Source organism: Trachurus trachurus (genome assembly GCF_905171665.1).
Source record: "Trachurus trachurus genome assembly, chromosome: 15".
NCBI lineage: Eukaryota > Metazoa > Chordata > Actinopteri > Carangiformes > Carangidae > Trachurus > Trachurus trachurus.
In genome coordinates, this window is record NC_139906.1 from 12,092,976 (window position 1) to 12,223,040 (window position 130,065).

Consider the following 130,065-nt stretch of genomic DNA (forward strand, 5'->3'; position numbering starts at 1 on the left):
TAAGATATTTCCCTCTGGAGATGGCAGCGAACAAAACAGAACCCAAAAGGAGAGCGAATACTGGACATTTCTCCAGCTGACTGACAACGATGCTCTATGTCAAATATGAAAGCAGTAACCATATCATAAATGAAGTTTAAATTATTGGAGCTCATAGGAGGCCAAATCATCAATGTCCCACTGCAGGTGCATCAGTCAGAAAGAAAATCCATCAATACTGACAACAAGCTGAATACACGATACACGACACTGTCGGTCTATCATTGCTAGACTGACATATAGAGATGAACGACACGGCACACACACTAAACCCACACAGGTACATGCAGAACATGGAAACTCCACCTGGAAAATCCAATCCAGAAACTTCTTGAGAAGCAACAATTCTAACCAGAGTTCCTGTACCTATGATTACATCTCATCTCACACTCTCTCCTTGTTTCCAGTCAGCTGTCCACCTTCTGTCCAATGAATGCAGAACTGTAAAAGAACAAAAAATGTATCCACACCTCAAAAGATCGACAGATGCGTTGCAGAGGACCAAAAGGCCAACAAAGTTCAAAAGAGAAAACTCCGGCACACTGTCTTTACTTGCATCAGGTTTATTATACAATGTCTCCGTTACACAGCATCGTGTAATAAACCTGATGCAAGTGAAGACAGTGTGCAGGAGTTTTCTCTTTTGAACTGTCAAAGCAAAATATACATACATATAGGGTCTTATCTAACTTTTTTTCTGACCAGATTTAGACTACAGACACAAGTTTAGAATTAAGATGTGACTTTGTTTTACCTCAGAGGCCTAAATATTCCAAGTACACAAGGACATTGTTTTTTTTTTTGTTCCCCCACTCTCTTTTTATTTCCCAGCGAATACCCCTGACAGCAGGCGCGCTGATGGTATATGGATGTTAGGTCATTAAAGGTAATCACCACTGTATAGCTCAAACTGATCAGGACAGCCATGTATAGCAATGAGCATCTGCCTGTGAATTAAAGCATCGGTGCAAGAGGGTCCTGTCTTAGATGAGGTGGAAGTCAAACAGCTGTCAAGGGATCCAATTATGCTCATGTTCCTCAGCCATCCCACAGCGCCCACTCAAATGTAAGTCCCCCCCACCCGCACCTTCTCCCCCTCCTTCACCAAAACCTTCCCTCCACACTCAAGTTAAGCCGTCTCGCCTGCAGCATTTGTGAATATGTGAAAGTACAGCTGCGGGAGGAGAACGAGGCTGCCATTTCTCCTTCAAGAGCAGTGACTGGGTACGCTGGTTGGCAGAAAGTCTCAGCTTGAAAACAGTGGAAATCAAGTCTACAAAAGACCTTCTGTGTCTTTGTCGGTTGCTTAACTATTGAGGAAACATCGCCTCCCTGCATGCCGTCACAGCAGGTCCAAGATTTTAAGTAACAGTGACGGAAAGGTCAATGAACTGAAAATACAAACAAAATCCTTAATTAAAAGATCAGCTGGCACACACATCTGGTATTTTTTATCCATCTCCGTGGGACAGAGCACATTAATCAACAGTGACAACTCAGCAGACTAGATTTTAAAAACTCAGATGTCTTCTTTTTTTTTTTTTCCGCCATGAGTTTCTGGAGAGTGTTCGGAAAATATGTCTGCACAGGAAATAAACAACAGCGATTTAATGGAAAAACTCGTGAAATTAAGTGGCATTCAGTCTAGTTAACCACATCTAAAGTAACTGCACCTGAAAGTGCAGTCAAATTTAGTTGTTGGACACTAAAGCTACCTCCCACACAGCACTGATAGCAGAGAGAGGGGCTCGCAACCAACAAGGGGAGTTAATGAGGAGCACAGAAACCCTTGACATATACAGACAATGTGCTGTATTATTGCAGCGCCCCGTTAAAACTGACTGAGATGCAAAATACCAGCTGTTAGCTCTGGCCCCCGGCAAAGACATACTGCAACTTAATCAACTGATCCCAACATTAACCCCCGCTACAACACGCCAGGGATTAAAATCACATACTGTACAATTACAATTAACGGTGTCCTGTTTACCTTTTATGCACCGCTCGCCACTTGGAAAACCAAGCACAGTGACAGGAACAGAGACCTCAACTTTTTTTTTGAAAGCACCCACCCACAGCGCTCATGAGCCACTCAACATGACGGCCAGGTTTTGTTGCAGTTTCATAAAGCAGGGTGAGCTTGTCAACGCCAAACACAACACCAGAGATCCTTAATGAGCATGGCTGTTGTCGATGTAATTAAACTGATCAAGTCATGGTGCATCAGGATCTAAGTGCCATGTCACCTCTGCTAAACAGATTCATGGAAACATGACCCATTAATATGAGTGTTTGAGATGTATAATATTAGTGTTTTAACTGTTCCTCATGTTCAGCAGCAACTCGCTCTGTAACCTACATGCAAACTATTTACATTCACAAATTAAAAGCACTTAGATTACAACTTTTTGGAAATGATTGAGGTAAGAGGAGATCACACATGGCTGCATGCAACACCACTCCACGGAAGTAGCAGCTTTATCAGCTCACAGGCTAAAGAGATTACCCACTGGACAGGTCTACCTGTCAGACTGAGATATGGGATTATTTGACCCAAAGCCAAGTTCCACTGAAGGAGTCTTGTATCGCGAGTTAAATTCATAACACCAGCAAAACCTGGGTGTTTGAGAGGAATATTCTTTAAATGGTTAAAAGTTATTATGTAGGGGAGAAAATGAGATGTTACACTAGCAATGCAAAATAATAAGAGACAAGAGCAGATGTGCAACATGCCTTGACGACAAAAAAAGGATGTTTACTGTCATTCACGTCTGATCCCAGCTTTACTTTGCTGCCAGTTGGAGGGATTCACAATCTGCCTCAAATCTCCAAAACAGCCCTACTCCCATGTTATATACAGTTGGTATTTTGCATGTTGGCCCATGACTTTGCCACTGACAAATTCACACCAAGCTCAGAGTAACAGAGACTGGTGAGTGAGAACAACTCTCACATCAGAACCTCATTATGCCAAGTGTGAGGTTGATTAGTTAAAAGGTGCAGCATGACCATCTATTGCAATATGAAGGGAACATGTCTAAATAAGCAGATATTTGTTAACTTGAGCATATTAGAGATTTCACAGCAGTTAAAAGCTGCAAATGAACACAGCACTGGCAGGCAATGACTGCAGCAGCAGTAAATGGTGAAGCAGCAGTTCAACAGAACAATTGTAATTAAGACAGGATAACAGCAAAACAATCTGCGAAATGAAGCTCACTGATTCAAGCAACTCAGCAACTAGGGATGGAACGGTTTATGAAAACCGTACAAAACGAACGGTTCGACTGTCTCGGTTCGGTTCGGGTACTCGAGTACTCGTTTGAGGGCAATCAACCGGCGCATCTAGTCTTTCCTATTAAAAAACAACACACAAACACGGGCACATGGACGGGTTGCGTTGTAACGGAAATAAACAAATGCGCTGAACCGAAAACCAAACCAAACCTTGGATTTTGTGAACCGTTCTACCCCTATTAGCAACACATGAATTCTATGGTCAAAATGTGATCACTGATGTTACACATGAAAAAAAGCCAGGTTGAGTTTAAGACATCAAAACATTCTTGTTTACATCTCTAAAGCCAATGTACATAATTATCTTCCACCAGGTTTGGGATGAACCAAAGGAAAAAAAAAAAAAACAGAACAACAACAACAAACAAACACAGCAGGGGCATATTCAAGAAAGCGAGTTTAGTGAAAACTGAGCTTGTTAGCCCTCAGATCAAGGATCACGTTTTCCATTTCAGAGAGAAAGATAAAAACTTTCAGTCAGTGGTGGTTACAGACTCAGTGAAACTAACCTGCTCACCGGCAGGTTTTTTTTTTTTTTTTTTTTTTTTACAATTCCAGAGTTTCTTCCCATCTCCTCCTGCTGAGCCTGAAGCAGCTGTTGGACATGTGGTGTCCTATTTCTCGTTTACCCAATCGATGTCGGAGTCGATTTCATTTGCACAGCCGTTACGTTGGCAGGGGATGTCTGAGACCCACGGTGGACGTGCTGATGACTGCAGCCTTACATCAGACGCACAGTCAAGTCTTTCCACTGCATTAATGTGCAGGTACATTAGCTGCCGACATCATAATAAATATACTGCAACTAATATCTCTCATTCTCTGCAATGTCGAGATCATTTATAATGTTCTCCATAATATTGCCACAAATATAGCTACAGTCTGCTGTGCTAATCAGTAATCAGTGAGGAAGACCATCCCATCCTGCATGCACATGTCAGGGATGGACAAGCTGTCAAAGACACACACACCTCCAGCAGTCGAAAAAAAAAGATAAATCATTCATGTTTCATTTCCTCTTCCCACCAATGCAAATGCAACAGTCTGTATTGTAATAATGTTCCAACAATTTACAGTCCAGTCTAAGTCCTATGTAAAAACATGGGGAGAGACAATCATTTCGATACATAATATTATGGCTGCAGCTATCGATTATTCTACCCATTATGTTATCGATTAATCTAGTAAACTAATACAGAGTTTTGCTGTATTAAATTGCTATATTAAAAATACGTGTTTGCAAATGAACAATCAATAATTGTGATGTACTGATATGCTTATTAAATATAATACCCGTGTTATATTTTTGCATCTTAAACTCCAATCCCTACTATTATCAACCTCCTTGATTTTGGTGCTGTATAAAAAGGAGTGTATGTTCTTGTGTGTTTTAGGCCAAATCACTTCAACAAAATACTAATTAGGCTAAATGAACGTAGCAGCGTTTTATTTCATTTCCTGGAGCTAATTAGGCCTAGCGTCATCTTTTTAAAAAATAAATGTCAGCAACATCATAACCAGCCGTCACAATGGATTCACGTTCTTGCAGGTCACAACTCCGTAGCGTAGCTCTGAGCAGCTCGCGACTTGGCTCCGCCGTTCTAAAAATAGCTTGCACCGACAATTAAAGGTAACGTGAACCTACTGCTATGACTATAGGGATTATGGCAATGGGCCAATTTGCCAAAATGTTGAATTATCCATTTAAAGTATGAAACTTGAGCTACAGTGAACACAGCATGGAGTCAGTGGTCCCACGCCTTTGATCTCCTTGGTCTCTCTCTCCTTTTTTCTGTCTTTTCTCAGATCGCTCCACAGAACTCTGACAACGCTGTGTGTCAGTAATAAAAGTCCACGTGAAACACAAGCGGTGCATGCCGTATATTACGAGTGTAATTACTTAAACAAAGCCTCGATTCAGGAAAAATTGCCTCAATCATCTTTTGTACTCGAATTATGGAGTTACTCGAGTAATCGTTTCAGCCCTACATAATATATATGGATACATTTCTCTGTGGGCCTCCCTGAGTCCCTGTCTGTTGCAGCAGACTGTGTCTTCATCATCATTGCCATGCTGTGCAGAGGAAGAGCATTCTGTTTCAGTAGATTTTAAAACCACTATATTTGGCAAAATCTCTGGAGTTATTGAGCACTTACAGTACAGCTGCAAGGAGCTCTGTTGTGGCAGGAGGCTCAACGAGGCAGATAACATTGGCAGTGACTGTTGGGAGAAATGAAAAAAAAAAAAAAAACCCAAAAGAGGAAATTGTATATGTACTGTTTTATAAAAAAAAATAAAAACAGCAGCAACACACACACACTCACTCAAACACACTCACATCTTATGTTGGCACTTGTGTCCCTGAGGTTAGTGGTTTGGATGAGCTCTCTCCAGGGATGCCTTCAGTCGCTGGTCGCATAGTATTATGGCTCCGGGCCAGCTCCTCTGCCTCTGGGTCATTCAATGCCAACTCACTAAGAATGCATAAGTTTTCTCATAGAATTGCTTGGAAAGCAACGGAATAAAAACGTCTATTAAATTCACAGAAGCTTGCACTACTCTGAATAGTTTTTAAATATAATTTTTTTAATTATTATTTTAGGTCCTCTGAGTCATATTTTATATATTTTTTTGGACATGTACCAGAAGCTGTTTCCCCATTTCTCACTGGATTCAGTTTAAATTTCTTCTGAACATTCAAGAAACTGTAAAGGATAAATTGCCAAACGTATCAATGTACGCAGTTGTTGCTGAATGTCTTAAAGTAATCAAATTCTAAAATGATGAATAATGAATGATGAAGAGTCCTAAATATCCATCTCATCTAGAAGTTACTTGGACATACATAAAAAACTGAGTGCCACATATCTTGCTAAACAGAGCTGAATACCGAACTTTAAAATATTTTATTTTTATGTGAAACTTTTCTGTGAAATTTAATATTTGTTGCAGATGTATAAAAAATTGAGATGTTACAATTTCAATATTCATAAATTATTTAGACAAAAATAGCTTTATAATTCATTATTCAGGTTGACTTTAAGCGTTTCTATCTGTACCTATTGAGTCTGTACACGTATTCATACTGAATGATATTTAGTCAAATATGATTAAAAACTAAAGTTGGATATGTAAGCAAAATATACCCACCTCGCTTGAACCCAGTTTTTTCCCCCTACATTTTAATTTCCAGTTGCTTCCAGTCTGTGCCCATGAGATTGCACCGGAATAAAAAAAAGTTACGAAACATTTAATTTGAATGACTCAGGCTACAATTATCTCCCATGCCACAACTCTTTTTCCTGTTTCCTAAAGTTCCTGTGTTGCTTCTAAAAAAAATTACCTCATACATGCCAAAAGGACTATATTGTTCATTCATCAAAGGAAAAACTGAAATATTGCATGTATGATTGACGTAAAATCCTGTGCTTTGACACATGAATGCTCAGCAGCTGTTTCCTGCCATTTCACTTCATCCCCTTTGACATGTTTCTACAAGAACGCGTGGTAAATTCAATTTACTGGAGAAGGTTAAGAAATGCACACACATATACCTGTCCATGCAAGGTCTCACTGCTGACAATGCACATCAAGCCAGGAGATGGAGGGAGCTGCTATAGGAACTTATAATCACTGAGGTGAAGGACAGCAGCCTTGTTTCCTCCACTGGTTACCATGGCTACAAGAGCATCCATTGATGAGGGCTTTGTGATGGTCATTACAAATACATAATACACTCTAAGTTGACACAGTCTGAGGTGAATGAACCAACTCAGACCAGCAGCTCAGAGTTTGTTGAACTTACTCTCCGGAATAAAGCCCCAGAAATCCAGTCACAAGTCAAACACGCCTTAACCAATTCAACCCTCAACACTCATAATACTCAAACCATGAGTAGGCATTTCACAACTAATTAAGTCAATTTTCAACATGAAAGCATAAATATGCACATGCTAAAAACAACCCTTAAGTAAAAGATCCAACCAGTACAGGAAATTAATGCGCAAGTCACATCAACACACAAACATTGCATATGAGAAAGTGAAGCAGCAAAAAAAAAAAAAAAACAGCTGAAAGAAATTAGGAGGCAGCAGAAAACCAGGAGCAGAACAACAAGCAGCAGCCTCATGGCACAGAGCAAAGCTGACACTCAGAGACGTGTAGATGAGCAGAAACTTACCTTAATCAAATTGAAGTGGTGATTTCAGGCAACTCTGCTCCTTGTTGGGCCATAGTCAGCAGCTCTGACCGGAGGGTAGAGAAAACTTTGCCCCCATAAACGAGTCCAAACGTCGGCAGGAGACGTTATTCGAGTCCGTGTACGAGTAGGCTGTAGTAGCAGTGACAGTTTGCAGCCCCACACAACATTACACACACAAGTGGCTGGGAAGTTTGGCCTACTATGGCCGCCATGTTTATTTCAGGTACACTAATAAATTCTCTGCATGGTGCAGATCCTGAACTTTCAGGACCGCAGCTTCGGGGCCTTCCTTTCCCTGGCCACCCAACCAGTGTCTATAGCCTGCAGTCAAACTGCGGAGGGTAAGCGAACATTTGCAAGCATGCATGTAGGCACTGCTTGTTTGTGCGGATCAACACTGGCCCAGCATACACACGTCCTCGCTTTCCCCCTTTACCGTGACCTGTGGCGCCGCCTGCGGTCACGTTACGTACGCCCCTCAAAGGTGGAGCACCAGGTGCGACCACCACGGTCTTAATTGGTTCTTTACGGTGTAGATCCCGCGCTAGCCCAGCACACTCAACATTTCTGCAAGGACATTTTTTAGAGTCACGTCTCTTTGCACCTGATTGGATAATCAACGAGTTTGCAACCAGAAAAGGGGTGGAAGAAAATTATGAATTAAGATTTGTATTATGGTTATAGTCTTTGCACATGCTGTTTTATTAAAATATTGCAATGTTAGAACAATTTATTTTTCATCTCTGTTTTTTAGTCCTGTGTGTGGGTGTGTTGGGTGTAGGTGAAGGTGAAGGTGACTCTTTATTTTTATTCAAGGAAAACAAAGCACATCTATAGACATGAACAAACACAATTATAATTCCTGATTAAAACAAAACAAAACAAAAAATATAATAATATTAAAAGATAACAAAAACGTTAAATATAGGCATATGAAGGTATCACAAAGGCATGTATAGTAATAACTTGGCTTATTAGCTGATTGCTCAGTTGGCTACCACACAATGTTTGTTGTAATGTTAATACTACTGTGAGCAAGTGAGTGGTGGTCTTTATGATATTGAGTGCAGTGAAAAAAAAGCGCAAAAGGCTTAAGTGGTGTGTAGCCTACTGTACAACCATCACTGTCAATGGATGCAGTAGATACAGGCAGGTGGTATTGTGTGTGGGGAATGGTTGAGTTGACATAGGTGTTGTATGTTGGCCTGAGTGTGCAAGTTCACAGGAGTCACACAGCTTGAGGGAAGAAGTAGTTGCAGTCTGGTGGAAAAGGCCCTGTGGCTGCAGCACCTGTATTTCTATGAGTGAGGCTCTTAGTCATTGTATAATCATTTGAACTTTATTTGAACTTTCTTCTTCTTTTTGCCTCGTTTATGCCACAGGTCATACACAAAATGAAGACAAGAGACAGATGAAGAAAACCTTAATTGAACCAATGATTTTATAGTCACATGGTCAATGTTTAACATCTCCCTAACCTACAAAATATGTCAGGCTGCATTTGATGTATTCATAAATCTACAATATTTTAAAATCAAGTAGCCTCAGGTTTGAACATTTAGCTGAGTATAAACACCATAAAGCTTCAGATGTGACTGTTAGATAGTGTGGGAAAAGAAGCTTGATGTAAACCACTCTGCTGTTGGAAGGGTCTCTATATTGAGGAGGATAATTTTTCACTGAGGCATCTCCGCATTCCTCAGCATTATCCATTAAATGACTCTACTTAATAGGTGTTCTCTGAGAAGCAACCTGCAGCTCTCGGAAATTTCAACAGTGAAAATCTCCAACACATATTTGACAGTTTATGATAAAAGAACTCGGCTTCTTTTCAAGAGAAAACCTTTTGCACTCCATCTCCCACGTTTCCAAGTTAATGACAGTGACATGCTACTCCACGCGCTTGGCAGCCTGTTACCCACCCATCTTCTGTGAAGCGCGTAACCTCATTAGTTAGCGGACTATGTGCAAGGTGTACAGTGGCTGTATGCGTTGTAATGAGTAGAGATGAGTAATGCTACTCAGTTTAATTTATATGACGGGAAGGGAAATGCTTCTACTTCAAGGCATTTCCTGTCAACGATAACACAATAAAGTCATAGCCAAGTCTACGTCTCCTTGCTTCTACTTAAAAATCCCATCGCATATTTTCTCAAAATGAAGGTGTCCATATTCATTCATGCTACAGCCCCCATATCTCATTACACCTGGGCTCCTGGAAGTTGTCAGAGAAATTGCTGATTGGCCTGAAGAATCATGGACTTCCTAATATCTCCTATATAGCGCCAAAATAAATGCAGGGATTCGACAGAAAGAAGTTAAGAATTTATTCTGAGAATAACAAGATGAAGACATAATTATATATTTTTCACAATCATACTTTATTTCAACAGAAGAAAAACCAGTAGACAGTGAAAACCAGGGAACACAAATTGAGAGTGAAACTTATCTCGACCTTGCACTGAGATCAGCAGCTTTATGCTTGTGTTTTTTTGTTGTTGTTGTTGTTTTTACGTGTTGTTGAGCATCTGTGATCCAGATCAATAAAGAGCACTGACTGCCAGAATCATACCTCTCACTGCAGGACACAGCATTTTCACCTGTGGCCTCTCATCGATGGGAGAGCGTCTTTCCTGTGCCCTCGTCTTTAACATTTTGACTCTTCCGCACAGTTTAAACACAGGTTTAAACACGCCCGGAAACAACATATTAAAGAAAAATAGTGAAAGGTGGCAGAGCTTCAACAGAAAAAAACATTATGTCGGAGTTATTTTTCAACCTTTGTTGCTGTCTCAAATTACTTTCCACAAGAGTATTATCAGCTCTGCAAACAGTGACAAATGGTGAAAGAGGAAGAAAGATGAAGAGAAATCAAAGCAGGTACCAAATTAAATACAAGTAGCCTCTAAATCCATAATGTTCATTCAGCCTCAACAACGACCAACGTCATTTAAAGTGCTTCAGATTAGAATTTTAAAATTAATATTAATATTTTTAAAAAGCATTAATTGCTTTTTTGTATTTGCATAAAAGGTTACTAAAATATAGTATAGCATTCCCTCTTCTGTTTGCTTTAAACAATATTGCACAGTTATTCTGGAGACAGTGCTAAACTGAGAGCAGCTTATACTGGAGATTACTGTATGTAGTGATAAATGCAGTGACCTTGCATATTATGTGAAGAAAATATGAACAGCTACACTACGGTATGTGCTTTATCTGCTAACACTTGAAACCTCCAGGTGGAAATCCAGCTATGATGAAAATAATAACTGTGTCACTTGGGTGGTGGATCAATGGACTATGTTGTTGCTGCTTTGGACAACAAATAAACCAAACCACAGGTCAAATGTACTGTAGTATAACAGTAGAGTTACTCCAAAAATAAATAATGTTTCAAGCTAGGGATTTCATTTTTGCTTGAACCATCATTAGGAAAAGTTAGAGGAGGCAGCTTTCTCCTAATGATGGTGTTAAAGATGCATTAGCATTTTTTTTAATGGCCACAAGCTGTAAATAAAAACATGATCACCTTGTGGAGTTAAAAATAGCATCTTACATTTATGTAGCAGAATTAGCATTCAGCCCTGTTTGTGTCCACCTGACAAATGCACATCCAATATTTGTTTCTCTGTTTGGCTCTCCTCCTCCTCCTGAGGGAAATTTGTGACTCTTTTTAGCTGCTAAATGCCCCATTGTGTTCACCACTAGCCACCGACTTCATTTCTCTCTCTGCAGTTTGATGCCGTGCAGGTAGCGCTCAGTGGGTTTACTAGAGCTTAAACGCTCCACAGAGCCAGGGCTAACTGTGAAGATACTGTAGGTGATTATAATCTCTGGGTTTATTGTTTAAAGAAACTCATTTTACACAAGCATAATCATTTGATTCTTTGTTAGTACAACATTTTTTTGCATGTGGCAGCTTAAAGTAAAACCAAGAGCTTGAAACTGAAAATATGCCTCCATCTTTTTCTTCTATTTGCAGTAACTCTTCTGTATGATCTAAATATCAGTGAATTTGTGGTTGCAGAAGTCAGGTAACACTGCTTAGTTGATGTGCATTGTCACTGAATTGCAAGAAAAAAAACATCTTCATAGATAGATAATGTGCAGAAATGCAGTTCTGTGCCATTCAGAGAGGTACAATAGAACATCACAGCCCCTTTGGTAACACTTTTCCTGTCATGTAACGCAGCTTTAATAATTAGGAAGTCTCAAAACAAAGTGAAACAAGAGCCTGTTGTAGAATTGATCCAAGTTGGTTGGAGTTTTCAGACCAGTTTTGATTTTGATAAAGCATAGCTAGCGCGACTGATTGGATTGACTGCTAAACTGAGCAGGGACATTGATTTGGAGATAGGGTGGCACTGCCCTGCTTTCCCTGGCATGGGTTTGCCTTTGGCCTGTGAGCAGACACATCTCTCTCTCTCTCTCTTTCGCTCTCTCTCACACACACACACACACACACACACACACACACACACACACACACACACACACACACACACACACACACACACACACACACACACACACACACACACACACACACACACACACACACACACACACACACACACACACACACACACACACACACACACACACACACACACACACACTCTTCCAAGAATGAACCCTGGCAGCCAGAGGTGGCTAGAGACACTCTCTCACCCCCTTACCCTCTCTCTCGCTTTCACACACACAAACACACAGGCAAACACACAGCAGGCAACATTGATTTCCTGTTTGGCATTGCTAAGCAGTGAGTGACACAGCTGTGGGGACCAGGCTATTCTCTGGACACAGAGTGCACACAAACACACCACCACGCTATGGCTTTTTGTCTCCCTCTCTTATTCACACCTTCACAACATTTTACAGGCAAACATTCGGCTTATCTTGATGATAGCTCCTTCAGTAGTTCATCGTTACATCTCTTAATCTTATCTCTTTCCTGCTGCTTCATCTTATTGTCTCTGGCTGAGCATCTTTCCCGTCCTCTGTATGTATCTCTCTGTCTCCGTTTCCGTTTTCATTAAAAGAAATGAGTTTTTCTTGGCTTCACAGAGCGCCATTAACTGCTTGGATGCTTCAGCACAATGTTGATCCAACCAACAGGTAAACATGTTTTATCAGCCACATGGATCCACAGGCAGAAACATACACACACACACACACACAGACAAGACTCTACCTATTTCCGGGATAATCTAGAGACAGCCATTTTTATTTAGCTTCCGCGGACAGATGGATCAGTGTGTACTTTGTGCTCATTTTGTTCGAACTACCAAAACAACACTAACAGACTTTTATGCACTTTGGAATACAATTTCAAAAGTGTGCGTGCGTGTTGCAGCACTTGTGCGGCTGCTGAGAAGCGTGATGTGATGTATGTGCCCCTTCTGAGTTTGTGTCTCTTTGAGTTTTGTCAGAGTTCCTGTACATGTGCGTTTATGTGTATGCATGTGATGTGTGTGTGTGTGTATGTGTATGTGTGTCTGTCTCACTCTGTCTATATAGGGTGCATTATTGGACGCAGTAGACCGGACAGTGCCAGAGGCGTACACCAAGTGGTCACGCGGCGTGACAGAGAAGAGAGCAAAGTTGCTGTCAGAAGGCCTTTTTAACACACTGCTGCTCTCCGTTAGGGGACATTTCGGGAGCGTTTGACTGCGAAATGGTTCCGCAAAAGGAGAGATAAACACAATTCTCAAAAACTCCCAGAGAAACACCTCTAAAGCCCCGAAGGCTCCCTACCTGAAAATACCACGCTAATACCTTTGATGTTCCCGGGGAGATGTGCAAGAGAGCGAGAGTAGGGGAGAGACAGGGAGGGGGAAAAAACCGCAACAGCTCAAACACACACACACACACACACACAGCGGGCAGCAGCTTCCCACGTCTAATGAATCCCTGTTAGCTGATATTTCCATGTGTGGGTTATTGAGGGAGATAGTTCAAGGAGGTCAGCGTGCATTGCAAAAGCGTCCTTCTTAACAAGTTATTTAATTCGATCCAAAATTCTCTTTTTCTTAAATTAAGTGTTTCGTTTCCCTCCTGAATTTGACTTGTTAAATATTCCTGCATCAAATCGTGATGTCTAAAAATGAGCCAGCTAATGAAACCAACATGAAAAGTTCTCTGAACTTCTAAAACTCATTTATTTGCACTGGAAACAAGTGATGTTTTTTTTATTTTGGGGGGAGTTGTGATTGACTTTTAAAGGGACAATAATATCCAGTAAGGTTTTAAATTAGCTTTGTTGCATGCTGTCGGCTCTCGGCAGACTTCCTGTTACTCTTCCACTATTTTCTCTCTAACAAATGCACAGTAACTCTGAAATAACAGACACTTCAGAGTGTTGAAGTGCTTTGTGTGTGTTTGGGCATGGCTATGAGCGAGCCCACATTGTACCTGAGCTCACTTAAGTGTGTGAGTGCTTTATTACACTGCTCTTTTCCACATTATGAGAGCGAGTTCCTCACTTGCATACTGTTCTCCAAATCATATCTCCGCCACCAGCATGGTATTTCCATCTGAGCTGCATTTACACAGAAGATCTCTGCGGCCCCTCTGGCTAACATGTACAGGGTTCAAAGTTTGATGCAGGATTAAAGCCTAGCGAGCTGACCTAGAAACACAAACATACAGTATGGAGACTGCCGTTCTCTTTGTCCCTCACCTCTCTCACACACACACTCATTTATACAAACACATATTTTCATTACGGAGGCGACAGCTCTAGAGAGCTTTGACGAATTTGCTTTTCAGACTCTTGACCCTATTTCAATTCTTCTGTTATTTTATTCTTTTTTTTTTCTTTATTTCTCACTTTGTTTTTGCCTCTATCCTCCCCCGGGCTTTCTATTACACAGCAAAGGTCACGTTTATGTCACCTCAGTGTTTAAAACCAAACGCACCTGTGTGTCAGGAGGGCACAGATGTGTAAGGACAAGTGAACTTGATTTTAAAATGTGGTAATAGCCAGCAGGTATTGCAAAACAAAACAATAGGCTGACTTCTCTGAATGGAAATACTCTTTTTTTTGTGCATCGGCAGCATTCACGAGCATGTGCAAAGCTAGTAAACTGGACATTATTTTTTCTCTCTGTGGATTGCTGTGAAGACAAGAATCTTGCTACATATTATTTTCCAATTTGTCAGTCAGGCAGTTAGAAAACAATGCTGTACAGCAGTTACCGCACCAATGTCACTGACACAGGCAGTCCCTGAATTGTCAATGTGGGTTAATGTACTCATGTTCTTTTGATACACAAAAGAAAAAACAGTCACACTTTACTACGGCGTGGGAGTGGGGGTTAATATCAATGTCTGAGTGATTCCAGTTTTAGGTGTTGATGAGCGGATTTAAGCTCCTCAGGGAATCTTTGGCTTGGGGAGACATGATCGACTCAAAGGGATCAGGGTCTTGGCTGACCCGGGGTCTTTGAGCGTCCCTCGGTCAGGCTCCACTGGGCTGGACATGGAGAACTGTGGATCCCTGCGAGGGTCTGATGCTGTGCTAGGCTGAAGCAGTGAAGTGCGACGTAGACTCTGAGCCTTCACCTGGGGTCCGGAGTTAAAGCAGGGAAGGCCTCTAGACGGAGGGGGCAGCTGCTTGGTCCAGTTAGTCAGAGGCCTCAGGGAAGACCCCGGCTTCAGGGGGACAAAGCCCTGGGTGCCGCCCGGCCTGAGTGCAGGGAGAGACACGCGCTTCTGAAGGCGAGGAGGCTGCAGCAGCATGCGCGGGCAAGACGAAGCAGCAGCAGATCTAGGGGTGAGAGAGTTCTGCAGCATCACAGCAGGGGCTCCCCACTCATGCTGCGCCGCAGACTGAGCTGCTGACGTCGGGATGTCTCTAGCATTTGCCCCCTGTGGGGCAGCCGAGCCCAGGCAGTGCAGGTGGGTGCTGAGGAGATGACTCAGCTTGTCGGGGTCTGCTGGGCTGGAAACATCTGCCATAAGGCCTTCAAGAGGACGGTCGGCTTCTCTATGGGTTTCTCCGTCTGATCTGCTCCTCGTAAGGTCACTGCGGCCCTCGGTGGGGGGAGTTTTTACTATTCTTCCCTGGCGGAGGTGCTCGTTGAGGCAGAGGTTGAAAGGCTGTAGTATTTGAGGCTGTAGGGGAAAAAAGAGAGATTTTTCAATATACAAAAACTGGTATGAAAAAGACACAGAACAGTCAGTGAATAATGAAAACTCTTTTGTCTTATCATGTCCCAGAAATGGCTGTTAAAAAAAAAAAAAAATGTCCCCTTTATTTGATATCTTTGATCCCTGTGGAATCCAGGCTTTTGAATATTTTTGAAAACTGCAAAAGGAAATTATGAGTCTAAAAGCTCACAGAAGATTTTGACTTTCTCTGACTTGTTTACTCTCGAATATCAACGACCTGTTTCCACTGCCAGTCTCTGAACTATTTCTGGAATGGGAGAGGAAGAGTCACAGAGGAAGCCCTGATTCAGCACTTAAAAACAAGCAGAGGAGAATAACCTTGCCATGCGAGCGCCTGAAATCCACTGAAGTCTTTGAATCAAAACATTCACACTGAGATAGATGCCTGCTGCCTGCTTGAGAACGTGCTGAGCCGTTAGCCACGTGAATATAGACCGACCACGGCGTTGTCCTACACTAGGGGACATTCACGGTGCTCTAAGCACATAAACTTATTAGCACGTTTTCAATCTAATGCAATTCTTTAACAGCCCTGTAACAATTACTGTCTCAGCAAGGCTTATTAAATTCTGTATTTGTTGTGAGAATTGAGAACCACCTTTGTGCCACAGACTCTACAAAGGCTCATTAGAGTTTGCACTTGTTTTAACACGGCTGTACAGTAATAGTAGGCTGTTCACACAATATCTTCACAGCTTCACTTCAAAGACGGGGGATTGTACATCTGTTTCATTTTGCAAGGGGAATCAGTATATTGCCAAGGGACGTAGTGTATAGTGTGTGTCATAAGATAACTTTAAAGTTCTCAACAACAATTCTCAGCTAAATTTCCAGATAAGCGGCCACGAGCAGTTATTAATGCAGACAACCACCAGCAAGAACAGTTGCTCAGATCAGGAGAAAAAGTACTATTGAACTTTATATGAATATCTTATCCAGTCAATTTTTTTTGAATAGCTCACAACCTCAGCATCTATAAAAAAATACTTTGGCATATCTTATGTAAGTCTTCATAGTTTGAAACTAATTCAAAGGCAAACTGATGATAACACTGTCAGATTTACCATTATAAATCCAAGGACTGGCCTTTTTCTGCCCGTGTCCTTTGATCAGAACCTAAATCCATCGAGGATCATCTAAAGCTGCTAAAAGCATGACCTTAGTTTCATCAGAAGCATACCCACTGTGAAAGCGAAAGGCTCGCAGAGGATGTGAATACACTGTGTAGCTGTGCAGGTCAGGCAGCTCAGACTGTGTCTACCATCGGTCACTTGTATTTTGAGTGGGAGTAGATGTCCAGGGCCACAGCTCCATCTCCTGGTCCCCTACCACAATGCGTCCACTCACTACCCTGTTATAAAACCCTGGTCTATCGCTCAATCTCAGTTGCTTTTTTTTTTTTTTTTTCAAGCTAGTAAATAATGATTTTAGATTTCAAAGTTTATAATTTGAAAACTAATTTGAAAACTCCTAAATAAAGAATGTTTTTGTTGCCTCTTACAATAGCTCTGATTAGTCTGCCACTCCAGGCATGAGCATGTTATTAAGTCTTTTATTTAGCTTTGTCGTATCTCTCATTCCTATCATGATTCTGTCTGAGAGAGAGCACTCCCCTCTGACTCCCACTGCATGAAGCAAAATACAAAAATTACAGTTTATGTCCCCCAAGTAAATCATCAAAATGAATCATCAAAAAGTTGAGTGACATCATTAATATGATCTTATTTCCTGTTTTGTTCAAGACAACACATTGAAGCCTTGTAGTATTTTTCAATTAGGACAGTGTGGTTCACAGCAAAAAAAAATGAAATCGAGTGAAACATCCATTGTGAAAAGAAAACGACTCTGCGTGACACTAATTGCGAGGTTTGCAATCAGTGCATAAATGTATATCTGGCGCAGATGAAGAAGCCAGCGACAGCAGCACGTAGAATATACATGCATGTAGGCTCTCAATAATGATTTGCATCTAGCTCTCTGCTACAGACACTAATAATTGGCTGCAATCATTTTGAGCTCTTCACAACACTGCCAAGACGTAAACATCTCAGCTCTCTAATGACGGCTATCACTTTAACAGAAAATCAGCCTGTCTAACCAAGAAAGGTGCCAATTCTAGGCACATTGGAGATGTCAGGGCCGACCATAACCGGCCTCAGCTGCAGCCTCGCCCACCATGAAAAATGGTATGTGATTAGAAAGGCAACATGCAAGAATATGAATAAGATGCTAATAAGATGTAAATAACCCCCTTTTTGGGTGATGGAAGACAATGGGGCTTCAGCACATAAGCAGATGAGAGCGACAATATGGTGGCATTCCATTTAAAAGCCATATTAGATTTCATACTTTCATTTAATGTAGGTGGTTGTGAGGATGGCAGTTCGGATTGTGTTTGAAATCAAGCAGAGGGAAGAGTGTGACAGCCGTGGATGTGAGATTACTTGTCTCTGCTTGCTGCGCTCAACAGCCTTTGATATTGAAGTTAGAATGAAGGCGATCACTCAGGACAGTAGTAATGTGCATTCATATTCAATATCACAAGGTTACTCTTAAACGTTACTCCTTTCAACACACTTTATCCAAGTCTTTCAAGGTGAAACCTTTGAATAACCACGCATTTACAGTATTCAATGATTAAATATAGTAGAACAAACCCACACAGAGAGATTTCCCAATGCATGCGTAACAGTTAGACCTAATGTGGTTGGATGGGACTAATAAAAAAGACAGAAAATAACAAGAGCATCACAGCAACACTAAACCATTTTTAAAAAAAACAACGCAACAAAGAAATGAAATATGAAAAACAAAGATCACAACTCAAACAGTGTCTTTGTGACTCAACACTCATTCATTCAGGTGTCATGAAGAAATACACAAATTAAAAAACTGCAAACCCAACGCAGAGCATGCACGCGCAGATGTAGAGGAGCATGCTTCTGCTCCACGTGACACCAGACCACAGCTCAGCGTGCGGGAGCTGGGGGTCAGCGGGAGCAGCATGTTGACTTCATGTTAAAGAAAGGATTACTGTACCACGCTGTGTCAGTGAAGTAGTGCACTAGATGCTCCACTCCTTGCCATAGGCATTATGTGTGGGGAGGCAAAGGTAGAAGAAGAACATGTCCATTGTCAGATATTTTTGAGCAAAGAAGAGAGAAGGATTAAAAGACAGGGATAGAGGGTAGAGTGGGATTTAGAGAGAGAGAGGAGGGCACAGATACAGTATGTAAGACTGACATTTGTTGGAGTTGAGAAATGCTATACCCAGAATTGACACGCAGCTCGTGCTCGCAAGAAAAGGTCACACATTAGTTCAACAAACAAACCAATTTAATGCAAAATATAATTATCGTTGCCTCATGCAGTTCATTGAGATGTGTGTTAAGAGCCCAATTTTCTTTTTTCCAGGCCTGGCAATTTCTATTTTTGAAGACCTTCATTGCTGGCAAGAACTCTTTTTGCTGGTTTGTTTACAGCCAGATCTCCCTACGGGGGGTCAGACCATTAGTGGTTTATCCAGAGAAACAAAACTACACTTGTTTTCCTCCCGTCCGTTGTTTCTCATCTTATATCGAAGTATGACTTCATAGCAACGATATTCTAGCATGTAACAGTGTCATTACATCTTTCCTCCTACTCTTTTCCTCCCACTGTGCAGATCCTCTTTTGATACTCCGTGTTTTGCTTAATTAGACCACGCTATCTACTGGTAGGAGGAAATGCACGTTGACTGAATGCTATGTTGTACTTACATACAGTATCTGTCAAAATAGTCTAAAAACACAAGTGTACTTGATATTGAAATAGGTTGAGATACTAAAAAAACACCTTTTTTCCCACCTTTCCTCTTGATACAAAGCAGATCCCCACTGGGATAGCTCAGAAGAGCACAGCGTGGGTTTCCTTCTTTATTTTTCATTTTCACTCTCTCACGTATGTGCATTTTTCTGAAGTCTGTTCACTGACAGTCAGTCTCTTTACCTGGCTCCCCTACTTGCCACCTCATCAGCGCTGAATAATACAAAAGCTTTGCTGAGGGATGGATGAGAGTGTTGTGACTGAACTGTCATTGTCTCTGCAGTCCCATCTTTCTCAATGAAGTCAAACTCTTTCTGAGGAAGGTTGCAAAATGAATTCTTTCAACCCAAAAGCAAAGATTGTGTTATGTTGACGTGTGTTATTTGTATTGTTTTTTTTTTTTCCCACTATTACCACTGCAAAATTATAGTGAATGTAGGATTTTTGAATAAATATCTACAAACTGTGGAGAAAGAGAAACTGAGGCTTTGAAATACGGTCATCTGCGGGTCGGAGAAACTGTGTCTGTCTGAACACAGTTAATAAAGGGGAACTGAAACTTTTATGGACAGCACAGGAAATAAACACCAGGAAATTAATTGTTAATGGACAAGAAGTCAGACTGTTTTTAGTAAAGCAAACGAGAAAAACTATTTTGCATCTGATTAATCTTGTTCCAAATTAACCTAAAGTAAACACGCAGCACAAATGGCCCTGTAATTGCATAGTGAAAAAAAAAAACACTGCTACTAACTGGAACAAAGATGTCTCTGTAGTTTAGAGGAGTTTAATTGGAGACACAGCCGAACTTTTTTTTTTTTTTTTAGGCTATTTACAGACCCCTGGATATGTTGTGTTATGAAAAGATGGGGAAGAGGCAGCAAAGGATGTTAGTGACTCACTCTGTCTGCGTTGGGGCATGCTGGTACGGGTCACGCCCTGGTGCTGTGCCTGCCACGGGGACAGCAGCGGGGTGGGCAGCACACCCTATGCAGAGAAAAACACAAAGGACAAAAGGCATGACGTACTAGAACACACACACACCCACACACACAAGCTCACAGGGTAAAAACGCACTCACAAGCATGAATGCAGTGTTAAAGAGTATGGATAGGACGATTAACAGGGACGGGAGGACATGCACACGCACACTGATGCACAAAAATGATAAACACTATGTTACACTGTTAGATGGGTCGTTCCTTAAGGTTTGTTAAAAAGTTATGAGCGCTGACTTCAAAATGTACTACAGAGGTTAAATAGCATGGCACTGTTCGAAACAAACACCCACCCACCCACATCTATGATTACAGTATAAGTTCTCCAGCAACAATTACATAAGGCTCTTGTTAACAGGAAATTGTTCAGTGCGAACATCAACCTAAATATTGCTCTCTACATCTTCTGCTATAGTATAGTATAGGCTATAGTATTATTTTTTATTTTCTCACTTTGTCTGACACAGTATTGAAGTTTACTCATTATCCTATAAACCATCTGCTACCTGGAGACTTCCAATCGTCTTCATGTTGTTTCTTCCTGGACCACTGTGGAAACTGTTTGCCTCCTACGCTATAATTGTTTAACTTTTTTATATGAATCAAATCCATTACCACGCTCCCTAGTGGTTGACCTAAAATCCGCTGAAGAGCACTCCATCAGAGGCATGGCACAAAAACAAAGCAATACTGGAAAGTTAAATAGCTTTCGTAGACCACATCAAAAACACTGCCATTCAACTTTTCCATCCATCACTGTGAAGGCTGACAGTTTGTGTGTGTGAGATGGGGGGGCACCAATTAAAGATAAAGTCACTTCCTTATGCAGTGACATCGTCACTGGTTGGGAATTTGGTGTACATCTGTTGAATGAGTTGTATATACACGGCTGCCAACAAAATTGGAATAAAATATATTTATTTACCTCTTCTCATGAAATGATAATGTGATTTGTTCTAGATAGATAAGATGCATATCTTCTCAAAACTTATAAAATATCACTGTGAAAATAAAACCACTATTTTCCAAAAATTCACAAACTTTATGGGCAACAATGCATTTCCCTGAGATCTTGGGCTACACAGTAAGATAAGATTATAACTCTGTGATAACATAACATATAATTAATTACAGAAAGACAGAAAGTGTCAAGTCAATGTTTATCCATTTACAGCATTTGTGCATCTGTGATTCTGCAGACAAACGTGTTCCTGAAAGAATACAAGCCCTTTGCCTATTCCAACACCTAAGCAATTCAAAGATCCCTGGCTCCTGACTGGGAGAGTCAAAGTGAAGGAGCATCAAGGCCACAGAGCGAAGCCGACAGACTGAAACCTTATAAAGTGCTATTCCTTTTCCTCAGATGTGGTGAGGACCGCCTCTCAATTCAACACTAATAGAGAAAAAGAGAGGCACCAAATCTGTCAGTGGGAAGAAGAAGCAGCAGAGATAAAAGTCGAAAGGGGGAAGGTAGCAACTTCCCAGCCGGTCCAGCCCAGGCTGTTTCAGAGGCCTCCTAGTGCGACTGCTTGAGGAGAGAAAAAGAATAAGTTCCACTGATCTGCTCTCGTCCATGTCCTCCCTTGAACACCAACAACTGTTACAGCAGGAGGTCTCGGTAGAAACCTCCCGTTGAGGCTTCATTTGCGGAGAGGAAAACCTTCGGCGATGAGAACAAGTGGGTATGTTGGAGGGCTCTTGAATTATCTGACAGTGTCTGGCAGCTTTATTAGACCTCCGCAGCAGCTGCTCAGCCTGTCAACTTTTTACAGTTCTTTCACCGCTGTAAAGGCTCCCCAATGAAAGGCCAACAGAGCTTCACAAGGGCACGGAGACAGAAATTGGGGAAATATAAAAGTTTTCTTTTTTTCATATTCCATCAATTTCATCAAACCTCTTTTATTCCTCCCTCAAAAGCACAGAGACCTTGGGTTTAATACCTGGTAGCTGACTTGCTTCCTGCTTGGCTCTCTCAACAAATTAAACTGTATACGAGTTTAGTTCACTCACAGCTCTTTCTTTCTTTGGCGCGGCCTGTACAATGGTGACAGCTTCATCTCTGACCAATTTTCACAAACTTCATTTTTTTCTATTTATTTATGAAAGAGCACAAAATTTCAAGATTTTATCAGTGTAAATGGAGTTTTTTAAGATGAAAATGTGCCTGTGACAATAGTTTACGTTTATAATGAGAGAGCAGCGAGTCATTGTTGTATAGTTAGTGCCTCCCTCTGTAAACCTGGTTAACTGTAAGAGGTATAATCCAGAGGTCAGGTGTGTAACCAAAAGGGTTACGCTTTATTTTTTTTTACTTTTTCATGAGGCAAAGGAGCTTAGGGAAAAAAAGGAAGAAGCAATAAAACAACAGAACAATAATTTCATCAGTGCAGAGTCCCGAAAGTAAATTGTGTGAAACTAGGCAGAGGTAGCAGAAGAATTTAAAAGTCATGGAAAAGTTGATCCTACAACCTTTTCATCAAAAGACAACAGTATTTAGAAGAAGCCACGATTCTGTGTCCCTGAATCGGCCTCTCTCTACTTGAATCCCCTAATCTGCTGCGCAGAGCCTCTCCTGGTTGCCCACAGCTAATACCTCAGGTCTAGCAACAACGTCTTACTTGACTGAGTTTGGCAAATTAAATCCTCACCTGTCCAAGATGACTCAGCTGTGTGAGTGTGTGTTAATGAGTGTGCATTTGTAAGTGGGTGTGTGTGCGTTTGCTATGCTGTGCCTGTGAATGTGAGGGGGGACGACAGCAGGATGTGGGTGGAGAGGTAATTTCAGGATCTAAAGGGGGGGAACTTGTTTCAACGTCCAGGTTGACACTGATCACTAACCCTGTTCAATCCTCCTGCCTCTTGCTTCCCTATCCTCCCTCTCCTCTCCCTCTCCCCCTCTCTGCGTGACAGCAAATTGATCTAATTACAAATGAAGTAAGAAGGAGAGAGGTAATGTCAGAGAAAGAATGACAGAGAAAGAAAAAAAATACAGGTAAATGAAGACCTCGCTGTAGCAAGAGAGGAAAAAATAAAAGTTAGAGAGCAGGGGTGATGAAGAGAAATACAGGGATGTGTGAGGAGAAAAGAGGAGACGAAGAGAAGAAGAGGATGTTTAAAAGGCAAAGAGGGAGTGGGTGGGTAGCTGTAATTATCCTCTCTGTCTGCCACTGATGAAACACTGCCTATTGTGTTGCCATTGTTTCACTGCTGCTGCTCATCTGCATGTTTGTTTATCTGGGTTATTAACAAGGTCGGCTCCCCGGTCCGCAGTCTGCTGAACTCATTGTTCAGTCACACTGAGTCTGCCCCGCACTCCTCGAATACCAGAAATGCATGTGGCACATCCCACATACACACACATATACAAACATGCAGACAATTACGACCTCCCTCTGTCTATCGCACACACACACACACACACACACAACAAAAAAACACAAGCAGACACACACGCACAAACACAAGGCTTCATAGTTTTCTCTTGTGCAACATCTGAAATGCCTGAAATAGTATTTGCTCATATTTTATGCTTTGTGAGCGGCAGAGGAGGCACAAAAAAGCATTTCTGCTGCTGTGATTGCTCTGGGGAGCTTTTCAAGAAGATTATTTTGCTACAAGTGACATTTAGGTAGTTTCTGATGTCATACTACGTGTGTGCCGTGCTGCGACAGGTGTGTCCAATATTTGTCTGCAGCCTTGTACATTGAGAGCCATATATTCAAACCATATTAAGAGATTTGTTGTTTTTTTCCTGAGCGCACTTTCTGGACCCAAAAATGAATTGTAAGCAGATTAAAAAGGGAGACTGTGGAAGCGGGTGTCCAAAGCAGTTGGTTGGGAAACGTTGCCAAGGCTAGGAGACGAGAACATCCCTGGTCTCCACAAACAGAGAAATTGATTAAAGCAGCTTACAAAGCAAAAGAGAATACATCAGCTACTTGAAGATGCTGCATGAATAATGAGCTATACAGCAGAAAATAAAGGTTCTTAAATAAACGTATCTGAAAGCCAAAAACTTATTCTCTTAATAAATTCAAAAGTTTAAACCGCTGATGTATATATTTTTAAAACATAGTTTAAGTTGTCGGTGTCGGCATGGCTCAACTCTAGGTCTTCCATGACCCAAGCTGTACAATTTAGCCTCTAGGCAACTGATAAGGCAACTTGATATCAGCATTAAAGCTTTAAAACGATTACAGCGTGTGGCCTTTGACATCAGTATTATTCTTCACTGATTCTTCCAGCGTAGCTTAGCGCTCAAAATACTATCAGAGGCCAAGAGCTACTCCACCGCTCTGATACAGCAGCACTTTATGCTTGTCAGAGGAGAGAAAAATCAACAAAAGAGATCAAAAGGTATGAAAACAAAGAAGATGACTTCATTTTAATAACTGAATGTGAGTGGGGTGGTGGGGTAATATCAGTGCAAGAAATGTCAAGGGCTATTGTAGTCAGAGATACAAACAAAAATAAAGATTATTGTGTGAGAAAATATGACAGGTGGAAGTGAAGTATTGTGTGAGGAACAATCCGAACCCAGGCTTGTTGAAGGTGCTAAAACTGTCAGTGATACCAAGAGCTTTGATGCCATCTAAAAGCAAGATAGACGGAAAAAGAAATGTCCCTTTCTCTCTGTTATTTGTTTGCTTTGTGCTCTCTTTTCTTGTTATCTTGTCAACAAAACAAAGCAAACAAACAAAAAAAACACACACAGCACAAAACTCACAGGTATCATTTTAGAGGAATTGTATGCTGTTTGTCCACACAATGAATGCTGCAAAACCCAGTTGCAGGAAATAGTTAACAATGTTAACCCGCAACAACTGCTGTGCTTTTTTGTCAAGTGCCAGCAAGGCAATATCTGAAATACACAAACATCATTTGTCATTATTCCAGGTCTCGGTAGAATTTATAGTTTAAAATAGGATGAATAAAAGCCATAAACTATCAGGCTGCCAGCACCTAAATAATAGCAGTGTCTGTCTGTCCTCTATGGAAAGTAGCTAAGGTTTGTCCAAAATGTAATTACAATTGTCGGTAGGTGCCTAAGAAAAACTTTGCTGAGGCAGATTGATAAGTCTGTAAGTCTCAGAACAATTGCATTAAGTTGATCACTTGATCACTTTAGTCAGTCAGATGGACCCCACTGCTGAGGTCTGGCAAAATATTAAAAATAAAAAAACACACTCTCACACACGCACAAAAACAAAACAAAAAAAACAAACCCAGTCTTTCTGTGTTTTGTGCTTTAGTGTGTTTTGATACACTAGATACTCCAGGTCACAGACAGATGTTCCCGACATGGAGATGATTCCCACAGAGAAAAGCGAGCTCTGCTTTGATAGTTGCCATAGCAACTGTTAAACCATATGCTCTTGTGTTAAGCAGGGACCCACTGTAGTTATTGAGCTTGCTTGTTTTGTCCTTTTTTTGTTTGTTTGTTTAACTCTGAAGCCGGAGCGTGCTACATTAAAAAAATACAATTTGACTAAACATTTCAACCAGCGTTCAGCACCCTACTGGCTGGGCCTCAGCTCTGTTATTCATTATTGAAAATATGTAAATAGGAGATAACAGTGAAGATCTCTTTGGTTTCGTTTTTGGAATTCTATTCCTTTCTTTTCTCTGTGTAACCTCCTTATACTGCTTATGTCTGCCTATTTGTGCATGTGCATGGGTGTGTGTGTCACCCTTTTAGCTAAAAGCAGGTCAATTATGGGAGTGTTTACTAGGCACCCTGCCTGTGGCACTCCTGCTATTGAATCAATACTTGGCTGCCACACAGCGTGCTATTGTGGCATGATACACACTGAACACCTATCCATCAAACCTCCACCTTTCTCTCTCTCCGTCTGCTTCTTCCCTGCCATGAATCTATCCCTCTTCCCCATCCCACCCTCCTGTACATCTTCTCCATCACAAACATTAACACCAGCCTCACTGCTCCCTGCTCAGCATAAGAGATGGATTTTAAGTGTGCGAGACGGGGAGACAAGCACACTGACAAGCTCATAAACCGGCTTCTATAGAGGGGGCAGGGTGTAGTCATCTCATATTTCAGACATGGCTGGCCACGGAGAGAGAGAGGCTGCAGATATCTTATTACACAATAATAGTGTGTTGTATCATTTATTTTATTTTTAACCTGCTTCCTTTTCTGCTTCCCCTGTCACACTGGTTAAAAGCCTGTCATTCTGTGGAGCAGTCAAATCCAATCAAGGGAAACATAAAAAGGCAAAAGCGAAAGGTACTGAATGCTGCCCCTTTCAATACAACACCTACGGTGCAATTAAAACAACCTCGACTCAACTTTTGAATCATAGCCATGGAACTTTTAAAAACCACCCACGTAGTTGTTGTAAGCTAATAAAAACTTGAACAAAAATGAGCAATGGCCTCTTTCAGCATTTAGCTGATTTATATTCATAAATAAAACTGTTGGCAATTCAAAAGTTTAATATTTCCACGCAGAACCAGTGGAATACTAAATCTTTTTTCTCTCATTTAGCAACATACTGAACACGTGCACTCGGATCACCACTGCATCCTGACGCGGATGTTTAAACTGTGAGGTCCACTAATACACCAGGTGAATGATGATATATAGAAACACCTATTGTTGAAAGAAGGTGAAACACACACATCCTACTTTTAACCAGTTACAGATTGTAGAAATCCTGCTCTGCAACACAAAGGTTGAAAGAGTGCTCTCATGACAGGGTGCGCTCCTCAGTGTCATAAATGTTTGGACTCACAGTTTGGCTGGGCGATCTCCCATAAGTCTGGGTGGCCTTGTCATAGTGATGCTGCACCCGTCTGTCCATCTGTCTGTTGCTCTGTCTCAGTGAGGAGGGAGCCCTCTGGTGGTGGCACTGACACCTGACCTGACCTTGAGCAGGCTGCAGGGGCAAGAACGAATCAATCAATAAAACATGTTTTAAAAAACACAGTAACACAATAACAGAGTGTTGTATTACTTCATTTACAATACACCTGTTACACTTTTTTTTCTCACACTTTCGCTGTCATCCTGGTTAAAAGCTGTGAAATCCAATCAAACAAGCAAGGGAAACAAAAGTAATGAATGTGTGACCTTTTAAAAGTAACAATTAAACCAACATTAATCCAACTTTCACTTTAACAGAAGTGGCAAGAGATCAAAAATTGTTATTATTAAATACGTAGTTTCTACATGAAAAAAAACCTGAAAATTGTTATTCCAAGATCTGTGAGAATTTTTTGTTAGGTTTCAGCAGTTGTTGCCAAGTGTCTGACCGAAGCAGTAAAAATAACAGGGAAACTATGCACATGGTTGTCATAGGTAATAAAATCTTGAGAATATCACCTACAGTCACATGAACAAAAACAAAAGAGCAGCAATTTCAGAATTTGTTTGATTTAAAATTTATTTCAAAGAAAAAACTGGTGGCACTTCAAATTTAATCCAAGCAGAAGCAGAACAAAAGGACCAACTGTGATTAAAACATGGAAGAAACTGTGAACGACCAAACACACGTTGTGATTTTAAGTGACTGGAAGGATAAAAAAAACCAGTCCAGATTGTAAATGGCTGAAATTGAAAACCCCTGCAGTGAATTAGACTCACTGACATTCACCTTACATACATGCTCACTCAGTATTACCTCCCTTTTCATCAGTTTTACTCACTGATGTGAGTTAAAACATGAATCATCTTCTTTAAACTCAAACTCGATCCAACACTGAAACAGAATATCAGAGCAACTTATGATGTGCATTAAATCATTCTGTAAGTGTCTGTGCAAAGAGTTTAGTAATGAGTGTCATTACATCTCTCTTATACGTGAATAAATAGCCGCACAACTTGTACTTGGCTGCAAAGATTTTGGCAGAATCCAACAGAAATTGTACTTTTTTGCCAGGCTTGGTGGAAACTTCAACGCAGCTCAAACAAGAGGAGCGTATAATCATCAACAGTCTGCCTCAGCAGCGGTGGAAAGCAGCATCCAAAACTTCATTCTGTCAAGTAGGACCGAGAAATCAACTTTCTATCTTTCATAGCTGCACTTTTCTCTTTCCCATTATTTCATTTTCTCTCCCAATCTCTGCTCTCGGTCCTGCGAACACACACATACAAAGACACAAACAGACACATACACATGCCGTATACTTTCTTTTGGCCACACACTTTCGTTTTCTTATTACTTGATCATGTTCAATTCAGTCAGCTGTTCCACTCGTCTGTCTCTCTGAAGTTTCTGTGCAACACTTCACACTTCCTTGTTTACCTGACTCTTAACCAACAGCAGTATTAGCTTTTAATCAATTTCAAGCACAGGCAGGCGATCGAGAGGAACTTTGCCCTTTTGACCTCAAGATATCATAAGAACATACACACAAACCACACGGCCGGCGATCTTCAAAGACCCTCAACTAGTTTTGTTCTAACTGGCATTTTTTCAGTACCAAAAGCTACACATTCATGATCCAAGCCTTGTGTGTTTGTTTATTTACGGTACTGCAGGGACACCAGAGGCCATGAGAACACAAACAGAATACTATTTCCTTTTAACCGAACGTCAGGTGCCCACATACTGTAGAGCTTCAACAGCAGAGTAAATATCCCTGTCTCCCTCTTATCTTCTCGCTACTTCCCCCAACATCTTTACCCTTCCAGGCCTCTACATTCATTAATGTCAGGCACGTATCTGAAAATATGTTCCAGCTCGTTCTCACTCTTGTCCCTTGTTGAAAGTGAGTGCGCAACAATATTGACGCCCGGCCTACGAAACCTGCTGTGGGTGGGTGCTAATTCTAATTGGAGGGATGGCATGCAGCGGGGATGCTGGCTCACAGGCCCGGCTTTGACATTTTGGTATTTCTCGACACGGCGGGGATTTGAATAATGTCAGCCAGGTATACGAGGCATGTTTGGTTAACAAGGGAGCCTGGTCAAGACAGTGATGTGTGTTAGAGAGAAGATGGGAGCCGGTTAAAAGTGAACAGAAGAGAGGATATTGATGGGAAAGTGCAACTGTGTGAGTGCACGTGGGAGTTCAGCAAAATACCCTGCAGACTCTGAACTCCCACTATGATGAAGTGAACTGCAGTGTGTCTTCACTGATCACTAGAAAGCCGAGCGGTGGATGTGGACAACATGTAACAACTTCCACGCTGAATATTTTTTCTCTGTCCCTCACTTTCTTCACAGTGCTTTAAAGCAGAGGGTGAATACACTCTTCCCTTATTCCACTCCTGCTCTTCCTCTTTGTGAAATCTGATAAATCTGGAATTGGTGTAAACAAAAGATAATGGAAGGTGGTCGTTGCGCCCAGACATGCTAAACTACTTCAGATCTATCAAGAGAATTGGTGCCAAAGATGTGAACTACCTGAGGAGGCGCCTTGTGCTTGCTGAACTCAACATGAATGAAAGCAATCAGCAAACATGAGCGCTTGAGCTATTAGAGCTCTGCTTGTGAACAATCAAAGAATACACACCTAGATCCTACAACACACAACTGAAGATGAGTCTGTATTGATATTCTACATACCGCAGAGACATTCACAGTGTTTCGGCCTTGATCCTATAACTATATCGAGAAGCACTTCCTCAGAATTAATACCTTTGCTTCATATGATAAAGAGGACGGTGCTATCTGCTCTGCCATTGAGCTGATTCACAATAGCCCTTAAAGGATAGCATGCAATAAAATAAAAAAAAGCTACACTTAACTGTTAAACCAACAATCAGGTATCAACTGCAGGAATGACTCCCACACATACACATAACAACAGTTTAGGTCAATGCTCATGGTTGGCTGGGAACTGCTGTTGAATCACGGTAAACAACTGACATCATTGCATCATGTTTGCATTCTCCCTGGTGTCAGCCGGTTTCATCCCTTTATCTGTTTGTTTGTTTCTCTCCCACCCTCCCTGCTCACATATACAGTGTTCTTCTATTACATCTGCATTTCCAGTGTTCTCATCTACAGGTACGTTATTTTCTGTTCGTGTTGACAGACGACAGAACAAGTGTGAAATAACAGTGACTGAAACTACATGTTGACTGAAAAAGCCATTTCCAAACTGCTGCTCTGCACTGCTAAAATCCAGATTTCCTGATCACATGAATTAAAGACTTTGATTCCAGCTATATTCACCTTTTATTCTGGAGAATATTGGAGGTTGTTTAGTCTCTCAAACAGAGCACAGCCTCGGTCTAGGTGATAAACTGCTGCTCCACCTCTGCAGACCTCTGTAACACTGCAGACTGTTACTTACTACAGTTTACTTACAGAAACTGTCTGCGCCAAGTCATTTAGGAATATCACAGCCAATGTGGGAAACTCCAAGTCAATGACAAGGCATTCGGCTGACTGGTGATGGAGCTATGATCTCTCAACTCTATCTGTCTATCAGTCAGTCGGTTGTGAGCTGGTCCCATTGTTGCAGCCAAGCGAAAAAGATCCAAGATCTGTCTGATGCAGTTTCTCAAAGATAGGACAGAGGCACAATGCACCTCTGGCACCAAATGGTTACTCTGCAACTATATCTCCTCTCCATTGTACACAATCCCCCTTTTTCAGACTTTTCCCTTGTATTAGTCCTGTTCACACCAGCTCACCATTTGTTCCCGCTGATGTTGTTGTTGTAGCTGTTGACACTGCAGTGTGAGCTGAGCAATGGTCTTGTCTCGACTCCTCAGCTCCTCTCTGAGCACCTGCACTTCCTTAATCAGCTCTTCCAACTGAAACCACAGACACATATAGATATATATATATATATATACTAGAAAACTAAAAAACATATATATATATTTATACTGTATATATATTTATACTCACAGCATAGCCAATCAATCACCACTGTAAAGTTATTTACCTGTGATGCAGTGGTATTGTCTTCAATGTCCTCAGGAGCATCTGCTGGAGAGTCTGTATCCCCGAGCTGGAAACAAACAAAATACACACACACACCCATACACACACACACACACACACACACACACAGGAATGGGCAAACACAGACAGAGTACACAGTGAGCTGGATCAATGACAATTGCCTTAGGCATGCCGCAAGAGCAATATTTTGCTGTGGTGGAATAATTTTGCTCTCTAGCACATATACTTTGTTGACCCTGAACTGTCAACCATCGATGTTAGATACCTGCGGCAGAACTGCTGAGGAATTCTTTTAACATTCAATACATTTATTTGATCTAGAAAATACATCCTCACTTGAAAGGCTACTTAACTAAGTGCTGCTTTTCATCTCTGAGCATTCAAAGCAACATTTTAACAACAAACAAAATCCTCTGATTGCTTTTTCTATTTCAATTAAGATGATGAAATTACAAAAATGTCATGGTTACACCAGGTGACGTCTTGAAATTGTGTGTTTGATCTGGCCAAGTGTCAAGCCTGTTCTCTAACTGACAGGAAAGAGAAAAAAGAAAGTGAATCATTACGGCTGATAATCTTCTTGTAGGTTGTTTTTCGTTTTATTTTATTATAAGATTAAGAGTTTTTAGGGAAGATTATCAGAGTGTTGTTGGAAAATATTCTGTCAGTCATCTATCTGAAATTCACTAAATTTCTCCTGCTCATTCAGGTCACGTAGCCCAATCCGGAACCAATAAGCACAATGCATTTTGCTGCATGTCTGACTGTTGGCAAAAGGAAGCAAGGATCAATTAGGATTCAGTACGGCTGGAGGCTCCTTTTACATTCACTGTCATGAGTTCAACATCATATAAAAAAAAACACAATTAAGAACATGGTTACTAATGGGCCAACTGAATCTTTTCCCCTCTTCAGGCTATACAGCTAAAGCGTTTGTCTAATTGCAGTGAGCACAGTCAACGCAGATGAAGGCAGACGTTTGATTTAAATGCAAAAGCCGATATCACTTTTTTTTAGCTGTAGAGGGCAAATTGAGTCAAGTTATTCGAGATGATTTCTCTTTACAGAGTTTGCTGTGTGAAATGAATCTGTGCATTTCTGCAAATGACTAAATGAGAACATGTGATTTAAAGGAGCGCATGTTTTTTTGTGTTTTTGTGTTCATCTTTTATTTAAGTACACACTTCTAAGGCTGACATGTTTTATTTCTCTCTTCTCTATCGCTGTTCCCTGTGGATTTCTCCAACTGAAAGAGATTGACCTGTTAAGTGGTCAGTTTCACACAAGCACAAATAAATACATGTAAACATGCATTTCTGAATAGTGTAGCCTACACAGAAAAGAGAATAAGTCCCAGAGCATCTTATACCAAGTCTGCTGTCAGACTGGTACAGTGAACTAAGGCCACTGAAAAGCATTCCCTCTTTTTACCAATAAACATCTTAACATCTTTCTTAGTCTATACAGCATCTGTGTGCAATGCAACAACACTGTGTGATGAAATTATTTATTAAACTAATGTAATTAAACATTTAAAACAGTTTAAATGCTGAAGGTGGGACCATATTAAGAATTAAAAATAGCTTTGTTCAGTTTTGTGAGGAAGTATTTATTGTGTCAGGCATGCCGAACACCTGAGATGCAGTGTACTCCTTGGGGAGATTATTCTAACTGCATGGCCTAGTTATTCCACCAAAAATAAAAGCCTGGATTGCTGACATTATGAGCATTAATTTGTGTGTGTGTAATCAAAGGTTGATGCAGAAGCATTGGAAGGATGTAAACACACATACACAATATGTACTGAAATGTGTTGCTGTCCTATAATAATGGTGCATATGTGTCTGATGTGAAAGTGTGAGCACGTTATGGTACATGCAGTACACAAGTTTGTGCTTATTTGTGTGTTTCTGCAGATGTGGATCCAACCTGGAGTAATGTTTTGAGCCTGAGCAGCTGGTTCTTGAGCGAGCTACAATCTTGAGTCATGTGCTCCAGTGTGAAGTCGTCCAGCATCGCCATGTAGCCACGCTGCCTGACCTCAGAGGGGGCGGGCCGAGAAGACATCCTCGAAGACTTGAACCCATCGTAGTGCTGGAAGACATGGGCCCTGAGACAAAGACAAACAGTGAGTGAGAGTCAGATGGACAAACTTTATGATTCTTTTATGGTAATATTTCCTAATCTTTTTCTATTCTAACCAACCTGCCATCGTTGTGGAAGTGATCTGGTGCACTCCAGCGATGCTGCTTACGCCGCTGTCCCTGCCCCTGCCGACCGGCTCTCTCTGAGTGGGACATCCTGTCAATGTCTACATAGGAAAAAAAGAAATTAGAGCACAGTGACCCAAAAAATGTTGAAAAATCTAGTTTTGGTGATGCTTTGAAATGCAGAAAAGCATCTACAATAGCTTTGTTGAAGTGAAACTAGCTCATGATTGTTGGTGAAGATGAGCAGTATAATGCAAAGGGTGGAATCAGTTTTTCTCTCTCTTTCTTCAGCTGTTGCTCACTTTCACCTCAACTCTGAGGTGAAATCGCACAAACACACACACACAAAATGCACAACAGTGAATTTTTCATACCTTGTGGTAATGAATACTGCTCTGTGTATTTCAAATGCTCCAGAATATCTGCATATAAATCATGATCTGATCCATCTCATTCTTTATTTTTCTGAGCTATCTGCACCATCAAATGCAAACACACCGTCACACAGACGGCGACAGGCCGTTTCATTTTCGAGAAGCTAAAAGGACACAGTATTTGGCAATACTCAATAGCATATAGCCATGAAATGAACCATGACCGCAACAAAATTGACAACTAACAGAGCGTGACCCCCCAGGAAATCAAAAGGGGCCTTGACTTTCTATATACTTGACAGTCTTTGGACAGAGAGAAAGCATGAAAAAGAGAGAAAGGGAAAGCTAGGTAAAGAAAAACTGGCAGACTGAAAGACCCAATTCAAGGAATTCAGCAGTGGTGTTTAAAATACTTTACCCTGAGTGTCACCTCATAGCACAGGAGCAGACAGGCTGTTTCATACTGAACTGCTACATTCCAGAAAACGTCTCCCTTTCAGCTCAGAAAAACGTCCTCTAAAAAGTGCTACAATGGACACATATTCCAAGTGGGAACGAAAAATCCATAATGACAGAGAAACTCAAGAGACGGAGAGGAATGACTTCTTGTCCAGTCAGCTGGTGAGCAGTTAAAGGGCCAAGGAGAGGGAGAGAGAGAGAGAGAAAGAAAGAGAGTCAACCCAGTTCCCAGACCGCCTGGATCTGCGTTTGTTGACAGCCTTGTTTTTCTGGGAACTCCCTAGGAACTGGAACTGGGAGAGAGGACTGTGGTGAGAGAAGCAGCTGAGGTGACTGGTTTTAGTCCAAAGCTAGGAAGTCACCAGCTGAGGCAGGCAATAGAGAAAAGCTGGGGCCTCTCTCCCGTCAAGGACAGCTGGATGAAAATACAACACAAGACCCCTTTCTACCCTCCTCTTTTTTTTTTTACTCCTCTTCTCCCCTTCCCCTCTCTTCCTGTTTTGTGGCAGAGCCAGGGTGTCTTTTAGGAGGGAGGAAACACCCTTCCGAATCCCACGTCTCAGGGCCGGCCCCTGTGGGCTGGACTCTTCGGCCGGTGGCTCTGTCTTTCACACCACTTCTCGTGACACTAGCCATGACATAGAGAGCTATAAATATGGTCGCTTCCCAAAAAGGGAGTAGGATGGGACGACACTTCAATTCACATTCCTCCGGAGTGAACATTCCTTTCCCTCTCTCTCACTCTCTGTCTCCTACTCTCTCCAAAACAAGGAGGTCACTGTTAACAAATTTAAGAATGATACCAGGGTTATAAAGCTGCCTCAGTAATGGACATCCAGTTACAGGTTTATTAGGTCCGCCATGCTAAAACGAATGCGGTCCAATACGACAGACCTGCAACAAATCCTCCCTTTTCGAAGTTTGTATTGCTCAATTTCTGCGGTGGTGAGGTGGTTTTAAAGAGGAGTCGATTCAACTCTATGGTCACTTTGGGGGTTTTCATTTATATGGGTGAGGATAGACGAAATATTAGAAAGTAACAGCTCTCAGTGTAAGAGGGTACAGTTCAACAGCATCACTACCCACCGCCTCCAAAATGGCCATAAAGTTGAATCAACACAACTCTTACACAGTTTCAACCGAGGCTTGAACATTACGACTTTCATAAAAGGCAGAATTTACTGCAGGGCTGTTGGATTATTACTACATTACTCTGTGTGTTCACTGTGTGGTCATGGGGGGGCGTGTGCTTGCAGGTGAACATGTATGATCAACATACGCCCCCCTCTGTGCATGGTATATTGTGGTGTTGTCTTGTTAGTAAATATCAAGCCTGTCATTCCACATTACACTAGTGCATTAAACACATTATCCATAAACGGTGCTGGCTTCAGAAGGGAAAAATCACTTCATAGAGTGCGTTATATTTCATGACAGGAGAGGTCAATACTCCACATCCCTTCCTCTCCCCTCCCCCTCCTGGATACAACATGTGAGACACACTAACCGATCCTTAATAAAGTTATCAATACCATTACCACGGTGTAATAATGTGATCTGATTACCTTTAACGTCTACAAAGAAGCTATTTTACTCAGTTTTAATGAGATTGGTACATGATTACATTCACAAAGTGGAAATGGGTGTCAGAGAAAATGACTTCAGTAGATATGATATCAAGATGTGAGTGTTAATGTGATGTGTGAACTTTTAGCTATTAATGTAATCATGCTAATCCTACACTGCTGTTGTCAAGGCAATCAAATGCAAATTCTGCTCCTACTAAGCCTCTTTATATACAGCATAATGTATATATACGTATACTGTTGTGCTGGTACCATATGCAAGGATGTGTGCATCTGTCCATATAACCAGAGCCAGGCAGCTGAAGAAATACTGGTGTACAATGCCAGTTGTGCAGTAGCAGGGGGGTTGTAATTTAATAACTATTCAGCAACCAAACACTGAGAGACTAACAGCACATAATAGACAACAAGGTGTCCGTTAAAGGATTTTAATGGATGTTGCAGAGGCAGAATCTTCACCCAAGGCAAGGTAGGATCTAAGTTATTCAAGCCTTTATACGCCATAGAATGATACTGCTGAAAATAGAATTGGTAATGCATTAATTTACAATTATGATCAGACCCGTTTTGCTAGAGGTGTCTGCTTATACAAAAATAATGGACAACTTCCAGCCAATAAAATGGAAGCATGTGTCGTGGCCATAGAATAACCTCAGAAATTTGAATCCTGTGTAAGGATGACAGCAATTACATGAGGTGTTGTGTGTCTGTGTGTGGCTATATGTGTATCTTATGTATGTGCTGACCATGCACGCCATCCTCCGGGAGGTCCACGTCTAGCATGAGGTCGTCATCATCCAGCTCTAAAGTCCCCCGAGGGTCCAGGTTGTTCAGGATATCCTGAGAAGCACACACACACAAAAAAAAAGGATCACAGCTAAGACTCAGTTCATTGCATTAGATAACATTAAAGTCACAGTGAGCGCATTAGAGTCACTGTATCATTTTGTGATTTTGTGTCTGGGTAAAAGTGTCTGCTTTGCTGAGAGAGAAATCTCTAGACATCAGAGGACGTACACATCTAATGCTGTACAGATTCAGAAAAAGAAAATCACACACACAGCCTTTGCCAGCTATTAATAACACCCCAGAGGCATATTTCTATGTGACACATCGTTTTAAAATTTGGTGTATATACATAAACCTAATTCCAACACCTCCAATTAGCTACAAATGGATGTTCACATATCTCCACTAAATCTTGTCAGGATCTCTCTGTCCTTGGTCTGGCATTAGCAATGTCTTTTAAAGGCACCACAGCAGCTTTTTGCTGCTACCCACTAGAATATATTATGGATATGAAAAACTATAGACAGAGATATATATTTTACCACACCAAGGTTTAATATATGCTGTGATATCGAGTAACCCTGCTCATTCCTCACTGTGCAGTTTCAGCAGCTGCATAAAAAACACAGGAAACGAACACAACAGCAGGAATGACTTTTAACAGTAATGTAATCCAATCATTCCATGAACACGACCTTCTTGAGACTTGTGATATTATAATAATTGTATTATGCCATTTGTACATTCATTTGCCACTTTATTTATTATTTGTTGTCATCCCCTGCTCCTTATTATTCAACTATAACAATTTCATAAGCACTATCAATGACATTTTCTATGGTTCAATTTCACACAGCTCTCTCACACAGACAGCACAACAGGGGGGAGACACTTTTATTCCATACATTAAGCCACAGATAACAAAACAAGCTTCTGGAAAAACATCATTCAATTATGAATGATAATGCAGAATGCTTTGAAAAGCCAACAAAAACTCTTCTCATAACAGCCTCAGAATATGCAGTTAGTCTGACTGCTGCGCTGCTGTCTACAGAATAATTCAAAGCATACCCAAAAGCAAAGGAATGAATCAATAGTTCAAAGCTTTATTTTTCAAGGCAATTTTGTGCTTCATGAAACTAAATTGACAGGGCTTTGACTAGAAGACGCAAGCATAAAATTTCTCATTATTGAAAATCTCATGTGTTGCATGATAACTGACTGGCACTCAGTGTTTCAGGCTTAATGAAGAAGGAATAATGAAGGAAATAGAATAAACAAAACACACTTCTGCATTTTTCCAAATACTCTCAACCAAGATGTGGAAGGTGGAGTCCATAAGCAAAATCAACCCTGTTTCATTGCTCGGCCCGCAGATTCTACTTTCTCCTTCTTCTCCTTCGTCTTCTTCTTTTCCGACCACCCTATTGCTCTTACTTTCTGAAAAGTAACAGTGCTCACCCCCACGTTTTTTTTTGTCCTGTATGTTACACCTGTTTTTGTTACCCACATTTTTAAAAAATAATCTAAAAAAATTGAACAGGCCGCCAACACAAGCTGCAGCTGTGAATCCACTGTTTCCCATTTAGCCACAGTACCAATGGCAGCACTGTCAGGTGTTTGACAGAACTTACAGCAAAAATAGTCACACACCTAAACAGTACACAACAACATAAAGAACCTATGCGTCAAACTCCCAGTGTGAAGAGCCGCAGTGGTTAAAATGAAAATTGTACCATTTCTATCAGAAACAGCATCCACTGCAGACACCTTTGTTCGTTATTACACATCATTTCATCACAGCTGCCTGTAAAGTTGTGCAAAGCTTAGAATACAGGTGACGAGTACGTGTAGTGTGACAAGTTTTCCTTCGGTCACAGACACAGATAGGTTGATGTATCATGAATGGTTGCTTGACACATGCTGCAGAATCACAGGTAACACAGGATACCACTGTTACCACAGGGACGTATCGCAAGATTTCACCCCAATTTCTTAAGTTGCATTATTCTCACATCAGGAGTATGTGGTTCAATGTCTTTCTCAAATACACGTCAACAAACAAAAAGATTTCAGCCTTTCTGTTCCACAACATGAACATACACTTTGTATATTTTAAGTAGAGCACTATATCGTTGTGTTATGAATGCTATAAAAGCTGCTCTGAACCACTCAGATTTTTTTTGCTTTATTTCAGCATCAGTCACAACTCTCTGTCATTCCCATTTCGTTGCCAGTGTTTGTTTTAGTGAGTAGCTCCAGAGGAAATTACATTCAACACTGGCAGGACACAACAAGCTTCAGAGCACTGAGCAATCTGGATCATCTCTCTGTGAAGGAGTGAGTTAGTGAGTTAGTTGTGTGCATGTGTGTGTGTGTGTGTGTGTGTGCACACACACGGATATTAACGATGGATCAGATGAAGTGTATGTCCACGGGTTTTCACACATTCTGAAGTGATCATTAACCAAAGCAAATCTTACTCTGGAAGGGAAACAAGCTGAGATTAATTACATAACAACAACATTTTGCAGGAATAATTTAGTGTTTGCTGAGGAAGACATTCAACAAATATGTTCTATAAGGGTTTTTTCTTGTGAGGGAAGAAACAGAAAACGATATATTTACATAACTGAAGTGGCATATTGTTAAAAGTACTGAGTTCAGTTAAAAAATGTATGTTCAGTATAAAAAATATTTTGTTTAATAATGAATTTCAAGATTTGGATGAGCTGTAGACCCTTGAAGTAGAGTAACATCGACAGCTCTTATGAACTATCATTAAAATTCATCTTACAAGCAGCTTTGAGTCAGGTTAATTGTAGCTGTTGCACTTGTTCTTACTAAGGAAGTAATGATTTCACTTGCAGCAATCTGAATTTGGCACATGACTTGTGTATTTTTGATGTATCTTAGATACCCAAAGGTGCTCCATCAATCCAGACCCTGCAGCACGAGCAACATGCAGAATCTAACTGGAAGGTCTTCCAACATACTCTGTTTCATGGCACACTCCCTGCTCCCACTGCAACATCGGCTGAATCCTCAAACAAACACGACTCGATCAAACACTGATTAAAACTTCAAAATCACAGAGAAAAGTTTTGAGGCTGAACTTCTCTCACTTTGACAGTTTACCCTCGAGTGACCTGGGTGCCTACACAACAGACTTACAAAGCTTATTACAGAAACATTCATTCTACCCATTGCTTTCCTCAAGAGTATCTTTTTGGGATCGCTGGTAGACTAGATTTTTACCGTGCCTCGAATGTAAATTGGCATTATGGCTCATAATCAGGCAAAAAGGCAAAGTAGGCAATTCTTTTTGGGTTTAATCAAACAACTTCAAAAAACAACTTCAAACTTAGATAACAGGGTAAAATCAATGAGACATCTTTGTCTTCCTCTTCTAGGAACTTAACCAGAGAAGGGGAAAGAAAGTAGCATCAAACACATCTTTGTCCAGGATCATTAGTTTTGTGAAGGTCAAATACTTTCCAAAATAATGCCCTGAGAATTACTCAAATATGACATAATAACTAATGAAGTGTCTTTATGTTGAAATAGGCTGGGTTTAGGGATGATGGCTCAGCTACCATGGGTCTGCATGTGTGTATGGACTATAGATTATGTATCTCTTGTGTGACATTAGCACCCCTACTTAACAGCATAATTCTTTACACTCTACATCTTGGGACTTGCCAGTGGTTTTGATGGAGGACGTGTCCTCTTACCCCATTCATTTGTGCATGTCAGTGTAATCCATTTACCTGACTCATTTGCTGCTCTTGAACTAAGGCACCCTCTCAACAGAAATACTATACCATACTAAGTTCCTGTCTTACCAAATACAACCTTTTTAAAACTTGTAAAATATGGGATAATCTTAATCTATTACACAACTGTAAATGCTTTATTGGTCTTATGGGCTTTTAGAGGGATAATTAGGTCTAATAATTAGGTCTAATTAGTGCGTGTGGTGAAAGACCAAACATCCAGAGAATGACTCCAAATTATGGGCTTATTAAGAAATACAGGATACCAGAAGAAAAAAACTTAATTAAAACAAAATATCCATTTTAATAATGTATCTTATTTTATTCTCTTTCGGTTCTTTCAACCTCTGCTTTAATAGACACCCTGTCATGACAGAGTCGGGGGGCTTAAGGGAGAGCTCACTAAAGATAACAGTAACATGGTGTTCTGCAAACTGTCAAATAAAAGCTGGTATTCAAATACTAGAGAGCTCTGAAAAACTGAAACAAATACACACAGGTTCCAAATAATTACCTGCCCGTATGTGCAATGGCTCATTTGTCAAACTGTGACTTCCGACAGCATTATTTCCACCATTATAACTAGTTCAAGAGTCTCACCTATTTAGTATTTCTAAGCATTGTAAACACTTCTTGAACTTCTTAATGACAACATATTTATAACTGTGTTTTACTATACTGTCACTATTCAATTCAATTCAATTCTTTTTATTTGATGAAGAGGGACAATGTACATTGATAAACATTTTAAAATAAAATGTACTGAGTGCATGAGTGCATGAGTCTAAGCACTCATTATCTGTTTATACCAGCCTACACTACTGGGTGCCCATAGAAGGAGTTGTAGATAAATTCATGAAAATTTGTCCTCCATTATAGTGTATTACAAACCATTTATGAAATGTGTACATACTGTTATGCTTGTATCTTAGAAATAGAAAAAAATAATCAATGAATTATTGATTACCGGTACTTCATATTCTCTAATGGTGTCTCTCTCTATCGTTGATTAATGGATAATGCAATTCAACTCTTGCAGATGTTTCACAATAAAAGCCTTCAGGTGAATAGAATGGATTACGACCCCTGAGCTGCTGTTAAGTACTATCAAACTAATAGGAGGTGTCTGTCTAACTGTAATATGATAATACTTACAAAGCAGGGAAATTAGGAATAAGAGTCTAATTTCCCTCTCTCTAATTATAACCCATTTCAAATAATAACTCATCTGGAGTTGTGGTGATTGAAAGTGCCAGTTGTAGAATTTAAAATGGAAATGAAGTAAAGGATCACAGCTGTACCATTTGTTTTAGATCATATTGTTTTTAGATTTGGAAAAAGAAAAGTGTTAAACTTTTTCCTCTGCATTTGAGCAGAGCATTGTTGCATGACAATACCACAGTTTGTTTCTGTTTCAGAACTACGCAATGCAGTGCGGAGGAGGTGATGAGTGACTGTTTCATTAATTGTTCAATAAGTGATGACAGCTTCAGAAGAAAGCAAAGAGAACCTTGATATAAAAGCAGAACTTTTTTTCCCAGGTTCACCTTTCCCATTTCATTTGGTGCTCAGGATGTACTGTATGCACTGTGATAAAATAATAACAATGTGCTGCTTGTCATGATGTACCATATCCTTCACCTGTATATGCAGCCACATGCTGTACAGTATGTACTGGCATGATTGCGTTTGTCTCACAGACACTGGCATGTGCTAATGAATGGATGTTTCATGGATGTGTTCATGGCAAACAAGCAGATGATTCAAGATCATGTGTTATTTATAAATGTCGCTTTCCGAGGTGCTACAGTTGCAGTTTGTTTCTTACATTCGATTACTGCAATTAGCACCATTCATACTGCAAAGTAGTTAACATTTTGTTGTTTATTGCTTTGAAAGAAAAAAACATTGAATTTTGTAGTTTATAGTGGATAAACTGAAATTACAACCTAATATAAGTAAAACCATGGCTGTCTTTTGTGAGCGTGAAGTAATGAGATTTTTATGCTTGAAGTTTTTACATACATACTAAATATATCCGTTTTGTTTTATCTGTGAGATAAAATAAAAAAGAAGTAAGAGAACAAAAACTACAAAGAAAAACTGCAGAGCGTATGCAGCGTGTCTCCCACACTGATATAAGTTTCATATTACACAAGATTATTTTGCTCAAATCTGATTAAATTTTTAACAGCTATGTCTCGTTCGCTCCTATCAAACCTTTTTTTTTCATTCCTTGTGTATTTTGAATTTAGCTGTACACTGGTACTACTTGCCCAGTTGCTAATATAATGAAATAATGATATGCAAACAATTGCTTCCAAACTGACCACTCTTTAAATACAGTATTTGGACTGTGGCACTTTATTTTCTGTATTGGCTCTGTTGTAATTCACTGGATTTGAGGTGAAACAATACTGGGATATAATGCATTTATATAAGAGCGCAAATTATGCATCAGAAACTTAACTTGAAAAGTTTTTTGACAGTTAAAAATAAAATATGTCTCCTTGGACAAACGAATAAAAGCTTATTTTTTCAAACCCTTTTAACTCTGTTAACAGCTCAGTCTAGACTTGACCTAGAAGATTCTTTTTTTTTTTTTTTGCTAATTCCATCTAAAAAGGAAACTGTAGTTTCAGACTATGCTAAGAAATCAAGTTACAGTGTTCTCTATTTTATTCTGCTCTAAAACATTTAGGTATGATGGATGCATTTAATCTTTATTAAGGACAGTTATGTCCAATCATGCCTGGAAAGTCTGTGGTCAATAAAGGGATTATTCAGAAGCAACCTAATCTTCAGTCAGTAAAAGTTGATTTGCTTTTATCTTGCCAACATCTGATATGTTACTGCCTTAATCCATCTCAGAGGGGCACAATAAGAAGACAGTTTAAAATGTTCAAAATGTGAGTGTCGGCTGAGAGACAAAGTGGTTGGAAAAGGCAGCATACTTACTGACTGTGGTAATGATGTGTAGTTAAAATAACAGGTCACGATTGTGGCTGGAAACTAAAGTTGACTCATGACTGATCCTGACAGAAGTACAGCCTGTAATTTTGGGGATGACTCAGACCATTGTCGTTACAGGAAAAAAAAACTTGTGTTTTGTGCATTTGCAATGGCCTTTAAAGAAGGCACTGAATGCAGCAACAGAAGTAAACACAAAACATTGTTTACCTTTAAAGGGCTGCTCCTGTCAATTCAAACAAAAGCAGGTGAGCTATAAGCCTCATTAATGCAACGGCATAGCCGGCTCACTGGCAGCATGTTCCATAAATGGCTGAGCACTCTTCAGACAAAGGGCTTAAGCACCTCACTCATTCAAACACTAATGAACTGACCTGTCTCAACCTGGCTCCACAAAGGCCTAAAATTAGAGGCAAAATAAATAGATCAGGGGGAAAGAGGCAACTGAGGGGAGAAGGCACAGGATTACAGAACCACCACGAGTTTGCATGGAAAACAGGAAGAGAGGAGAGGAAGGCATAGGGACTCACAGAATTATAAAAGGGGAAAAGGTAAACATTTTGCACTCAGGGGTATTGCTGTGAGGGAGGATGCTAGGCTGTAATTTCAAGGGAAATATATTTCTTCTAAGGAGAGACACTCCGATACATAGTTAATGAAATGATCCGAATTCAGTTCTTCAAGGAACAGCTGCAAATGCAAACTTACAACACTATAAAAATTTACTCTGGCTGATCATAAGTCTTAAAGTTTTTGTATGAATTGTGACAACAAAATCTTAGATCATGTAAAGAGAAAACCCTTTAATACATGATGAAAATGAATGTGCTGCAATATGATAACCCTGCAATATATACTATGGCTGTAAAGCTGCTAATGACAATTTATGGGGCCATAATAGCCATAATATGTAGGGGGGATCAGAGAAGTGGTAACTGCATTGAAGGATGAATACACTGACAAAATATAAGCTACATTTATTATAATCCAATAACATAAGAAACAATATACTCCCCGCATGAACGGCATTTCATACTCATTACAGTTTAAAGAAAAAGTGTGAAATGTGGTTTATTATAAAATGCATTATATGTGTATTATATTGAATATAACATAAATATAAACGGAACCGAACCCCCTACTATGTAAGCTCTCTTATTCTTATCCTATCCTTCCTGATTGCTTGTGAGTTGCCTGACAAAATAGAATAAGAAATCTCACGTACTCAGAAATACTTAAACCATTTAACCAAATCGTGCTCACATCTCCTGATGCTGTTGCACTGCATGATGAATTGCCGGGGAGGCAGGGGAGACATTAATAGTCACCATGAGAAGTGGCCCTCCATTTCACAATGCCAATTGTGCAAAGCTGGTACTGTACAGTGCTGCATGGTGCATCATGGGAACATTATTATGAGCTCAGGTAGCCCACTCCTTGATTTTGCACAGAGGCATATGAATGCAGATAGAGCCATATATAGCCAGAAAAATACTGGCACACACAAACCAGGAGCACAAGCGAGCACACGCACATTGTGTTGTCTTGAGGAAACACAGTGCCCCCATGTGGACTGGGCTTGTCATTGCAGTGTGGCTGTGTGGACCAACTGGGAGCTTAACATCTAACCTGCTCTCATAACAGCAAACAACAACAATGACATGTTTTACTCACATAGATGGTATAAACAGCAGTTACATTCTTCCTAAAGTCGAGAGTTTTTATTCGTCTTTTTTTAGAGGGATTACTGAAAGCTCTGCCTATCATTAAGACTGGCCCTAATTACCCTGCATTTCCTTTACTCCAACATCCAATTCAGAGGAGAGGGCTTTACTTTCTGAGACAACTCCTACGGCGAAGGGCACTTCATTCAAGCACTAACAAACTGCAATACACATCATTGCCTTGGGCTTTACAGACCACATAGATTATGCAGGATAAATCCCAGAGAATTACTAATCATTTTGGACACAGACACTGCTTTGTGACAGGATTATATTCATGGTTTTCTTCTCCTCATTACGAGGAACTATTAACTCGGTGAACAAGAGAAGAATGAATAAGAGAGAGAGAGAGAGAGAGAGAGAGACAAGCAGATGGAAAGGAAGAAGGAAGAAGCAGAGAGGGGTGGGATGAGCTCAATGCATCCAATTACAGTAAGTGGGCCCATTTCCTCTAATCAAACAGCTCAGTTAAATATCTCAAAGGCAGATTCCCCATAGAGCTGATCTTCACACATCAGCAATCTCCAAGTCTGAGTCTCTCTCTCCCTCACTCTCTCTCCTCTCTCCACCCTGTACATATTTTTTCCCCTCCATCTCCTCCGTCAGGCCTTCCCCTCTCTCACAGCAAAGGCCTATGCTATCCTCTTCCTCCCACAGATTTGTACTTCACTAAGAGATATCATTGCCTACACTGCATGTGTTGAGACAGACCATGTTCAAAACCACTTCTGCAGCCATTTAACACGAGGAGACCATGAGTATATTTTCCTCTCACATGTTTCATGGAAAGGTTACACACAAGCTGCAGACACACATTGAGTCATTTCACCGCAGTGTTGTGGGGTTTAGTTGCATTATCCAAGAGCATGGCTGCCAGTGATGCATTAACAGCCTTCAGTCACACACAGGGAAACAAATCCTCCACTTTAACACAAACTAGTATCTCGATTTTGATTCCAAATCTCTCCTATTTAACTTCTGTATCTACTTTTTACAGTATTATTTTCAGTAAAAACATTACATAACATTATCATGTGCAGTTCTAACAGCGTAATCTACTGCAGCCAATCCATATGAGCAGCATCTTCAATGATTCATCTCCTTGTGATCACTGCATTCACAAATCAATGGAATACACATCCTCGAGGACAAATTAAAAAACTCATAATCAGTACTTGGCTGGTCTATGATGATGTAATTCAATAAACATTTGACATCATTGTTATGGAGAATATTGTTTACGTGGCAGTAGAATACTGAGATTTAGTGGGACGGCAAGATGAAAAGATACACAAGCTGTGGTCTGAGCCATTGTTTCCCGGCTGTCAATAAGTCAATGGGACCTTGTCTTTTCTAAAGTCGAACAAGTCTCCCACATGATGACTGCTTAACTAATCCACTATACATAGACATGTACACACACAACACACGCACACACACTCCTTAAGACATCCTGAATGACTCTTAATCAGATACACATGGTTAAACCACGTGTGCTTGTTCTGACAGCGGCTGTGAACACACACAAATAGAACAGGCACATAGCACAAACACACACACACATACACACACTACTCTTTACTGTATCTCCTTTTCTTACACATTTTCTTGCTACTACAAATCCATTATTTTAAAAGAAATACACTATACATTTTAATGACTTGAACCACGTGTCAACATCACATGGTAAAAGTTGTAAACACACAAAGCTTATTATACAATTCCTAATCCAGCTCGTTTTAAGATCATTATTGCATTCCAGAGATCAGGTGCCATGGTACAGGAATACAGAGAACCAAAGCAAAGGCCAGCAAACCTATTAACTCACAGTTGGTGGCCAGGTCAGAAAAAGAGAGAGAGATTTTGGCATCAATCTGGTGGTGAGAGCTGGCAGAAAACTCGGGACAATTTAGTTTTCCCTCTCAGTCATTGTTCTGCTCAATTAATCCCAAATTATACAAGCAATGGGGATTTATTTAAAAGTGAAACTGATTAATGGACCAAGGCAAGTACAGTATGTCATGTTAAAAGGGCCTCTAGCCTTCAAGTAAAGCGTATGTGATTGGCGATAGCCTGGAGTACATTAGATAAGTGAGATCAGCCTCGTTTTAAGGAGAATTGAGACATGTGCTGTTGATAGTTCTCCCTTAATGTCAAAATGCATTTTAAAACATATCAAATCTTCTTATTGGTAGCTACAAAATCACAGTGTTACTGTATTCAGCATGTCAAATGTGGATGCATCAACTCTGCAAACGGAACGACTGTCGAAAGTCGACTGTACTTAGGAATGAATCACAGTCACACACACATTTATCCTTGCCAACTTTCAATCAGTTTAAGCTGCAACAGCTTTAAATGTTCTCAGAAGTTTTTTTTGCTGGACTAACTGTATCACTGCTGAAGGATTTTGGCTTCCCTCCACCACCCTCCCTCTCTGAAACATGCTACAGATCAATCTGCCAGTTGGTGTAAAGGGAGGAGGAGTGGAGGACAGGAGGGCTTGCTGGTAGAAGCTACCACAAAAGTGCTTGCTTAAACTACTGTATACTGCAAAACAAGGCCTAGCCTATTAGAGTTGAAGCTAATAAGTAATTTACTATCAATTAGTCAATCAGCAGACTATTGTATAGAACTATTTTTCATTTAAAAGACCCAAATTTGAGTAAACTGGTTTCATAATAAAGTTATATCAGTATGTTTGGCTGAAACCCAAAACTGTGAAAAGATCAGTGTACAGTGTTTTGAGAAAGATCACATCAAAAGCTTGAACCAGGACTCACCATGCTGTTGAGCTCTGAGTCATCATAGTTGTCTAATGGATGAGTCCCCGGTCCCCCGAGGGGCTCAAGACCCTCCTCGTCCCACATGTAAGTTCCACCAGAGCTGTTGGAGGGCGATAGCTCCACAGATGAAGCCTGAGGGGCATCACCTCCGTCTGGCAACACCACCAGTGGTCCCTGTGAGTCCTGCATGGGGCTGTCTTCTTCATGCACTGGAGAAGATACAATATGTGAATTCAGGGCTGGACAATTGACAGAAATGTGACAAATTTAGTTGAATATTCTCTCAGTCGAGTACATTTACCTGCCAAATCTATAGTGTCCCAGTCAATGGTCTCGTTGAGAAAGTTGTGTGGGCAGGTTTGTGTAGTGCTGCCAGTTCTCCTGTTGTCTGGCAGGTCGCCATCGCTGAGCACATCTCCCACACTGTCAATGTCATCTAGAAAGTCTTCACTTGTGTCAACTCTGTCTAGAGATGAGGCAGAAGATAAAGACATGTCCTCCAGAGTCTCGCCTGCTGCCTGGGCGCTGTTCTGCCGGAGCAAACCACTTCCTGCTCCGTTTCCTGCTACAGCTGCGAAACTTCCATCACTGTCACTTGGAGAGTCTACTTTTTCAGCTTCACTTGTCTGCTCAGCGTTTATTGTTTTATCGAATGGCTCTCCACATTCAGGGGCAGCTGAAGGTCTGATATCTCCCTTGACCTTACCTGAAAAAAGTGGCTTCTGCTGTTTGGCCTGACCGGATCTAGCCAGCCGGTAGCCCAAAGACCCCCCACTGCTGCCCAGTGGCTTGGTCAACACACAACTTGGGAGCAGAGGCTTCTTCAGAGCACTGGGAGTAGTGGGTGCTGGAGGAATCGAGAGAGTAGGCAGAGAGGAGGCAGCTGGGGGGGTTCTGTTGTACTGAAGTCCTCCACCAAGACCTCCCAAACCTCCCAGGCTACCATTAAGGCCCCCGAGTCCTAAACCCACTCGGCCATTACTCAGCTGAGGGGGTTTGAGGAAAGAACTCCTAGGAGGGCGGAGCTGAGTGTTGGCCAGAGGTTTGGCTAGCTCCACGGCCCGGTTAAAGGAAAAGGACCGTATCATGGGTTGGCTTGTGGGTGATGGAATCTGTTTGAAGTGAGTGAAGCTGTTCGAACGGACCATGTTGTCCAGCGCCAAGGTCTTCAGGCTGTCGCTGGACAGGGAGAGGCTGTCTTGGGAGCTGCTTCTGGTAGAGCTGGAGCCTAACCTTGGCCGTACAAGGCGTGAATCTGAACCTGTTCGAGCAGGAATGCCTGAGCCATTATTTCCAAATTTGGGACCTCCATTAAGTGGGCTTTGGCCGAGCTTGGTCCCTACCTTGGGACTCAGCTTCGAGGACTGTTTGGGAATGGCCTTGGGGCTAGAGGTGGAGACCATCAAAGCACCTGACCTCCGCATCATAGGTGTCCCTGGAGACCCATTCCTTACCTCCTTTGCCAATGTCAGGACCGGTGACTGAGCTTTGTCCTCACCTCCATCCCCAGGGGCAGTGAGGCTGGAGTGGGTCGTACCCTCATCTCTCCTCCATTTCAGAGAAAGGGGAGAGGTGTGGATCACACCATTTGGGCGTGTTTCTGGAGGAGTGGTCTGACCATCCTGGGTAGTAGTTGCTGGCTGAGTGGAACCGTTGGTCACTGGGCTGGCGCCACCAGTTGAGGAGCGTCCACCGAACTTAGGCAGTCTGGAAACCATGGTGGGCCTAGTCAGTGCTTTTTCTTCCATTAGAGGCCAACAAAGACATGGAGGGGCATGCGCACACAACTGGGGCAAGAAAAAACAAAGAGACAAAATAAGAGATGATTAGATTTGTGCATGATTTAAGTAAACGTTAAGAATTAGGACACTGACCCCAAGCTTTACGTCCAGATGGAGTCTGTTGAAACACTAATGCCAACTGCCACTACATTGCTACAGATACGTTGTGTAGTTTTAATAACAATACTTAAAGATGGAGATGTTAAACCAATAACTCAGACCAGAAAAGAGATCCAACTGTCACTGTATTTGAATACAAACTCAATGGCAAAATGTCATACACATTTATTGTACTGTGTGTCATTTTCATCTTGACTGCTGGTACCATTTGTTCAGACTGTGCTCTATTGTCCAACTGTATTGTACATAAGGCTTTGCTACATGACAGGAACTAATGACTAATATCTAACCCTGAGTGTATTGGACTGAATGTACCATAATGCACTGTTCATGACATGAAAAACACTACTTAGGAAAGTCACTGATGGTGTAAAAGTGAGAGTAAAAAGTCACAAAGAGATACAAACTATGGACAGACAAGCACAAACACAGGCTATCATCAACATTGATTATCTGAAATGGAACACTGTGATAACGCCAAAGGTATTCCTGTTCACCTGCTACAGTAGTTGCATGTCTGACTCCTTTTCAAAGATCGCTGACTGTGAGGGGCATTAGGGATTAATCTGGCAGGCTTAGAGGGTTGACTTGAGACTTTGTCACAGCAAGTCTGTCTGGCTGCTTTCATGTCACCACATGAGAGGCATAAAGGTTAAATGAGTCTCTATCTGTGTGGAACTAGTACACAACTTAACAGATAGATATCTGAGTCACACTGGAGATGATGTAAGTACTTGCAACTCTATTTGGAACAGATAAAAACACACAAAATTAAATGCACTGCAGCATAAATGTGTGCTTTACAGTCTGTTTAAAAACAGGCAACGCACACATAACACATACACATCAGTTCTAATTATAAAAGGGTAAATTGAGGACCAACAGGACTGTCCATATTAAATAAGAAGTTAATAGAGTAATGATTTTTTATGTTTTCTCACCCTAACCCAACTGACAGATGAGGATATGGCGCCAACCCTACTGGCAAACAAAAGAATGGGCAAACAGATAGACAACGCCTGAGGGGCAAGGGGAAACCAGAGCTGGGAAGGTGGCCAACGCACTGTGAATGGTGAATGGAGGATGTACACTATGTAATGCCAATGGGGGGAAGAACACAGGGCTGCTTCCTCTCACTCATTGTTAGATTCATTCAGTTCTAATCAGCCATGAGAGAAGTGTACTTGTGTTTGGGGGGTGCACCTGTGTGTTACATCCATCTGCCGGGAGCTGGAAGATTATGAAATGAAAAAGTTGCACAGACCCAGATGGGCAGTGCGGTTAACAGAAAGTAAACCCACTTGCATGAAGAAGAAAAGCAGTTACTTCAGACTGACTTAATGTTGCATCAAATGATGACAATATTCCCAACTACTCATCAACTTTTAAGAAACGTCTGGCTGTGTTTGTTGTTCTGCAATAGATGAAGCCCTTACACCCACATGAGTGGATCCTTTGACAAACTGGCACAAAGATACAAAGGCAGATACTGCAGCAGTAATCCACTCAACTTTTGAGGGGCTGGGGGAGGGGTATTCTGTGACAATGTGGGTTTATGTTTTGGAAAATAAACCCTGTACCACACTGCCCCACATTCTCTTGCACAGACACACGTGTCTTCAATCAAAGAGACACACTCAACCACTCTCCACACACAAGTGTCTGGCAATGCCACAATCCTAATCTGCGCCATAAACACAAATGGGGATGCACACAAAAACACACAGCTACACACACACACAAAATCAGGTCAGCATGCGCAAGCAGGGAAACCAAAGCCTCTTTGCCTAAGGGAGGGGGTGGTAACTTTGTGTGTCTGTGTGTGTTCAATGGGTGGCGATTAGATTAGAGGTTTTCGCTGCTGTTTGTGGCCCCAGAACCTCTCAAGTTTCATTCATATCCAGAGTGACACACTGCTATGACATATCAGCAGATTCACACACTGCTGTGACAAATGTTAACACAACTGGGTCATCTCAATCTTCATACAGACACTGGAGAATTTCTGTCTGCGCGGTTATGTTATTGATAAAAGCAGAAATCAGAAATACTACGCATGTCGACCCTCTCATTAAACAGGTGCTCATATAGTACTAGTGCAGTTAGTATGGCCCTAGAAAATATGTTATTATTAATATGTTAAATGTGTAAATAACTGATTAGCAGACTAAAGAACAAGGAAAATCTGAAAAATATTCAATTAACATTTACATCTGAACACATCGGTGGTGCTTTGGTAACCTAGTTGAGAGATGCTGTATTCAAACACTGCATTTTTTCCTATGTAAAGTAAATGCCCTACTAATACCACACCATCACAGCCACAGGTCAGGTCAGGTGCCCATTCAATATCCATGTTTTTACCAGAAAAATAGGATCTAGCTATTACCTATTTGTTACTGTTGCTCAGTGCTATGAATACAAAGTGGTTGACACACAGTGATACTCCAAATGCTAGTACAAAGAGACAGGTCAGGTCACAAATAAACAAGATCCTCACTGACACATATTCAGAGGTAGGGCAGTAAACCGTCCATGCCATCTGTCAAACGCTCATATCTGAAGGTCTGCCCCTCCCCCCACAGAGTATAGCCCTGTAAATAAATATCCAACAGATAGCACAAGACCTGCAATAAACTATATGACGGCAGTGCATCTTTCTGCTGCTCTTCGCTGCATGGCACCACATGAACCCTTGGTAGTCTGAGTGGATGAGTAATGTAAAGAAAAGAAACAGGTCAGGCGATACACACTTCCTACTGAAGTTAGAGTTATTCTTTTTATATGATGAAAATAAAATAAAAACTGCCGTAACAGGGGAAAACCTTGAAAAGCCTCAGTGCTGTTGGTCTCTTTCTAACCTGGTTTGACATGGATGTCTGGAGCGAGAGTTTAAATAATTAAGTTTTTCTTGGTCTTCTGCTCTGAATACTTGCTCCAACAATTGGTCAACAGCAAAAAAGAGTTTTTAGAGTGATATCGAACAGATTAAAAGATTTACATCTCTTATGATCCAGTGCGTGTGTGTGTGTGTTTGGTTTCTCTATGGATTCATTCCCAATCAAGAGTGACTGAAAAACACAATGAGAGAGGCAACAATGAGCAGTGTGGGGAATGAAAAGGATCAAAAGAGAAGAGAAACAGACACAGAGACAGGCGATTATTGCAAAACAGAATTAGAATGGGAAAGACAGAAAAGACTCCCAGCAGACTTTTCCCACAGAGAGATCCTCTGCATCTCAGCAGCAGTCCCCGAGAAAGTGATATGACATCTTTTTCTTTCTCTCTGTAGTGCAAAGGAATGGAAGCTTCCTGTATCCCTGCCAGGGAGGGTATTTGCCCTTTCTTCATTTCCAACTCAGAGGACAACCAGACAGACAGCACCTGGCAGAGATGCAGGAGGGCTGAAAGATTGGATCTACAAGAGTAAGGTCGTTCATTACTCTCCTGGCAAAGTTTTCACTTTTGGGCCGCACATGTACACACACTACAGAGATGCATTCTTCAGGGGTAACGGGATGGATGCAGATAGGATGCGACAGCTCCAGAGCTATGATCTATTGGGTCATTGGCGCTACGCATGAATGGAGGTACTCTACAACACAGAGCAAATCCCCCGTCCCGCTGTTTCTCCCAATAGCCAGCCTGTCCCCATCTCCCAGTGCTCATAGCTCCCCATCATTACACAGCAACAGTGCTATTTCTCAGCATGGCTGGCTACATCCATCTTTCCTCTTATCTTTCCTTCAATTCTGAAAGATTAAGAAGGAGGTGTTTATTTGACTTCATTCAGACTGTGGAAGCCCAGAGGGGGATAAGGCCAAGGAGGATATGAAGAGTATTTCCCTGGACAGAGTCCAAGCAAAAGTGTTTCATTCCACAGTATTTTAGAAAACACATTGATTTCCCACTATCAGTGAATGAGAGAATGTATGAGAATGTATGAGATATAGACTTTCAACACTTGTTTCTACAAAAGAAAGAAATCGCTTACATTACTTTTTCTTGTCTTCATGAAACAAGTGGTGCTCCAGTCATTTCAGACAAATTTTATTCAAAGCAACTGATGGAACAGAAAGAAACAGACCACAAAACCACAACTTATTTGGAAACATGTAATTTTTCCATCTTAAACTTTATCATACCATTAAAATAATCTAGATGCTATAATCACTTAAAAAATCTGCACTAAGTGGCATTTCCTTTTTTGCAGTGATAGACTCGCTGTGGCTGTATCATTTCCTGTGTACAGAAGTGGGTATAGCTTCTGGTTACATTTTCAGAATGGTTTCCTAAACACAACCATATCATGTGGATGGGGAATTAAAAAAAACTCCCTTCAGCTAGTCTCAACAAGCAGAGCATTTTTTGTTTTGAATTTATTCTGTCTGAGCAATTCAAGTCCATGAGGACTGTGGTTAAGGTGCATAATGAAGATAACTGAATAAGGGAAAACAAAGAGGGAGGGCTGGGACAAATGGGTTGGATAGAATGAGCACGAAAAGATGCAATCTCTTTTCTGGCACTTGTTTGTTCTTGGCGTGATTTTGAAAACAGCTGCAAACCAGAACTTCTCTGTCCCTCCCTATTTCTTTCCAAAATCTTTCTATCTTAGAAAATCTGTTTTTCATAACGCAGAACCAATCGATTACATGGATCAATGATTCTACGACCAGTTTGGAGAGCCTAGCATTTCATCAAAGTGGCTCTCCTGTAAGACACCAAGGCATTTTTTGTAAAGGACAATGCACTCATTTGTGTTTGTGTTGGTTTATGTTTTGTGTGTCTAGGTTTTTGTGACGTGTTGCATACGTAAATATCAGAATAATCTCAAAGGTTTTTCATGGGGACATGATACCATCTTCTTTCTCGGGTGTATGGTGGCTTTGCATAAAAGTCCAATAAAGATATCGAGCAAAAAGGCAAAGCAGCACAAATACACACATAACCAGTGCAATTTAATTCTTGTCAAATAAATTTGAAGGCCTGTGTTAAATTAACCATCTACCACACAGATCAAAAAATACAAATATGGAGGCCCAATGCCTTTTAATTCAAAGTATCTAATCTGGGAATGGATGAGGGCACAGTAAGTATTATCTGACTATCAAATACCAAGATGACTATGTCACTTCATAATGAATCTAAACCAAACTCCAGACTCATTTACATATATTGACAGAGTTCTGCGTCTCAGTGGAGTAATAACTAGGCCAGTCATCTGGACAGGGAGCTAGTGGCCCATAACTCTCTCCCTGAAGAGATTAACAGAGTGCCATTAGAGCAGGCTAATAGAATGAGACAGGGATGAAAGCAACACTGACGCTGGGCTAATGTGTATTGAGTGAAAGCAATACTGGGCTGAGCTACCCTGATGCTAAGTGATGCTAATCCAATGAGACAGCGTAGAGGGTTTGGTAATGCTGTGTACTAACTGTGCTAGATCAAATGACAGACACCAACAGAAGAAAGAGTGAGTAGATGCAGTGTAAGTGGAGAAAGTTAAGGTGTGGCAGACTGCTGCATTAAGAACTACTGTACTGTGCAGTGCCAGTGTCTTTGCTTGTGTAAAAAAAAAAGTGCATTTAAAACATTACCTTAACTCAGTGAAGCAAAGTTGACTTGTCCAGTCATTTCCATCCCAGAGTCACTTACTAAGATAAGAGCGAAACTAAGTTGTCAAAACACTCTTATAGTTTTCTATCATCTAAACTGAAAGTGAGGCAGCACCCAAAAGAACAGGAAGACACTCTTCAGAGGTTGATCTGTCTGCTGCCTGGCTTTCACTCTATCTCTCTCTCTCTATCTGCATGTGTGTATGCGAAATGTGACGCGTGTGCGGTGTGTGCCGATGGGTGTGCGGTTGACGAGAACAGAGCCTCCATGGGTGCAGTTAATATTTGATAGGGCATCTTTTAGCAGCCCCACCCATTGCTCCCTGCAACGGGAGCAGGGAGGAGAGGAAAGGAGAAATTGGGCTTTACACCAAACACTACAAAGACTCATTTCCAGCACAAAATAAGATTATCAACAGCAGGAAAAAGTCTGATCATTTGGTACAATATAGTACAAAGTCTAAAGACCAAAGCCACATAATCCTCCCCGCGCAAGAAAATGTATCTCCAAGCTTAAGTAGCAATTTCAGTGTGCACTGTGCTGGCCCGATGTCATGAGATCACCAGAGGGGATAATAAAGGAAAACAGAGCCTTCCTAGCATTCAGCTGCACATGAAAAGTGACTCCAGTAAAGAGGAATTTGTTGTGGTTCTCGTAAATATTCAGTGTGAATTCAATTTCCCCCACTCATTTCATGCTTGACATCATACCAGTTCCACTCAGTCAACCGTTTTCTGCTAAGTGCCAGCAGTAAAACCATGCAAGCATTGCCAGTTCCTCAATATCTCCTGTTTATAAGAGCCTGCGGTGCCATATATACCTTTATAAATCACAGTACGGGGGTCTGGCACAGCCTACGTTAGATTAGCAACAGAATTAAATGCTAAAACACAGGATTTCAAAAGACTCTTAAAGCTTTTATATAATTCTTCTGTCATGTGGTTCAGTTAAAATCAGCTGGTCTACATGCAGGTCACAATATTACATATTAAATTAAGTCTGAACTAGTCATACTAATGACGAGTCACGAAGCAGAAACGCCCTTTAAAGTACTTGTCCACATGAATAATTCTGCTGGTCTCTTTTTAAGGTGTGATGCTGAGCAATAGATGTAGTTGGGCTTCAATAAATCTAATAATCCTCTGCGCTATAGCAGTCTAGATATCCACAATAATCACAGTTCTCCTAACAACATGCTGCACCTACAGTTTTTTCGTGTAGATGTAGAACATGCTTACCCAGACATGTCGCTGTCTGCTCCCTCTTACAGTATGTGACCTTCATTTGAACGCCTCTGTGCGAAGACTGCAGGGCATCTGACAGCCCCTTTTAAATCATGTTACCTGTAACCTGCTTAGCACTACCCACTGTAAGAGGGTCTACTTTTTCACCATGAAGAAAAATCCATTATAATCCAGAAGAAAAAAACATGTATTTCTCTGACTTCACTTAAAGATAATTGTTTATGACAATACAGTGCAGACACAAATAGCATTAAGTAATCATAACTCAGTGCTATCATAGGTCTTAAGTGAAAAATCAACCTTTATAGGAATGTTTTCTCACATGACAAACACAAAAGGACTCAGTCACAGAGAGTTCATGGTAAGTTTATCTTCCTTCCTTCACCCAAGCTTTTCTTGGAGACCAGAACATTGATCATTTTCTCTGGTACCTCCCAATAAGGTCACTCTTCACAGGGACATGTGAGTTCATTTGAAACATCTCCAGCTGATCTGCTGCGCTGTTGTGATGTGACCTACCCAAACTCTGACTCATTCCCCTTACCGCCACATGCTGCAGTGAAAACACAGGCCAGCGAGAGGTGTCGCTTTAAGGGAACGAACCCGGCATTGAAATAAATATGAAACAGTGCAAATAGTAAACTTTTAATCATGTTCCTGTCTGAGTTATCCTTTGTGAGAGGACAATACACTGCCATTAGGTCAGCTTCCCTTCTGCCCAAATTCTCTCCTTTTCCTGTGCCTCCTTCCTCTCCATTCTCTCTATCAGGCTGTCCCTCTGAATAAACGCCCACCCACCCCCCAATCTCTGCCGTTTCCTCAGGCAGCACATTTTAATACAGTAGCTAACTAACAGTCTGACATGTAGCCAGGGAGAACAAGGCATCCCTACATCAAATCAGGCCACAGTTGGTGGTTAACGTCCGTGCCTTTGTGTCCAGTTTTTCACACAGTGTAGGGCTACTGGGTCAGCTGATGAAACTGGAAGGGAACCTATCCAAGAGAGGGTGGGACAGTGATCTAGCCTTTTCTGAACTGACTCAATACTCATTAGTGGCGTCCATGGCTACATAAACCCCGCTGTTTAAAATATTTGAAAGCAGAAAGCCAAAGCAGCACAATAAAATCCATTATCTGGAGATACAAGATGATGCTGTAGTTCAGCCTGCCATGCAAACACGGTATTTGAATACCAACGACCATGTCTGCACAGGTGACATTCAGAACACTATTTGTTTTTTGCAACGACATTAGAGTCAAATGTCACTATCTCACAAAGCCTAAGTCATCAGATCCAGAGTTTCAGCTTTACGGGTGTGTATCACAAAGAAACATCCAGTTTGTAACATGCAATTATGTGTCATTGAGTTAATCATTCAGTACCAAAAAGAGGCAACGTGCCAATTGAAACCTGTGCAGTAACATGAGTACAGAAACCTCTTATTACCTGAGCCTTGTGCTAGAAAGCAGTGTTTGTGGACGTATAGGTTAAAATAAAACTCTCACCCTCAAAACACACAACACAGTTTTCAGTCCAGTCTTAACGTCTGGTCCCAAAGACAAGCACCGGAAATGGAAAAGTGCTGCTATCAGACTTTTGGACCCCACGGCATATCATTCTTGTTCACAAAAACTGAGTGTTTTGTTAGTGTTTTCCATTGTGTTTATGTGCATGACTATGAAAGAGAGAGCTGGGCAAGATGGGACAGAGCGAATCTACACTACATTGTGAGCAGCTGCATAATAAAAGGACAATTTGGACAATTAAAATTGTAGAAATATAAATGTGGAGAGACAGGAAGACGTCAGCCCAGACCGACCCGAGCCGACCCGGATCACTAATGTCTCCTCAGAGTGCCTTGGATGCATTCACACCTGTACTTAGAGCTGTCCACCACTGATTGGATCACCTGATACACATGTCAATGCCGGCTCTGAACTGTGCCAAAGACTCTATAATATCACATGACTCAAAGCCTCAGAGGATTATTGAACCAGACTTAAAGGTTTTAATGAGAGTGACCCTGCAAACCGGTGTGATGGAGGATTAATGCACTGACATTACCTGATACTTAAGAAACTGTATGAAACAAGATGACTGCAAGAAATGATACCCGATGAGGCATACACTCTGTTGGATAGCATGCATTTTAAATATCATATAAAGTACTGTCATTAGAAAAACAATTACAGCATTATATGAAAGAAGGAACTTGGAACATAAGTGATAAAGTAAATGATCGCTTTCTCGCCTGCACCTGTACTTAAAGGTCATGTACACTCATTCAGGTATTTTCAGTTATGGCTAATTAGGGCCTTTCTCAGATAGCTGTGCGGTCGAGGCTGTCAATCACACAGAGTCTGTTTACCTACAATATGTAAGAGTAGCGCTCTGGTATGTAAGCCTTTAATTATGCAAATTAATTTTCAACAGAGTAGATGACAGTCACGTACATCACAATTTGAAATGAATGTCACCATAAGAAAATCAGATATAAATGATTAAGTTAATGATGGAGGGGTTCTATTAAGTGGCTCCACTCTCTGGGTCCTGATATTGCGCAGACTGGCATATCATATAAGTACTTCTCCTGCATTTTGGAAGGCAAAATGTCTGTAGTCAAACACACATTTTCAGCAACTGTTCATTATATCCTGACAATAAATGCCAGGCATCTGCTGCTACCACCTTGCATTGTTTTCATAATAACACCTGTGTAAACACACACACACACAAACGGAGCAAATGAACAGATGGACTTTCACGTAGACAAAAACACTCCCATGTATTCAACTTTTTCCACGTTGTATTATTGCTTCCTGAGAGGACAGGAGGTCCAGACGCGCAGCTGTATACAACCTGCAATCTGATATTATAGAGGAGTTCACATTGTAACTCATATCACACATCACTTTTTATAAGAAAAAAAAATTGAATACAAAGTTAAGTGCATCACCTTCCATGTGTCAAAACAGGACTTAACTCTTCTTTTTTCAGCATATTACTAGTTTATAGCCTGCTGGTGCTTGTAGACTGACATTACAAATGTCTGCTTTCAAATTTCTACTCCTTCAGGGTAGGGACATCTATGCATCTCACCAAAAGAAATCACCTTGACAAAGACACCCCAGTTGTCCCACAGACATGAGAAAGTACAATCAAGTAACATATGAATTACACATCATGCAAAGTACTGGTACTGTATAGTTTTTTCATTTCTGAAGGGCATTTTTGTCCTAAGCACCTGTCAATTTCTAACCCTGGGCCAGTGTTTCTGAGATCCTGTGTCTCCACTCCTCTACACGCTGAGCTATTAAAAGCCGTTAAACATCTGTGGTCTTACCGAGGGAACGACACAACTGATAAGCGTGGCTAAGTATAGCCCTAATGATAGGCCTCATACAGAGAGAGAGAGAGGAGGGCAGAGAGGATCAGAGAAAAGTCAAAGTCAAATCAAGTCCCTTGGCCCTGAGCACAACATCACCACAACAACACACACACGTGAAAACTTGCATAAAACTATGTGTATTATTATCCTGAATGGGCATTTTAAGTGCTCGGCTATTAGATCCATCATCTTGTACGATCAGACAAGCAGAGCAAGAATCAGTGAGAGACTCCCCATGTCCGTATTGTTCTAATAATGAAATCTGAAAAACGACAGTGAATACAACCCCCACAGTGGAAAGGATGAAAGCAAACTACTCATATCTAGTCCTAAGAGCTGTACATCCCTCTTTCAAGAAGAGCTGAATTGAGAGCATGTCCTTTCAGAACTGAAGGAGCCTCTTAAATGAGCGGTGAAATGTTTTCAAGTATCTATAACCAGGGCCAGATGTCCTCCATTCAGCTCTTCTTGTCTCAAAATGACCTGCATAGCTGAGAATCTTCAGATATTACACACCGCTCACCTTGCTCTACACTGACTCCTGTAGTGTGTCATATCTGACATTGTCATATGAATGACTCAACAATGCTTTGTGCTGCAAATAATCCCTTTTATTCCTATGTAAACACACTTTAACATCTTATCTGTATCTGCTGACCTCAAGGCAGCCCGTCATGGGCACTATACTTGGAATGACTACTATGCGCAGGGTAGTGTGTGTAACGTGTATCTTCACACATAGCTAGATTACCAGAAACACTTGGGCACACACACAGTCTGGAGAAACCGCACAGTGAACTGCAGTTTGGGGGGTCTTCAGCTATAGGCTGCTGCACAGTGGAGACATTCAGCTGTTGTTGAGGGGAATCAGATTGTAAACACACCCTCAGCCAAGGTGGTGCTCTAGGACCCCTGCCAACAGGTGCGTGAGGAACACACACATAGATTTGCATTTGTGTGTGTGTATATGCAACCCCACCCAAACACTGTGACACCAGGGGAGTGTCCATCTCACTTACACTGAGGGCAATCAGTCATGCCTTATCCTAATGTGTACTGGCGCGCTGATGCCACGGCCATGGCGCTTTGCACTGTCTGGGCTGTAATGGATCAGAGCCCAAAATGGTACACAGTAACACATGCGCGCACTAGCAGTTATGAGACTTGAATGACAGCAACTTCAGAAGTGGTATAAAAATATGAATATGTGAGGCAGCACTGCATGGTATAAATAAAAAAAAACCCGCCAGTTAAATCTGAACTCCCTGTCTGCTGCAGATCTAACTTCATGACACGAAGGAGGAGTGAGTCATCTATAGTTACTTACCCTTTAATCCAGACATGCATAAGGAACGCACATCTCACTGGTGGTGTATCAGGTTGAGTTCCCTTCACATATAAAACCCTGAGCCACACAGACACACTGCCACATTTAGACATTTGTCAAGAAGCAATCCTCCAAGATTATTTCAGTTTATCTTGCAAATGCAATATAAGCTCAATGGGCAGAACTTGTTATATAATTAGGTGCTCTGTATAGGCTTATTACATAAAGGCCATTATCATTCATGGTAGAGTGACTAAAGGGCAGGTCATGACTGTAGGGGGTGATGTTGTGATGTATGAAAACATGTCTTCTTCTACTGCAGTGAAGTTAGTTTGAAGTTGGATATTTGACAGACATTCGCTCACTCACTCGCTTCTCAATATATTAAAAATCCATATAAAATATTAGATGTGTTCAAATGCAATAAAAACAGGTGTGTCTCATAGAGGAGGCTTAGCTCTACCATCCTGTGTCGATCTTGAGCCAACAGGTCACATGACCTAGGAGTTATTGAGCTATAATGCTCATATTTACAGTATAAAATACATTAAAAATTCATATAAAATATTTAATGTGTTTAAATGCAATAAAAACAGGTGCGTGTCATAGAGGAGGCTTAGCCCTACCATCCTGTGTTGATTTTGAGCCAACAGGTTACATGACCTGAGAGTTATTGAGCTCTAATGCTCATATTTACAGTATAAAATACATAAAAAATTCATATAAAATATTAAATGTGTTTAAATACAATAAAAACAGGTGTGTCTCATAGAGGAGGCTTAGCCCTACCATCCTGTGTTGATTCTGAGTCAACAGGTCACATGACCTAGGAGTTATTGAGCTATAATGCTCATATTTACTGTATAAAATATATAAAATATTCATATAAAATATTAAATGTGTTTAAATACAATAAAAACAGGTGTGTCTCATAGAGGAGGCTTAGCCCTACCATCCTGTGTTGATTTTGAGCCAACAGGTCACATGACCTAGGAGTTATTGAGCTATAATGCTCATATTTACAGTATTAAATAAATCAAAAATCCATATAAAATAGTAAATGTGTTTAAATGCAATAAAAAAAGGTGTGTGTCATAGAGGAGGCTCACATCTGCCATTCTGTGTTGATTTTGAGCCAAAAGGTCACATTAATTTTTTATATATTTTATACAGTAAATATGGGTGTTAGAGCTCAATAACTCCCAGGTCATGTGACCTGTTGGCTCAAAATCAACACAGAACAGAAGATCTAAGTCTCCTCTATGACACTCACCCGTTTTTATTGCATTTAAACACATTTACTATTTTATATGAATTTTTAATATATTTTATACAGTAAATATGAGCATTAATAGCTCAATAACTCCCAGGTCATGTGACCTGTTGGCTCAAAATCAACACAGGATGGTAGAGCTAAGCCTCCTCTATGACACACACCTGTTTTTAATGCATTTAAACAAATGTAATATTTTATATGGATTTTTGATTTATTTTATACTGTAAATATGAGCATTAGAGCTCAATAACTCCCAGGTCATGGGACCTGTTGGCTCAAAATCAACACAGGATGGTAGAGCTAAGCCTCCTCTATGAAACACACCTGTTTTTATTGCATTTAAACAAATGTAATATTTTATATGGATTTTTGATTTATTTTATACTGTAAATATGAGCATTAGAGCTCAATAACTCCCAGGTCATGGGACCTGTTGGCTCAAAATCAACACAGGATGGTAGAGCTAAGCCTCCTCTATGACACGCACCTGTTTTTATTGTATTTAAACACATTTAATATTTTATATGAATTTTTAATGTATTTTATACAGTAGGCTAAATATGAGCATTAGAGCTCAATAACTCCTAGGTCATGTGACCTGTTGGCTCAAAATCGACACAGGATGGTAGAGCTAAGCCTCCTCTATGACACACACCTGTTTTTATTGTATTTAAACACATTTAATATTTTATATGAATTTTTAATGTATTTTATACTGTAAATATGAGCATTAGAGCTCAATAACTCCCAGGTCATGGGACCTGTTGGCTCAAAATCAACACAGGATGGTAGAGCTAAGCCTCCTCTATGACACACACCTGTTTTTATTGTATTTAAACACATTTAATATTTTATATGAATTTTTAATGTATTTTATACAGTAGGCTAAATATGAGCATTAGAGCTCAATAACTCCTAGGTCATGTGACCTGTTGGCTCAAAATCGAAACAGGATGGTAGAGCTAAGCCTCCTCTATGACACACACCTGTTTTTATTGTATTTAAACACATTTAATATTTTATATGAATTTTTAATGTATTTTATACTGTAAATATGAGCATTAGAGCTCAATAACTCCCAGGTCATGGGACCTGTTGGCTCAAAATCAACACAGGGTGCAGAGCTAAGCCTCCTCTATGACACAAACCTGTTTTTATTGCATTTAAACGAATGTAATATTTTATATGGATTTTTGATTTATTTTATACTGTAAATATGAGCATTAGAGCTCAATAACTCCCAGGTCATGGGACCTGTTGGCTCAAAATCAACACAGGATGGTAGGGCTAAGCCTCCTCTATGAGACACACCTGTTTTTATTGTATTTAAACACATTTACTATTTTATATGAATTTTTAATATATTTTATACAGTAGGCTAAATATGAGCATTAGAGCTCAATAACTCCTAGGTCATGGGACCTGTTGGCTCAAAATCAACATAGGATGGTAGGGCTAAGCCTCCTCTATGACACACACCTGTTTTTATTGCATTTAAACGAATGTAATATTTTATATGGATTTTTGATTTGTTTTATACTGTAAATATGAGCATTATAGCTCAATAACTCCCAGGTCATGGGACCTGTTGGCTCAAAATCAACACAGGATGGTAGAGCTAAGCCTCCTCTATGAGACACACCTGTTTTTATTGCATTTAAACACATTTACTATTTTATATGGATTTTTGATTTATTTTATACTGTAAATATGAGCATTATAGCTCAATAACTCCTAGGTCATGTGACCTGTTGGCTCAAAATCAACATAGGATGGTAGGGCTAAGCCTCCTCTATGAGACACACCTGTTTTTATTGTATTTAAACACATTTAATATTTTATATGAATTTTTTATGTATTTTATACTGTAAATATGAGCATTATAGCTCAATAACTCCTAGGTTATGTGACCTGTTGGCTCAAAATCAACACAGGATGGTAGGGCTAAGCCTCCTCTATGAGACACACCTGTTTTTATTGTATTTAAACACATTTAATATTTTATATGAATTTTTAATGTATTTTATACTGTAAATATGAGCATTAGAGCTCAATAACTCTCAGGTCATGTGACCTGTTGGCTCAAAATCAACACAGGATGGTAGGGTTAAGCCTCCTCTATGACACACACCTGTTTTTATTGCATTTAAACACATTTACTATTTTTTATGAATATTTTATATATTTTATACAGTAAATATGAGCATTAATAGCTCAATAACTCCCAGGTCATGTGACCTGTTGGCTCAAAATCAACACAGGATGGTAGAGCTAAGCCTCCTCTATGACACACACCTGTTTTTATTGTATTTAAACACATTTAATATTTTATATGAATTTTTAATGTATTTTATACTGTAAATATGAGCATTATAGCTCAATAACTCCTAGGTCATGTGACCTGTTGGCTCAAAATCAACACAGGATGGTAGGGCTAAGCCTCCTCTATGAGACACACCTGTTTTTATTGTATTTAAACACATTTAATATTTTATATGAATATTTTATATATTTTATACAGTAAATATGAGCATTATAGCTCAATAACTCCTAGGTCATGTGACCTGTTGACTCAGAATCAACACAGGATGGTAGGGCTAAGCCTCCTCTATGAGACACACCTGTTTTTATTGTATTTAAACACATTTAATATTTTATATAAATTTTTTATGTATTTTATACTGTAAATATGAGCATTAGAGCTCAATAACTCTCAGGTCATGTAACCTGTTGGCTCAAAATCAACACAGGATGGTAGGGCTAAGCCTCCTCTATGACACACACCTGTTTTTATTGCATTTAAACACATTAAATATTTTATATGAATTTTTAATGTATTTTATACTGTAAATATGAGCATTATAGCTCAATAACTCCTAGGTCATGTGACCTGTTGGCTCAAAATCGACACAGGATGGTAGAGCTAAGCCTCCTCTATGAGACACACCTGTTTTTATTGCATTTGAACACATCTAATATTTTATATGGATTTTTAATATATTGAGAAGCGAGTGAGTGAGCGAATGTCTGTCAAATATCCAACTTCAAACTAACTTCACTGCAGTTCTTCTTCTGCCTCAATGGGGAAAACAGAGGAAGACCACTGATCATCCTTATTATAAAATATGTGTGTTGCTACCATGTTGTATAGCCAAACCATAACCTGCCAGAATGACCTTTATAATAACAGTGTTTTCAAACCATTTCATAATAGTCAATGTAACGTGATGTAGCCTATGGATGTAAGTTACAATATGACAACACTTACCTCACTCACGCTGTTAGGAGCATGTTTGTAGCCTCCACGACAGGTCAGCAAAGAGTCCACTTGTTCGTTGTCTTGTGAATATCAGCATGTTGTAAAGTAGTGGTAACGTTAGCTAGTGTTTCCCTTTCAGTTTAAAAACACTATGGACACTGAGATGCGCTGATGGAAGTTGTAGCTCGTCCATCGCCAGCAGTCAATCAATACATTAGTTCAATGTAACCGAAAAAACAACGCGAAGTCACGGACAATTCCTACGCCGAGTTGACCAACAAAAGCTAATAAATAAATAAGTAGGACTTGGGGGATTGCCCGTGTTTCCGTTTAGTGTTTCCAGTTTGAAGTGGAAAGAGAAACAAACACCCTCGAGCTAGTGAATCCCCGAGCCGTTAGTTTAGTTAGTTACAGTGTCAACACCGAGCAACTGATGATACCAAGACTTGTAACCGACTGAAAAAGACTGTCCGAGTGTCCGTAAACACAACGCGGCGACGTAAAAACATACGGAATCCTCGCACAAAACAACAACGTAGGGGTTGGTGGGTGGTGGGGAAAAAAGGAAAAAGACACCGTCCACAACAACACAGGAGGCAGAAACGGTACGGACAGACTACTCCACACATACACAGAGTCAGTGTTATCCTACCGACAGCCTCCCCTCGCCTCCAGCTGGGCGGAGCGTAGGCTAGAGATGTCACCTGGGTCTCAAAGGGTGACATAGCGCGTTGACCTCGAAATGCTCGGTTGCCTGTTTTGGTTCAGATAGTTAGTATCATTTCATGTAGCTACTAGTGCATATTTTTTTTATTAGCTACATATTTTGTTAACAACATACTTCCTGCTAACCGTACACGTGACATCAGAATATAATAAGCCATTGAGTCACGTGCAAATTTGTGGTTATAAAACTCTATATGGATACAGGGATATATGGTTACCCTGTCGTTACCCTATTACGCAATGCTTAATATAGCCTATGAGCCAGTAATAATTTACAGTAATTGTATTCCGCTCTCTGATGAGCTGCCATCTATAAAGGATTTATTGTTTAAATTAGCCTAATGCATGGGGGACTTTTCAAATGGCCCTTCCCACAGGTCCAAGGCCCATGAATTTCACCTGCAAAATATCCTGGAGCTTGACAAAACAATGAGTCACACAACCACAAACAGGTGCAAAAATAATCTCAAACAGATGTATCACACTTAACAACTAGGTACAAGGAAGTGTTGAGAAACCGTCACAATGAGATGTTTTCAAGCAAAACAAATTTGGCAGGACAAGTAAGTAAGCAAATAAAGTAATTTAAAGTAAATTTATCTATTTTTATATTTTTATATAAGACTTTTTTAAACACAAGATTACTATACGGACATAAAAACAAGTGCATAGAGGTGTGTAACATGGACAAATACACAAAGGCATAATGCCACACAAAACAGCCACAGGGATGCAAAAGAGATAGATCTAACAAAGAGACAAAAAAATGACCACAAACAAATTGGCTTCCTGGTGATATATATATTTTTTTTTAAACTCTTTTCATATTTACTGACTGAGCTCCTATGTTGCTGTGTAGCACGACTGGAGGGTTAAAAAGCTTTTACGTTTCTGTCCCCATGGGGCCCATTTTGTCAAAAATCCTTCTATTGCTTCAGACTGATAAATAATTTACTATCACTTATTACTTAATTTCCAAAGCCAACTGTCCCCTGATGTGGTTTACTGCAAAAAGAAAAATATTCTGGGTCCCAATGAGCTGTGTTTGTGGGCTTTTCTACAATGTAAATTTCATCACAGAGAAGTTGATTGAGTGAGAAAGGTGGTCAAGGCAGGCAATAAATCAGGACCTGCCTTTAGGCTGATACTGTTTGTCTCTCACAAACCATCTGATATAAAGGCCTACTGACTATACAGGACCCTTGGGGGTCTAGGGGCCCTGAGGCAGTTGTCCACTCTGCAGTTCTCCACCAATCCTTTGTCCTAAAGCTGTAAATCACAACAAACAGAACATTAACGCATACACACACAAAAAAAAACAGAACGGACACATGCATTGTTTGATTGAAAATACATTGAGTGATCTCAGTAGTTTATCCACAGAATTTGTAGCAAATGTGCAGTGAAACTGTTATTGGCCAACATGACCACTAGAGGACAGCCTTTCCTTATTATTGTCTGACAGTTCAATTTTGTTTCAGAACTGTTCCTCTGCATGTGCATTTGTCCAGTGTGTGTGTGTGTGTGTGGGGGGGGGGGGGTCATTTTCTATTTTTTCTGATTTGTTACCACTGGATTGGCCAGTTACAAATTTGACAATGACAAACTTTACCATTCTGTCAAATTGAATATAGGATAATATCAGGCTGAAACTTACAGGGCTTTCTTATATGTACACAATAAAACTGTATGATTTCCATTCATTTGTGATCTCCCTGTCATACCTAAACCAATGGGTGACATGTGAATTTCAGCCTTTTATTACAAAAAATCATCATCACAAATTCTAATATCTGGAAATGTGGCCATGAGGTCCTGTTCTCGCTGGATTCAGTACTATGAGATGATCACAAATCACTCAAATTCATACTGTCTTATTTGTCTTATACCTTCAGGAAATGTACCCCCCATAAGTTCAAATTATTTGTTTACAAGACTATATTAAAGCTGTAGTACATAATGTAACATGTCCGTTACACACAAGCCAATACTAAATGAGATACGACAAGTTGATAAAACCTGTCAGCTCCACAAATCTCTGTATTGTATTTTTCAATATTTGTTGTTTTCAATTTTGCGTCAACCTGTGACATTCCTGCACTGTGCACAGGAAAAGACTTGTTTTACCTCACAACTTAGGAAGGGAGGGGGAGGAGGAGCAGTGGGTCTCATAGCAACAGGTAGGAACATGGCCGACAACCCGAAGAAGTGCCCCGGACAGGTTCAGAAGTGGAACTTGCTTTGTTATGATGAAGCAAAACAGAGCAGCACATGTAATGTAAGGTAATACTATGGTGGAGCTAAAGTCTTATTCCCTGTTGCTGGACAGGTCAGTGGATAAAGCTGCTTACTTGTGATTAAAAGACTGGTGGTTGAAGTCCTATTCGTGGTTTTGATGACCTTTGATCCCTTGTCATGCATATTAAGATGATGTCCCACATTTTGATTAGCTCTAGGTTAGTTTGCTTTTTCCGCCTTTTTTTTAAAGAAAGCTTTTAAATACACCACTACAAGACATTAATCTCATTTGAATCACCCAAAGCTCATTCTGCAATCCTTGTCTGACGACTTCGCTGATGGCCTCTCTCTCTCCACTCACATTCTCTGTTCTTTCAGCCAGCACTAGTAACCTGTCTGTGCTACAGTAACTGTCTCAAGAGTTTGCCGGGCTACTGTTGCTCCAGCATGGACTAAACCATTTTTTAAAAAGAAGGCAGGGGGTTATTGCTTGAGAAAATAAAGCATATTTCATGAATATTGCATGTTTTGTGGCTTTGTTTTGATGCTGATGCAGCATTAGTATGATTAGTCAGGGTTATATATAATAATTTATCTGCTGCTGACTGAGACGTGAGAGTTGACCTCAGGAGACAACTTAAGTTTCCAGAGGAGATTACTATCAATCCTCAGACCAGACACAGCGCTGTGGTCCAGGGCATCAAAACAAGTGGTGCTTCTCGAGCTGACTGTGCCATACTTTAGGATGAGAGGATGGAGGAAGCCCACAAGAGGAAGCTGGGCCATGAGTGCAAGCAGTTGGGATGGCAGGCATGGGATTTGCCAGTGGAAGTAGGCCATCAGGGATTTCCCAGGCAGTCACTTTGGATTGCCCTGTCCAGACTCAGAATCAGAGGTCCCAACAGAAGACGGCTAGTGACTAACATCACCAAAAGAGCCAAGACAGCATCAAGGTAGCTGTGGATGAAGCGCTGCGAGCACTGAACAACCCACCGGGCAGAGAGTAAACATCAGTGGCTGTGGAGCCCAAGGTGCCAAGGGGGCTGCCCCACTGCCCCAGGACGCTAAGCCCTCTGGAGGTGTTGTGGGTTAAGAAGAAAGCACCAAGGGCCCACATCACAAAGCTCAGTCGATTGGCTCGTGAAGCGTGAGTGTTTGCCATCATCCTCAAGAAGGCGGCTAGGGCTTTACCCAGCCATTGGGGTGAGAGCAATGAACTTTCAGACATAGAAAGATTAGGCTATAAAATTCTTCTAGGGGTCGACAGAAGTTATACTCTCTGCTCTACCTTAGTTTGAATTAGAAAAAACACAAACTCTGTTCTGAATAAATCAAAGAGACTTGAAAGGAATTTGCACTGTTTCATTAAGTGTTTGCATTTGTGGTATTCAAGTTATTTTTAATATTTCATTACCTGGACTTCATACATGTTGAAATATAAATAACAGTTCTCCCTAAGTATGAGGTTATTCTTACAAGCCAACAGACAAATTTGATCCTTACCAGTTTAAATTACTGCTCTCTTGGTTTAATCTTTCTTTTTATTCTGCTGTGATTTTTCTCTCTCATTCTCTCTCTGGATACTCTCAGCTGGATCAGCTTGAAGTGATTTCAGTTCTCCTTCTTGAGTTTAAATGGAGGGTGTCAGTCAGCATTAAAGGACAACATACCGCCACCTATGTTCGGTCTGGAATTACATCACCACAAAACAAACACAAAGTAATAAAAAATCCAGTTATTTAGACAAAAATATAAGAGTAAAAAGAAAAATCATTTTTTGAGGTAAAATATTTGTCAAACATCAACTATGAGTCTAAGATGTTAGGAGCCTTCGCACATGGTCCAGTCCAAGCTATTTGAATTTTTAAATTTAGAGGCTTGCTGTGATGCCACCATTAGGACAATTGTCTTGTGTTTCATGCTGAGGACAACTAACATTTTGATATGTCATGATCATCATCACCCTTGCTGGGTCTCGAACTCACAACCTCTGACACCAAGAACCAGCTCCTAAATCGCTGAGCTAATTGACTGGTAGTGAGACCTGCTGTGTAGCTTCATTTATCCACTCAGGTGAGTCAGTGCCCGGGCAGCTGTTGTCAAGGCAGATTTAAGAAAGCCAGAAATTCTATTATCTAAACAAAAATCAGTTAACACATAAATTGCATTTAGACAGCAAAACAGTTTGAGGACATCTCACATTTTGATATGTCATCATCATCATCTCCCTTGCTGGGTCTCGAACTCACAATCTCTGACACCAAGAAGCAGCTCCTAACTCGCTGAGCTAATTGGCTGGTAGTGAGACCTGCTGTGTAGCTTCATTTATCCACTCAGGTGAGTCAGTGCCCGGGCAGCTGTTGTGATGAAATGGTCAAAATTTCAGAAATTCAGTCATCTAAACAAAAATCTGATAATACATAAATTGCATCTTGACAGCATGGAAATGTTGGTGATTTTTTTTTAATGATAAGTGTTTTGCTTCATAAGAGAAAATCTGATGTTTAAAAATTCCACTCTCACATTGGCTGCAGTTGTTCCCATGAGAGCAGAATTCAAAATGTTCTCAAAAATTCAGTTTTTGAATTAAAATTCTGATTTTTGCTAAACTTCATCAACCATGACTCCAGAATATTGTCATTTTTTTTCAGGAAGTTTGAAAATGTATTTAGCAAGAATTTGATGGTATATGTTTACAGTACTGTTTACAGTCAAACGTTTTCATGCACTGTAGGCTCAATTTTTGCTTAATCAAAAATCCGAGAAACAAGTTTTGTGGAGGACAGTCTGGAGATGCTCTGTAGCAATTTTGGTGTCAATTGAGCAAAAATTGTGGGAGGAGATACATTTTAAAAGTTTTACAGTTATTGAAAAAAACAGAGTGATGGACTTCATAATTTGTAATAAGTTTAAGTGGACAAAAGTTTCAGCAGTATTGAGGCTACATTGTGGTGAAGTTTCAACACTGTAGCATCTACCGTTGGTTTGGTAGGAATTTTTAAAGTTTTTAAATTTAAACGCTTATTGTGCCCCCCCTAGGAGGGGGGGGGCACATGTCCTTGGAGTTGAGTGAATCTGGCATGGGACTTAACCTTTGTGCAAAGTTTGGTGAGTTTTCGCCCATGGGAAGTATGACTTTGGAAGAAGAAAGAAAGAAAGAATTATAGCTGCTGCGCAGCAATGGGTCGGGTCCGGGCTACTTTTGGGCAAATTTAGGCAATTCTGAGCAACAAACAGGAGAATAGGAAGACAAGACAGTTGACCTTATAATGTTCAATTTGCATCAGTTGAGGATTGAACCCACAACCTCGGGAACCAAAGACCGGTGTCTATCGCACTGAGCTAATTGACAAGTGACCTTCATCAGTGGCTTCACAAATTGAGTAAGCCATTCACTGTCGTGTAGGCAGATTTGAAACCACAGTAAAAAGAAAAATCAGTTTTTGAGGTAAAATAATGATATGTATTTGTCAAACATCTACTATGAGTCTAAGATGTTAGGAGCCTTCGTACATGGTCCAGTCCAAGCTATTTGGATTTTTAAATTTAGAGGCTTGCTGTGATGCCACCATTAGGACAATTGTCTTGTGTTTCGTGTTGAGGACAACTGACATTTTGATCTGTCATCATCATCATCATCGCCCTTGCTGGGTCTTGAACTCACAACCTCTGACACCAAGAACCAGCTCCTAACCCGCTGAGCTAATTGGCTGGTAGTGAGACCTGCTGTGTAGCTTCATTTATCCACTCAGGTGAGTCAGTGCCCGGGCAGCTGTTGTGAACGCAGATTTCAAAAATGGTCATTAAGTCAGAAATTCTGTTATCTAAACAAAAATCTGTTAATACATAAATTGCATTTAGACAGCAAAACAGATTGAGGACATCTGACATTTAGATCTGTCATCATCATCATCATCATCGCCCTTGCTGGGTCTTGAACTCACAACCTCTGACACCAAGAACCAGCTTCTAACTCGCTGAGCTAATTGGCTGGTAGTGAAACCTGCTGTGTAGCTTCATTTATCCACTCAGGTGAGTCAGTGCCCGGGCAGCTGTTGTGATGAAATGGTCAAAATTTCAGAAATTCAGTCATCTAAACAAAAATCTGATAATACATAAATTGCATCTTGACAGCATGAAAATGTTGGTGATTTGTTTTTAATGATAAGTGTTTTGCTTCATAAGAGAAAATATGATGTTTATAAATTCCACTCTCACATTGACTGCAGTTGTTCCCATGAGAGCAGAATTCAAAATGTTCTCAAAAATTCAGTTTTTGAGATAAAATTCTGATATTTGCTAAACTTCATCAACCATGACTCCAGAATATTGTCATTTTTTTTCAGGAAGATTGAAAATGTATTTATCAAGAATTTGATGGGATATGTTTATAGTACTGTTTACAGTCAAACGTTTTCATGTACTGTAGGCTCAATTTTTGCTTAATCAAAAATCCGAGAAACAAGTTTTGTGGAGGACAGTCTGGAGATGCTCTGTAGCAAGTTTGGTGTCAATTGAGCAAAAATTGTGGGAGGAGATACATTTAAAAGGTTTTACAGTTATTGAAAAAAACAGAGTGATGGACTTCATAATTTGTAATAAGTTTAAGTGGACAAAAGTTTTAGCAGTATTGAGGCTACATTGTGGTGAAGTTTCAACACTGTAGCATCTACCGTTGGTTTGGTAGGAATTTTTAAAGTTTTTAAATTTAAACGCTTATTGTGCCCCCCCTAGGAGGGGGGGGCACATGTCCTTGGAGTTGAGTGAATCTGGCATGGGACTGAACCTTTGTGCAAAGTTTGGTGAGTTTTCGCCCATGGGAAGTATGACTTCCTTGGAAGAAGAAAGAAAGAAAGAAAGAAAGAAAGAAAGAAAGAAAGAAAGAAGAAGAAGAAGAATTCCTAGGAATACAATAGTGTCCTGTCAGCTGCGCTGCCCGGACCCTAATTATAGCTGCTGCGCAGCGATGGGTCGGGTCCGGGCTACTTTTGGGCAAATTTAGGCAATTCTGAGCAACAAACAGGAGAATAGGAAGACAAGACAGTTGTCCTTATAATGTCCAATTTGCATCAGTTGAGGATTGAACCCACAACCTAAGGAACCAAAGACCATTGTCTATCGCACTGAGCTAATTGACAAGTGGCAGTTCAACAGTGGCTTCACAAAATGAATAAGCCATTCACTGTCGTGTAGGCAGAAAAAGAAAAATCAGTTTTTGAGGTAAAATAATGATATGTATTTGTCAAACATCTACTATGAGTCTAAGATGTTAGGAGCCTTCGCAGATGGTCCAGTCCAAGCTATTTGAATTTTTAAATTTAGAAGCTTGCTGTGATGCCACCATTAGGACAATTGTCTTGTGTTTTGTGTTGAAGACATTTGACATTTTGATCTGTCATCATCATCATCACCCTGGCTGGGTTTCGAACTCACAACCTCTGACACCAAGAACCAGCACTTAACTCAGTGAGCTAATTATCTGGAAGTGAAACCTGGTGTGTGTCTTCTCAAATAGACTCAGGGAGTCAGTGTCCGGGCAGCTGTTGTGAACGCAGATTTCTGTTATCTAAACAAAAATCTGTTAATACATAAATTGCATTTAGACAGCAAAACAGCTTGAGAACATCTGACATTTTGATCTGTCATCATCATCATCACCCTCGCTGGGTCTCGAACTCACAATCTCTGACACCAAGAACCAGCGCTTAACTCGCTGAGCTAATTGGCTGGTAGTGAGACCTGCTGTGTAGCTTCATTTATCCACTCAGGTGAGTCAGTGCCCGGGCAGCTGTTGTGATGAAATGGTCAAAATGTCAATAATTCAGTCATCTAAACAAAAATCTGATAATACATAAATTGCATCTTGACAGCATGGAAATGTTGGTGATTTGTTTTTAATGATAAGTGTTTTGCTTCATAAGAGAAAATCTGATGTTTAAAAATTCCACTCTCACATTGGCTGCAGTTGTTCCCATGAGAGCAGAATTCAAAATGTTCTCAAAAATTCAGTTTTTGAAGTAAAATTCTGATATTTGCTAAACTTCATCAACCATGACTCCAGAATATTGTCATTTTTTTTTCAGGAAGTTTGAAAATGTATTTAGCAAGAATTTGATGGTATATGTTTACAGTACTGTTTACAGTCAAACGTTTTCATGCACTGTAGGCTCAATTTTTGCTTAATCAAAAATCCGAGAAACAAGTTTTGTGGAGGACGGTCTGGAGATGCTCTGTAGCAAGTTTGGTGACAATTGAGCAAAAATTGTGGGAGGAGATACATTTTAAAAGTTTTACAGTTATTGAAAAAAACAGAGTGATGGACTTCATAATTTGTAATAAGTTTAAGTGGACAAAAGTTTCAGCAGTATTGAGGCTACATTGTGGTGAAGTTTCAACACTGTAGCATCTACCGTTGGTTTGGTAGGAATTTTTAAAGTTTTTAAATTTAAACGCTTATTGTGCCCCCCCTAGGAGGGGGGGGCACATGTCCTTGGAGTTGAGTGAATCTGGCATGGGACTGAACCTTTGTGCAAAGTTTGGTGAGTTTTCGCCCATGGGAAGTATGACTTCCTTGGAAGAAAGAAAGAAAGAAAGAAAGAAAGAAAGAATTCCTAGGAATACAATAGTGTCCCGGCAGCTTAGCTGCCCGGACCCTAAAGAAGAAGAATTCCTAGGAATACAATAGTGTCCCGGCAGCTTAGCTGCCCGGACCCTAAAGAAAGAAAGAAAGAAAGAAGAATTCCTCGGAATACAATAGTGTCCCGGCAGCTTAGCTGCCCGGACCCTAATAAAACAAAAGCTGCTGCTAACACAGTAAGCTAATACACATGAACAAACCTACCATCACTTTGTTAGCGTTAACGAGCTAAAGTGATTCCAAACAAGCTAGTTTTACTCTAAACAAGCTAGCATTAGCATCAACAAGCCAACTTGTGTTAGCCTAAACTGGCTAGAGTTAGCCTACACAAGCTAATGTTATTCTGAACAAGCTGATGTTAGCAGAGTAAGCTAGCTTTAGCTTAAACAAGCCAACATTAGACTGAGCTGGGGTGACTTTAGCTTGCTACCATCACGTTGTTAGCATTAACGAGCTTAAGTTATTCCAGACAAGCTAGTTTTACTCTAAACAAGCTAGCATTAGCATAGCAGTAAAAGCTTCTTCTAAAGGGATGTCAATACACCAGATAGCCTATGTGGAAGTTGGTATGAAATTTCACAACTGATAAAACAAAAGCTGCTGCTAACACACATGCACAAACCTACCATCACTCCGTTAGCGTTAACGAGCTAAAGTTATTCCAAACAAGCTAGTTTTACTCTAAACAAGCTAGCATTAGCACCAACAAGCCAACTCGTGTTAGCCTAAACTGGCTAGAGTTAGCCTACACAAGCTAATGTTATTCTGAACAAGCTGATGTTAGCCAAGTAAGATAGCTTTAGCTTAAACAAGCCAACATTAGACTGAGCCTCGGGTGACTTTAGCTTGCTACCATCACTTTGTTAGCGCTAATGAGCTAAAGTGATTCCAAACAAGCTAGTTTTACTCCAAACAAGCTATCATTAGCATAGCAGTAAAAGCTTCTTCTAAAGGGATGTCAATACAACAGATAGCAGATGTGGAAGTTGGTATGAAATTTCACAATTGATAAAACAAAAGCTGCTGCTAACACAGTAAGCTAATACACATGAACAAACCTACCATCACTTTGTTAGCGTTAACGAGCTAAAGTGATTCCAAACAAGCTAGTTTTACTCTAAACAAGCTAGCATTAGCATCAACAAGCCAACTTGTGTTAGCCTAAACTGGCTAGAGTTAGCCTACACAAGCTAATGTTATTCTGAACAAGCTGATGTTAGCAGAGTAAGCTAGCTTTAGCTTAAACAAGCCAACATTAGACTGAGCTGGGGTGACTTTAGCTTGCTATCATCACGTTGTTAGCATTAACGAGCTTAAGTTATTCCAGACAAGCTAGTTTTACTCTAAACAAGCTAGCATTAGCATCAACAAGCCAACTTGTGTTAATGCTAACAACGTGATGGTAGCAAGCTAAAGTCACCCCAGCTCAGTCTAATGTTGGCTTGTTTAAGCTAAAGCTATCTTACTTGGCTAACATCAGCTTGTTCAGAATAACATTAGCTTGTGTAGGCTAACTCTAGCCAGTTTAGGCTAACACGAGTTGGCTTGTTGGTGCTAATGCTAGCTTGTTTAGAGTAAAACTAGCTTGTTTGGAATAACTTTAGCTCGTTAACGCTAACGGAGTGATGGTAGGTTTGTGCATGTGTGTTAGCAGCAGCTTTTGTTTTATCAGTTGTGAAATTTCATACCAACTTCCACATAGGCTATCTGGTGTATTGACATCCCTTTAGAAGAAGCTTTTACTGCTATGCTAATGCTAGCTTGTTTAGAGTAAAACTAGCTTGTCTGGAATAACTTAAGCTCGTTAATGCTAACAACGTGATGGTAGCAAGCTAAAGTCACCCCAGCTCAGTCTAATGTTGGCTTGTTTAAGCTAAAGCTAGCTTACTCTGCTAACATCAGCTTGTTCAGAATAACATTAGCTTGTGTAGGCTAACTCTAGCCAGTTTAGGCTAACACAAGTTGGCTTGTTGATGCTAATGCTAGCTTGTTTAGAGTAAAACTAGCTTGTTTGGAATCACTTTAGCTCGTTAACGCTAACAAAGTGATGGTAGGTTTGTTCATGTGTATTAGCTGACTGTGTTAGCAGCAGCTTTTGTTTTATCAATTGTGAAATTTCATACCAACTTCCACATCTGCTATCTGTTGTATTGACATCCCTTTAGAAGAAGCTTTTACTGCTATGCTAATGATAGCTTGTTTAGAGTAAAACTAGCTTGTTTGGAATCACTTTAGCTCATTAGCGCTAACAAAGTGATGGTAGCAAACTAAAGTCACCCCAGCTCAGTCTAATGTTGGCTTGTTTAAGCTAAAGCTATCTTACTCGGCTAACATCAGCTTGTTCAGAATAACATTAGCTTGTGTAGGCTAACTCTAGCCAGTTTAGGCTAACACGAGTTGGCTTGTTGATGCTAATGCTAGCTTGTTTAGAGTAAAACTAGCTTGTTTGGAATAACTTTAGCTCGTTAACGCTAACGGAGTGATGGTAGGTTTGTGCATGTGTGTTAGCAGCAGCTTTTGTTTTATCAGTTGTGAAATTTCATACCAACTTCCACATAGGCTATCTGGTGTATTGACATCCCTTTAGAAGAAGCTTTTACTGCTATGCTAATGCTAGCTTGTTTAGAGTAAAACTAGCTTGTCTGGAATAACTTAAGCTCGTTAATGCTAACAACGTGATGGTAGCAAGCTAAAGTCACCCCAGCTCAGTCTAATGTTGGCTTGTTTAAGCTAAAGCTAGCTTACTCTGCTAACATCAGCTTGTTCAGAATAACATTAGCTTGTGTAGGCTAACTCTAGCCAGTTTAGGCTAACACAAGTTGGCTTGTTGATGCTAATGCTAGCTTGTTTAGAGTAAAACTAGCTTGTTTGGAATCACTTTAGCTCGTTAACGCTAACAAAGTGATGGTAGGTTTGTTCATGTGTATTAGCTTACTGTGTTAGCAGCAGCTTTTGTTTTATCAATTGTGAAATTTCATACCAACTTCCACATCTGCTATCTGTTGTATTGACATCCCTTTAGAAGAAGCTTTTACTGCTATGCTAATGCTAGCTTGTTTAGAGTAAAACTAGCTTGTCTGGAATCACTTAAGCTCGTTAATGCTAATAACGTGATGGTAGCAAGCTAAAGTCACCCCAGCTCAGTCTAATGTTGGCTTGTTTAAGCTAAAGCTATCTTACTTGGCTAACATCAGCTTGTTCAGAATAACATTAGCTTGTGTAGGCTAACTCTAGCCAGTTTAGGCTAACACGAGTTGGCTTGTTGATGCTAATGCTAGCTTGTTTAGAGTAAAACTAGCTTGTTTGGAATAACTTTAGCTCGTTAACGCTAACGGAGTGATGGTAGGTTTGTGCATGTGTGTTAGCAGCAGCTTTTGTTTTATCAGTTGTGAAATTTCATACCAACTTCCACATAGGCTATCTGGTGTATTGACATCCCTTTAGAAGAAGCTTTTACTGCTATGCTAATGCTAGCTTGTTTAGAGTAAAACTAGCTTGTCTGGAATAACTTAAGCTCGTTAATGCTAACAACGTGATGGTAGCAAGCTAAAGTCACCCCAGCTCAGTCTAATGTTGGCTTGTTTAAGCTAAAGCTATCTTACTCGGCTAACATCAGCTTGTTCAGAATAACATTAGCTTGTGTAGGCTAACTCTAGCCAGTTTAGGCTAACACAAGTTGGCTTGTTGATGCTAATGCTAGCTTGTTTAGAGTAAAACTAGCTTGTTTGGAATCACTTTAGCTCGTTAACGCTAACAAAGTGATGGTAGGTTTGTTCATGTGTATTAGCTTACTGTGTTAGCAGCAGCTTTTGTTTTATCAATTGTGAAATTTCATACCAACTTCCACATCTGCTATCTGTTGTATTGACATCCCTTTAGAAGAAGCTTTTACTGCTATGCTAATGATAGCTTGTTTAGAGTAAAACTAGCTTGTTTGGAATCACTTTAGCTCATTAGCGCTAACAAAGTGATGGTAGCAAGCTAAAGTCACCCCAGCTCAGTCTAATGTTGGCTTGTTTAAGCTAAAGCTATCTTACTCGGCTAACATCAGCTTGTTCAGAATAACATTAGCTTGTGTAGGCTAACTCTAGCCAGTTTAGGCTAACACGAGTTGGCTTGTTGATGCTAATGCTAGCTTGTTTAGAGTAAAACTAGCTTGTTTGGAATAACTTTAGCTCGTTAACGCTAACGGAGTGATGGTAGGTTTGTGCATGTGTGTTAGCAGCAGCTTTTGTTTTATCAGTTGTGAAATTTCATACCAACTTCCACATAGGCTATCTGGTGTATTGACATCCCTTTAGAAGAAGCTTTTACTGCTATGCTAATGCTAGCTTGTTTAGAGTAAAACTAGCTTGTCTGGAATAACTTAAGCTCGTTAATGCTAACAACGTGATGGTAGCAAGCTAAAGTCACCCCAGCTCAGTCTAATGTTGGCTTGTTTAAGCTAAAGCTAGCTTACTCTGCTAACATCAGCTTGTTCAGAATAACATTAGCTTGTGTAGGCTAACTCTAGCCAGTTTAGGCTAACACAAGTTGGCTTGTTGATGCTAATGCTAGCTTGTTTAGAGTAAAACTAGCTTGTTTGGAATCACTTTAGCTCATTAACGCTAACAAAGTGATGGTAGGTTTGTTCATGTGTATTAGCTTACTGTGTTAGCAGCAGCTTTTGTTTTATCAATTGTGAAATTTCATACCAACTTCCACATCTGCTATCTGTTGTATTGACATCCCTTTAGAAGAAGCTTTTACTGCTATGCTAATGATAGCTTGTTTAGAGTAAAACTAGCTTGTTTGGAATCACTTTAGCTCATTAGCGCTAACAAAGTGATGGTAGCAAGCTAAAGTCACCCCAGCTCAGTCTAATGTTGGCTTGTTTAAGCTAAAGCTATCTTACTTGGCTAACATCAGCTTGTTCAGAATAACATTAGCTTGTGTAGGCTAACTCTAGCCAGTTTAGGCTAACACAAGTTGGCTTGTTGATGCTAATGCTAGCTTGTTTAGAGTAAAACTAGCTTGTTTGGAATCACTTTAGCTCGTTAACGCTAACAAAGTGATGGTAGGTTTGTTCATGTGTGTTAGCTTACTGTGTTAGCAGCAGCTTTTGTTTTATCAATTGTGAAATTTCATACCAACTTCCACATAGGCTATCTGGTGTATTGACATCCCTTTAGAAGAAGCTTGCTATGCTAATGCTAGCTTGTTTAGAGTAAAACTAGCTTGTCTGGAATAACTTAAGCTCGTTAATGCTAACAACGTGATGGTAGCAAGCTAAAGTCACCCCAGCTCAGTCTAATGTTGGCTTGTTTAAGCTAAAGCTAGCTTACTCTGCTAACATCAGCTTGTTCAGAATAACATTAGCTTGTGTAGGCTAACTCTAGCCAGTTTAGGCTAACACAAGTTGGCTTGTTGATGCTAATGCTAGCTTGTTTAGAGTAAAACTAGCTTGTTTGGAATCACTTTAGCTCGTTAACGCTAACAAAGTGATGGTAGGTTTGTTCATGTGTATTAGCTTACTGTGTTAGCAGCAGCTTTTGTTTTATCAATTGTGAAATTTCATACCAACTTCCACATCTGCTATCTGTTGTATTGACATCCCTTTAGAAGAAGCTTTTACTGCTATGCTAATGATAGCTTGTTTAGAGTAAAACTAGCTTGTTTGGAATCACTTTAGCTCATTAGCGCTAACAAAGTGATGGTAGCAAGCTAAAGTCACCCCAGCTCAGTCTAATGTTGGCTTGTTTAAGCTAAAGCTATCTTACTTGGCTAACATCAGCTTGTTCAGAATAACATTAGCTTGTGTAGGCTAACTCTAGCCAGTTTAGGCTAACACGAGTTGGCTTGTTGATGCCAATGCTAGCTTGTTTAGAGTAAAACTAGCTTGTTTGGAATAACTTTAGCTCGTTAACGCTAACGGAGTGATGGTAGGTTTGTGCATGTGTGTTAGCAGCAGCTTTTGTTTTATCAGTTGTGAAATTTCATACCAACTTCCACATAGGCTATCTGGTGTATTGACATCCCTTTAGAAGAAGCTTTTACTGCTATGCTAATGCTAGCTTGTTTAGAGTAAAACTAGCTTGTCTGGAATAACTTAAGCTCGTTAATGCTAACAACGTGATGGTAGCAAGCTAAAGTCACCCCAGCTCAGTCTAATGTTGGCTTGTTTAAGCTAAAGCTAGCTTACTCTGCTAACATCAGCTTGTTCAGAATAACATTAGCTTGTGTAGGCTAACTCTAGCCAGTTTAGGCTAACACAAGTTGGCTTGTTGATGCTAATGCTAGCTTGTCTGGAATCACTTTAGCTCGTTAACGCTAACAAAGTGATGGTAGGTTTGTTCATGTGTATTAGCTTACTGTGTTAGCAGCAGCTTTTGTTTTATTAGGGTCCGGGCAGCTAAGCTGCCGGGACACTATTGTATTCCGAGGAATTCTTCTTTCTTTCTTTAGGGTCCGGGCAGCTAAGCTGCCGGGACACTATTGTATTCCTAGGAATTCTTCTTCTTTAGGGTCCGGGCAGCTAAGCTGCCGGGACACTATTGTATTCCTAGGAATTCTTTCTTTCTTTCTTTCTTTCTTTCTTTCTTTCTTTCTTTCTTTCTTTCTTCCAAGGAAGTCATACTTCCCATGGGCGAAAACTCACCAAACTTTGCACAAAGGTTCAGTCCCATGCCAGATTCACTCAACTCCAAGGACATGTGCCCCCCCCTACCTAGGGGGGGCACAATAAGCGTTTAAATTTAAAAACTTTAAAAATTCCTACCAAACCAACGGTAGATGCTACAGTGTTGAAACTTCACCACAATGTAGCCTCAATACTGCTGAAACTTTTGTCCACTTAAACTTATTACAAATTATGAAGTCCATCACTCTGTTTTTTTCAATAACTGTAAAACTTTTAAAATGTATCTCCTCCCACAATTTTTGCTCAATTGTCACCAAACTTGCTACAGAGCATCTCCAGACCGTCCTCCACAAAACTTGTTTCTCGTGTAACATATGGGACGCTAGGACCCAGGTCACCAGGTGGGGAACCTAGCAACAGCAGCCTCACAGTACATGAGACTAGGATCTCGCGGGACTTTGCAAGTCCACGTTTGTTCTCGTAGCTCACCCTCGTCCATGCTCCTGTTGCCGGCGTCGCAGGTCTGAGAAGAAAAGAGTGTGTCGGTTGGTGCCATGAGGGTTAAACTGCATTGTACCTCGTACCTGTAGGCCTTACCTCGTAGCAGTTTAAGTGCATTTTAGTGTGTCTGTTGGTGCCATGAGGGTTAAACTGCATTGTACCTCGTACCTATTAGGCCTTACCTCGTAGCAGTTTAAGATATTAATCATCAGCACTTTATGACAAGCAGCATTAGCTGTCCCAGTCTATCTACTGTATTACCTGGATGCGCTACAGCTTAGCTCAAAGCAGGCTGAACTGGCGACACACGTCGGCAGGGCAGCCACTGTTCTCTCCTCCCAGAAATCCTTATAATTAGTGTCTCCATTTTTGTTTTTGTTTTGTTGCGCTTATCTTGATAGTTGTGACCATCCACCTTTCCATGGTGTCGTAGAATTTAATGTTTGCTCTGGAAGTGTGCAGTGCCTTCGAACCTTTAAGTATACAGTGGTTTTGAGCTGTTTAAATGTGCAGTGCCTTTGAACCTTTAAGTATACAGTGTTTTGAGCTGTTTAAGTGTGCAGTGCCTTTGAACCTTTAAGTGTGCAGTGTCTTTGAAGTGTGCAGTGCCTTCGAACCTTTAAATACATAACAGTATTCACCTGGTTATGTGTGTGTCCAACTCTAGGTATCAGCCTTATCAAATACAAAAGTATTGATTTTATTGTTGAGGGGATATTGTTAAAATAAACTTTATTTTTGTACAACTTCAAGAGCCTCTGCTTGTCCTTGCCCTAATAGGTATTAACCTGAGTGGGGAGTGGTTGCTGTAAATTAGTCCAGGGTCTCTCCCCTTTAAAGAGAGTGGCGTTGTCATACACAAGTAATCCTAGTGCCGGTCACATTTGGCGTTGTCGGCAGGATCCATGTAGCACTAGGGGTGGGGCCTTGGATTCCAAAATGTGACCGGCACTAGGATTACTTGTGTATGACAACGCCACTCTCTTTAAAGGGGAGAGACCCTGGACTACACGCAGTGTGACTAATTTACAGCAACCACTCCCCACTCAGGTTAATACCTATTAGGGCAAGGACAAGCAGAGGCTCTTGAAGTTGTACAAAAATAAAGTTTATTTTAACAATATCCCCTCAACAATAAAATCAATACTTTTGTATTTGATAAGGCTGATACCTAGAGTTGGACACACACATAACCAGGTGAATACTGTTATGTATTTAAAGGTTCGAAGGCACTGCACACTTCAAAGACACTGCACACTTAAAGGTTCAAAGGCACTGCACACTTAAACAGCTCAAAACACTGTATACTTAAAGGTTCAAAGGCACTGCACATTTAAACAGCTCAAAACCACTGTATACTTAAAGGTTCGAAGGCACTGCACACTTCCAGAGCAAACATTAAATTCTACGACACCATGGAAAGGTGGATGGTCACAACTATCAAGATAAGCGCAACAAAACAAAAACAAAAATGGAGACACTAATTATAAGGATATCTGGGAGGAGAGAACAGTGGCTGCCCTGCCGACGTGTGTCGCCAGTTCAGCCTGCTTTGAGCTAAGCTGTAGCGCATCCAGGTAATAGATAGACTGGGACAGCTAATGCTGCTTGTCATAAAGTGCTGGGGTCTCATTTATAAAACTGTGCGTGGGATCGTTACTAAAAGTGTACGTACGCCCAAAAGCCAAGTTTTGCGTGCGCCAGTAAATATTCAGACTTATAAAACCCTGCGTACGCACACTTGTAAGCAAACTTCCCTTTATAAATCACAGAGTTCCTACAATTGTGCGCAGCTGAATCCGCTTCACGTTCCGCCCTGTACACGCCCTGTTTTAACCGTAGATGGTGAATGCAAACCACCACATGAATGCGATCTGCATGTCAATGAGCCTGACGTGCTGTTGTTCTGTCGGTGTTGTGAATCAGCTGCAGGTGTGAAAGTGGCGACGTGACGTGTTGCTGCAGCTGTTAACGGCGTCAGCGGCTCAGAGCGCACGCGGTGTTGTTTTGATGCGCTGCCCTCTCACATGCTGGACCCGGTTCGGCACATAGTTACAACAATGACAACAGTTCTAATCTGAAACGAGTTATTAACCATTCATCATGGTCTCCCTCTCCCTCCTTTCTCCTCCAGCGGTGCCGTGGTGCAGAGCACGGGGCTCACCGCTGTATTATTTACAGTAATTAGACTGATCGATAAAACTGAATAATTAGCGGAATCAGTTACATTCTGAGGAATGATCAAACATGACACTTCTCTTGATAACAAGAAAACAGAATGTAACAATTGTGCGAACGATTACTGGATTTTTCCCCCCCAGGGTTTGAGATTTAATTGACTCTCGATCATATGTTCACAGTATGATAGGAACATGTAGTTATTTACACCATGTATTTATCCCATGCAGCCGCGGCGTCCTCTCCTCCTCCTGCGCTCTGGGAGTGGACAATATGACGGAGAGACGGTGGTGATTAAATATAGAGAAGGAATTTTGATTTTGAATTTTAAGTTACAGTAGATTCAAAGAAGATGTTTCTGAAACACCAGTCCGATGCAACATAACGCTGTTGAATTAAATCACCGTGGCAACATGGATCTAACGCATACGGGTTGAAATTAAATGTGTGACGGCCGATAATAAAAACGTAATCGTTCTTCTCAATCATCATTTCCTGAGTCTGACTTCAGTTCACCACCACACCGTCTGTGTCGCCAATTCCCCTTTTCCTCCAAACCATGCGTACGCATGGGTCAGAGTTTGCTTAGAGCTGCGCACATTCTCCCGTCAAGTTTGTTTTTTATAGATCACAACCTTGGCGTAAAAAGTCACGTACGCCACTTTCAGCCCCGTTTTGTGCGTACGCAACGGTTATAAATGAGACCCCAGATGATTAATATCTTAAACTGCTACGAGGTAAGGCCTACAGGTACGAGGTACAATGCAGTTTAACCCTCATGGCACTAACAGACACACTAAAATGCACTTAAACTGCTACGAGGTAAGGCCTACAGGTACGAGGTACAATGCAGTTTAACCCTCATGGCACCAACCGACACACTCTTTTCTTCTCAGACCTGCGACGCCGGCAACAGGAGCATGGACGAGGGTGAGCTACGAGAACAAACGTGGACTTGCAAAGTCCCGCGAGATCCTAGTCTCATGTACTGTGAGGCTGCTGTTGCTAGGTTCCCCACCTGGTGACCTGGGTCCTAGCGTCCCATATGTTACACTCAGATTTTTGATTAAGCAAAAATTGAGCCTACAGTGCATGAAAACGTTTGACTGTAAACAGTACTGTAAACATATACCATCAAATTCTTGCTAAATACATTTTCAAACTTCCTGAAAAAAAATGACAATATTCTGGAGTCATGGTTGATGAAGTTTAGCAAATATCAGAATTTTAATTCAAAAACTGAATTTTTGAGAACATTTTGAATTCTGCTCTCATGGGAACAACTGCAGCCAATGTGAGAGTGGAATTTTTAAACATCAGATTTTCTCTTATGAAGCAAAACACTTATCATTAAAAACAAATCACCAACATTTCCATGCTGTCAAGATGCAATTTATGTATTATCAGATTTTTGTTTAGATGACTGAATTATTGACATTTTGACCATTTCATCACAACAGCTGCCCGGGCACTGACTCACCTGAGTGGATAAATGAAGCTACACAGCAGGTCTCACTACCAGCCAATTAGCTCTCACTACCAGCCAATTAGCTCAGCGAGTTAAGCGCTGGTTCTTGGTGTCAGAGATTGTGAGTTCAAGACCCAGCGAGGGTGATGATGATGATGACAGATCAAAATGTCAGATGTTCTCAAGCTGTTTTGCTGTCTAAATGCAATTTATGTATTAACAGATTTTTGTTTAGATAACAGAAATCTGCGTTCACAACAGCTGCCCGGACACTGACTCCCTGAGTCTATTTGAGAAGACACACACCAGGTTTCACTTCCAGATAATTAGCTCACTGAGTTAAGTGCTGGTTCTTGGTGTCAGAGGTTGTGAGTTCGAGACCCAGCCAGGGTGATGATGATGATGACAGATCAAAATGTCAAATGTCCTCAACACAAAACACAAGACAATTGTCCTAATGGTGGCATCACAGCAAGCTTCTAAATTTAAAAATTCAAATAGCTTGGACTGGACCATCTGCGAAGGCTCCTAACATCTTAGACTCATAGTAGATGTTTGACAAATACATATCATTATTTTACCTCAAAAACTGATTTTTCTTTTTCTGCCTACACGACAGTGAATGGCTTATTCATTTTGTGAAGCCACTGTTGAACTGCCACTTGTCAATTAGCTCAGTGCGATAGACAATGGTCTTTGGTTCCTGAGGTTGTGGGTTCAATCCTCAACTGATGCAAATTGGACATTATAAGGACAACTGTCTTGTCTTCCTATTCTCCTGTTTGTTGCTCAGAATTGCCTAAATTTGCCCAAAAGTAGCCCGGACCCGACCCATCGCTGCGCAGCAGCTATAATTCTTTCTTTCTTTCTTCTTCCAAAGTCATACTTCCCATGGGCGAAAACTCACCAAACTTTACAGAAACATCCAACCCCATGCCAGATTTACTCAACTCCAAGGACATGTGCCCCCCCCCTCCTAGGGGGGGCACAATAAGCGTTTAAATTTAAAAACTTTAAAAATTCCTACCAAACCAACGGTAGATGCTACAGTGTTGAAACTTCACCACAATGTAGCCTTAATACTGCTGAAACTTTTGTCCACTTAAACTTATTACAAATTATTAAGTCCATCACTCTGTTTTTTTCAATAACTGTAAAACTTTTAAAATGTATCTCCTCCCACAATTTTTGCTCAATTGACACCAAACTTGCTACAGAGCATCTCCAGACTGTCCTCCACAAAACTTGTTTCTCGGATTTTTGATTAAGCAAAAATTGAGCCTACAGTGCATGAAAACGTTTGACTGTAAACAGTACTGTAAACATATACCATCAAATTCTTGATAAATACATTTTCAATCTTCCTGAAAAAAATGAGAATATTCTGGAGTCATGGTTGATGAAGTTTGGCAAATATCAGAATTTTATCTCAAAAACCGAATTTTTGAGAACATTTTGAATTCTGCTCTCATGGAAACAACTGCAGTCAATGTCATATTTTCTCTTATGAAGCAAAACACTTATCATTAAAAAAAAATCACCAACATTTCCATGCTGTCAAGATGCAATTTATGTATTATCAGATTTTTGTTTAGATGACTGAATTTCTGAAATTTTGACCATTTCATCACAACAGCTGCCCGGGCACTGACTCACCTGAGTGGATAAATGAAGCTACACAGCAGGTCTCACTACCAGCCAATTAGCTCAGCGAGTTAGGAGCTGGTTCTTGGTGTCAGAGATTGTGAGTTCAAGACCCAGCAAGGGAGATGATGATGATGACATATCAAAATGTGAGATGTCCTCAAACTGTTTTGCTGTCTAAATGCAATTTATGTGTTAACTGATTTTTGTTTAGATAATAGAATTTCTGGCTTTCTTAAATCTGCCTTGACAACAGCTGCCCGGGCACTGACTCACCTGAGTGGATAAATGAAGCTACACAGCAGGTCTCACTACCAGTCAATTAGCTCAGCGAGTTAGGAGCTGGTTCTTGGTGTCAGAGGTTGTGAGTTCGAGACCCAGCAAGGGTGATGATGATGATGACATATCAAAATGTTAGTTGTCCTCAGCATGAAACACAAGACAATTGTCCTAATGGTGGCATCACAGCAAGCCTCTAAATTTAAAAATTCAAATAGCTTGGACTGGACCATGTGCGAAAGCTCCTAACATCTTAGACTCATAGTTGATGTTTGACAAATACATATCATTATTTTACCTCAAAAAATGATTTTTCTTTTTACTCTTATATTTTTGTCTAAATAACTGGATTTTTTATTACTTTGTGTTTGTTTTGTGGTGATGTAATTCCAGACCGAACATAGGTGGCGGTATGTTGTCCTTTAATGCTGACTGACACCCTCCATTTAAACTCAAGAAGGAGAACTGAAATCACTTCAAGCTGATCCAGCTGAGAGTATCCAGAGAGAGAACGAGAGAGAAAAATCACAGCAGAATAAAAAGAAAGATTAAACCAAGAGAGCAGTAATTTAAACTGGTAAGGATCAAATTTGTCTGTTGGCTTGTAAGAATAACCTCATACTTAGGGAGAACTGTTATTTATATTTCAACATGTATGAAGTCCAGGTAATGAAATATTAAAAATAACTTGAATACCACAAATGCAAACACTTAATGAAACAGTGCAAATTCCTTTCAAGTCTCTTTGATTTATTCAGAACAGAGTTTGTGTTTTTTCTAATTCAAACTAAGGTAGAGCAGAGACTGTAGCTTTAATTGGGAGGTGTACTTGAGTTTTGTAATGAATTTACTGTAGGACTATTTTTTACTGTGTTTTGTGGGTGTGGTCAACAAAAGTCAAATTTTCAAAAATCCTTTGTTCATCAGAAATCATGGCAATTAGATGGAGGCAACCTGCACTCACTCAACATGTCACACAGTGGCATAGACATCCTTTATGGACATTTTTTACTCGAAAGTTCAGTAATACATGGTGCCAAACAGGTGAATGTAACATCATTAGAACAAGCAAGAGAGCAGATCAAAGCGGTATCAGTTTCATAATTAAGATAATAGCCTACATAGCCTATGGAAATATTATAATGCATCTATAGGTAATATGTAATATATTTTGCATCAGTGGAACAAGGGGAAGGTAGGATCCGGGTTCCAGTGTGCTTGGGGAGGGGGGACATGCTGTATTTTGGTAGATCCCTTTGCTCATGTATGATACTGCTTTACTATTAATCTCTGCCCTCAAAGTCAGTTTTTTTTTTTTTTTCATTTAAGCCTAATATTAGATTTGGCTTAAGTTATAGAGCCTCATCTTAAAGCCACCCTTGTGTTTTCCATACTTGGCAACAAAAATGGCTATTTTAAAATTTTACTTAGAATTATATTTAATGACCATGCGTGTAGCCTGAAGCTTGTGAAAGATTTTTCATTGATTATTTATATTTTCTTCTCTAATCATTTTCTTTGTCCAATATTTTTATTCTCATATTGTCATAATCACCATAACCTTAACGTCAGCCGGTCCTCGCTTAGTTTGTTTTAGAAAAGGAACTCTTATTGGATGACAGTGCAGGCCCGTGGTGTCAGGTGATGCAGCAGCAGCCACTGCTCAGTCTATCCTCCCTCTATGTGGAAAAATCGCCTATATATCCACCCGGATGCTGAGCCGTGACTGCTGATAATTTTTGCCCAGTGCGCAGCGCTGTGGGCTGAGCAAGGCATCGGGAATATTTCAGTACCCTTGAAACGGACAGCTCTTCCCGGATCCACAAGCTCTTGAGTGCCGGTGTCTCTGCAGTTCGAGTCTGGAGGGCCGGGGGATCATAATTCACAGCTTATTTGAGATACAGGGGGGAGGGTGTAGCCGCCACATTAAAGCCACACACCTTCCTGTTCTTGCAAATCGTGACCACTTGCACGCGTCTCTGAAGCCGTAGTGGAAGGGTGAGAGAGAGGAGGGAGGAAGAAATAGGAAAGAGGGGGGGAGTAGTAGAGCTGAGCATCACTACAGAGAGAGATGGCGGAGTGCGGGCGGAAGGCGCTGTCTCTCCTGGAAGCGGCCCGCTCCCGGTACGAGAGCCTGCAGATATCCGACGATGTGTTCGGCGAGTCCGGGGACGACAGCAGCGACAATCCCTTCTACAGCACCTCCGGAGACTCCGACTCCGACAACTACATAGCCGAGGTAGGCGAGGACGATCATCAGCACCATCATCAGCACCACCACCACCACCAGAAGCGGGGCGATAAGGAGAGCGGGGGAGCAGGAGGAGGAGGAGGAGGAGGAGGAGGCAACACCGGGAGCAGCGGAGCCGGTCCCCCGGGCACCCTGTCCCGTAGTCAGGCAGAGGACGAGGGCTGGACGGAGACTCTGCAGGATGTCACGGTGCCGGCGTACAAAGAGACATATGGTGAGACCGTGATCGCACGACAAAAGATGATGAATAGGGTCGTTTGTGCAACTGAGGAAGAATTGCCTGTAGGTGTGAGGTGACTGAATATATAGCTAGAGACCGACTGTGACACAGTGCAGTTCATGTAGCAGCCTACTCCAGGTCAGGCAGGCCGTTTCTGTGCCCAGATCCATCTGCTGCTCAAAGAACAAACAAAAAGCCTATTGCTCCGGTCCACAACTGGATGCTTGTTTGATTTCGGTGTGTGTATATGTGTATGTGTGTGTGTGCATGCCTCCTCCTTGTGCGTGCGTGTATAGTGGGTGAGTGAGGGAAGCATGACACTGCATCGTTAATTGATGTACTGAGTTAATAGCAAACGCTTAGCCTTTGATACTTCACCCCTTGGTGCTGTGGTACACAGGCTGCCCTGGGGGAGAGACTATGCGTGTGTGTTCATGTTTTAGGGCATTGCATTGCAGGGAGACATCCAGTTTAATTTAGAGAAACAACATGATGTTTCTCCTCCTGGCTCAACACACATACACCGTGTACACACACACATTGCATAGGCTGTAACAGTGTATGAGGGTAGAATAGATACAGAAATGTTGACCTCTGCCCTCATGTACTAAATACATTTAGAGAATGTATAACTGTATTAAAACGAGCTTGATACACACTGATTTTGGCCACACACTAGTTCAGCAGCACCGCGCACCCACACTGCTCTGTCTCCTGTTGTCATGCTGCATGAAACCCACTGCTACCCAATATGTGCCACACTGTCTCCAGAACAGTTTTTGTTTTTTATCCATTTGTCTACCACTGTGTCGGGTGCACCAGGGAGTGAGGTCTGTGTTCATAGTGCAGCACCTTCTGTCAGGCTTCGTTTTGGATTTGCTCTCCTCTCCCGTCTCTTTCACCTCAGCTGAAGCAAAGATGGTCGGTGGAAAATACCATCCTGTGTCCACACTTGACATGTTGCATGGTTGCACCCTTGGAGGTGAACCAGCATATGGCTGCAGCAGATATGGACCAAGCTCCAGTGTCTGCCCCCACGCGGCACAGAAACACACATTTGGAGCAAGCATGTGTAAAAGCATTTGCACAAAATCCACTGTAGGTTTTGAGTGCCAGGAACCCACTGCAGATTAAGTGAACCACATTGGCTGTATGCAAAGATTTGGGATGTGCTATTGCCAACAGCAAAGCACGACTTATTTAAAAACAAACGCACACATTTGAGTATCTCATCAGTTTTCAGCTACTGCATCTTCTATTGCAGTTGGTGCCAGTTTGAAGGTGGTGCCACTGGCCTGCTTCAGAAAGCAGGATTACTCAGCAGGACAGCAAACAAAACACGCAACATCTCTGTTTTCTGTACTTCTGCCCATGTTCCAGATTTTATCCATCACTAAGTCCAGTGTGCATGAGGGAGTGAGGTTTGGGTTTAGAGTGTGGAGCCTGCTGTGGGGCTTCATTTTGGATTTGTTCTTTCAGTTATCCAGCTAACTTACTTCATTAATCCTGCTTTATGAGAAAGGGCCCAGAGATGGAGTGGTGCCTATTTTAACTCATCCAAAATAATCTGAGCCAAAGTGAGCCAAGCTTGGGTACCGTAAGAGCTTCTGTGGTGGGAAGAGTATCACAGGATGTACCGTACTCCCACACCCTGCTCCGAGCTCTGTTGATTTAAGCTAGTGAGGCAGCAGGTGTGTCTGTCTGCTTTGTGTTGTCTTTCCTTGTTTGTGAGAATACACATAGTTACTGTTTGCACAGGCACAGGCAGCATGGGTGTGGTCCCGTCATCCTGTATCAGGGTTCAGATGATTAAGAGCCGCTTGGCTCGGATGGATGCAGGACTGCCAGGGAGCATAATCACACCTCGGTTCACAAGTAGCCAAGACTGTACTCAGATGAAATCGGCTTGGACAGTAGAAGACCGACTGTATCCTGAGCATCAGCATATCTACATAAATATGTTTCCTCACCAACTTTAATGGTACAAGATGGGAAGCTACTTAAGACAGATACGGTTTCTGATAAGTCTGCCCTACTGTGGAAATATCATCATTGATATTATCATGTGACTGGATTCCTGTGACTACCTGGCCACCTGTCAGCCTGTCTCCTTGTCACCTGCCTGTCTGTCTCCCTGCACAGTTCTCTGTCTCACTGTGCCTTTACTGTCTAGCTGTGACAACACTGACACAGACGCAGCGTTGGTGTGACAGTTCCACTCCTTGGAGACCGCGCACCCTGTACATAAATCATTGGCCTCCGTCAGAAAGCATCATCTCAACCTCATACAAACGCAAAAAAAAAAAAAAAAATCCCACAAGGTTTTGTTTTGGGGGTTTGTTTACAGCTACAGAGACAGGTGCAGAGTTTTTGGAGCCATGCTGTGTTTTTGACTTGCATAAAATTGTTTTACCCAAGGTCAGGTATACAGGTGTCATCTCCGTTCCAGCGTGAGATTTTTCTTCCCCTGCAATTGAGGTGGGGGGGGGGGGGGGTGGCAGCAGACCAAGCCAAAGATTATGAGGCATACATCCACGTCTCAGATTATATAACCACTTTATGTTGTTGAAGGGAATTTAAAAAAGCTATTTATTCATTCCCTTAGTGAAGCACATAGATTACTGGTTCCCTCCATATGTCAGTTTATTTATCTGACCCTGTATTTCTTATTTAGGTACACGTACGCATAATGTTTTGATTTAGCATTTGTATGTGTGTTTGTGTATGTGTGTGTATGTAGACTTCAGGTTAAATGGTAATAAAATTAAATGCAAGATCCAGAATACTTTGCATACAATTCCAGAAAATACCACAAAATAAGCAAAACAAAATGCGAAACCCTCTGTCAAATTCATATATCCCTATAAAACTGGTGCTCTGTATAATATTGAAGCAGTCAAAATGGATTTAATTAAGCCATCTGCCTTCTTTTCCAGGCTAAGTTTGCCAATTTTAACATTCTTTGCATTTTTATTGTCTGTACACAGGGACGTTGTTTTTGTCAACCCATTTCATGGCAAATTAGCAAACACACACTGTGGATATTTCACATGCTGTTTTCATGGTAAATTGGTCCCAGCAAACTGTCATTAAAAACAAATAAAATGAGCAGTTAAAATCTTCGGTTTACACATGGATTATGCCACATTTGTATTTTGTGGCATCATTTTAATCAGAAAATTCTGAATTTTGTTATTGTGGTTTGACTGAGAGAGCCCCTATTCCCTAAACACTAGTTAAATAATCTGCTGTTTCTCTCACACTCTGTCTGCAATTTCCACTGAGCTTAAAAGTGATCTTAAAGCATGCTTGGTCTTTATCCACTGCACATACTGTACGCAATAATCTCTCATTCTTAAATCCATGGCTATAAAAGCTCTAGCAGGCAGATGATTGTCCCTCAACAATAAAAACACTCCAACAGCTGATGATCATGAGGGATTATACAAACGTCTGTATGTGCAACGTAGGTGGAGGTTTGCATTGAGTAATGCAGGAAATTGATATTTCAAGTCTCCCCTTATACACTACAGTCTGAGAGCAGAATTATGTAAATGTCTGATCCAGTTTAATCAGAGTGATGTAGGCCGGACCGCAGGTTGGCTGGCAGGGAGGTATAAAGAGAAATCTATGGAGGAAGGTTATATTTGCGCAGGAGCAGATGAAGCAATTCCATTATCTATGAAAATGATGAGTCCTTCTTCAGGTAGTATTTTTTGGCTTACTCCCGAGATGAGCCGGGGGTGAGTCATTTTGCCTCGGTGGACCTTCCATCTGAATGTCTGATGTTTTTTTATCGAAGGGTGCCTCACTCCGAGGATGTCATGCTGGATTTTACATTCAGCTTTCAAGTCTAACCGAATGCAAATGAGTAGATTTCAAGCCATGCCCCGGCTACTCCTGCTGTCTTGGCCGTGAGCATCAGCTGTGTGGGCCTGCTTGTGCTCCACACTCTGTTTTTTCCTCTTTTTTTTTTTTTTTTTTTCTCTTATCCTCCTCCACACGTTGTTGCCTCAATAGTGTACCATTCAATTTTAAGCCTCGTACGTGTTATCTTAACGTTAAAAGACTGGAGCATTATTTCGGCCTCATCTAACCACACAGGAAGGAAAGGTAAAAAAAAAAAAAAGAAGAGAGTGAAAATCTGCTGCTGGGAGGTAATGAGATCGCACTGTTCAATTGAGCCAGAAGTTGTTCTGCTCTCTCTGGCTGATACAACAACCTCGCTGAAAGTGTCTAATTTACTAGAGCAAATGCATCAAGAAGCTGCATTGTGTATTGACTGTTGTGACTTCAGTTCAGTGCGAAACCTAAAAGCTTACAGGCAGAGAGCTTTTAAACGGGAGGGAAATGTCACTTCCCCCTTAGTTAACAAAGGGGAAATGGCTATGTAGGAAAAGTTTAACATCCAGCTATTACAGTAAGTGACTCCCAACTAACTCATCTGAACTAATCTATTGTTGCCATTTATGCATTACTCTGTCTTTTCAAACGTTTATTCACTATTTCAATGTTGTTTCACTATCCAATATTTTGATACCAGAAACTATTAACTACATTAATCAAATTTGTCATTATTAACTACTGTTTTTAACCATTTCAACAGACTTAGCTGCTCGCTTGCTCATACACTCACAACACATGATGTTCCAGGTGACTCAATGTGGGGCTGTGAGTCAGGGATATGTGGGGATACGTATGTGGGATATTTACGTAAGTCTGTTTGGTTACATGCACACTATAAAATACTGCTGTTTTAAACAGCACCTTGTCTCATCTGGGCGACGCTTCATTGACAGTTTGACGTGACACCTCTCATTCAAAGTTCACTCCACCACGCCAGAACATGATTTTGATTCATCGCCTGCCATAACGTTAAAGCAACGAGGCACCGAAACCTTCGGGAAGCGTAGAAAGGCCACGCTGTGACAAGCATCACAGTGTGGTGGCTGTCATGTTGTGTAAACTTCCTAACCGCTGCCCTGGGCTGGTGACATTCACACCAAAAGCTGCTGTGGCTGATTCATGAAAAAGCCCATAGATGTTCCCCATGTTGCTGTTCCCTTTAGTTGTATGAGTTGGAAATACAAGACAGTTTTTACAATTCCCACAGCGACAGTGGTAGCTCAAGAAAAATCATATACAAAAATATTATTATCACATCTTAAAGTGTCAAAATAAAAATATCTTTTCAGCACAGTCAATCAAACTGAAGGCTTGGTGCCAAAGTTTGAAAACTGGGACTAAGTGACAGTTGTTCAGTCCATATGGGGCTCTCCATCTGCCAGTCTGTCCATTTTCCTCTGATATAATGTGTTTTTTTTTCCCTTCCTGTCCTGATCCAGGCCCTGCTCAGAAGATGCCGGCCACCGCCACAGCCTTGGACTTTTTCCAACTCTTCGTCCCGGACAATTGCATCCAGAACATGGTCACCCAGACCAACATGTACGCCAAGAAGTTCCAGGAGCGCTTTGGCTCGGACGAAGGTTGGCGTCCCGTCACTGCCCAGGAGATGAAGGCCTTTCTGGGCTTCGTCACCTCCACCAGCGTGCACCGCTGTGAGTCGGTGCTCAGCATCTGGAGCTCTGGCTTCTTCAGCAACCGCAGCATCGCCTTGAAGATGAGCCAGGCGCGCTTCGAGAAGATCCTCAAGTACTTCCACATCGTGGCTTTCCGGCCGTCGCAAGGAAGCAACCAGGGCCTGTACAAGATCCAGCCCTTCCTGGACTCGCTGCAACAGTCATTCAGCTGCACATTCAGACCTTCACAGACACAGGTGTGTGCAAAACTCCAGCCCTGGGCTTCCTTAAAGCATCTTTTACATGCACATGTACTGTATATACTATATAGCGGCGATTCTCATGCTGATTTTCCATTCACTGTCTGTTCTAGCAGCAGCAGCATTAGGGCTGTGAATGTTTTGTTTACACTAGGACTCACTTGTTTTTCAGTGGTCAACGAGACGTAACACCACAGTTGACATCAAGCATTACACCTTTTATCTACAGTTGGCAAACAGCAGAGAAATTTTAGGTTTCAATTGAGGACATGAGCTGAATCATTGTTTTCTCAGCAGTATAATTAAAACTGCTTCACTTTTAAAAGGAACACAGTATGTGCACTTTTAATACAAGGAGAAAAAAAAGAATTCCCAGGTTACCATGTAAAATAAAAAATTAAGGGAATTTGCTTATGAAGGTAGGTAAACCAACGCAATAGCTCCCACAAAGAAAAGCCTTTACACAGCAAGTATTTAGGCAAGCACTCATTTTTTTAAACAGACTTCCCCCCCAGAAGCCTTCAACTTAGAGTTGCACTGTATGCATTAGTTCTACATTTATGCAACTGGGGCAGTGGTGCGCTAGTCTCGCTACTCTATTTTGGGTGGGCTGGAGTTTATTGAACTACCACTTTCTATTCCTCCAGATGAAAAGCAGCACTACAGACTTGAAAGAACCCCTGAAAAGAAAAACAGTGATTAAAATCAAAGCAGCTCTTGCATATCATTGTCATGTTCCTATCTAACTTGATTACTACATTATCTGTGCATGAGTGCGAGCAATGAAAACAGCACAAAGAAATTTGAAATACATAGCAGCAATCACTCAAGCTTGTTTCCCTAAACTGATGAAAATCAAGTAAAAATGTCAAATAATAACAATAATGATAATTATAATCACAGCAGTCAGTGCTCAATGAAAGGAAATCACTGCATCTGCTTTGCCGCTGATTGTCCATGTCCACTTTGATTTGTCTTCACCCCCTGACTTACAAAACAGCCTGGGATTCATGAAAATAGTTGTCATGTAGAAGTAACATGTCATTTCGGAAACTGGTTTGGTTTGTTATTGGAAGACACAGCGCTGCCTCCACCTCATGTGAGGGCTTTTAAATGGTCTTTCATAATAAGAAATCGAATCACCCCTCATATTCAGAATGTGGTTAGGAACAGGGCACCAGGGGTGGCTAATCATATTCCTGCGCTGGTGCTGTTGTCGCTCCTGGAGCCACTGTCGAGCTCTTAAAAATTAATGAATTTCTGGGATGGGGTTGATTAATTTGCTTTTGGTCTGTCTCTGCAGTATGAGTGCTGTAACATCAGCTTCATCGTGAGACATGATGTCAGTGCTGTGGTGCTTTTGGGGATTCAGACCTTTACTACCAACCCCCACCTCATGTAACGTCCACGTCTCATGCGGCTTTTTGATTTTGACTCACAAAACACTAGCCGGTGTAATTGGTGGTTTGGTGAAAGACTACACGGTGTCATGCTTTCTATCCACTTAGGTCTAAAAGTGACTGAAACAATGAGGGCAAGCCGGTTGTCAGACAGCATGTGTGTGTCATTAGCAGTAGCGGGGATACATGTGTATCTAGGCCAGTTTGTTTTATCTGTTGGTTCGGTGTGCCAGAAGCAGATAGTGGGCCCAGATAGTGAGAGTGGCGCAGGGCAAGACTGTGGCTCCACACACAGTGGAAAAGTAATCAACCCATTTAATGACTGGCACACCGGAAAACAAGGAAAAAGGTGAATGTGGCAGTTTAAGTCTGGATGCAAATCCGGTCCACAAAATGTCTGAAAAAAACGAAAAAAGAATTTCCATTACAACTTTGTGCAAGCCTAAGTTGACTTATTTAGTAGCCAGAGTGCAACACATAATAATAATATTAATATATTATAGAGGAAAACCACTAAATACTCACATTTTAGCAGATTTTGAATTTAAAAATTAATTATAAAGTAGCAGCAGATTCATTTTTTCCCAATTAGTTCATTAAATCATTAACAAATTATTCAGATCTATTTTTAATGATCAAACAAAGAAAGAAATGGAGGGAGTAATGTAATATTTTGCAACCTGTATTTATCTGCCGCTTAGCATCATTCAACATGATGTACTATGTGTGAATGCTGAGTGCTGAATGTTAGCCTGTAACATTAGCTCCTGCTGACAGCGATGCTTCACACGTTCAGTGTCATTCTAGCAGTTTTGCAGTCGCTAAGATGATCTGTTGACTCGGCATTGTATTGATTTGTAAGTGTAAAATCTTTACGAGCATCTGTCGCAGGCAGGAACATCCACTGCGAGACAGCAAGCGAGTGGATGGATGGATTTTTCTCTCCATTCTTTGTCCAGTTAAGGATTAGTGTGAGCACATGCAAATGATTTACTTCTACCAGCGTTCAGGTACAAATGTGACCACTTCATTTTCAGCGGTTAGGCGAAGGTGTGGATCATCAAGAGAGGAAAACTGCAGCAGTTAGCGCTTTAGTGCTAATGTGTGAAAGCCACAGAATGAGATATTTCTTAAAAGGCCATTGTGGTTTGTGTGAGGTCATCCATCCAAAAGCTAGAGAGCCTAATTCGTCTTCCACTTGCACATCCATAACTCCAGATTTGACTGGGAAATGACTTGTTGCTCTCAGTCTGAGAGCTGCAGAAAGCTGCTGGTCGCCACTCAGTTCGAGCTGTAGTCAAATCATGGTGGACGAGGGGAAGGAGGCAGGTGACGCCAGAGGAGGGGAGGACTGAGAGAAATTTGAAATGCAAATATTTATGTTGTGGTTGACAGCATCTACATGTAATACTTGTTCAGGATTAAGATGTAATAGACCAAGAAAAGGTTAAAAGATATATTTTAATTTTGTGGGTCTGTGTGTGCGTGTTCAGTTAATGCCTCTTAATGTGTGTTTGGATTTGTGAACATGTGCCAGTTTTTAAAATGCTTTCTTTAATCCTTTTCACCCTCAGGATCTGATCTGACGCATCAACTATTTAGAGACAGAGAGCAGACCTAGAAAAGTGACCCCGCTTTTGAAATACATCTGGACATTTTGCATGATGTTCATTATTTCACATTTATGTCCATTAATGTTAAAGTAAAATAAGGAGGTCCACATAATCTCCATTTAACAACAGCAGTCGGTGCCTGCAGGGACTTCTTTGGCATCAACAGCCCAAAATGCAAAACACATTTTAAGAGTTGGAAGAAGTGAAAAATGATTTAAAGGATAATCCTGGGAGTTTGTTTTTTTTACTTGGGACCATTCCAATGTTTTTCTTGTGTAAAATTATTTATAGGGATAAAAATCAATTGCAGTTTACACTGCACTGAGCTGAGCTAGAACCTTATACAGGCAATCACTAAACACCTGCTGCAATGTAAACAGTGTCTTGTTGTCCGTGTCAAAGTCCATGCACTAAAAGTGGTTGCCAATAAATTCAGATTATTATTACGGAAAATGAGCCAACATTATGGATTTTATGGATAGATATAGTCCTACAGAGATAGTACTTTGTGTTTAATAATAGGATCCTTTTTGTTAAACCAGAAACAAAAGGTTGTTATGTCACTCGGTACAAAGCCGCCACACTCCACTGACAAAATCAGTGATTTAATTCACAGGATACAGCTGAGCTGACTCACTCGGTCAGTTTGTTTGTGTCATTGTGTGACTTTCAATCATGGAAAAAACATCTGGATCCTTTACTCAAGTAAAAGCACCACACAATAATCCCAGTATTAACCTTGAACCGATTCATGAGATTTGTTTTCTAACAATCAACCCATGGATTATGTTTTACAGCTTTAAGGTGGAGAGTCGATTTGAAACTGTTTCTGTTATATTTGAATCTATTACCTATCCCTGCACCGTCTGTAGCAGAGAACAGAACCACCAAGTTGAAAAAATAGATTTTTATCTATTGTTGCCACTTAGCACGAAGTGACAGTTTTTTTTATAGACATACTTTTTAGTCTAGTTTGCCATAAAGTTAGAAATTGTCATGCACACAACATCTACTGTAAACAGATAGTCGTATGGAAAGAAACTGAGAAGGGAGGAAACATATATAAACTCAAACATAAAGGACAAAGGAGCAACTGAAACAATAAAAAAAGCAGTTTTCTGAAGGGCTTTGTAGACAGAGCTGCACAGTAGAGAGCGTGTTTCTGCTGAGACCACTGTTTTTCCCTTCACACTGTTACTCTCCAACTACATACACAACTTGTGAGGATCTTCGATTGACTGCCTTCTCTCTCTAACCCTTAGCTGTAACGTTACATCATCCTCTCCCTCACTTTTATCTCACACAAAAAATACTTTTCTTTCCTCTCTTATCTTTTTTTCTCCACAATAACACCTCTTGTACTTTACGTGTGATATAGTTATGTAAAATCAAAACCCACATTGTGTGTCTGTTCCTAGGTTCTCCACGAGCCGCTGATAGACGAGGACCCAGTGTTCATCACCACCTGTACGGAAAGAGAGCTGAGGAAGAGGAAGAAGAGGAAGTTCAGCCTCTGGGTTCGACAGTGCACCTCCACCGGGTTCATCTGTCAGGTAGCAACATGCAGTACTCAGTGTGCAACTATGTGTGTGTGCATTAGAAGTAGTGGGGGTGTATGTTTGTTGGAGATAAAGTAGAAGTGAAGCAAGTGTGAAAAGAAGCGAGAGATGAGAGAGAATAGAGGACATGTGGGCCTGTTATGAGTTTGCTTTTATCTTCAACAAATTTCAAATCACATTCTCGGGGTTATTGATGTTGCATCATTTTGCATTCAGCCAATTACTTTCCAGAGCTTTTCAGATCATTTTCAGGCTTTAAATGCAAAAAAAAGAAAGAACAAAAATTAGATTTTTCTTCTTTTTCAAACTGATGAAACTCTAAAGTGAGGAATACCTTCTGGGGAGAAATATTGCTAGTCAGACTTTTCCTTTTGATGTTGTTTTAGAGTGGAGCAGCTACTGGCTCTGGATCAGATCTGTGTTGTCACATTCTCAGGGAGGCAGAGCTGCTTTTTCTCACTAACAACCTTGCCCTTACTGCAACCTTCCACTCCTACGCCGGCTGCTTATATAACACCATCATTTAACTGTGGCCTGGCGCTGCAGGAGGACTGACAGACCTGTCCAACGCCGACCATTACAGAGGTCATTACAGACAGAGAATAATTAGAGCCTAGAAAACAGGTTTGTATAGTTTTATTGCAGGCAATTGCATGAGGCAACCTCCCAGCTGGGCGGCATTTGTGCCACGCTACGTGGAGCCAAACTGAAAGTGATAGCAGTTGTTCTTCCTCTATACTACAAAGCAGTGCTGTAGGTCTTTCAGCCTCCCACACACATACAAGCACAGAGCAGCAAACACACTCATTCTTGCATTGTTATATTTAAGAGGACATAATGCATTTATCTGCAGAGGTATCTCGCTATGAAGACTTTTTATAGTATATCTCAGGAGATTATACAGTAGAATACCAAATAGGTGGTTTTATTTCACCTAGTTTTACTTCTGTGCCTGTGAGAGTCCTGCAGGTTATAAATTACATTAAAAATTCAACATTAACATTTCTTCCCAGAGACAGTGTCCCCATTATTTAGAGATTCAACTTCACTTCTAAGTATCCAAGTGTTAACATTAGTTTTCAGGGATTTAAAAAAATAAATAATTTTGCTTTATTTTGTTTTTCCAGTTTACCTCGACATCATGTAGATAAACCAGTGAGAAAAACTCTTCTCAGGATCTTTCAAAGACGAAGTGTTCATGTACTGATCTTTTTTTAGATAATTAGCAAAGAGTACACAGGTTACTGTGGGACGGACGGGAACAACAAAACAAGAAAGCAGGTTGGATTTTCAGATAGGGTTGGAAAAACCCTCCCCTCTCAGCTTTCCGATGTCAGGAGGGCGAGTTTGTGTGCGGCCTTTTCTGTAGCTTTCCAAAACTGATGATGCCACCAACACAAATCACTGTCATGCAAACATGAAGAGCAGTTTGTCACATGTACCAACAAATATTTTCTGCTGCTGGCTCTGTAAACGGTGCACGATGCATGCGTACGCGTGTTTTGAACTGAACTGAACCGAATGCGACAGCTTGACCCAGTGTCAGACTGAACATACTACTGACCTGAAAACAGAGTCAGTGCTCAGCATACTGTAGATGCTGTGTGAGCAGTGAAGTGTCCACTTTCTGTGGAGTGTGGGTGTATGTTGTGATGTGAAACAGCAAAAGTAATTAGTAATTTAGATTTCCATGGCTGATTGACAGACAGGCGTCACAGTGGCTTAGCTGACAACATGTTGACAAAGGAATCTTTTCTCTGCTTTGTTTTCTTACTGAAGCAACATGTCTGAACACCAACATGCTTAATATAACATTATAGTTTACACTGTGTATCTAGCATGAGATCAGACAGAGAATAAACAATGTAGTGTGTTTGCATTTTCTTGTTCATGTTTGAGAACATCCTGTCCAAGGACAAAATGTACTCGCTGTTGGATGCATTGGGTTGAAAGCACAACAATATACTTATACAACACTGTAAAGCGGCAGCGTTTTACTGCATACAACCCATAAATACATAGATCTCAGGTATAAGACACCAGTGCAGGGAAAGAGGTTCCTTTTTTATCCTGGATATTGTCCAAACTTAGATCAATGGAGAGAGGAACAACCACGATCAGAATTTTAATTTGATCTATTCTCTTTCTTTCAGTCGCCATTGGTTTATATCAGTTAAAACAGCTGAGACATCTAACCGCTATTTCTCTTTTATCCTAAATCTCCACTTGTGTGTCTGTCGCACACAAGAGGCATCATTAAAGTATGACTTTTAAAGCCATATTCCATTATCCCATCCATTTAACAAATAAGCATTAGCATTCATACTGACTGTTGCCATTTGACAGTCACTCAGTCTTTACCAGTCAGCTGTACGCTGACTTGTGCCGGCACCAAGATCTTCTCTCTCTCTCTCCAAATGAATTGTGTCAAGGGAGAAAAAAAAATCTAAGAAATAAAACGAGTTAATGGAGTGAATCAATGCGATTCCATTAGTGAATACACCGCACGGCAGTTCACAAACACACACACGTACACAACAGACACATGGGCTGATCACTTAGAGTAAAAGCCATAGACCTGATGTAGATGCCGGCTAATCAGGCTAATGCCGCTCAGTTCATGAGACGACAGCAGAGAGTGCAAGAGGGACACTGGACTGTTTGTGGGTTCACATTTCTGTTTATATGTATTTTATAATGGCTGCCTTCAGAGGCCAAACTCTTCTTACTGCCTTGACCCAAAGCATCAGGTGTCATTAACCTGAAGAAGCCAAACTTAATGAGCAGATTATCATGAAAACACTTGAGCTCTCCAAAGGATGAGGTTTTTTAAACATTACATAATATATGGTCTGTCTTAAAGCCTAAATGCCATTTATTCATATTATCCAATGCCAATAAAAGAGAGGAGGGGAGGGGAAGGGGGAGGACATCTGAGTAAGGACTCTGTCTGGATTAAAACTGGAAAGGAAAAATCTCAGTATATTTCATCCTGGCACGAATGGTGCTCATTGTATTGTCTGTAAGTCTGACTAAAACTAAACAAGGAAAGATGTCAATTACAGTGAAGTACACTCAAATAACCATTATAGCTAACTGCCCTGGGAATTATATCCATTCACCTTGCAGGGTCAGACCTCATTTCCTCAAATCTATACATTACGAACATGGGAAGTGCAAAGAAGCGTGACCCATGGAGCCACAATGGCTGCATTAATGGGAAAAATACTGGGTTGCATATTGATGGAAAAAGTCGCCTCCATACATCAGATACTCTTCACTCCACTTGGCAGATTACAAAGAAATCTCTCAAACACATAAATGAGTCCAAGTAGATTTCAGCAGTTCTGCAGTATTTTCTTAGAGACACGCTGTCCCCTTAAGACTTTCTACCTATAGGACAGTACTGTATATACTTTAGATAAGTGAGATTTAAGTTTTTTAGCCTCATTTCTGTTTAATCTCCTTGCCCTCCCCTCGGCCTCTCTGCAGATCTCAGTCCACCTGAAGGAGGGCCAGGGTACAGACGGTCTGGCCACCTTGAAGAACAAGCTCCAGCTCCACAGCCTCGTGGCCAAGCAGCTCTGCCAGAACATCTCTGGAAAAAACACGATCATCTTCACCGGGCCGTCCATCACCAGCCTCAGCCTTTTCACCGAATTCAGCAAACAAGGTATGCAAAACAAGCTGGCAACAGCAGATATCTATCTTTAGGTGTCTCCCTACCTTACCACCTTCTTTGCAATTTTTATTTGTTTATCTATTTTTGACCATGTTGTGATGATAGCATCCTCAGGCTAAAACAACCCAATGACAAAGACATTAAAACTGTTATAATTTACCTTCAGATGAGACCTCACAGCACCACGGTTTTCTTTTCTTTGTCTGTTGTTACACCTCAAGTGGAACCTGTGAATGTGTAAAGGCACAAACACGCCTGTCACATACTTCACCTGTGACTGTGGAGATTTGCCTGTCATGTAAAGTCATTGTTTTTTTTTTGTTTTTTTTTAATCTGCCAGGAATTTAAAAGTTTCTGAAAGAAGCTAAAAATAGCTAAAAGCTTGACATAAAAAAGATAGAATAAAGAATCAAGAATAATTGTCTGTTTGAATACAATGCTGCCTTGTTCGCTCAGGTTTCCAAGTATTTGAGAAACTACACAATTTCCCCCACGATCTGTTGTTGATGCATGACACTAAGTGACTTGCTCAGATGGATGCTTTCTCGCTGTGCAGCCATCATTGACCAAAACAGCCCCTGGATGCACCACAATAGACTGTTTCATTGTCTTATGACTTGCACAGTAAATCACGGCAGAGTGGGAGTGGAGTGTTAAGCCTGGTAACAGCTTTAAAAATCAATAGGAAAACTGGGCACTGTGGTGAAACACTGTTTACTGTAACATACTACAGCTAGAAATCAGATTCCAATGAAGTGCTTTGTCTTATTGATCATAAAATCCCAATGTTGTCATGTTACACCGTCTCTGGTAGAGTGAGTCTCATTTAAAAATGTCATCTTTTTTCTCATCCTTTCATAATAACAGCAGTGTCATCATGTCATTAGAGGCTAAAATGAGAGAACATGATAGAAATTGTGGAGCTGGCAGGGAAACAGGAGAAGTCAAAGTCAGGCAGGTAGAAATGGTAAATGGACTGCATCTATATAGCACTTTTCTAGTCTCAATGACCACTCCAAGTGCTTCACTCTACGACTCACACTCATTCACTCACACACACATATACGTACAAGCTGCCTGGCGCAGAAAACCAAAAAGTGGGAGAGCACTGGAAAATGCTTGAACTCTATACACACAAAGTACAAAGCAAAACTGAAGAACTAACAGAACTTACATTCTTCCACTAGTTTGTGCAATCCAGGTCCAAAAAAACACAAATAAACAGGGATCCAAGGAAACAAGAGACAAAAGAGCATGAGAGAAGAGTTTGATACACAAGGAGGTTTAGTTGACAGGGAGCAGGTGAAACTAACAGGGGCAGAGCATGCAATCATGAAGATGGGAGACTCAATAGAACTAGAAGTAAAACAAGAAACTCTACGGCAGGGAAGGGATTACAAAATAAAACAGGAAGCTCAGAATCCACATGGAGTGACTCAGCGGAGCAGATTGTGAATGATGTATTAGAGACAGATGAGATGAGGCTCCTTTGATGATTACTATCAGCACAACTTGGAAATTAAAAAGATTCAATACTCCCCTTATCACAAATGCTCTTTGACTAAACACTAACAGAGGAACAGTTTTAAACTCCACTGGGCAGAGCTGCAGCACGCCAAGTTGTAAAGAAACAACAAGTTTGCAGAATGTAATCCGCACTTTGTTGTCCTAATTAGGTGAAGCCGAAAAAACTCAGCTCTGAGCTTGTGGAAGCATTGTCCGACATCTTTCATTCAGATTTATCACGCTGGATTAATTAGCCGACGTAATTATCCTGCGCTTCTCTGCAGCACTTAATGTGGGCGAACACACACACACATACACACACATGTACAACATAGATAGGAATCATTCTCCAAATTGAGAACATGAACAAATCAGCAGCAGCAGCAGCAGCACATGATTGTTTCACTTCTACTCGCCCATGTGAGAAACAACAAGATGAGATGAAAGCAGAATATGCAGATATGAAAAAGAGAAGCAGTTCTGTAGGTTTTGCTTCATTACAGCAAAAAGCACAAAACTGCACAGGAGTTACTGCAGAGATTATGGATGATGATGATTAACTGTTTGCTCTATAAAATCTCCATCAGTCCTTAAACCCCCAAAATGATCAAATCACTAATTTTTTCCAAAACACAAAGGTTTAATTTACTATCACATGAGAATATATCAAATACCGATATTTTAAAGCATTTATTATGTAAAAATTACTTCATCAAAACTTATTTTCCCCTTAGTCTAGTAGTCAATTAGTCAACTAGTAGACCCAGTCCAGATAGATATCATTTATGGTAGCTTGGTCTTTTTTTAATTCCATTAACTGGTTGGTTATTTAGCCAATTTATGCATCAGTTGTCCAAGCTGACAAGTTCAAATGTCTCGTATTGTTAGACCAACAAAAACGTAATTCTCTGTCCACCAAATAATCAATTAATCTATGGATCGTATCTTTTTTTGTTTGTTTGTTTTCTACAGTACCTACATTAAATCAATGTCTACACAGTTCCAGCAGCATATTATGTACTAATATGAACATATCTCTGTATTTCTTTGTACTTCTCCTCCAGACATCTTCTGCTGTGGTCTGCTGAGCACCAGGAAGAGCGACTGCACGGGCTTACCACAGAGCATGCTGGTCTGCGGCTCCACGCCAGCGCAGCGTGGCCAATCACGGGTGATGATGAAAGGCAGTTTGTCACTGATCAGCTGGTACAACAAGGGACACTTCAGGTTCCTCACCAATGCTTACTCTCCAACAAAACAAGGTAAACAAGACGCATCTTTTACGCTACGGTCAATTATTTTTACCACAACAAAGTACTGACAGGAAATGGTACACACAATTATACATAACGCACAACATGTGTTTGATGGAAACGATGCTCTGGAACCATCAGGTGAAATTGGCACATCTTTAAGCATTCATGTCAGGGAAAGTCAATGAGAGCTTCTAATCCATGATAATCCATTTCTAGGGGGCGACGGGATCATGATATTCCCCTCCTCTTATTGCATAATCCACTCTGGTCTAAACTGTTTTGTTAGCTTTTAAATCCAGTTGAAGTGTTGCATCGTGTGCTTGAGCTGTTTTGAATGGAGCCTGTGGAAGTGAAGCCCCAGATCAGTTGAACGCCTATTTTCCGGTATTGATTTACTTTCCACCTCTGTGTGTGTGCAAATGTTTTTCACTCTGTACTTAAAGAAAAAAAATTAAGTAGCTGCCAATCCCATAAATAACTGCAGCATTTTGTACATATTACATAGGTGCTATATCAAAATGAGCACCTGTTCTGTAGGTAATGTTTCATTGTTAATTCAGGCAGCAACTCCTGAGCCTTGGTGGACATGCTTTAATTGAATCCTTCTCTCTCATATTAACATTTGCTCTTGTAGAAAAACTGCTAATAATGTAATGTCAAGTTCAAACGAGAACTTTGACATACTGTTCTGCCCTGACACAAGTTTAAAATTCAGCAGCTTTTATATAATAACCGAAGTACCAAATTTGTGCACAACTGTTTTAACTAGTTATTATAGATACAAAGTTTAACATTATTCTGTGACTGCCTGCAGTGTCTGTTGACCCAGATTTATCCACCATCTGATTTTGGTAGATTCTCATGGAGAAATTTAGTCTTCCCAGAACAGCTGATGTGTTTTTCTAGGGCAATGACAGTAGAGAAAAGTGGTATTTTGCATCCTGGCTCCCTGTCAGGCCTTATGGGGACTCAAGGTGGAACAGATAGATGTCTGCCATGAAAAAGGCCCAATTAACGAAGCCTACCAAACAACAAAGAGCAAAAAGAGAAACCAGAACATTTCCTCACAGAACTTGCCAGAGTGCCAGGGTGTGATCTCTGTCAATATGCGAATCAAACCCATCAGGAACCACACATTGCACAGACAGAGCGGTGATTGCACCTGCTCTACTGAGTGAATTTAAATGTACCTGGCCTGGGGTTTGAGCTGCAGACAGTGTGGTCTTGTGGACGATAGACAGACACCTGTCAGAGGCAGGACGGATGGGAGAGAGAGGCCTCGGTGCTGATGTTACATTTGGGCTTATTGTGGGAAAACGGTAGCTCCTATCAGAACAAGAAGTACACCGTGAGCAGCCAGATGCCTTCGCAAACATGTTGATATGTTTTTGGTGTTTGTAGAGTAAATATTTTAGAAACCCATGCGAGTTAAAAACAGGGAGCGTGTCTTAGGAAATCTTTGTATTGGAGTTAATGGGCAGCTGGACACACTCAGAGTCTCATAGTTCAAATTCTCCAAGTCTCTAGAGCACATTGTGAGAAAAAGGGGTGGGAATTTAAAAAAAAAGTGCATACTTCTTCCCACTCCTGTTTCAAACTTGTGTATATTATGATTTGATGATGCTTGTATTATTATATTTTTGTTTTGTTTTATATGTAGTATATATACTTTTTTTTCTTTCTTTCTTTCTTTCATTTAGACATGAAATAAATTCATTCATTCATTCAAAAGTATAAGTTTGTCTACAACTAAACAAGGGGACTCCTCTCTCCCTTGTCTTGTTGTTGGCCAGGTGACCACAGACTCTGGAGAAAATGAGCTCCCTCAGTGGAGACTTCTATCTCTACTGTACGTCTCTCAATCTCACTTTGTGTGTGTGTGTGTGGCAGGTCTGATCATTAAGAGGAAAAGTGGGGAGATCCCATGTCCTTTGGCTGTCGAGGCCTTCGCTGCACACCTCAGCTACATCTGCAAATACGACGACAAGTACAGCAAGTATGTCAAACGTTTAACCACACAGCAGTAACACACAGGGTCGAGATAATAACAGTCATCTTTGCTTTCATGCAGTTTCATGGTGACTAAATGCCTGAATCTATCCTAATATCGACATAGCATGATACATTCTCCCCTTAAAGCAAGATTTTGTTGAGCTTTGACATTGAAAACACACTCTCATTCTCTTACTAAATGAAATTCATTCCTGAGCAATAAAACACTCTCATTTCATTAGTCTTGTGTTTCTACGCACGCCAGTGGCTCATTGTAACTGATGTTCAGAAACTCACCGAAGAAAAATAATCTGTATTTGCACAAGCATTTTGGGGGCCATTCCTTCCCTCCCTTTGATTATTTGAAGACTGTTTACAGTAATGAACACACCTGTTATTCAATAGTTTTAGTGATTTAAACAAAAATCTCTCAGTACCTTCCCTGATTTCAGGTTCAAGTCTTTTCTCTGTTTCTTCTGCTTCTGCTTCTTTGTCTTGAGCTTTTTGTGACTTTTTAAAACTTTTACCCAAATGATCACATGTGTGCTGCTTTAGCTTTTCAATGTATTAGTCAATTGTTTACTTAATTGGCTAATATCATATATACCAACCCCCCACAGGTACTTTATCTTCCACAAGCCCAACAAGACCTGGCAGCAGGTATTCTGGTTGAGCATCAGCATCGCCATCAACAACGCGTACATCCTCTACAAGATGTCTGACGCCTACACCGTCAAGCGCTACAGCCGAGCGCAGTTTGGAGAGAGACTGGTCAGAGAGCTGCTGGATCTGGACGACTGCTCCCCCACACAGTGAGGAGGAGGAGGAGGAGGAAGAAGAATAAGAGGAGGAGGACAGCAGGAGTGCGCAACAAAAACACACACACACACACACACACACACACACACACACACACACACACATACACATACACTTTGACACACACATTCTTCACACTTACATGTACACTCATTACGGTTGTACAGACTCTGCAGTCTGTGTCTATGTGATAATACTGAAGCAGTGCCAAGCCTATGTCTCTCTTCCTCTAGATGTTTTTGGTGGTACTGTAAATATTCATTAACACACACACACACACACACCCAATAGAGAATAACGAGCCACGGGACAGTTCACATGCCTCAGCTGCAACTTTCAACCACACGGATTTACTAAGGATTTGTGAACAGGAGCTATTTCACGAGCAGAGAGAGAGACGAAGGCAGGAACAAAGACGACAGGAAGAGTTCAACCGTAAATGATGTCAGAGTCAAGTTTTAACTCTTATCAAAGAGTGAAATTATTGATATGAGCCTGAATCTCCCGTGTCAGCGTTCAAACACGCACTCGTCAGGCTAAAAGGCTACATGTAGCTCGATACATACTCTCTGCAAAAAAAAACACCTGCGACCCTGTAACAAAAGCTTAGTAAACCAGGACTATGGTGTGTTCACACGCTGCATGCATAAAGAATCTGGATTGTGATGTTCTCTTGTTCAGTGTGAAAATGATTTTCTGCTCCAGGTGGGTTTTTTTTTTTAAACATTTTGTTTGTGTGTATTTATTTAGCAAGTGGAACTGCAGTTTGTGTGTGCGACATTGAGCCTGAGGATGTAAATGTACGGCTGCTGTTGACCCAGATGTGTTGTGCTACCACGAACTGTACTCGCTAGGGGAAGACTGTCAGGTGACGTTAAGCCACAGCCAGCAGTGTGCCACCAACCCACAGCCATGCAGAAACAAAATGGTCTCAGATATTTTAAAGTATCTGAAAAGCCAGTCTCTCAATAATGGTAAAAATATTCATGACTGAAAAGGCAAGAATTAAAGCTTTAGGTGTGTGTGAGCATAGTTTTATCAGATTTACGACTAACATAAAGTAACAAATGACAGTGAGTTTGCCTCTCTTCAAATTGATGAGAAGGGCACGGTCAAAACACAAATAAATAAAGGTGTTTTGCCAGCCAGAACTTTAATTTCCCAAGTCGCATGTCCAGCAATTTCTTTCCTGGATATTGTGATTTGTGTTTCCACTGCAGAGCCAAAGTTCGCTGACACCAGAAACAGTCCTGGGTGGTTGAAATGCTGTAAAACTGTCATGTCCCTGGAACTTAATTTAGTCTTTGTTTCCCTGAAAGCTTCCTGCAGTGGAAATTCACCTTACATTTCTCATGTGAAATAATCTGAACTGTTCCATCTGGTGTAGAAAACGTTGGTGTGTCCTCATGGGGTCAGCTCAGTCCCAATGTGAGCAGCTTATGGAGAAAACAGATTTTCAGGGTCTTAAACAAAAGAAATCATCAAATCTGAAGCTTTTCGTACCAACGACACATGTAAATTGTCATATTGACCCATTTCATTGCTTATGCTGCGAACAGTTTTTTTTTTTTGGCTTGATTGGATGTTTAGTAAGCCTGTGTTGCTAGGAAACAGGAACTATCTTGGCCAGTGGGCAGGGGTTTGGATAATGTTGCCTGACAAGATTTAGATCCAAGAAGTAAAAACTGACTCACTTGGCTTAGTAGACGTCCGGGCGGAACAACAAAGCTACAAATCTCAATGAAGATAAAAGAGCGTGGGTCCCTCTTATCCTGGTTTCTCACACACTCCTCAAATGCATCAAATCAAAAAGTGCTAACACTGTTCTGAAATAGGTGACATGTCAAGATTAAAAAACATGAAAAGTTACTGTTAATGAAAAGATTTGCAAATATTATGTCTGTTGAAATTAAGCATGGACGCCTTTTGGTAAATATTGTGAGCGTTTCCTTCTTTCCAGTGGCACATTTCTTGCCAAGCAACAAATTTAGATCTGTCATCTCTTGTCCAGCCAATGGGAGTGGGAGTGGAGAGATGATGAGCATGTAACTGTCCTCTCACCTCACTGCTGTCTGTGGCTTCAATGAGGAGTTCAGTCCAATTCGCTTTGCTTAACATGTCACGCAGTCGACATGTTATTGTCACGCTGGAGTCACACTATACGAAGTGAAAGGTTTTGGTGTGCGCTTGCTGCGTCAGCATGGTTAGATGTGTGAATACATATTATAGCAGGGTGACAGTTCTTTGCGGGATGCAGGCAGAGTGGAGTTGTGGATCAATTCGCTGGCAGGACTCATGCACTTTTCCCACATTGCAGTCTTGCACTTTGAGGAGATTTGTAAAGTTAGCAACATGTCTCTTAGAAAATCCTTTTAGTTTTTGAGTTTTGAATCCAATGATAGTATAACACTGCTCTCAGAAAAATATGAATAGGTAAGTTCTGTAACTATACATAGATAAATGAAATGAATTATATAAAATTATGCCAGTGAACTAAGACTGAAAAATTTATGACTATAACCAAAACAAAAAGGATGATTTCCACTGTAGATTTAGAGTATAAGGTACAGTATGTCTGTTTATATTTTGTTTACAAATTACTGTGAGTGTATGTCCATAGTCACTCTGTCACTGAGACTCAAGATTGTGATTTTTTTAACTTTTTCACTAATCCAAAGCACCTTTGTTGTCATTGTTGTTCTTGTGTGTGTGTGTGTGTGTGTGTGTATGTGCGTGTATGTGTGTGTGCATGTATCTAATCACTGTTCACTTTGAAGTAACTCTGTAAATCTTAGGAGGGCACCCCTCTCATGTCATGTACTTATCAACTAATGACCTTAAATCATTATTTGATACTGACAAATAACACACACTACTAGTATTAAATCAATTGGTTCACCTGCTGCCATTGCACCATTGTAGAAGCACTTTCTGCCCCTCAGTCTGCATAAAGGAGTAACTATACAGTAGAAATACCCCACTACTGAAACATAAAGTGTGTTTCCATCCATTTGTATGCAAATGTTTTTTATTTGTGCTTAAAAGAACCAGAGTGCAGATGCCCAAAAAATTAAAACACACAAAAGCCAAAGACTGTAGTCTTCCTCAGAGTGTGCATTATGTAAAATGCCATATTTCCACCACATGCGCCACAGCATTTTCATTCTTTTTTAACTGGCATGTAAGGGGTTAATGATCCTAACTTGATAATTAGCGCCACCTGCTGCTCCCAACTCTCAATAACCATATAAATGGATGGAAACACACATTATTTTACATTTATTTTACATTTATATTTAATTTATTTACATGTAATAATTGTCTGTAAAATCTGTTAAAAGTTTATATTATTATTTAATCATGGGGATTTCTAACACTGTTTAAAGTCTAACTTATGTAATACAGTGTGGTCAGAAACCACATCAGCCAGTGATGTCACAGTGTACAGACACACCCAGGAGTACACTCCACTTACATCACTGCTGCTGTGCGACAAGATTAATGTTGTTTAATGGTGTTTCTAATTACCGAGTATTTCTGAAATATCTCGACAACACTGTTGTTTTAATTAATTTATATTTGATGTAAGAACTGTTTTAACGTCCCAAAATATCAGCAATCATTTAAGAAATGTTTGTGCTAGTCCCTGAATCAGAACAGGTTATATTTCATTTCACTATTTTCCCCCATTGACATTTAACAATCATAAAGGGAGAAATCCAATATATAAAGGCAGAGAAACCAATTTTCCTCCTTCCATCTAATCACTGTTCACATACACTCATGAGTATGTGAATCTGTGCCCCTCACTCACACTGCATCATGCCTTGCAGCTACACATGCATGCATTAAGGTCCTCTGAGGTTAGTCTCTGTGGAGAAATTGGTTTCTCAGTTCTCGATTAGTGAGGACTGACTGAAGCAGAAGTGGACAAGGCAGGTAGAGAGAGAGCGAGAGAATAAAATCATGGACTGTATCACAAAGTGCTGAAGCACATGCAACTATCAACCGTATCCAAGAGTGATATGTTTTTCTTTTACAAATGTGTCACGTGTGTAAAAATCATCCTCCATGACAACTGCATTTGCAGATTAATCCGATGCCCATGGTGGATTGAAGTAGACATTCGCAGAGGTTTCAGAAAGTAGAGCTTATATCACTCAGCTCAGACCACAAATGAGAAAATATTATGCACCAGGGACTCTGCAAGGCCACAGTTACTTGGCAACAAATTATATATGAGTATGTTAGACAGAAAGGAAAAAAAGAAAAAAAAAGAAGGGAAGCATTTGAAGTTTTTCTTAGGATATGGTAATACCGCTATCACCCCAGCTGCAGAAAGAGCTGAGCCTCCTTTTTATTCATGATCGAAGAGTAGGATGGAGGATCCTCCCCTATGATGCTCTTGATTATTCAAGACAAAGACTACATAATGGAAAATCATGTCCTCTTTTTAAACTCACAAGTTGAGCTCATTTTAGAAAACCCTGAATGGCTAAAAATGACGCTGTCCAACTTGATCTATTATTATAATTATATATTTCTACAGTGCCTTTCTGCTCATTTTAGTGTTTTAATGTTTATGTCCTGAAATGGAGTTGATGTGATGTGAAAGACTAGAACAGAGTAGATTAGGGAAAAAATCACCTAACAAAATGAATATGGTATAAACTCCTGCATGGTGTGAATAATAGAGAAATAAATCACGTCCACAGTAGAGATTTAGATGCAGAACATGTTTGATGACGCCCTCTGTCCCATTGTTCCACTGCTGTAATGAATCAGCTCTAGTAATATTTCACACTGAGAATCAACAGTACATCCATTAGTGTGAGTTTTCAACACATTTAGATCGAGACAAGACTTCTTTAACAAATGATGAATATCTGTGATGGATGTTAGTTTTTGTTTACATGCTGTGTAGAAACCTAGTTTTGGATGATGGTTCCAAGCTCTATGAAGGAAGTGAAAATGTTTACCGGTATAGAAGGACGTCACATTGATGAATCTCACTACAGCGGCGTGCACGTGTGTTTTTTTCCCCCCTCTCTGACTTCTTCTACCTTGTCTCCTTTTGCAAACAGCAGAGATGAGTGACGTCTTTCATTCATGCCCGTTCATTTGTGTCAGACGTGCGAATGGGAGTAAACAAAGGCAGGAGCAAGATACTGTGCAAACGCTAACACAGAATGATCCCAAAACACTAACTGCTCATCAAAAAGCCTGAGTAATTAATTACGGGGAGGGTAAAAAAGAAAAGAAAAAAAAAGAGAAAAAGATGATGCTTTGAAATGAATCAAATTCACTGTCAGTTGTTCTGTGGTAATGAAACGAAGTTGTGTATAAGATGATGTCCATGTATGTGGTGTACTGTATGTGCCAATGTGCCATCTCTGTACAGTGCTGCACAGATGTCTGTCATTATGAGTGAGTCCTAAGTAAAGATATTCAAGAGTATAAATGAGTAGCTATGGATGTGACAACAAATTCAAATGGCTGACCTCAGGGCTTCATAACTAACTGCTGTACAATATATTAACTTATTATTGAATAATATAATATACACACACTGAATGGACTTCTATAACCTTATCAGGTGCTATCAAACCACTGTACAAGTAATAGTAGAATTAGATTTGTTGTAGTTGGGAGCTCAGCAACCAAACAGTGAACACCAGGGTCATATATTGCAGGAGTTGTACCACTAAAAACACCGTGAGTCCATGTTTTTCTGGATCAAAATGTCAGAAACATGATGATACATAATATCAGGCACTGTAATGAAACTTTCAACCATCAAAGTGGTAGAACTTTTTTCACTTCGTATGATTCTGTTTGTAGTGGCGGCTGCAGGGTGTTGAGAAACTGCGGGCTAAAGTGTTGTCTGGTTACACTGAAGGGCCAGGATGATGTGTGTATGTGCATGTAATGTTAACACTGGGTTGAGTAAAAACATGTAAAAAAAAATAACTGGTGTATGCTGGACCAAATAACTTTCTAAAATTGTGTGTGGTGATGAGTTGTACAAGGTTGTTGTGTAAATGTGTCTTCATTAAAAACTCTACACATGTGGGTGCTCCATTCAAAGACTGGGAGAAGCTTCTTACTGTAACTTAAATACGTGGAATTCATGCTGAAGTCGCACACTTGGTCTTTTCTAAGTCTGTTTGATTAGGGCAAGTTTCTTTGCAGCACATAAACTTTTCATGTTCCCTTTCAGTTCGGCAAAGATGTCGTTCATACGCCGCTAAAACACAACATTTATGAAACATTTAAGCATCACTGTAAAATGTAGAGTGGTAACCTAGAATCAACTTCCCCTGAGAACTACATAGATGTTTTGGGGGGTAAGGAAGGGCTCATATTTATATTTCACTTTTTTTTTCTTAATCCATCGCATAATTATTCATATTTTGTTAAGAGACTCCCCTGCTCCCCCAAAAAACATCATCCTACCACTGCAACCCTGTTCATTTTTTATACTATCCCTTACTGTACACATAATAGTCCGGCCCACTGTGTGAAATCAATATCCTGTGTATCTGCAATTTAAAAGTCGCCCAAACAGACAGGGACAGACAGAAGTAAATGCTTGAAATGTGACTCCTTGTGTATGTTATTACGTCCTGGAGGCTCCTCAGATTGTTTTTTGCTGAACCTGCAGAGCAGTTTCTACACCGACCGGGCAAAGAGCCGATCTGACTCCTTTCTGTCCTGCTACACTGATTGGACTGATTGATTACAGCAATTTTTCTTCAGGTTTGAATTGAAAACTCACCATGGTTCTGTCTCACCTCTCTCCCACCGCCACTTAAAGCTCCGCTGATTTGCCACATAAGATCTGAACACTGGACCTGGAACAGCATGAGAAAATCCTGTTGCTGATGTCACTACTGTATACACTGCCTGATCTAAATAATGACAAGAACAAAGAAGCTTTACGTGTCACATAAAAGCATTTCTTTTCTTGCATTATTCAAAGGTTTTATGTTAATAGTGGACATATTTTTGCTGAAATCCCTCATTAAAATGCCATGACACAGCAAAAGAAGAGTGGAGGGGATGAGATAAGGCAAAAATAAAGGCTGTGACTGTGATTATCCAGTCCAACCTCGGTGCTCAGTCATGTAAGAAATGAAATGTTGCTCTAGGTTTTCTTTCTACACTAAAAAAAAAACTGAATGGCTGCATGAGTTGAGTGACTCAGGTATTTCCTCTGCTTTTCCTCTGCTCTGTAGAGAAGGTGACAAAGCCTAACATTAATTTGTGCATAAAAGAAAGAAAAAGAATAAAGCTGTGAAAATATTCTATTCTGTTCTAAAATAATGTGATTTGCTGAGGTCCTCCAAAAGGGTCAAGAGTCCCTGACACCAATATCCTGGTCTCTCTTGAGTTTTTAGCTTAGACCTGATAGTGACTCACAAAGACCCAACAACAGATAGGCCTATCAGCTGCACTCATAGGCTGTGGGGTTAGCAGGTCAGAGCTATAAACAAAGGTCAGCTCCATACATAAGTCCATACATGGGGTCTACATACAGCTACATGACTTCCCTTTATCATCAATGTAATGTTTTTGGGGGCTGTAAAGAGTGAAAAGTGCAACAGAAAATATCCAACAAAAGGTCAATGGGTAGAAAACCTGGATATCACAAATAAGAACAAAAAAAGGTCTCCAGCACAAGTACATCATCAGAAACTCCAACAAAAACAACGAAGGAGCCAAATACTCACAAGAAGGGCAACACAGAGAAGAAACAACAGAGGGTGAACAAGCAAAATGACGAGACAAACTGGCAAACACAGGAGGGAACACACAGACTAGACAGGGGGTTAATTTCAAAACAAGATTCAAGTGCGAGAGACACAAAGTTAGAAAAAATAGGGAGAGGGGAGACGAAGACACAGGAAAACTCAAAGTAAACACAACATACAGAGTCCATAACACCGTTGTCGTATACAGTAAGGAATAAAATGGAGAGGCTCACTTACTGAAGCTTTAAAATTTCATTCATCCATTCAAGACGTAGTGTGTTTGTACTTTCAGGTTTGTTTCCTCAAGGTCCTTGAAGAGTTTGACTTGTAAAACATGTGCTCTTATTTTACGTAACCCCGACAGAACAGAAACTAAAGGTTTGGAAAACCCACATGTTCCTGTGCTGCAGCTGTCACCACCACTCTTTATATTTTGTAAAAGGTCAGTGAGTAGCTGTATGATCAGGTATGGAAATCATTACAATAAAGCCATAAAACTGAAGGACCAGCCCTCCAGCCACAGTGAATGGTTACTGCACTCTTATTGTGATCAATGTAATGCAAGACAAACCCAGTAGAGGGCAGCAGATCACAATTCTCTCCGTCACTCTGAGCTCATTAGCTCGTTGATCATCCACTGAGGTTAAATGGATTATAATTGGTCAAAGCACCAAAACAAGACTGTATAATTGAGTTATTTTTTGCTCCTTATTGATGAGTGGCTGGATGACCTTCTCAGACCAGAAGGTAACTCTGCAGCCGCCGCCACCGGGAAGAGGCAGTTTGGCAGAAGGTAGTGGCATGTTATTCCATCTGCAGAGTTCAAGAAGCTTTCAGTGACAATATTATTCCTGCCTCTGACTGTGTGTGCTGGAGCATGTGTTTGTGTATGTGTGAGAGAGAGAGAAAGAGAGAGAGAGGGGGGGAGAGAAAGAAAGAAAGAGAAAGTAAAGACGGGATGAACAAGTGATGGAGAATAAGGCAGGCCTGATGCTCTCCCATGCCTGGAGGTAAAGCTGATAATAATCCCCACAGAGCAGAGACGCCTGTGGAGAAGGCGCACAACAGCAGCTCGTCTTTAGAGGCTCAGACCAACAACCCAGCAGCTCCTCCCAGGGGTGGACACACACACACACACACACACACACACACACACACACACACACACACACACACACACACACACACACACACACACACACACACACACACACACAGGAGAGGCCTGATCAGAGGAGAGATAAACTGAGTGTCACTAATCAGGAAGAATGGGAAGTAAAACCACATAATATTGTGAATGATTAATTGGCTCAGATTTTGTTGTTATAGCCAGAAGTGGGTGGAAATGATCAAATCAAATACATTTATTCACTTTTAAATTACAGTAAAACAACAACAACAACCAAAATTCTCCTAGAAGGGTGATGTTATGTCTTCTGTTGCCAATATAAATATTGACACACTGGTGTGAGAAAACTCAGATATTCCACTTAGGTAAAGTAGCAATGTGCAGAGTGTAGAAAAATCCTCTGTTAACATAGAAAGCATTCAGACTTTAAGTCTGGGAATCCACATGAACTCTTTCAGAATCATATACATTACCATATTACATTATAACTATGGATGCGTTAATATGTGACTCTTTTTAATATAAGATTCTTTATTCTATTTATCTATCTATTTATTATTATTCTATTTACAGTAAACAAGTCGTCAGCTTGAGATTTGAATCATTTTCAAGAGAGATTTTACACATAAATAACATAACATGACATAAAGCTGCATATCTTCATCTATTATATCAATAATAACATAATGCGGCATGGTGTACTGACTATTTTTTGTATAAATAATTTGACTTTGCAAAGTAAAGTTTGGCGAGACATCCAAACTGGATTTGGAGAATACATTTTTCAAGTAACAAACAAGTGCCACTAAATTGTTATTATTGTTGTTACACAGTATTATGTACTTCCAACACAGAAATGATTGTGCATCATTTTATACTAACTTTGAACAGAAATCTGTTTATCTTGTCTTGTTTTAAAGTTGTGGCAGAAGAAAGTAAAGAAACTGCAGCAAAAGCAACAAATTATCTCAAGTAGTTTGTTTACTACTCAGAACAATATTCACTGTTGTGTGACGAGTTTGAGAGGTGGATTTCCTCATCCGAGTGTGTACCATGTTCCACTTATTTTAGGGAAGAAGAAATCGTTGTGTTTTATTTTGTTATGTCTCATTATGAATCAATCTTCCTGGAGATGGAAAAATGAGTCATAACTCAGAAACACTTTTGTTTATTGTTTCAGCTTGTAGCTTTACAGTAATCAAACTCATATTGTATCCCAAAATTAACACAGGGAAAGAAAAAGGTGAAATTGCTGAGAAAGTATTAGTGGCAGTTTAGTCGACCAAAACACTTGCAATCTGAGAATCTGAACGCTTCAAAACTATTCAAGCCTGTTAGACAAAAAAGTATTTTACAGCTGCCACTTTCTTTATTCAGTTCCTCGTCATTTGCAGTGTAAATGCTATAAGTATTAGCCATAATCACACCACCTGATGCCCTCCACAAGGTAAACAACACTCAGATGTATGGTTTACCCAAGTATTGTAAAAGTCTTTCTCAAGTTTACAACCTCTGCCTCCACAATGTCTGGAGTCTCCACCCATCCTATGAGTGCAAGGTTATGACACTTTCAGCCCACACGCTTTCAATGAAGGTCTTAACCCTGCACACACACATGCATGTACACACACGTCAAATCAGTGATTTATGTTGTAATCAGTGATATAAATAACATGAGTAATGACTGTATTTATGGTTTTCTTTGAGAAGATGCACCATTGTACTCAATCACACAATCACATAAAAGGCACACAATGATTAACCACAGTCTGTACATTTCTTATTTATTCGCCCTGGCTGCTGCCATGTTGCGACACCGCTACACGTGCCCTGAGAAGAGCTGTTTGGATATGTCAGCCATTCGCTTGACATGAAATATGGTGTTCACCAACACGGGCTCAGTCGTTGCGTTGGGAAACCTCTCTGCATGGGCCTGCCGGGTGACTTCTCACACGGGCAGGGATGAGGCTAATTAGTCCTCTATAATGACGAGTTCTTCTTTGCACAAAGGTGCCGAAAAACTCTCCGCAGACCGCATGTTGTCTTTTTCCAGTCAGGCGGCATGTGTGTGAAGGGATCTAACACTTCCCTGTCATGTTTCCTGGTGGTAGCTCAGCCATGACTCACCACCTGAGTCAGTGAGTGGATTAGATGTGTGGCTAGATAGATAGATAGATAGATAGATAGATAGATAGATAGATAGATAGATAGATAGATAGATAGATAGATAGATAGATAGATAGATAGATAGATAGATAGATAGATAGATAGATAGATAGAAAGAAAGATAGAAAGAAAGAAAGAAAGAAAGAAAGAAAGAAAGAAAGAAAGAAAGAAAGAAAGAAAGAAAGAAAGAAAACAAACTTTTCAATTAGCTATTTGTAAGTTACCCATGAGTTTTGCCGCCAACGAAAGCAACAGCAAAAATGATAGATAAATAGATAGATAGATAGATAGATAGATAGATTAGATAGATAGATAGATAGATAGATAGATAGATAGATAGATAGATAGATAGATAGATAGATAGATAGATAGATAGATAGATAGATAGATAGATAGATAGATAGATAGATAGATAGATAGATAGATAGATAGATAGATAGATAGATAGATAGATAGATAGATAGATAGAAGTCACACAAGAAGTTGGACTAGCCATTGCTTTCTCATGGAGACAATGGCTCCCAGCTGTGTGTATCGGTGTATGTGTGTGTGTGTTGCGTGTGCTGAGGGAGCCTCTTTTCTCCCACTCAGGTCACATCTAAACAACAGGACAGGGTCAAGACCATACAGATTAAACTATTACCATTATGAAGTTAGTAGGACTCGAGGGTGGAATCATGAGCAGCAGTTATGAATACCAGGTTTCATAGAGCACAGTTAAAATGACGCGCAGCTGCCAGAGAAGAAAGGAGGAAGAAAAGGAGGGAGGGAGGAGGGGGATGAGAGTTAGGGGATATGTGATTCTTAGCCTCTCTACGTGTGTGTGTGTGTGTGTGTGTGTGTGAGTGTGAGTGTGTGTGTCAGCCATGTGTTCAGTGACTGTGTGTAGGTGTTAGGGGGATATTTTGGCTGCAGCAGGGGGATTCAGGCATGAGAGAGGCCTTCGTCATATAAATAGGATAATGTTTTATCTCATCGGAAGAAAGAAGGAGGGAGGTGAGGGGGTAATGAGAAGGGGAAGAGAGAGGTTGATTCTTTTCATGGTTGTCCACCCACAAAAAAAAAAAATTACAACCGTTGCACTTATTATATGTGCTCACACACAAACACACACGCAGATTAATATTATGTACACAGGGTAGTATCTGGTCAGACAGGTTAGGGCAGGCAAAAGGAACGTCTTTTCATTACGTGACATCTATTTATGTAGCGAATTATGTGCTTATCCTTTAGCTACAAGAGACTACATGTCTGTCAGAGTTTGCATGTGTGTGTTCTGCACATGCTGCAGGTACGATGCTTCTTTTGTGCCAGATTAGTGCGCGCTGGTTTCACTCGAGCTCGTTCAACCGCCGCTGAATTGAACACTAAACACAGAGATTTGGCTCGCTGGACAAGGTGACATGGCCTGAGGTCGTACACTGGACATTTCCTGGATAACAGTGTGTTAATGCATGTGTCTCTCACTCCCACTGCAAATACTCCTCCAGGCCAGAGCTGAAAATAACAATGTGTGTGAGTGGGGACTGTAAAAAACATGAGGTTTATGTGTTAGGAATGTTAAGCACTCAGCTGTAACTTTCTTCAGTCTTCCTTGAGAATCCCAGCATGACTTCTTAATGTTTCTTAATATTGCTGCTTTAATTCAGTGGTTTGCAAACCCTTTCTGACAATACAGGACGGCGATATATTGCAGCCTCTTAGGAAGATCAGTCAGTACTCCAAGTCATTAGTTCCTTCTGCTATTATGGCTGTTGAATGCAGAGAGTTGAACTTGAAATCAGTGCAATACAGTAGCCAAAAGCAGTAAAAGTAATCCAGGGTGCAATACTGTTTTATTTATTTATATAATATGATATGTGCGCATTTATCTTTATGTATGTTTCTATATGTGAATGGCTCTATGATGAACTGTAGAAAGTGTATTGCCCTTCGGGGATAAATAAAGTTTTCTGTATCTGTATCAATTAATTACATATTTAAACAGTGCCAAAATGTGAGGAATAAGAAGGTATGATGAGTGTTTAGGACAATATATACATCTTTTGGCTGTGTAAAAGTATTTTATTCATTGATTGGACTTTTCTTTTAGTAGCTACATAAACCTGAAGCTACATCACATGTAGAAAAAAAAACATAAACAAAGGGATAAACTCATTAACCCCTAAAGGAGTCTTACATTGGAAACCTGCATGTGTCTGACAAAAATAAAACCCCCAAACAAGCCAAAACCTGACCTGACTTTTGAGTCGTGGCAGGATGCCAGACTGCCATCAGTGCGTTTGTATGATATATGTGTTTACAGTGACTTCTGACTGCAAAGCAAAATGTCATCCAGAGTGATACCGAAACAACTATTCAAATCTCAGATGCTTGCATTCAAATCCAAGCGGACCCTGAGAATTTTTCTGAGTGCCAATAACGAACGCCAAAACAAATTAGACAAAGGAACACTCATACTGGTTGATTTCACATTAAAAGCAACTTGATTTGTTTGACTTTTAAATCACAATGAAATCAAATCAAAGACTGTGTATTTACTAATAAATATGTTTTTGGTTTTTTCTACTACTTGGGAAACAATGTCTCATTACTGCTGAGCATTAAAAACTCCCAGCAATAAAAAAAAACATCACATTTTTTTGACCCTTCACCTCTCCCATAGCATAAAACTACCTTGGTGTCCCTGCTGACATCCCCCTTCGTTACACAGTTGTGAATAATGCCTATTTATGTTGTGCCTGGAAATATGTTTCAAGTTAAAACACACTGGACTATAAATGTCAGCTAGTCTCAACAGTGCTGTCTCATTGGGACTTTAAATTTGGGAATTAAGTTTGTCTTCCAGAGAAAGAGTGATCAGTATTTTTCTTTTTCTAAGACAATGACACCATTGTATTTTATCAGTGTCTTTGCTGTGTTTTTTTTTTTTCCTTGTTATGGCAAGGGCTAACGGTTTCCCAACGGAGATCTAAATTGAAACAGAGCAAACTGATTCCTCAACCTGAAACAATAACACCAGACAGCACAATCAGACGCTCAAGCCGCAGGTTCAAGTCAACTGTGTTCATACTGAGTGACGAATCATTGACCTTCTACTGTATGTAATTTTCCTCCGTCAACGGAAAGTCTTTTTGACCCTCACACCCTCCCATTTATACACATTTGATGCTTTGCACATTGCAAAGACTGACGACATGTTTCTGATTAATGAAATGAGGAGCTGATGTGGGTTTAAAGTTGCTTTTTTTGGAGGGGGGGACACACTTTCAAGATTAAGCAGAGCCACATGTGGCAATGGCATGGTCCCTCCAATTTGACCATTTAACACTTTTAAATCAAGATAACATGTCCATTAATCTCCACATTTGAACGACAAATCTAAGTGACTTTCCATACATTGCCTTTTTGTAATGTACAGTTATAATAAGACAATACCTTGTTCAAAGATGGAGAAGTATTACTACATGATATTGTAACCCTAGTTTATGTTTTTTCTATCTACCAATGCACACTGGTGTAATGTGGCCTGTAACAGGGGAGAAGTGGGGGATACGAGAGAATTTAACTTCTGCCATACAAATATATTGTGTTTCAGAGAACACAAAGTGTGATTCCAATCTCTATTTCATGACCAATAACAACTGCTTCCAGAGGTTCACCACAGAATCAGAAACCAAGAAATGAAAACTGAGTTTTATTAAATATATTAATATTAATTTGTAAAGAAACAAAGGTCCAAATATTTCTTTTACACTTGCAAAAACTATAATTCGTGCAGTCAAGGGTTACATTTCAATCAATCTAGTGAAGACCAGATGATTGTCTGATTCCGGTTATGATACAATATGTCTAACCAAGCTGCAATCACATGTGCTTCATCGCCGCTAATCTATGAAACCATAAAACATGTGAGGAAACAAGAGGAAACTATTAGCTGTTTGGTCAGGGAGGCGTTTCTGACTGGTCCCCCGACTGAGGAGTGAACGCTGAGCAAACAGCTTTGATCAAGTGTACGTATGTGTGTATATATAATGGACAATGTATAGCCTGCAGCCCCTTCTCTGTTTTCACAAATCACGATAAGAACTCACAGAAAGGCGTCCGTCTCCACACTTGAAGTGCGAAAGCAAAAGGGTTTTGTTGTATCCTCTGAAGGCAAAACACTCATGGTGACACCCTGAGTGTTTTGCAGGTGCAAAGATATTTGTCTGATATGGAGGGCAGCCTAATGGGTTTGTCCTTTGAACCCATTCTACATGGAGAGGAACCCACCCAGGGAATAATAATACTGTAGCACAGGTTATCCTAATAGATGTCTGCAAGAGCTGGACTAAATAGCTCAATTATTATCAGAAAGTTCCTCTGAATAGTGTTTTTATCAGCGCCTGTGTTGATCTAAGACAATCACATTGGTTTACGGTTTGCAGGATTTGTCATCTTTTTCTTGTTAGTCACTGTGGAGTGATGTTGAAACTCCTTGACAGCTGATACTACATCGTTTTGTTTCACATGGTGAGGCAGTGACAAAAAATGTGAACTTGAAAAACTCGATTAATAAAACAACTTGTGACTGTGAGTAAAACAAGACTTCACCCTTCAGAGCAGCAGCTGAAACTACTTAGGAACATTTGGTCGTCCGGGTCATTGTTTCAAGTATTTTATTTCAAAATGGGAGATTATGAAATCACAACAGCCATAAAAATTTTGAAAAAAGAAAAGAAAAAAAAAACTCTGTGTGTGAATGTCCAGCTGACTCTTTTCACTTTCTGCAGCGATCAGTGAAGCATTGCTGATTCTGTATTGATTATCAGCCTTCACCTCCACAGGATGTCAGGGAAAGGTCAATCTGTTGTGGAGAGAAATCAACTATGGTCCACAGTAAACACGCCTTTTCCCCCAGCCAGTACTCAGACTGAATTTTAGTTTTGTTTTCATTTCATTTCATGTTTGGGATGGGTTATTATTTTGCTCTAACTAGTCCAGACTGGTAAAAAAAAAACAAAAAAAAAAACATCGGCACTGAAACATTAATCATCCAAAACTCTGATCTAACCCCTAACCTTTGATGGAAGCATTCACTGCAATATCTGGCATGTCAAATAAAGAAAATATGCTCGTATGTTGACTTATAGCAAAATGTACATTAACCTTCATTAATATTAAGCCACGCTTGGTTGAGTTTTGATTCTATTTCCAAGGAAACCATCACACAGCCTCATCTAGTAATAAGTGACCATAAACCTACTTGTAAAACGTAACCTTAATGCAGCAGCAACCCTTACCCTAATGTAACCCCTGATATTTATACATTTATCCAACATACAGCTCTAATCTAAGCATCCACTTCTATTAATCCTCAACTGCCTCTGCAGTGCGTGATTTTTTACTTATGCATGTCTTTAAGTAATTATTATTTGACCTCCAAATCTCAAAACATTCTTCTTTTGTGGGACATTGATTGCAAGCATCTATATCCCTATGCATATTTATCTGACTTAATCTGTAATGCGTGTTTTGATAGCACTTGCTTGGGCCTCCCATTCTAATTTATTTGGCTCTCAGTCCGAGGCTTTGTTTTGGTCTAATAATATTTAATTGTATGAGGATGAGAAATAGGGGAGGATTAAAAAACCCGTCTGTCTAGTGAAGCAGAAAACCATCTGATGGATTGTGGGAGATGACAACCATGAACAGACCTGTTGCCAGAGCACTGGATCCACAATCGTTGGCAAATTAAGAACCATTCTCTCCAAACTAACCCCAACAGCTGGCCGTTACTTGTTAGGACGTCACAGCGGGCTAAATCTAAGAGAAAGGATTGTAACATGCCTCCTTAAAATGCGTATCATTTTACTGTATGCTTGGTTTAGTGGTGCGTACTGTAAAACAAATATGCAATTAATAAAAACCACCAGGTAAGTGATCCTGGGGCCTCTGGGGGTCTGGGGTCCTGGTGCCAGTTGTCTGATTTTCCCAGTTAATAATTCATCTGCAGTGGAGGTAAAATGCTGAGCTGAACAAAAGAGCAAAATGGGCTCCATTTAATCCAGAGCGCTTTACCATTTGCCTCTAATTCACCCCTACACACACACACAGGATGGCCTGTGTATCGCGAGCAATTTGTCGTTGAGGGTTTTCATTCATTCAATCAATCTATTAAGGAAACAGCTCGTTACCGGATCTCAGTTCAGGGCTGGTTAAGGCTGTAATTAAACCATTTTTAGGATCAGACACCCAGCATATACACCAAAATTCATATGACAGCAGGACAGGTATAGGTATAATGTAAGTGCACCAACATTTGCAGATGTTAAAGCTACTTGGGGGTTCATGCAGCAGCCTCATGCTGTCACTATAAGCCACTGTGAGCCTCCACATACTGGCTTCTCTGCAGCAGTCCCACAGACAGGCAGTGAACTGTACAGCGCCCGTCAAGGACACTTAAACATGGGAATGAACCGCTGTACCTGCTGAGCCACAGTCGTCCAGCTGCACACCACAGGTTCAGGTGGCTCTGAGGATGGACCTCCAGGCAATGAAGAAAAAAAAAACACATTTTATGAACTACAAATGCAACTTGATGATCTTTATCTCCTCTGCCTGTGTTTGTTCTCACAGCAGCTCCTGTACAGTGTGAAACACAGTAGACTACCATGATACAACATAATACTGTGGTGTGTCGGCAGCCATGATGATGATCGCTCTGATTGTTTGGGTTCAAACCTCTAACACTTTGTAACTACTGCGCAGTTCACCTGAGGCAACATTTTTTAAAATGAACGTAGCGTCTTGAAATGAAACCCTCCTCGATTTCTGATATTATCTTTAACTTTTTGATAGCGTGTCAGCTGTTCTGGTATCTTTTCAATCTCTGATAACAACATGTTCTATTCTGAGAAGATTGGGAAGGGTTGACTTTGGAGGAAGTTGCATACATGTGTGTGTGACTGTGTGAGTGAGTGTGTGTGAGTGAGTGAGTGTGTGTCTGTCCGGGCTCCCCGTGGTCATTCTATTGGTCTTCTGAGTGGGTGGTCTGTTCCAAGAGAGGAGCATTGGAAACATTACACCTACATACACACACACACACACACACACTCACACATAGACACACACAAAGGGAAACTGGGAATCACACCAACGCAGCACAGCAGAGGGTGGAGCAGGCAGGAGCCTTCTTCCAGATGTGTGACATTAATTTAGTTGATCCCAAACATGAACCGGTAGCTCCCACTCACTCATCACTGCAGTGTGTGTGTGTGTGTGTGTGTGTGTGTGTGTAGGCTTTGTGTGTGTAACATGAGGTCTAACTTTTTAACATTCACACTATTTGATTCTACATATTTCACTTATTCTGTGTAAATCGTCTTGGTGAGATTTGGTGCGACTTGGTGAGAAAGAGAGACGATGAAAAATGAGAAGAGGAAGAAGAGAGCGCCTGAAATATATATAGTATATACAGTATATATAGTATATATGTATATAATTCTCCTCCTGTGTTAGAGGAGGAGGAGAAGATGGAGCAGGGAGGGCTACAGGGAGACGAGGTGCATGATTAAAGAAGGGGAAAAGATGAGGAGCGGAGCAGGTTATGAGAACAGTCTCCACTCTGACCCACAGAGCAGCGCCCCTGGACTTTCATACAATACTTTCCACCGGGAAGGAGGGGGAGGAGGTGGAGGAGGAGGAGGAGAAGAGAGAAGAGAAGAGAGGAGGGGAGGGAGGGGGATACGGTGCATGGAAAGACAAAGAGAGAAAAAAAAATGAAATTAAATAAGAAGACATGGCGGAGGAGGAGATGTAGGAGGACGGAAGTGGTTTGATTGGGTCCCCCCAGAGATTCTTATGTTTAGATTGTTCTGCATTTCACTTCTTTCACCCTCTCCCCTCCACCTCCCTCTTTTTCTGACATCTGAGGTAGATTACAACAGAGACCCTGGGTCACATTTATGACTTAAACCAAGAACATATGGTGTGTGCGTGCATGTGTGTGTGTGTGTGTGTGTGTGTGTGTGTGTGTGTGTGCGCGTGTGCATGTTTGTACGTCCATTTCGATGCAGTGGGATTCCCCCTCCTGTCCCCGAGTGGTGGTCAAATTTATTTTCTTGTCCATTGTCTCTTGCTGGGATATCAAAGGACCATTGTTTGTTGATCAGCGAGGGTGCTGCAGGTTACTTGCAGGTCCTGGACAAGAGCGCCTTCACCTCTCCTCCACATCTTTCCCTTTTCTTATCTCCTTTTGCCCATAACTGAACTTTTAAGCATGTCGGATCTACCGCAGCAAATCCCAGACTCACAAAGGATCAGTATCTCCACCAAAAAAAAAAACCCTGTTTAGATTCTGAAAGATTAAGTGTGGTTATGTCTCATTTGTTTCATTTGGGCCTTGACGAGGCCCCACACTCATGACACACACTCTCCATCCGCACAGCACGGCTCACTCCTCCAGAACATGCTTTAATATAAAACTCATGGATACCACAGAATTCCTCATGCAATGCAATTCAGTCACTGTCACCACTGATTTCAGCACAAAAAGCACATGTGTAAAAGTGTCAGT

The 130,065-nt window shown here is 40.6% G+C and overlaps 2 protein-coding genes across 2 annotated transcripts; one reads left to right on the plus strand and one right to left on the minus strand.

The window, feature by feature from the left end:
• Positions 1 to 12,468: 12,468 nt before the first annotated feature.
• On the minus strand, positions 12,469 to 66,710 carry LOC310998605 (serine-rich coiled-coil domain-containing protein 2-like). Its single transcript, XM_083988738.1, is given in 11 exon segments — positions 12,469 to 14,988; positions 14,991 to 15,659; positions 27,274 to 27,417; positions 31,127 to 31,249; positions 31,384 to 31,449; positions 33,333 to 33,513; positions 33,609 to 33,714; positions 36,779 to 36,872; positions 48,075 to 48,286; positions 48,379 to 49,864; positions 66,108 to 66,710. Coding segments are annotated over 10 exon segments (3,141 nt in total). The 5' UTR covers positions 49,826 to 49,864; positions 66,108 to 66,710; the 3' UTR covers positions 12,469 to 14,889.
• A 23,740-nt stretch (positions 66,711 to 90,450) lies between these two features.
• Positions 90,451 to 110,453, plus strand: pgbd5 (piggyBac transposable element derived 5; the record flags this gene model as incomplete). Its single annotated transcript, XM_083988255.1, has 7 exons — positions 90,451 to 90,844; positions 96,196 to 96,626; positions 101,061 to 101,195; positions 104,694 to 104,874; positions 107,454 to 107,651; positions 109,536 to 109,641; positions 110,258 to 110,453. The coding sequence occupies 7 exons, from the start codon at positions 90,451 to 90,453 to the stop codon at positions 110,451 to 110,453; spliced, it is 1,641 nt and encodes a 546-aa protein (XP_083844381.1).
• Between the last annotated feature and the right edge of the window lie 19,612 nt (positions 110,454 to 130,065).